This window comes from Amblyomma maculatum, chromosome 1 (genome assembly GCF_055883805.1).
Source record: "Amblyomma maculatum isolate TAMU_Amacu chromosome 1, ASM5588380v1, whole genome shotgun sequence".
Lineage (NCBI taxonomy): Eukaryota > Metazoa > Arthropoda > Arachnida > Ixodida > Ixodidae > Amblyomma > Amblyomma maculatum.
Window position 1 is genome coordinate 431392576 of NC_139344.1, and position 144179 is coordinate 431536754.

The 144179-nt window shown below is 44.9% G+C and overlaps 2 protein-coding genes and 1 long non-coding RNA gene across 4 annotated transcripts in view; 1 reads left to right on the forward strand and 2 right to left on the reverse strand.

Annotated features, from left to right (window-relative positions):
- Positions 1 to 22184, reverse strand: part of LOC146209389 (sphingomyelin phosphodiesterase-like) — a 58910-nt gene extending 36726 nt beyond the window's left edge. Inside the window, exons 1-3 of the mRNA XM_084587400.1 lie at positions 22036 to 22184; positions 11374 to 11547; positions 5968 to 6162 (exon numbers count right to left, since the gene is read on the reverse strand). Of these exons, the coding sequence (XP_084443526.1) occupies positions 5968 to 6162; positions 11374 to 11535 (357 nt within the window). The 5' untranslated portion in view covers positions 11536 to 11547; positions 22036 to 22184. The remainder of the gene's footprint in view (positions 1 to 5967; positions 6163 to 11373; positions 11548 to 22035) is intronic.
- A 26132-nt stretch (positions 22185 to 48316) lies between these two features.
- On the forward strand, positions 48317 to 115068 carry LOC146209391 (uncharacterized). 2 transcript variants are annotated; one of them, XR_014703431.1, is made up of 3 exons: positions 48317 to 48408; positions 113859 to 113981; positions 114959 to 115068. It is a non-coding gene; the product is annotated as an uncharacterized LOC146209391 (long non-coding RNA). The 2 variants fall into 2 exon arrangements; XR_014703432.1 differs by lacking the exon at positions 48317 to 48408 and adding an exon at positions 96379 to 96437.
- A 19807-nt stretch (positions 115069 to 134875) lies between these two features.
- LOC146209392 (uncharacterized) overlaps positions 134876 to 144179 on the reverse strand; it is an 18741-nt gene continuing 9437 nt past the window's right edge. Inside the window, exons 4-7 of the mRNA XM_084587401.1 lie at positions 142487 to 142589; positions 140957 to 141130; positions 139420 to 139583; positions 134876 to 135271 (exon numbers count right to left, since the gene is read on the reverse strand). Of these exons, the coding sequence (XP_084443527.1) occupies positions 135149 to 135271; positions 139420 to 139583; positions 140957 to 141130; positions 142487 to 142589 (564 nt within the window). The 3' untranslated portion in view covers positions 134876 to 135148. The remainder of the gene's footprint in view (positions 135272 to 139419; positions 139584 to 140956; positions 141131 to 142486; positions 142590 to 144179) is intronic.

Genomic DNA, 144179 nt, shown 5'->3' on the forward strand with positions numbered 1-144179 from the left:
ATATTCTGTCAATGCGATCCCATTAATGCTATCAATTATCTCAGAGGTTAGGGTAATTACCTCTTATCGTTTTCATCTTTCCCTCATTCCCAGGCAGCTGCGATCATAGAAGTTGTCGCTAGATATATTGGTCGTTTCCTAGTCATGCCTAGTCATCATAGTCATTACCACTCATAGCTAAATATATTTACTCGTTTCCAGTCAGTTGCGGCCATTACAAGTCGTCGTTTGGCATATTCGTAGTTCTGTAGTCATGCTTAGTCATTGTAGTAATTACCACTCACAGATAACCATGTTTACTCATTTTCTGTGAATTGCTGTCATTATAAGTCGTCGTTTTACATATTGGTTGTACCATAGTCATGCTGAATCACGCCTAGTCATTGTAGTTATTACCGCTGATAGAGAAGCATATTTACTCATTTCCAGTCAGTTGCAGCCACTACAAGTCGTTGTTTGACATATTGGTCTTGCCGTAGTCATGCTTTGTCATTGTAATCATTACCACTCATAGCTAATCATTTTTAGTCTTCTTTAGTCAGTTACTGTCATTATAAGCAATATAGTTTGACATATTGTAGTTACGTTGTCATGCTGGGTCATGCCTAGTCATTGTAGCCATTACCACTCAGAGCTAAACATGTTTACTCATTTCCAGTCGAGGTCATTACAAGTCGTCTTTTGACATATTGGTCATTCCGTACAATTTTAAGTCATCTTATGATTATTTTACTAGTCATTATCATTATTCAATTATTCTATAGTTATCTATTGTATAATTTTTATTCATTACCAATCACCATCAATTGTTTTCATTCGTAATTTCTCTCCTCATACATCCGTTATTACCAAGTCACACATCAGCGCATAGATCCGATGCACAAATCCCATGTACAGATACGACACACAGATCCCAAACACAAATGACGCACAAAACTCTCGCGCACGGAATTTAGTTCTATGAACCTAAAAAGGCTTCATCTTAATACGAAGGCGTTTTTGTACTATGCCTTAAGTACTAGCTCGAATATAAGCAGCTTATTCCTTCCTTCAAGCCAAATAATGAACCACATGCTATATAACTTCTTAATGTGGCAGCTTGGTTACCAAGCGCCAACTACCTGTAACATGTCTAGGACCACTTTCTGCTTTGATTTTTGTTTCTCCTGGTACTCTCACCTACGTTTGTACATCCTGAAGAGTTGCAAAGCAATATGGGCTGAACCATTTCGAAGTCTTCTCAACTGGCATCAGTATGCTCTACTCCGTTTCTTCAGAGTCAACGTAAGCATATTTCATTTGTAGAATAAAAGAGCTTTGGACGATCCAAGCAAACCACGCCCTAAATGAAAAACAGTGCACTTACCCGCATTACTGAAGCGAGTGGTTCGCATTGCGAAGAAATAATATAGCCAAAATTAGCGTGGAAACATCCTTGCGTCCGTTGAATTTCCGTATATTTATTCAATCCGTGCATGGGAATCTAAATTGTTTCAACGGAAGAACTTTCTTCCTGTTCTTAGTAGGTATAGCTGGGAAAATCATCATCGCCATCGGACTAAGAGGCTCAACAGCTTGACAACTGTATCTCCCATATCGCTGTTCAAGCTCGAGCCCCATTAACTATTCAAATTTTCTAACCTTTTCCGGTTCACCTGAATGCTTCTCTTTAATCCGCGTTTGCTTCTTTCGCATTTACAGCACAAAGAAAGGACCACTGGGGAGAAGACGACGCGACCCAAAGAATGCTTCTACCATATCATGTATTTCTTTTATTAGCTACATCTGTACAGGTGGTCACATCACGTGTCAGACTTGGGCAGCATCAGCTGCCTTTGACCAACAGAATTATAACAGACATGAATGATTGTTATAGTTCCTTAGGTTCCTAAGGTGGCTAATGCCTGAACCAAAGTGACAACAATTTAAAATAAGATGTCAGGGAAAAGCATATGGCTATCAAGCCAGGCGCGAAAGGCTTGTTAGTCTTCTTTGTCGTTGGCGCGTATTTCTCCGGAAAACCACGCTCAGCCGTGTCCAAGCGTATCGAGGAATCGCTAATATATACTTATCCCCTTTTATTTCCATGTGGAAAGCTTCGACCAATACTCTTTGTTTTGTGAATATGCACCTACCCAGAATATTTGCTTTTTTAAAGCCGGATACGCACTTGCATTTCATTAAATGAGAAGCTAAATTCGGCTGTTTATCTTGTGGAATTGAGTTTACAGAATGCGCCCTAAGCGGTTATATGTCTTTGGCCCTTGAGACAAATTCTATACGGGGCAGATAGTCAAATGATGTTCCTTGACATCTTTCTTTTTTTGTAGTTACTTTGTTTCTGACTTGGCTACTTTCAAAACCGAAGAGGCGATAAAATCATTCATATCCGTTATAATTCTGTCTGTCATATTTAGCTTAGGCGGCCCAATTGTGGCGTGATCTGACCACTTCCATATCAATATAGACAAAATGAATCAGTTTATAGTATGAATCAACAACTGGCCCAACGCCAAGCTTTGTTTAAGTTCTTTAGCACGTATTTTGTATCTGCCCTAACACCGCTGTTCAATCGTGTTCCCGAGATCGCCAGCGGCTTTCTAAAAAAGGAATATCTTGATAAATCTGGAACTAGAGCTTTGCGATGGTTCAGTGGCCACAAGGCTCGATGCCTGATTCTGAGGTTGCGGGTTCGATACCGGCCGCAGTAATCGCCTTTCAGGCGAGGGGAAACGCAATTCGCTGTGTACTCTGCAATGTTACTGCACGTCAAGGAACTCCACGGTGGCCCAAATCGCAAGAGCAGTATACAAGAACGTATCACCTAGCTTTTCAGCTTTAGAACATTGTAACCGATAAAAGTCAAATTTCGCACAGTCTTTTAGTAAGGCTCAGCGTGATTTGGCTACGTTATGGGTTGTTGTAAATAAAACGCTAGCGCAGTGCAAAAATAGTAAATAAAAAAAGAAAGAGAAGATCGATTTTTAGCGTTTCCGAATAACGAAAAATAAACATCTAGACACAAGTGCATCTTGCAAGAATTCTTGGTATTTTGCTTTATCGATAAAAACTTAGAATCCGTCTAAAAACATATTAATTCGCTATAAAGTGCTCCGTGTGCACATTCTCTTAAAAGTTTTATCAGATATTGACATCAATCAGGGTCGCGTTACGCCTGCGCTCGTTGTCTGTTAGTCGTGTCGTACGATTTTGAGCACTCTATCTGCCATTGTCCTATTTCTGCGGCACAGCATCCAAGAACGAGAGAAGGCTGTGCGCTGATAGTGACAGTACGGCTGAATTGCGGATTGCAATTGCAATTGCATATAATGCGTGTTTTACTTCTTACAATTCTCACAACACATGATCGTTTTACTTTTATTTGTTCTCTCCATATCAGCCTTCTTCAAGTGGTCTTCTCAGGATGTTTATATTATCCCTCTCAACTAGCAAAGCACTACAAGAAAGAAGGATGTCTGTGCTCTATAAGAATCCATTTCGCTGCGCATAATACGAGATTTTTAGAGCTTACTCCTTGCTATTCGGGTCCAACTCAGGATTTCGCCTAGCTGGTTTCGATTGATCTTGATCTAATTAGGTGTAGGTGACCACCAAGTCGTGAGACAGATACTGCGACTTCCTTTCCCAAAAATCAACTCAAACAAAAAATATCAATACTCCCGAAACACAATTTGGTGTTACCTTCATCTAATTAGGGATGGATACTCATCCAAAAGCGAAACATGCTGCGCTTTCTTTTCCCTAACATCCAAAAACAAATAAAATGTGTTAGAAAATTATAGAATTAGAATATGCTGTTAAGGGCATTACCGTGTCTACTTGTTTTATCAGTCTTATAGAGGAGCTAAAGTCATGTATAAATCTTTACTTCGTCCTTTCTTAGATATTTATCCTTGGTCTGAAGCCCGATTTCGACAACCGAAATTAGGAGACGTGAGGCTCGGCAGGGGAAAGCAGTTCGTTAATTATTCTCGCATAAGACTGTAATGTTTCTCCTTGTTCTGTACTTTTGTGAGTAAATTTAACTCCTATTTCATAACGTCGCCGCACTTATTCTTTAAAGTTTTACATTGCATTATTACCTTCCATTATCGCCTCTCGTAAAATACAGAGCGTTCACCCAACGAACCTCATCGGGAAGCCACCATTCACTAAAAATCGTACCTTTCTACGTGAGTGCCAGATTATTTGAAAAGGGTTTTTGCCTTTTTGCAATAGTTGACTGGACCTCGCTTTCTGGCAGAACCTCGGAACACCCATTAAAACAATTTATCGACCGCTTTGAAAGTAGTTTGTGTATTTGTAATGAAGGATTCATTACTCATTGACAACAGCCTAAGCGCACCATGTAGCTACAAAGGAAAGTTATACAGCTTTCTCCTAAACTTCGCACAAAGTTTCTAGGGCTTTTTTTTGTAGTCGTATGGCTGCGCCTGGGTGGATGCCAATGAATAATCACCACCGTAATGAATCTCCTAATCACCGTTGAGGGATTCCCCTAAACTTTGGACACGTTAGTGCCTGTGTGTACCAGTTCGTTGTACGTGTGTTCTGTATCTGCTTTTTTTTTGTGCGTGGCCTTGCAGGGGACTGGCTCTTTATGCTGCTTGTACTGTTAGTTCCTACTCCTACTACACCCCAGAAAAAAAAAAGAACTGCGGTTGTGTAAGAAATACAAACAGTCTTAAGGCGAAGCTTTAGCATTTCCTAAATTCAAGCCATCAAACCGCGTATAACCTTGATTAATCTTTCAACACTGCGCTAAACGGGGCTTTCGCTCATATGGTTAGGTTCAAAATATGCTGAAACCTCACAATTTTATGTTTGTCTCTTAGTTCCAATTATTTTGCACTCGCATTCGATTCTTTTTCCTTATTTTGTGCTTCACTCTTACCATGTTAGCCAGTTGACAGCATAAATGACACAAAAAAAAACTACTTAAGCGGTTGTTAACGATTCCATTTCAACTCGCAGGGTCATCTCAGCGTTCTTCCAAAAGATTAAAGCTAAATAGGGCAATACTGTTATCAAGAGTGTCCATTTCATACTTCTGATTCAATGCCCCCGATACCCGGAATATATCGGGTATATATGTCAATTACTTTCCAATTACTCATTACTCCTTCATTATCAACTAAAGACTGTTCAATTAATATTGCTGCTTAGTTCCAGTTACCTAACTATTTAATTGCTAATTAAAGCCGCGCACCCGGTAAAATCAACCACACAACAATAAACGTATAGAAAAACTGCGAACAGACAAGGAGCGCGATCTCGTCGCTGTCAAGCAGAATTCACTGAACAAATGCACTCGCAGATTGTGAAAGAGTACGCTCGCTTTACTCGTAGCAGCATTCATTGCAATATGCGCAACAATCGCGTAGCAGAATGCAGCATCCAGGCTTTCGCCTTTCATACTTCAGTCGCCAAAATGGCCTCGAGCTTTTGGAATCTCTATCTAAGCAATGAATCACAGTAAGAAGGGCATTCAGAACTTCGTTTTGATGCAAACAAAGGGCCGTAGCTAAACAAAACGCATGCTATCTGGCTTCGTCTCTCACGCAGCAGTAGTTTTATAGAAGAAGCCGCAAGATATTACCCTTTTGTTTTCGTTGGTGTTCTTATTTTTTTTCGTCACCTTCCATACCGGGCAGACAGGCTTTGTTAAAATGCTTAAATGAAATTACCTCTGCTAGCAATTACAGAACGAAAAGTCCAGCCTACTAAGGGAAAGAGAAGATGGCAGCAGTTTAACCCTATGATTTTCACATTGCACTGAGGATGAGCGCTGTGATTTTTTTAGTGATGACGCCACTTTTCCTTTGTTACCTCAAGCTTTTCTTTTGCAACTATGCCATTTTTGCCCACAACACGAAATATTGGTGCCGTGCCTAACACAGGCGCCCACAGTGTTCCTTGTACCTGGCCCCTGAAACACGCACGAACCTTGTACATGTCGATGACGTTGTTGCAGGCGTCTTTGCTTGCGACCTTGAGGAATGCGCACACACCCTGCACGATTTTGACGAGACCATCGGGCGATCGGCCAGCGTCCAGGTAGTCGAACAGCATGCCTGTGGCTGCTGAGCACACTGAGCATGCCTTCGGGGAGATCACACCTACTGCCGCGTTTTCCACCACCTGCGAGGTGATAAAACGTGCGTTTTTTAAAGCGATACCGTTAAGTGAGCTATTAGTGAAATTATACACTTTTCATGTCTATAATTCACACTCTTTATAGGGTGCATTGAGCTGCTTATTAAGTCTTTAGTAGCGGGTACAGCACACAGCACTGCACCCATTAAAAGGGTGCATTGGAAAGTTTACGCGCCCCTTTCGGATGGCTGGAGTAAAAGACGCCTACATGCACTTTAAAAGTTCTATTTGCATTCACAGTGTGTCCCATCTATAGAAACATGGTGCTATTGGTGTTGGATCCGTCATATCATGAGTTGTCGAGAGGTTCGTCATGTGACAAGGAATTGAAAATGAACAACACATTCACTAACATTCAAAACATTCATTATCAAGTTAAAAGGAGACTGAAACGTCTTTATGGCTAGAAAAAAGTGAGGATATAGATTTGCACTGAAAATAATTACGGAAAATAAATTGGAATCGAGACTATAACCTTTGAGTCCCGAGTAAGACAAGCTACCTCACGGCCATTGACACTCGTCCCTTTACCTCTTAATGCATGGCCTTGTGTCTCTTGCGGTAAATGAAACAAACTGAAAATCGAAATTCTCTGCGTCTAAGAAGTGACACGCATAGAGGCCTCTAGGCCACCGAAGCGACCTATTATCGTTATCTTTTGTGAGGCGGTGGCGATAGTAGAGATAGAGTACACGGACTAGATACAAAAGAGTCGGCTGTGCGAAAACTTACGTGTATAGGTTGCCTATTTCTAAGATGAGTCCGGGTTCCAAAATCACGAAGTGGTGTTTAGATCATACCTAAACTATTCCGTAACGTCTTTGTCTGGCCACTGTGGACCCTACGTGTACAATATAATCGGAGCTCACACCAAGATAAGTGGCTGTCTCCTTGGCAAGCAACAGCCAAGCTCAGAGTTGTCACTGAACCAATTTAAAAGCACATATACAGGGCGCAATATTTTAGGCTTTTGTGAATTTATAAAATTAATCCTTAAAGAGTAAGCAAACGTACCCTGTGTTATGCAATTTGCGCAAAATAACTTTATTTCTAGTTATTGTAGCTTTATCTAGGTTCAAATATTAGTTACGGTATTGCAGCCAGGCCATTCTACACTCTAAAAAAGTTACAAGAACATTTACGCTTCACCTCACGGGCATTACGCTATGGGGGGCCTTCGGTCTTTTATAATGAGACACATACTCAAGGATATAGTTATAAGACAACTTTACTGTAAAGACCATACGATATACTTATCACCCACCCCCCTCCTCCTTGCTTCCAGGATGTGCAGCTTGCCTCCCATGCTCTAGGGGAAAGCGTTTCTGGCTTGCAATCAAAGAGTAACGGGATCGAAAGCCGACTTAAATCTAAAATTCTCGATGCATTTCTTTAAACGCGTAAATTTCTTTAAACCTAAATTATTTAGTCGCATTACAGGTTATGATCTAACTTGTTTTGTTCCAAGCGCTACGTCGCGTTCCATTTCATCGTTATGGGATGTTTGAAACTCTGGCACGAGGCCATGTTGCTATGACGTAATAACGCCTGCCGGCAAATGTCTGATTTTTCATTGAACGCGATTCAAGGCTATCCCTTTGACATTCCCTGCTCACGCACACGTTCCCAGATACTCGCCTTCAAATATACCTGAATCCGCATAATGGCTGCATAACAAGCTAAGACACTGAGTTCAAAAATTCGCTCATGTAGTATGTTTTCGTCCCTGTGGCGCTTCACCTGGTAGCAGGCTTTGAGAACAGAGACAGAGAACAGCTGTTCTTTGTTCCTTTTGGCAAGTGAAATAATAACAAGAGACCAAGAGCAAGAACTATGTCACGCCGCAGAGGCATTTTCCGCCATAAGACACTATCTCGAACGGGTAGACGGTTTTAATCTGAATATGGGTTTGATTATTTGAGAACAATGGTGTGTTGCAAGAACTACATGCACGGGAGGTGAACATGAGTATCAGCACCTCTAAAGTTCCGTTACTACTATGCATTCGGACTGTCGCGATATTCTAATAAAATTATGTATTACCTTGAGTGACTCAGGCGCAATAATAACGCCCTCTAAGCTTTTCCATTAAACTAACTAAAGCAAAAAACGATATTTGTGACTTCTCATACATTTCAAAATATCTTGAATATTAGAATCTAACCAGTTTCTTGTGTTCGGGTCCGTTTGCACTTTTTACCGTTATCCCGAAAAAGGTCAAAGTTACAAGGCAACTTGGAAGACATTGCTTTGTTTTTAAAAAAAATAATTCGAAAGTTATTTGAAGAAAGTAAATGAGATAGGCGTTTGTCATCACGCTTTGCAATTTTCGCAATGAGAGTTTTTCCCCAAATGAAGTGTTAAGATGTTTACTTCAATCACTTCGCGTTTTTAAGTAGCACAAAGCCTGATTTTTAGAAACATACGAATCTTGTCCAGATCATTGCCCACTGCTCGACTGTGCCATAGGTCGCATCCTCATGTATGAAGCTGAATAGCGCTTAACTGAATTATTGTCTGCAACGAAAGGCTATGGCTCTATGTACGGGGTAATCAGCTGCTCGTCTCACAGTTGCTTGCTGAGATCTCTGCTGCGCCTCCTGCGCTTTGTCGGGCAAAACAGCTTTTTTGGTGTTATACCGTATCATGCGAAAAAAGCCTACGTGCAAAAAAAAAAGAAAACATTGCCTCCATTGCAGGGTTTCTTGCAGCCCATCTACAGCTTCAGAGGAGCAACACTTGAACGCGCTACCACATTTCGCACTACGTCTGTAGATGCAGCGTAATATGTACAGCTCCACAGTTTTTCACACTATGAGCCATCTTTGTGGAGCTTCCTTCATTTATGACTCCATCTTCTTTCTCTTCTTGCTGATCAATGATCCGTAAATGTGACAGTTCAATGTTATTCCCCTCTTTGTCGGCGCCGCATTTTGTTCGAGTAGCCGCTATCAGGTATGAGCAGGAAGCCAAACAACGTCCAAGAAGAGAGTAGCACAGACAACAACGATAAGAAGCCGGCGGTTCTCCGTCCGAGTTGCATGCAGCACACTGACAAAGCTGTCGATATTTGGTGATAAAGTAAAGCTCACACTGGAGGCTGGCATCGTGGCATGGGCTTACAACAACAGGCGAGGGTGGAAACTTCATTCTTCCGCTCAGTATGCGAATTCGCTGCTACGTGTCCAAGAACAAAAAATCACCCGACAATACACTGTCGGTCACGCCACGTTGTGCGATAGGGGAAGACATCAATAGAACAAGGTTGAGTACCTAACTTGCCTCAAGCTGAGCAATTTCGTTTTTGCCTGACGCAAGATTTTACCGAAAACCGCGTTTGTGTTAGACATTCTCGTAGCCTCGTAAGAACAAGTCTTGCAAACTGATTGCACAAAACACTGAAGGCCGACAAAAATTATGCCTGGCACTGTCAGATCAAGCTAAATATGAATTACGCCCTTTAATGGCAAAAAGATGTTGTCTCTTTTGTTTTAGGAAAAATCATATATTTAAAATAATCTCGAGTGTCTGCATCCAACATGAATCCTTTACGACTTAGTATCTGTTTCAATACAAAACAGCTGTCTCCTCTGTAAGAACAAAAAAATCATCCTAGTAGTTTACCTCCACCTAATCTAATTTACAGGTGCGAAAGTCGTGTTTGTCATGGTTTGGCATGGTTTTTCTTGGCGATATAACAATGGGATACTTAGACAAAGTATGGCATAGTATTAAAACTCTTTATTTGGTTTAGGATTTGGGGTATGAAAAGACACAGCACCTCTCTATCTTTTTGAGGACAACGACACCGACACCTAAAATTAACAGCATGGAATTGGCGACGCGTATGTCGTCGGTTCGTATCGCTATCATTAACTGTCCTGGTCTATACTGGTTTATACTAATGGGACGCGAAACGGTATAATGCCACCCTGAACGCTGCACAGTAAACTATTACTTTATCATTTTGTTAAACTACGTTATATTTCTCTTGCCTACTGGCTACTCTTTACACGCCACGCATGAGCCAAGTAAGGCTTTCGCCTTAATTTCGACAGGGTTATAGTTACTATAAAAAGGATTTCGTTTGTTCGCTTCTTTATGGTTCATTTGTGCCAGCTTCGTGTATTAGTGACCTTAGTATTCGGTTTGATAACTTGACGTTACTGGATCATATCCCAGCCCTGACATTTCAATCAAAACCAAGTGCCACATAAATCGTGCGCTGTGCGGAACCGTTCACGTGAGCAACATCATAATTTCGTAACTCTCAGCTACAGCTTCCATCGTGGTGCATCTCTACATTAGGGAAGTTAAACACTGCTTAGTTGCCCTTTGAAACCCCAGAAAGAACGGGAAAACAATGACCACATGTTCTCTTATACTGACAACACAACTTAGAGGGCCTGTGACCTGAATACCACATTTTTTTGTCGTTGTTTGCGTGACGCGAGAGGTGCTGTTATGGCTCAGTTCAGATAAGCAAGTTGGGTGGAAAAAATTACGGTTACGCGGAGTTCCTGTTCCTTTCGTTTCTTTAAAGACTATTTCAGTTGCCGTATTCATATTTTGCCAAAATAATTTCGCTAAATATAACAGTTGGATTACTCGTCTCCGGCCTATACTAAATACTTTTAAAGTATTCAAGATTTGCATGTCCAAGTCTTTATTTTACAGGTGACACGAGTAAAATACAAGAAATTGATAGTCGTTCTCTAGCTGTTCTAAAGCCCATTTTACAGCAGTACATATCATGTATCTTATGCTTTAACCCAACTAATAGCAATTTTGTTTCCACGTCCTTGTGTACCTTTATTATACTTCAAGTCCATTAAAAAACTACACAATTCGACATGCATTTCAAGTATCGGCATTTGTACGATCGCTTGGTGGGAACAGGTTTTCTTAATGAAAGGTGTAGCCTAGTTACCTTCGGCTTTCCGCACATGCTAAGGCATATGTGTTGTGCAGTGCTCCTAGCCTTAAATTTCGGCTTCAGGAGTGCACAGTAGTGATGGTTGATGCAGATAAAGCCTAGTGACTATATGTCTGAATGCATAAAATGAAGTGTATAAATAACGACGAAGCAATTTAGGTACCATAAGCTGAATAATGGGTTTTTGTGGAATGCGAATCTTGTTACGCTCAAGCAGCCAGAAATGTTTTGCGACCAAGGCCAGACCACCAAATGCTTACCGTGCGCAAATCACGCAAGTTTCCAAACTTAAAGAGGAGGTCGAATATGTTGATGTCTTTTTTGGCTGGGGCGGCAACAGCTGATGAGATGAGGATGGCGGAGGCGCAGAATAGCACCAGTGTTGCACTGACCACTGCGTCTGTTCTTGGTATTGCACGCATAGCTCGTCGATCCTGCAAGAGGTGCAAAGACATAGCGACAGTGTTTTCAACTTGCAGCGAGCGATGGTCGAATCATCTTACAGAATGGTAGGCAAAGACTTGTATCAAGAGAAATTCACTCCTGCGGTATCAAGTGAGGTCGCTGAATAAATTGACGGCGCCTTTATAAACACGCTTTTTTCTCACTCTGACTTCACCGGAATAACCACGGTCTAATATTCTTCCGTTTTCTTGACTACGCGTGCACCGTTTTCACAGAATATTTAGTTTACTATAAAAATGTTTCATGTCTTTCCCATGCAGACACCAGCAAAACAAACATAAAGCAGAAATGTTCGGCACCATATAGTAGTGAAAAAAAACCTCGCTGCGGCGATGCACATACTTCCAGATGTATGCAGCTTCAAGAAAGAAAAGATGTATGCGCAAAGCGTAAAGCGTGAACATAAGTAAGAGAACACGCTGTTTCGCTCTAATTGCATTCAGGCCAGTTTTACCGGACGTAAGAAAACATTGTTCTCTCAATTTTTCCAAGTGAAAGCTCACTTAAGTCTACTACTGGACTGAACATAAAGCCATTCCCTGTATCAAGTAGGCAATCTGTGAAAAATCTTACAAAAAAATAACCTGCTTTGTTTACTTTTGTCGTCCCTGTACACTGTATGCCTCGTGCCTTGCACGCACACCACTCGTACTGAAATTATAGAGCCGAGATTGTTCAAAAGTGTTAAAGGAAAAACGATTCAGAATAGAGAAACATTTTACTCCAAGGTTAGTTTTATTTTGAAATAAATTTCCGCCTACCATATACATCAGCTAATACTTAGAGAAGGAGATTGGCGATGCGTCGTTCATAATTCTTAGGAAGAAATAAAGAAGCGAGAGTCTTACTTCAGTGTTCTGGAGGAAAGAAGCCAACAGTCGGCGAGGCCAAGGAAAGCGTAGGGGATGGTACTTTTATGTCTTTTTTTTTAATGTTTGCTTAGATAATCACAGAAATTAGTAATGAATTCTGTTTAGGGGAAAGATAATTAAACACAAAGTAGAAGAAAAAACAACGTGCCGATGGTGGAATTCGAACCCACGACCTCCGAATATCGCGTCCGGTGCTCTTCCAACTGAGCTACATCGGCCGCTGTTCCCCCTGCTACTTGCTTGTGTATTTATGTTGTCTGTATACTAACCTTGAGAGTGTTCACCAGCGCCACCCTCAGCCATAGCGGCGGACGAAACAGATTACATTACTAATTTCTGTGATTATCTAAGCAAACATTAAAAAAAAGACATAAAGTACAATCCCCTACGCTTTCCTTGGCCTCGCCGACTGTTGGCTTCTTTCCTGCATGTATTATAACGAGCACCGTCATTTCCCCTTAATTGATCTGCTTGTAGCTTGTGGGGGTCTTGGTTTTGGCAGTCTTGAAGCCATAGGTAGCGTAAGAGGGTTCTAGAAAAGCTTTCGCCCTCGCTCTTGATCACGTTCTACGTGACGCTGGCGGTAACAAAGGACGTTCTACGTCCGCCGCTATGGCTGAGGGTGGCGCTGGTGAACACTCTCAAGGTTAGTATACAGACAACATAAATACCCAAGCAAGTAGCAGGGGGAACAGCGGCCGATGTAGCTCAGTTGGAAGAGCACCGGACGCGATATTCGGAGGTCGTGGGTTCGGATCCCACCATCTGCACGTTGTATTTTCTTCTACTTTGTGTTTAATTATCTTTCCCCTAAACAGATTACATTACTAATTTCTGTGATTATCTAAGCAAACATTAAAAAAAAGACATAAAAATACCATCCCCTACGCTTTCCTTGGCCTCGCCGACTGTTGGCTTCTATCCTGCATGTATTATAACGAGCACCCTCATTTCCCCTTAATTGATCTGCTTGTAGCTTATGGGGGTCTCGGTTCTGGCAGTCTTGAAGCCATAGGTAGCGTAAGAGGGTTCTAGCACAGGTTTCGCCCTCGCTCTTGATCACGTTCTACGTGACGCTGGCGGTAACAAAGGACGTTCTACGTCCGCCGCTATGGCTGAGGGTGGCGCTGGTGAACACTCTCAAGGTTAGTATACAGACAACATAAATACCCAAGCAAGTAGCAGGGGGAACAGCGGCCGATGTAGCTCAGTTGGAAGAGCTCCGGACGCGATATTCGGAGGTCGTGGGTTCGGATCCCACCATCGGCACGTTGTTTTTTCTTCTACTTTGTGTGTAATTATCTTTCCCCTAAACAGATTACATTACTAATTTCTGTGATTATCTAAGCAAACATTAAAAAAAGACATAAAAGTACCATCCCCTACGCTTTCCTTGGCCTCGCCGACTGTTGGCTTCTTTCCTGCATGTATTATAACGAGCACCCTCATTTCCCCTTAATTGATCTGCTTGTAGCTTATGGGGGTCTCGGTTCTGGCAGTCTTGAAGCCATAGGTAGCGTAAGAGGGTTCTAGCACAGCTTTCGCCCTCGCTCTTGATCACGTTCTACGTGACGCTGGCGGTAACAAAGGACGTTCTACGTCCGCCGCTATGGCTGAGGGTGGCGCTGGTGAACACCCTCAAGGTTAGTATACAGACAACATAAATACCCAAGCAAGTAGCAGGGGGAACAGCGACCGATGTAGCTCAGTTGGAAGAGCACCGGACGCGATATTCGGAGGTCGTGGGTTCGGATCCCACCATCGGCACGTTGTTTTTTCTTCTACTTTGTGTTTAATTATCTTTCCCCTAAACAGAATACATTACTAATTTCTGTGATTATCTAAGCAAACATTAAAAAAAAGACATAAAAGTACCATCCCCTACGCTTTCCTTGGCCTCGCCGACTGTTGGCTTCTTTCCTGCATGTATTATAACGAGCACCCTCATTTCCCCTTAATTGATCTGCTTGTAGCTTATGGGGGTCTCGGTTTTGGCAGTCTTGAAGCCATAGGTAGCGTAAGAGGGTTCTAGAAAAGCTTTCGCCCTCGCTCTTGATCACGTTCTACGTGACGCTGGCGGTAACAAAGGACGTTCTACGTCCGCCGCTATGGCTGAGGGTGGCGCTGGTGAACACTCTCAAGGTTAGTACAGACAACATAAATACCCAAGCAAGTAGCAGGGGGAACAGCGGCCGATGTAGCTCAGTTGGAAGAGCACCGGACGCGATATTCGGAGGTCGTGGGTTCGGATCCCACCAGCGGCACGTTCTTTTTTCTTCTACTTTGTGTTTAATTATCTTTCCCCTAAACAGATTACATTACTAATTTCTGTGATTACCTAAGCAAACATTAAAAAAAAGACATAAAAGTACCATCCCCTACGCTTTCCTTGGCCTCGCCGACTGTTGGCTTCTTTCCTGCATGTATTATAACGAGCACCCTCATTTCCCCTTAATTGATCTGCTTGTAGCTTATGGGGGTCTCGGTTCTGGCAGTCTTGAAGCCATAGGTAGCCTAAGAGGGTTCTAGCACAGCTTTCGCCCTCGCTCTTGATCACGTTCTACGTGACGCTGGCGGTAACAAAGGACGTTCTACGTCCGCCGCTATGGCTGAGGGTGGCGCTGGTGAACACTCTCAAGGTTAGTATACAGACAACATAAATACCCAAGCAAGTAGCAGGGGGAACAGCGGCCGATGTAGCTCAGTTGGAAGAGCACCGGACGCGATATTCGGAGGTCGTGGGTTCGGATCCCACCAGCGGCACGTTCTTTTTTCTTCTACTTTGTGTTTAATTATCTTTCCCCTAAACAGATTACATTACTAATTTCTGTGATTACCTAAGCAAACATTAAAAAAAAGACATAAAAGTACCATCCCCTACGCTTTCCTTGGCCTCGCCGACTGTTGGCTTCTTTCCTGCATGTATTATAACGAGCACCCTCATTTCCCCTTAATTGATCTGCTTGTAGCTTATGGGGGTCTCGGTTCTGGCAGTCTTGAAGCCATAGGTAGCCTAAGAGGGTTCTAGCACAGCTTTCGCCCTCGCTCTTGATCACGTTCTACGTGACGCTGGCGGTAACAAAGGACGTTCTACGTCCGCCGCTATGGCTGAGGGTGGCGCTGGTGAACACTCTCAAGGTTAGTATACAGACAACATAAATACCCAAGCAAGTAGCAGGGGGAACAGCGGCCGATGTAGCTCAGTTGGAAGAGCACCGGACGCGATATTCGGAGGTCGTAGGTTCGGATCCCACCATCGGCACGTTGTTTTTTCTTCTACTTTGTGTTTAATTATCTATCCCCTAAACAGATTACATTACTAATTTCTGTGATTATCTAAGCAAACATTAAAAAAAGACATAAAAGTACCATCCCTTACGCTTTCCTTGGCCTCGCCGACTGTTGGCTTCTTTCCTGCATCTATTATAACGAGCACCCTCATTTCCCCTTAATTGATCTGCTTGTAGCTTATGGGGGTCTCGGTTCTGGCAGTCTTGAAGCCATAGGTAGCGTAAGAGGGTTCTAACACAGCTTTCGCCCTCGCTCTTGATCACGTTCTACGTGACGCTGGCGGTAACAAAGGACGTTCTACGTCCGCCGCTACGGCTGAGGGTGGCGCTGGTGAACACTCTCAAGGTTAGTATACAGACAACATAAATACCCAAGCAAGTAGCAGGGGGAACAGCGGCCGATGTAGCTCAGTTGGAAGAGCACCGGACGCGATATTCGGAGGTCGTGGGTTCGGATCCCACCATCGGCATGTTGTTTTTTCTTCTACTTTGTGTTTAATTATCTTTCCCCTAAACCGATTACATTACTAATTTCTGTGATTATCTAAGCAAACATTAAAAAATAGACATAAAAGTACCATCCCCTACGCTTTCCTTGGCCTCGCCGACTGTTGGCTTCTTTCCTGCATGTATTATAACGAGCACCCTCATTTCCCCTTAATTGATCTGCTTGTAGCTTATGGGGGTCTCGGTTCTGGCAGTCTTGAAGCCATAGGTAGCGTAAGAGGGTTCTAGCACAGCTTTCGCCCTCGCTCTTGATCACGTTCTACGTGACGCTGGCGGTAACAAAGGATGTTCTACGTCCGCCGCTATGGCTGAGGGTGGCGCTGGTGAACACTCTCAAGGTTAGTATACAGACAACATAAATACCCAAGCAAGTAGCAGGGGGAACAGCGGCCGATGTAGCTCAGTTGGAAGAGCACCGGACGCGATATTCGGAGGTCGTGGGTTCGGATCCCACCATCGGCACGTTGTTTTTTCTTCTACTTTGTGTTTAATTATCTTTCTCCTAAACAGATTACATTACTAATTTCTGTGATTATCTAAGCAAACATTAAAAAAAAGACATAAAAGTACCATCCCCTTCGCTTTCCTTGGCCTCGCCGACTGTTGGCTTCTTTCCTGCATGTATTATAACGAGCACCCTCATTTCCCCTTAATTGATCTTCAATGTTCTGGGTCACATAAGAGGCTGATGTCAGGAGACAGCTGCTGGAAAATGAATTCTCCTCTGCTCGCGCCTATCTTGCTCTTTCCTCACATGATGTTTCGTCGGAAAGAGAGCTCTAATAAAACCGGATCTTCTTCTCTGGACGCGTCTTGGAACGCTGATGCACCTGCGCTACCACATAGTGGCTTTGTATTTTCTGGTGCCTTTTCTTTGCGGTAGACATCTATAAAAATGTTACGCCAGTGCTAAACATTTTCGCGGACTCCTTATCAATGCGACCAACAGTTTCTTTATTCGGCACTCAGTTTTTTATTATTAGTTTGAAAATAGCTACTCATTAATTACTTCTCTATTAGCTTTGATTGAAGAAAACACTGCTGGGTAGGCTACGCTAGTCTTGAGAGCATTAACTTGTTATCGGTCGGCTTCGACGATATCTCTCAAATGTTTCTGCGACACTTATTTATTATTTTTTACATACCGAAAATACTTTGAGGGCCACACAGCATTATAAAGAGGAGGGGTTATACACAGCAATGCAATAACGCATAACAATAAAAGATTATTTTGCAAAATATTGCTGGCTAAACAATTTTAGCTAATGGTGCCATGAAATAAACTTGATTAGTGCCAGTGATGCAGGAAGGCGGTTGCACTAATCCGTTATACAGGTTAAATGCGAATGAAAGTAAGTTTTCGTTCTGCAGAGTGGTAATCCAACATTGCGCGCGTGATCCATATGTGGAGACACGAACTGTGTCATAATTTTTCAGGGTACGTCGCCACAGCGTGAATAGCCCTCGCCAAAGCTTTCTCTTATGGAACTTCCTTCACCTGCACTCACCGCCGAGCGACATCTTTGTTTAATAGCTATAGTCTCTCCAATCTCTGACATACTAGTTACCATACAAGCGTTAGCTGATGCACGACTAGGTAAAGGTCGCGCTGTAACCAAGCCATGCAAACGTATACATGCGCCACTTCGCAGTATAGCGTGTCTCACACTGGATACATGATTCCTGCTTTCGGTTCCAGCCTCATCTCATGGTAATTTCAGCACAACTAATTTATTTATAAGCTTATACTTACATGGCCCAATGGTGTTAGGTTGTAGCCCTGTAACCAGCTTTTATGTAAACCTTATCTTTTTCCAATTCCGCCGTTCAACCTGTGGCGTCAAACTTCCGATCAATCTGGACATACCAGCGGCGGCGGGGGCGCCGGCTTCTCCGCTAATCGGACGCCTTAGAACTGTCATGCAAATATTTGCATCGCTTTAATCCCGGATAATTGGTATGCCTTTGTAACATGTTCATCAGCGTGCAAGAAAGTTATACAAGCTTATAAGCACTGTGAATTCAAATCACTGCTTGAAAATACGTGCACACATATATTACCTATCGCGGGTAAAAACAAACTTTCCGTGGCCACAAAAGCGTGAGCAATAAAACTTCATTCTCTACTAGAAATCGCTGAGCTGCAGAAACTCAGAATCCTCCTCAGGAGCGCTAGCCATTAGCCGGAAACCAGCCCTTATACATAGCATTCATCGATTATGAAAAACCATTTGACTCAGTTGAAACCTCGACGCTGATGCAGGCATTGCGAAATCAGGGGGTAGACGAGCCGTACGTGAAAGTGCTGGAAGATATATATTGTGGCGGCAGAGCAACCATAGTTCTGCATAAAGAAAGCAATAAAATTCCCATAAAAAGGTGTTAGGCAAGGAGACACAATCTCCCCAGTACTATTCACAGCTTGCTTAGAGGAAGTATTCAGAGACTTGGAATGGGAGCAGTTAGGGTTAAGGGTAGATGGAGAATACCTCAGTAATCTGCGATTTGCTGATAACATTGCCTTGCTAAGCAACTCGGGGGATGAACTGCAAATAATGATTGATGACCTAGACATGAAACGTAGAAAGGTAGGCTTGAAAATCAATATGCAGAAGACTAAGTTAATGTTCAACAGCCTAGGGAAGGAACAGCAGTTTACATTAGGTAGCGAAGTACTGGAAGTAGTAGGCGAATATGTCTAGTTAGGACAGGTAGTAACCGCAGATCCGGACCATAAAAAGGAAATAACAAGAAGAATAAGATTGGGATGGAGCGCATTTGGCAAGCCCTCGCAGATTGTGACTAGCAGCTTACCGGTATCGCTCAAGCGGAAAGTATACGACAGTAGCATCTTACCTGTACTCACCTATGGGGCTGAAACGTGGAGGCTAACCAAGAGGGTTCTACTTAAGTTGAGGACAACTCAGAGGGCTATGGAACGAAAAATGGTAGGGGTAACATTAAGAGATAGGAAGCGTGCAGAGGGGGTCAGAGAAATAACTCAAGTTACCGACATTCTAGTCGAAAATAAGAAGAAGAAATGGGCATGGGCAGGACATGTAGTGCGAAGAGAGGATAACCGATGGTCGCTTAGGGTAACGAACTTGATTCCAAGTGAAGGAAAGCGTAGCAGGGGGCGGCAGAAAGTTAGGTAGGCGGATGAGGTTAAGAAGTTCGCAGGGGTCAAGTGGATGCAGCTAGCACATAACCGGGGTTTGTGGAGAAATATGGGAGAGGCCTTCGCCCTGCAGTGGGTATAGTCAGGCTGGCGATGATTGATGATGATGATGAACTGCTTCATTACTGATGATATTTTATGTGCTTTCCTGGCTGCTACACTCCGCCGCTTGGACTCTCGCGCTCTTACTGAAGAAAACATCCTGTAAACTTGAGTGACTCCTTCATCACAAAGGAAATCAGTGAATGCCCTACTTAAGCTTTAATGAACTCGGGGTGGAGTTCAAGACTTATTTCAAGACGCTCTTTACCGCCTTTCACTATAGATCTCTAGACATGTAATAGGCTCCTTCTCTTCAAGCTCTTTCTTCCCTTTTTCTCTCTTTGTTCCCCTCCCCACATGTAGGGTAGTCTACTGAGCATCGCATGGTTAATCTCTCTATTTTCCCTCTGTCTCTCTCTTTTACGCACAACAAGCAATCAAGGCATACTACTAAATAGGTATACTGAATAAGGCGACCACGACATACTACTCGACGCAGGCTGGCTCCTAGGCGGAAAAATTCTAAACTACTTCTTTTCTTTAAAGCAGGGAACGCATGGGCTTAATTCCGCTGGTGATTCTTAGTTTAACGACATCTTAACAGAACTAGAGTACATGTATTACAGGTGCGAAAACATCAGTTTGGAGGACCAGAGCCTAGCAAGATGTTATAACATGGTCTAAAATTTGCATGTCCGCCTGTAGTACATTAAAGCTGAAAAAAAAAAGTCACAAATTTGATTCAGTACTCCAAAGTCTTAAACCCTGATCCACTGCGATAGGTGCCCTTATTCACTACTCAGACTTAGGCAGGTTAAACTTTCGCCACTTTTTTAGCGTAAAGAGGCTGGAAAGGCATAGTGCTGTTTGTGGCATTTTGCGTGTCAAGATGCCTAGAGTTTAATTTCTGGTCAACAAATTTGCATTTTTGTTTGCACCTTGTTCAGTTCATTGTGTGTGTGTGTGTGTGTGTGTGTGTGTGTGTGTGTGTGTGTGTGTGTGTGTGTGTGTGTGTGTGTGTGTGTGTGTGTGTGTGTGTGTGTGTGTGTGTGTGTGTGTGTGTGTGTGTGTGTGTGTGTGTGTGTGTGTGTGTGTGTGTGTGTGTGTGTGTGTGTGTGTGTGTGTGTGTGTGTGTGTGTGTGTGTGTGTGTGTGTGTGTGTGTGTGTGTGTGTGTGTGTGTGTGTGTGTGTGTGTGTGTGTGTGTGTGTGTGTGTGTGTGTGTGTGTGTGTGTGTGTGTGTGTGTGTGTGTGTGTGTGTGTGTGTGTGTGTGTGTGTGTGTGTGTGTGTGTGTGCGTGCGTGCGTGCGTGTATGTGTATGTGTGTATGTGCGTGTGTGTGTGTGTGTGTGTGTGTGTGTGTGTGTGTGTGTGTGTGTGTGTGTGTGTGTGTGTGTGTGTGTGTGTGTGTGTGTGTGTGTGTGTGTGTGTGTGTGTGTGTGTGTGTGTGTGTGTGTGTGTGTGTGCGTGTGCGTGTGCGTGTGCGTGTAATGGCTCTAACACCACCACATGACTGATCGAAACTGCGGTAAATAAAAAGTGAATATTAATTAATGACACAATATATTACATAACTTACAAGTACTCTAGTTGAAGATGGTGTATAAAGCTCCATGTCCGGGAAAAACCAGAACTGGAGCTCTATAGACTTAAAGCATACCCCAATAGGCATTTGGACCCTTGATGAATACAAATAACCACGTATTTAATTCAGCGATTGGCGGAAACAGAAAGGGAATTTATCCGAAAAATCTTTGCCGGAACAACACATATTGGGTTAACACAGCTTAGCCCGATTTCTGTTATGTTGTTCTTGGTTAGGTCCATATTGAAAAAAAAATTAGGTAAATTAAAATTATAGTGTCTTGGTACTTGAGCTGCGTTTTCTTGGCTTGCAGGTATAATAGCAATATTTTGCAGTTTAGGAGGCGTCTTCGGCCGTGAAATACAATATACTTACCCTAACACGTTGCTTTTATTTAAGTGTCCTTCCGTATTAGAGTGTATTGCCCAACTGCTTACATTTACTTTAACCGTCAAGGAGTAGAACATCCAGCCTGTTTAAGTTACAAAAATAAATCCGTTATTTTAAACATTGTCCTGTGTATACGTTTCTTCAGAACCTTGGGTGTTTCTAGGGCTGGCCAGCATAATGCGTATCAAGTGCATCTCACCGTGGTTGACAAGTTTTTTATTATTTTACTGACGCGAGCCTTGTTACAATTTTTACCTAATTGCTGAAAGAAGACACCTGTGCCTTAGATTTGCGAGGCAGAAAGCAGCGCTTTTCTGCTGCCACCAGGCATTTACGCCTTAAGGATGTTAAAATTGAGCATATACATTCTGACTCTTTTGCAAGAAATTACCGAATCCATACAACATATAATGAAGACCATAGACTTCTTCACGTGTTGTAGTACAACAGACGTTTCATAGCCTGCGCCTTTTACATTCGCCCGGAGAATGCAGCTCATTATACGAGGAATTTCTGAAAACCGAGGAAAGCACTTTGTATCTTGGATTACCAATGGTTCACAATCTTTTTCAGGAATGTTCGCAAATGAGCTTACCTGCTTATATGGGGATCTATAAAACTGGTTCAACAGCGGCACTTGGGTAAGAATGGATCCTCGCGTATACCAGCAATCTCCGCGCCACCGCCAGCGCCAGAACCTCGTCTGTTGAGCCGACCACCCACGCACCCAACTTCCTCGTTTTGTTCTCGGCCTCTGATCTGCCAGTGACGGAATGTTCAGGGCGCACTCTTCTACCTGATCTCGATCTTATCTGCGAGGAAATTGAATTGTCTTTGTCTTGCGGGGGGCGTGAACGGATAAGATTACTGCGGACGCTCTAAACGGCGTGATCGGCGATCATTCGAGCACGCTACTCGAGTACGGCATTGTCGAAGAGCAAAGCGACCTATTATGCAGAATAAAGTATGCTAAGCGTTTTGTGCGCCGCGGTACAGATTAGCACGCACTGAACAACTTAGACAAATAGGAACAGAAGCAAACACTTCAGAAATCCGTGAATACTTTCACCTGCCGTGGCAGTGTTCTATACAATGTACGCGTACATCCTTAGAGGAAGGTCTTTTTTCTATTAAGGTACAAACAGCGATGAGCTGCTGGCATACAATAGTTTGGTTTGTGGGGTTTAACGTCCCAAAGAGACTAAGGCTACATAAAAACCCTGTAGTCCCTCCAAACATTTCGACCACCAGGGGTTCTTTATCATGCACTGACATCGCACAGCACATGGGCGCCTCTCCATTTTGCCTCCATCGAAAAGCGACCGCCGAGGCTGGGAATTGATCCCGAAACATTGGGTGCAGCATACATTGGGTTTCTTTCTTAATATAAACAGCAAGCAATACAATAGTAATCGATTTCAGGTGTATGAAGCAAAGTGTTATTATTAGGGACAGAATTGCTTATCATCAGTGAAATAATTATTCTTAGCTTTAGCTTTGGTCGTACCAAAACTTTTGGTGAAGAAAACGTTCCCAGAGGCTGGTTGAGTCTGTGAGTACGAAAAACAAAGGGTACGAGGCGAGAGGATTTCCAGTAAGGTTTTCAGCGTGTAATGAAGTTCTTTCTGCTAATTTGCATGCGATGTGTATTTTTGCGGATTTGACGTAGACTGTCGTGCTTAACACGGAGTCTAAGAGCTCCCTTTTTCGCCATGTATACCTTAGTTCGGTGAAAATAAAATTAATCGATTGATTGATTGATTGATTGATAATTGATATTTGCCAAAACTCTTAAGACAGAAATGTACAGTTATAAGACAGTTATAAGTGAGCGGAGCCTGCGTTTTCCTTCGAATTGAAATTATGCAATCGGTATAGGCCACAAAAAAGATATGTCCAAGTGAAAGCGCGAAGGTGCCTACTACCAGCCTGCACAAACCAAAGCTGCGAGTTTCAATTATAACCAAGACTTGAGAAAGAAACGTTAGAGAGAAATAGAGGGCTGCGTTTGCCTTTGTCCGCATTCGTACATATTTCGTTGGTTTGAATTCTCGCGAGCTATCCTGCTCCTTGACTAGCGGGTTAAGCTATAATACAACAAGAAGTCGTATGACACCAACCACAATGGTGTAAGACTTTGCATTGAAAGTTTGATATAAAGTTAGGGAAAGACAAAATTCGAATTGCATGCGCAGTCGATTTGAATCTTTGCAAGGAGCTGTCTGCTAACGTGACTAGAAGAGGCGGGCTATATGCAACGAAAAATATGCGACTTCATTCAGAACATTTTTCGACGAAATATTGCGTGATAATTTGAGGCGAAACTGTGTCAGACTGCCGCCAGATCTAGGTCCGCCATTGCCGCGTGTATATAGACGAACAACCGACAATTTACCGACAACGGTAAATTGTCGGTTTCCATCGCTAAGGTTCTATGGCTACTTCGAGACTGGATACTAACCGCCGGCTGTTTTTGTAGTGAGAAAGTAATGATTTTGCGTTAGTAAAACATTTTCACTATAATTATTTGAGACGACTGGTCCTCCCTAAATATCGGCAATATCAGCAGCAGAAAGAGCAATTTGGCTTTTTGTCATAATATTGAACAAACATTCACATAGACAGTATAAGTTATAAAAAAAAAGTAGCCATTCACTCTCTTTGATCTGATTTTAAACCACTTTTGATCGACGATTGAATTGGCCGTTTAATTGGGTTCCATAAGTCCCCCGCACGCTGGCTACATGTCCTTTTAAGCGTATCTCTACTTATGGGCGCTGCAGCATCCATTGTCATTCAATGAATGTTTGACCTTGAGCCACCTGAGCGTGCCTTGAGCGAGCACTCATGCCGACGCCATTGCTTGCTTCTTCATGTTCCTTCGGCATTGCTGAGGAATCTCATCGACCTGGCCAAGTCTAAGGCGGAAACCAGCAAGATGCTTCACCGAATCGCCCACAAATACCTGGGATGAGGAGTTACTAGACAAGAGCCGAAAACGGTACGTGGAGAAAGTGGACATCCCCGGCTGCACAGAACTGTATCGAGGAATTGAAAATGAGAAACTCGACTTTACCATCGCGAAGGGCGAGGTGTACGCGGCGGCCAGAATGGGCTGAACAGATTGAGAGCACCACAAAATTTTGAGTGACCACTGGGAGGCGGCGACTGTGCCGGAGGAGTGGCGGCACGCCGAAATCATCACCATCCCAAAGCCAGGCAAGAACCCAATTTCGGATAATCTGCGGCCTATCTCATTGACATCATGTATAGGGAAACCGCATGAAAGGATTGTTATGTCAGACTTCAGAACTATTTGGAAGATCTCATGCCACACACAATGTTTGATTTCCGCGGCCTAAGCAATCAATGCAAGACGACCTTCTCCTCAAAGAAGTGGTTCTTAGCAACGTGCCGAAGTATGGATAGCACCGGATCATGGCTCTCGACCTCAAGGGTGCGTTCAAAAATGTTAGTCGTGAAGCCGCACTATCAGGTCTGAGCAATTTATATTGTGGGCGAAATTTTCATGGTTACGTCAAGGCCTTCCTTACGGATAAGACGGTGACTATAGGGATCGGCGGCTTGCGATCGGACAAGATCAGGATGCCTAACAAGGGCACGCTTCAAGGATCTGTAATCTCGCCCCTTCTCTTCGACGTCGCCATAGTTAGTCTGGCGGAAAAGTCAAACGCCATAGACGGAATTCGGCACGCAATGTACGCCGATGACATAACGAATTTAACGACGGAGGGCTCGCCGTGTATCAAGGAGGAAAAGCTACAAGCAGACGCCGAATGTGTCGACTGCTACGCAAGGGCAAGGGGACTTAAGTGTTCGCCCAGAAAATCTGAAATCCTGAAAGTATATAGGCCTCGATACGGCAGTAAAGCTGACCTCGCCGTTATGCTAGCCGGGGCTGTAATACGAGAAGCGCGCCTGCTTAGAGTGTTGGGAATGTGGAGTCAGCCCAATCAGAGTTCGGACCACAAGACCAGATTGCTATCTGGATCTGCGGCCCAGATAACGAGAATGATTAGGCGAGTGACCTATAGAACAAAGGAGATGAAGGCGGAAGACACGATCAAGTTAGTGCAGGCTATTGTGGTAAAAAAGCCAAGTACAGTCTTCCCCATCAACACCTGAGCGAGACGGAGAAAGAGCAAGTGGAAGCGATCCTCAGGAAGGCGCACAAGAAAGCGCTGGGCCTGCCAATAAGAACGGCGAACGCGAATTTAATGACCCTTAGTTTAACAAACACATACGAAGAGCACAGGAAAGCGCGGCTTGTCTCTCAGAAGATGAGGGTACAACGCACTACAGCGGTACGAGCTCTCCTCCAAAAACTGGGCTATCATGACCACATACTGGATATTGAACGGACGATAGACATACCGGATACGATTTGATCTACTTTTGCAGTAACGACAAGTTTCCGAGAACGTGCATCCTGTAGTTGATCAGGGAAGGCGTAGGGTCAGAGCGGAAGCCTTAGCCAAGACCTACCAGAACAAGAGTACCGTCTATGCAGATGTTGCGATGTACTCAAATGGAAGAGATCTGGTGGTGACGGTGATAGACTTACAGCTAAAGGAGAAAATGAGCGCCTCGCTAGAGAACTGCACCGTGTCTGACTCCGAGTAGGCCGCTAATGCTCTAGCGGTCGCTGAGGGCAGTAGGTCTGGGCATTCGCTGGTAGTCATGTCGGATTTGCATTCCGCTTGCCGAGGAATCACCAACGGCAGGATTGGCAAAAAAGCGGCCGCCATATTGAAGGCCGGCTGGATAAGCGACTAAAAACAACTCGTACATTGGGCTCCAGGGCACGTCGGCATTACCGGGCACACAGAGGCTGATCTCATAGCTCGAGGTTATGCAAACCGAGGGGTTCAGAGGTTGAAGAGACCGAGGCAGTGACTCGTACTTACGCAGACATTTTTGTGCATTACCGGGGGACTAGAATACAGTATCCTCCACCCCACAAATTGTTAAACAGGAAGCAGTCCGTGTCTTGGCGGCAGCTACAAAGAAAATCTTATCCATGCCTGTCTTTATACAGCAAGATAAATCCGACCGTAAACAGGGACACATGTCCTGGGTGTAGACAGAAACCGACACTTTATCATATTACATGCACCTGCCAGAAAATAGGTGCAGTGCCTAAATTCTCAACGCCCCGCCGGAGCAATGGGAGGCTGCGCTGTCCAGTTCAGAATCGAAGGACCCACTTTGGCTGATTGAACGGGCCAGCCGGGCAGCAAAGGCTGCGGGAGTCGTGGAATAAGGACACAACCACGGGAGCTCTACATTATTAATATTTTTTGCACTATATAACGTTTGCTCAATCTCTCTCGCTCTCTCCTGAATAATACCACCCGTTCCTAGCCATGAATCGGCAAAGCGGACCTGGAGGCAGCGCTCCTGTACACGCCACTTCCCTCTTCGTTCGCAACACTACCCGGGACCACTGAGCGATCATCCTGATAGTTGACACGAATGCTGTCCACTCTTATACGGCGTGACTAGGCAGGGCTTTCACTACTTCACCGGCACTAAGTTGCTCAGTCTCGCCATGCCTGAGGAGAAGAGGAGGCACAAGTACTTCAAACCTTTGTCAAAGGCTTTAGGCTTAGTCTGATCATTCCGCTGATATAAATCGCCGAGGAGCCGAAGCGGAGAGGAGTTTAATCGTCTTGGAGGGAGAGGGGAAGGGGTGCTTAGTACCCCGTGCTGCTTTGATTCGCGACAATACGGTATATAATATATTACAGGGCGAATGGTAAATTGCAAGTATTCAGACCAATACACGAAACAGCCTAACGGAAAGGAAAAACGTATGCAAAAATACGTGAAAGGAACATGAAAATATCCAGACAAAATCACATTGAGCAGAATTTAATGAAACGCATTCGCAGATATGCAACCGACAGCATTTTTGCCTACTTTGTTTTATACACATAAGACATGTGTAACACACTGCTCTAAGAAGAGTTCGAAAATACATTTTTTTACCATCATTAAAATCCTATCACAGCGCTCAAAAACAAAATGTTTCAGCTGAACAGAAGCAGATTTACTGATAACAATTTTGACTAAATAGACGTGTTACACCTGTTATACTTTACTGCACAGGTATATAGTTACTACATGCTCATTATTAATCAAAGGACGTTTACTCCTGGAAAGTTGGGTGTATAACTACAGTCAGTGACAATGCGAACGGCACGGTTTTGCACACGTACTCAAGCCGCCGATAATGCAATCACTCGTGGATCATAAACCGGTTAAACGTGCCAAGTACGAGTGTGTTATGTGTGAGGTACTATAGAAGTGATTAGAAAAATTTGGTTAGAAGAAATTTACCATTAGGGATACTTTGAATTAAAATACCAAGATTCCAAGCTAAGCGCAAAAAAAAAAAAAAAAGAAAAAACGTTTTAGATACCATGGAGTGTCCTAGCCCCTGCGAAACCAACTGAGAGCTTGTGAGAGTGCCTGGTCTTAGTCGGGAGTATATGCTGCGCTCGCTAAAGTTATAGTAGCTTCCCTATGAATAGTCCAACTAGATGGTCCGCGGCATCAAGAGAAAGACTACGAAATGCCTGGGGGAGTAGCAAGACCTGGGGAGTGGTGAATGTTCCTCTATTGTTGTATCACTCAGGCGACTTATAAACAATGCCTGGCGTTCTTTCGTGTGAATAGCGCAGCCTATATCTCATCACATCATTAGGTGAAGATTTAGATTTCATAATATTTAGCATTTATTTGCATTCAGTTATCGTGACACATGCAGCATTTGCGGGATTCTATCTCTATTGTGTTGGAGAGCGAGAACATGCCAGAACATATACCACATGAAGGTTATCCCTTTTGTGACGTCATCGCTTAGGAATAAGTATCGCTATTGGTAGCTATGTTGTACTATCATCATGTAACGATGTCATACACTTCACATGACTAAGTGTCTATTGGTTGACATCACCACAAACTTCAACTGAAACTGAAACTTCAACTTGACGGGCACAGCCGTCAATGCACTAACTGTGAACAACTTAAGAGGCTCACTGAGCGATCTTCAACCGCAGACTTCGTAGATCAATAACTAAGATGCTTCCATGGCATACGCTTGCAGCACGGTAAGTGCCTGACGCTGCAAGCAACTTTTGATGAAATTTGCCGTGCCTACCATGCCTACCGCGTTTCTTAGCTGGATGTTCCCCATCGAAGAGTGGTTCCAGGCCATAAATGGCCATAAATGCTTGGGGGGCGGGGGGGGGGGGGGGCGGATGAGGAGAGCTTATGCGTGCTGCTGCTGCAGTTCCGGAAGCAATTCGCGGCATTGGGATATAGTCAAGGTCACACTGGCCTCTAAAAACGCGCACTTGATAACCCAGAGCGCCATGGCCCGCAGAGGTCGCTGGGAGAGGCGACGCGGCGCCGCCGGCAAGCATGCCGCTAGAAGGGACTCGACTCCTACTATAATCGCGCCGCTCGCTTGTCGGACGCCCATGCACTTTGGACTGCAGCCCCGTCGAGCAATGCTGCCGGAGTTAATGTTTCATAGACAGCGACATTAACAAGCTCCGTTGAAGTTTTTTTTCTCTCTCTCTCGGGCAAGCGCTGTTTCAGTTTCCGCATTAATCTTGCATTTCTTTCGCTTTGAGAAACTCGAGTCGGCTTTGAGCCTTCGTCCCTTTAATCCTGCAAACCTGTGTTCAGCCAAACCATAGCTCTCACGCGACCATTCTTTCTTCTCTTCGCAGAACCCCATTCGAGAAACACTGTAGATCCAGAGCACCCGGGCATGTAATGTCAACCACGCGACGCGCCCTTTTAATAATTCAGTGCGTGCTGTAACCTTTTACAAAATATTTTTATCCATGGCATTAGACAACAGCAGCGCCGTCTATACACAGCAGTGTGCCAGTACTGGTGTATTTCCGATTTATAGTTTGGCAGAGCATGTTCAAATTACTCTGCACAGAGCTGATGCTTGTGTGGTCGGCGCTAGCGCCTGACAGAACGGCTACAACTATCTGATCTCTTATCGTTGTTTTTTGTCTTGATCCCCTCTTTTTTACTCGCTTATTTGTGATCTTTAAAATACGATACACTAGCAACTGAATGAGAGAAGGCGCCAAGACCAGCAGAGAGTTTCCGGGCTCAAAGCCATTTCAGCATTTCCCCGGACCAGGACGAATGTGTCTTTATCTAAGAAGTTTCGGAGAAAGCTGTATAGCCTTTCTTTGTAGCTGTATGCCTGCGCTTGGCTCGATGTCAATAAATATTCACTCCCATAAAAGGTAACAGCTGAAAATAAAACAAATAATTTGATGGAAAACAAGAAGAATAAGGAAACAGAAAATCGTTGAATCCAACGCGAGACGATTCCGAAGCTGTGCTCGCCAAAAGGTCGTTACAAGATTGATTGCGCCCGTTCATACCTGCCCCTCCCCCCCCCCCCCCCTTTGAGCATCGCGATAGTCGAAAAAAAAAGTTGCGCCCCGATGTTGGAATCTGTTAAATAAGGTATACGCCGCAATTGTGGTACATAAGATGTCTTTCTCGTATCCGTATCTTTTGAAATTCGAACTCTTTCACGTCATCTGTAGCGGGAATATTACTGAAGCTCAATCCCTGTTACAGCTCTCAGACGCAGCGCCCATGAGTCTTGCTCATGATTACGTAGCTTATTATAATGTTGCAATATTACAAGCAGCGATAATAAAACGGCATTCGAAATTGTTATCTTTTTTGCACATGACGCGTAACCGAGCGAGAGCTCAAATCCCGAGGGATTGTGACACAACAGCGTACTGTATTGTGGCCTTAAGTGCTTCCACATTTGCTGTCACGTATCACTGATAGAGCGACCATTGAGGTCCATATTTTGCACGCTTGATAACATACCAAGTTAAGAAGGCCTGAAATTCGCTAAGGGAGAAATATTCACGCGTAAAATTGCTTTGCATGAAAACAACGAATATTGGTTAGAAATGGTGAAGAGTGGTTTAAAGGTGGGTAGCATCGGGTATATCACGTTCTGTCAGGCTGTTTCTATATTTTTTTTTCAATTGGCAAGAAATGCCATAAGCTTAGTCTAGTCCTCTTCGTGTACGCATAAAGAAAAGATAATGCTTGACGGTTCTCTGAAATGATGATGGAAGGCACAATCTGAAGCTGCGAAAAACGTAATTGAAATATACTCGGCAGCCGACGCATTCAAGCCCTGATTTAGCCAGCAGTGCTGTATCTGCGCCTTGATCACTGACTATCCATGCAACACTTTTCAGATTGGTAAGTTAATGCATTCAACATGCCGTTCACAATAGAATGCGTACTTGAAATTAACACTAACAAGCGCTGCCAGGAGAACTTATATATCTGAAGATGACTGTTGCACAGAACATAACATTTCCAGAAATGTGCAGCGGCATACAATAACCAACAAATGAGTGTGAAAACATTTCGCTTTACCAATGCTGCAGCTGTACCTACCACAAAATATGTTTATTCGTGTTCATTCAGAAGCGGCACGGGCTCGAAGGGATGCGCTGGGCGACGCCGACCGGCGTCGACCCTTCCTCTTCGACGCTGTAGTCAGAGGGGGCAACCTAAAGCTGAGAGGGATATCTTTCATTCCATATAACTTCACGCCGTGGTCTGTACTTGCTTATACAGGAGACTCCAATACGAGAACCCTGCAAAAGATGGGCTCTGAACTGACCAGATATGATAATAACTCCGTTTAGGTTGCATCTTAAAGAAATTTTCACCAGGCAGAAGACCGCCTGAGGCGGCCGAGAAAACAGTTCTTTCTGAACCGGCGGAAAAAACACCAAAAATACGTCCCTAAATGTACCACTCAAGTTGTAAGTCCTGTTTAAGAACACGTCCATATCCATCCTACTTAATATTGAAAATGAAACTAACATAAGCGAAACAGAGAGAGCAAAATATCTAATTACGGCACCAGCCCCTGTGAATGCAACCTAATTATTTGTACTTAATTGTAGTGTCGACAAAGACACAAAATACGATTAGGGGAAAATTGAATTTAAAAAGATATCAAACACAGAAAAGAGACAACCATAACGATGACATACACTTGTTTTCACATTCACATTACTTAAGGAGCCTTAAGTTTCCTCTGTGAGGATTTTTATCCCGACAGCAACCACTTTCAGCTTGTCCGTAACAGCGGCAAAAGCGAAATGCGCTAACGCAATAGATGCTAACACAGGTTGATTTCAAAAGGTTGTTCGAAATCATCGACATATGGGAAGCTTGCTATAATCTGCGTGGTTAAAGTTTTAATCACCGCATTGCTTTCCTCCTAGGGATAAGTCACAGCCACAGCGTTAGAGTTTTGTTTCTCGCACTACTAGGAACGTGCAGCATTAATCATTAACGTGGATTTAATTTAAATCAATTTTATGAGTCATGCGCTTTACGAGCAGAAGGCGAATATTTAATCTGATTGTCGCGACTTATGCTGTTCCGCAGTATTTTCCGAGGTCTGTGTAAAAGCAAGCTGAGGTCGTGTGATAGAGAGTAATTATTTGCCTGGTCTGATCCTCCAGGCCTCTGAATGAGATGCAGACTTTGTGGAAGTATCTAGTATGTGATTTCAAGCTATGAATCAAAGACACAATTATTGTTATCAACTTTTGTTCCTCTGTTATCTCCTATTCTTCAGCGTGCGATGCCACTGACACAATGATGGCTAACTTTCCGGCCTACAAAGTATGTTGGCACAACTGAACAAATACAAGGAGATTATTCAGATGCACAATTGATAGCGCCGTTGAGGGTATATAACAAAGAACTGCGCTACTCTTTCACAGGAACGTTTTATTCTTACAGTCCCAGATGAATACCAGTACTTCACGTGCTTATCTGTCTCAGTTGTATCACCGGGCTGCTTTCTAAGAAAGTACAACTGCTCGCGAACTATATGTTAAAGTTCAAGATTCACGATCGAACTAACGTCGTGCTGTTAGCATAGCCGCTGGGGCCAAGATCATAGTAGGCTGCCTGCAAACTACTTGCTTGGGTCAATCGAAACAAAAGCGCCGCAGGCAGTATCGTCATACACAATAGGCCACAGCTCAGCGACGCCAATAACAGCCGAATCATTGTGTGCGCTCATTGGTGGACGTTTGCTGATGTCCTTGCATCTAATTTTCCTCACCTTCCTTATACCTGCACAGTGAATGGGTATCTTTATAATTTAATGCTTCATAAGAACAAATTACCTCCGGTTTCACCGAACCCTTGATTCCAAGTCCAGCAGCTCTTTTTCTTTTTTCAGTAACAAAGGAGGAGGAGGAAGATCAGGAGGAAAGGCAGGGAGATTAACCGGTAAAGGAACTGTTTGCTACTCTGCACTGGGGGAGAGGGGTAGGTAGGTATAAAAGTTGTGGGTGAGAGAGGGATGGGTGAAGACAGTACAGTCACATCGCAGACATGTCACATCACATCACGTCACAGTCATATCACGTAACATAAAAAACTCATAGCCTTTCGATCAGTCTTGTGCTTTTCATAAAGCGGAGCAGTACCTGGGAGGCCTTCGCCGCAGACAATCGCCGTGGCCAGGGACCTAGGATCTTAATTTCACTCAGTGGGAGTCCATCTAGACGCTCCAGCGCACGGCATAGACACTGTCACTAAGAAATGTTCTTAAATCGAATTAGAATATCAACCATATTAGCGAATATCAATGCAGACTGAAAAAATAGCAGCTCTACTGTCCGACCTGTAGACGGGGCCTGTTTGGGTCTAGTCGTCGACAAAAAAAAAAAAAAAAAGAGAGAGAGAGAGAGACTGGGAAATATTTAACCTTATAGGTGCCCGCGCTTCTTAGCAACATGTTTTTTTTTTCTTTTAGAGCAAGGTCCAATGCTAAAAGTGGAGCGGTTCAAAGTGCCATTTTGTTCATGGCACACGCTCATAAAGGTACCATCATTAGCATTTAGCTTTGGTGACAACCAGAAGGAGCTACCGGCGGTCATTTTTTGTCATTATTGCCATATATCGGCCCGCGACCGTGAATATTCATTTTAACTAGAAATTTAAAGAACAAAACTGCACGAAACTCACGCTGCTATTTGACTGACTAAATTGGCGATTTTTATCTGGCAGCTGGCGTTACCTGCCCTCGTCCTTGCACCATCTTGAGATGTATCGTAGCGTTATAGGGCGTTGTACACCGCGCAATATTTTTATTCGCGCTTAGTTATTGCCTAAAAGGGAGGAAAGGCTGAGCTAAGAGGCGCGCCGCATCATGTCATTAGGAATCAGCGATGGTGCGCCGACATTCCGCAATAGCCAACCTGATATCGGTGTAAGCGGCGTGACAATGACAGGCATCAAGATCTCCTCAGGGCGATTCCCGTCTTCCCTCGGCTAATTGTCACGGTGGATGAGATAACGTGAAGCCTGAGCAGCTTGCACGGGCGCAACAGATCGAGCACTACGGCAAACTTGGTGGCGCGCTAGTATCGGCAATCGGAAAACGGCGCCCCGCGACATACAGAATCGCAAAGCTTGATGGACAGCGATGAGGCCGCGCGACTCAGAGGAAAACATAGCTCGCGTGGCGCTACCTTGGTCAGCCGGGAGAGGACCGATCGGCACAGCCACCGATGCCGGTCAAAGATGCAGGGCACTCAATTGAAAGGTACGGGGAAGAGGTAAAGGTGGCGACAGATTTCAACTGACGCGACCTAGTTTGCATTGCTGCCGCAGTTCTGGTAACAGGTCCCGAAAACTGGCAATGAGTCAAAGCTAAACTGGCCTTCAGAAAACTTGAGAGTTGTTTTCCCGGGCGTGAGCTTTGCATACTCTCTGGATTGAATTCGTGGGCCTCCCGAGGTCTGCGGATCTCCATTTATGATTAATTCCTTCAACTATAGTCGTTGCGTGGCGTACGGAAGATACTAATCCGACTAATCGGGGACATTTTCAACTCGCCGGGAGCTCGTACAATTCAAAATCTGATTTATGGGCGTCGTCTCTGTCCAGAGTCTGCTTGTGCGCTTAGAAATTGAACGACAAAAACTGAAAGAATTTGTCCATATCGGAAAGATTAAGCTCTTGACCGGCTTGACTGACGCATTTTGTTCGTGTGTTTGTCCTTAGGTGAGGAGGTAACACTGAGAAAGGTAGCAGTTCATGCAGCCGTCCGTGGCTCTTTAGCAACCGCTTCGGTCGGACTGCATCACGCCAGACTATGTGATAAACTGTGGACAAAGCCTTTTAAGTGACCTTCTCCAACAATATTTTTATCGCTATCGTCTTACATTAGGGCATTCACGCAGACGCTCTCAACTGTTTCCTCGTTCTCATTTTTGAGAAACCTAGATGTACATGTTTAAAACGAAATTTACGGTCTACGCAGATTGAGATATCGGATACTGATAGAAGTTTCTTTTATCTAAGTACGATACGTTGGCCGCCTGAAGTTCGTGCGCAAGAATCATAAAGCCAGCAGGTCCGCCAGCAATGAGAAAGATAAGGAAGCGCTTCGAGAGAGGGACAGGAATAAAGAATTAAAGGTCAGGTACAGATGACAGATTGAGAACAATGCGTCTTATTCAGAATACGAATTTATTAATTTCCAGTAAGAAGGCGAATTGTAAAAGGAGTCGGAAGCAAGCAAAAATTGCAGATTCCTCCATCATCCGCCACAGCGTGTTCCGCTGCTGCAGGGTGCCACATGACATCCGCAGGTCGCCATGAAGGCTCCAGATAAGGTCATAACGGCTGACGGGGAAGTTGTCGGTGCGGAAGCTCTCCGCGCTGGGTCCTATGAACGCGTGCGCAGTCGACTCACAGTAGTGGATTGCTAGAGTGGATGCAACGTGAACAGCTGACGAACAGGCAGTGACAACGTGAACGACTTATTATCTCATAAGGGCCTCTTATCAGAGCTCCTCTGTTCAGCGCCAATATTGCAAATTCCCTGTCCTTTGTGTCAGCCGCCTCTAATCGTAAACAAAGGCATTTTTCTAAAAGGACGAAAGCAGATCTGGTCCCGTGAAATCCTACTTTCTAAGGCATGATTTTTAATTGAAACTTAAATATGTGATACTGTTAGGCAACGTCATGTGCTTATTGACATGAATTATCTAAGCATCTGACGCGTCAGAAGGTTTGCTTTTAACATTTTTGCTGCATTCCCACTGAGAGGTGAAAATTGCCGCGAAGGATAAATAGATATTTGAGGAATAATGAAGAGCACATATGAAATATTGTAAGATACATTTATAAACATATTGGGAGAAATCATCCAAGCTTACCATGCATAGCAAAATGTTGCTTATAAAATTCGTCTCATCCTCGCAACAAGCAATCGAAGTGTCAATGGGGTGCGTTTTAAGAAAAACTTGGGGTACGCCTAAATGCGTTAAACGAAATACTTGACCGCGGTTGCCGGTTGGGATTCTCATCGCACAGGCACCTTTACTTCGCATGACCTGCTTTACTATCTCGCATTTTTCCTTTTGTTTCGATAGAAAGCTTTAATTAGTGCAAACGTCGACTCTGCCCATGTCTTGCACAGGAGTTCTATGCATAGCCACGCTGCGGCGCGTCTGTGGCCGCAACGTAGCTACTAAGACTAGAAGGAGCAGATGTAATGTAGGGGGACAATTCCAAAAGGATGGTGGCGGTGCAAAAAGGACGGGCTGAGAAGCTATCGGCTAACCGTTTTCTAAAGCGTGTTGAACGTAATGTCCTACCTGAACCTCTTTAATTTTTCGCTCGGCCATTGATTTAACCACACTTAAACTTCCTAACGTTTTTCCATCTCGATGTAGGCTCCGCACGCGATGGAATCTTTTGGCTGCTTTCTCGGTGACGGTTTCTTAGGAATTGAAGGTGTGAACAGACTAGTGAGAGTGTTACTGCGTCTTTTGTTTCCCTGAAAACAATTATCATCTTTTTCAGCACATATTCGTGAGCAAGTTTCGGGCTCTACTAAGCTTAGAGACGATGATGTAAAGACTAATAGACGTTCATGCGCCACGATCCACGTTTCCACATTGCATGCATTGACCTGTATTTTTTTTCCATAACCGCCAATTACTAATGAACGCACTAGTGCGTCTTACTAAGACATGTCACCATGGTAAAGATTAAAGCGTTTTCACTAGGCGCACGTTTATTCAGGTGGAGTCAAAGAAGTACGGGATGCGGCCTTTTTTGCCGACTTCCTATCACACTCTCTCTGCTTGTTGAGTGGCTGTCTCGTGTTCCTTAAAAAGATCATCTTTTTCTGGCCTTGTGCTGCAAGTAGATACGGAGGGGCAGTTCATTTATTGCGACCCTTTGATGCTTGGAAAATGTGGTATTTGTTAATTATTACGGCTTCAATAATTCACAAGAGCGGATAGTTCTCTCCAAACACGTTTGTGCACTTCTTGAATCTGGGTGATAGATTGTTTTTATATTTTAATAATAATCTGACTCGAGTGGAAATGACAACAGATCATCTGCTATGGTGTATTGCGTCATATTTGCCCTAATCTATGACCTTTTTGTCAGCATCACCTATCAATACACGAATCCCAGAGATTTTGCGCTGCTGTCTGGACGAGATCTGCGTTTCTTGCTCTTATCGTAAGTTAGGACGTTGCCTTGGTCTGGTCACTGCATTTTTAGCATGCCTATTGGTGAATGCACCCGGCCAAGTGCCGACCCCGATTGTCTTTCTCGAAACACAATGCTGCGATGGCTGAAGGTTAGCGACCTGGAGAAAGCGTAAATATAGCTTTACAGTCTTGTGTCTCGAAGAAACTGCATTCACAAACCGATTGGGAGATGTTAAGCACGAAGTGGGAATTATATATATGTAGAAATTGGTTCCACAAGGCTATATTTCAGGAAAACTGAATAAAAGAAGTTTATAAGGTTAATACTTTTAGTGATCTTACTACGAGGCTAAACGAAGTGGCGTCCGTGTGCTGTGCGATGTCCGCGCACGTTAAAAATCCCCAGGTGGTCGAAATTACTCCGTAGCCCTCCACTACGGCTCCCCTTTCTCTCTTTCCACTTTAACTCCCACCTTTAGCCTTCCCTTACGGCGCGGTTCAGGTGTCCACAGCTTAAGTGTGACAGACATTGCGCCTTTCCCTTCCTGTGAACAAATTATTATTATTATTATTATTATTATTATTATTATTATTATTATTATTATTATTATTATTATTATTATTATTAATATTATTATTATTATTATTATTATTATTATTGTTATTATTATTATTACTACGAGGCTCCTTGCCCGTACTGAAAAGAAATTGCAAGTGTAATATGCCTGCTTCAAAAGGTAACCCGGAACATTTTTGTGCTGCCCGATACACGATCTTATTTTGCTTTGAACTGGAGAAACCGACTCGACAGGCTTCACTTGGTGACCAATGTCATTCGGTTGCCCAGAGACTAGCGGCTGATTGCTGCGGTCGCCATTTGTCGACTAACGAATTTGAAAATACTGTGTGTCTACTGCACGTCCAACCTCGATAATGACTCTGAGGGGTGGGGCGCGCTTTTTCTCTTTTTTGAAGTACCTTCATGAGGAATATTGCTCCATAATATCTTGCATTTTCAACTTCGCTAAGAATATGCTATAGATTAGCTGCCGCCTTGAATGTCCTCGAAGCCCCGTGGTCTCTCTGGTGGACTTGTAAGTTTTTTTAGGCCCCTTTGAAGCATCGATTCGATTAAAAATTTTGTTACTAGTCTGGATGTCGGCGTTTTGACGCACAAGTTTATACAATGTCAGAATATACTGATATCCAAAAGCAGTGATGAAGAAAAAAGTCTTCCAATGTTAACTGTCATGGGACCTCGTCTGCCATGCAGCTTGAGTAGCCTGTCCATTTAAACTAACCTACACATACGTAGAATGCATAATTTTAATGTTATGAAACATCTCTCGTGAACAGCATCTAATACCTCAAATTATACTTGAGAACAACATCGGTCGGGTGCGTCACAACTTTTATTCTTTCGCTTGCACGGCGCTAATGTTCGTTCAGCAATCTGTAAACGAATACGTCATTGCTAGAATAACTGCTCCCCCCGTTTCACCGTCAATGACTGCCTCCCACAGCTTGTGCCTATTTTATCCTCTTGTCAACAGTGGTGTTTGTTATCGACGCTCCTGTTTGCGCTTCACTTGAAGTCGCTATCAGCATTCATCAGAGCAGCTGCATTCTACGGCTCTGTATCCGAGATAAAAAAACACAAAATACTAGCATACGCTAGTGACCTTGCAATTTTCTGCTCAGAAAAAGCTCGTTTTCAAGTTCTTTTTTTTTTTTTTTTTTTTGCGATTGAGGAGTCGTGCACAGTTCTGGGTGCACAAATGAACTGTTCCAAGAGCCGCTTGCGATGATTGCGGGGAACTATATTGGCTAAATACTGTGGCATGGATTGAACGGGGATACCACCGAGGTGCCTAACCGTCTCAATAGGCGCGTTGAAGCAGAGTGAAAACGGCTTTCAATATCATACATCGTCTGCACAGCGCTATATATATACCCACGCATTTTTCTGATATTTTTTATCATTTTCAGCAAGGCTTGCAATACGTTCTTGAAAAACATCATTGTGTTTTCAGATCACTGACAGAGCTATATCAATATTTTATGCTTCCTTGAAGACCCATGTAGTAAGTGTTTAATCCACGGTTATTTTCTTCTCTTACTTCTGTGGCCGCGCTTCGTTATAAAGATTTATGCACGCGATACATTTTGTTGTGTTCTTCCTGAAAGTCCGTCTTTAAAAAGTTTGTTTCCTGTGTCATGAAAACATTTGTAAACAAAAAGACCTTGCTTTGTAGGCCTTTCGCTGCTCGAATTCACTGTTCAAACTATGTCCGGAACATGCTGTACTTTTTCAGAAACGAAAAACGCTATTTCCTTGTAGAGCCAAGTCATTTTTCATCAAAGATGCATACAAATACCACTTTAACCGCGACTGTTTCGTATCAGAAAATATTTATTTTTGCCTTGTTCGTAAACAATCAAACTGGGATGTTAGTGAAATGATTGATTACTGCATCATCACTTAAAAAGGCGTTGTACAATTCTGGGAGGCATCACAAGGTATCTTGAAAAAGCTAATTTATTTGACTCGTTATACCTTTAGCTAGCTTACTTCAGGGCAGTATGATGACGTATTCCTTGATATGTTTCTCCTGATCGGATTGCACAGCTTGTAAATATCTTGGCTCATGAATCCGCACCGTGAATCTCTTCTGACGACGTGTTTTCATTCTTGCCAAATGATTGCTTATCTTGGGAAGTTATAGCGATACTTTTCAAAAATAAATGCCACTCCCTCCTGGCGGAGTGATAGGCATGTCTCCCTGGCAGTGTTTTGCTGACGTGTAGTTTATACGATGAAAGCCTTATCTAGTTTACCACCTAAAAAATCTGTTCGCATATTTAGGGAATCCCTCAAGGTGAAGTAGATTTGTAATAAGGGAGTAATTACTTATTTCATCCACCCAAGCGCAGCCATACGGCTACAAAGGAAAGCTATACAGCTTTCTCAGAAACTTAGTAGTTAAAGAAAAATTCTTTCTGATCCGGGAATCGAACCCGGCACCACCGCCTTTCCGGGGCAGTCGCACTACCGACTGAGCTAACCAGGACGGTCAGCAGATCAGATGGTAGGGCGAGAGCGAATTGATCCACAACTCGAAGTGGGAATTGTTTTTGTTGGATATTTAAGGGAATCCTCCAAGATGAAGTAGATTTCTAATAAGGGAGTAACTACTCATTGACATCCATCCAAGCGCAGCCATTACCCTAAATATCCGGATATTAAGAGGGATTTTCCTCAAAATATCCGACCAAACCCATTCCCACTTCTAGTTATTGACCAATTCGCTCTTGCCCTACCATCTGTTCTGCTGACAGCCCTGGTTAGCTCAATTAGTAGAGCGTTTGCTATGGAAAGGCGGTGGTCTCGGGTTCGATCCCCAGATCAGGACAATGAAGTCATTGAGGAAGCTGTATACCTTTTCATTGTAGCCGTGTGGCTGCGCTATTGTAGATGTCAATGAGTAATTACCCCCTCATTACAACAAAATCTGGCTGCGTGAGCAAAGGATGGTGCCTAAAGCTCAGATTGGCCAAAATGAGTGACGAGGGGCACTAAATTCGCAAGTTGTTCTCTTGCAGCCCACGTTATGCTTCAGGTAAGATATACACAAGAATATTCGAATTAACCGCACATTCCACACAAGGCTTCCTCTAAATAAAAGTTGATGGAAATAATATTTAGATAATTTCATTAACCTGGAAATTAACCAGGTCTCTCACAAACTGAGGCAGGCACGCCAGCCACTTTCAAACAGGGCAGTTTGTTAGTTTTGACATGGTATTTATTACACTGAAAATAATCATTTACATGACCTTTTCACAGATGTTTTAAAAAAGCATCGAAAGACACCTCCAAAATACACAGTAACATAGCACTAGACAGAAGATAAGGCTGAGCACTTTCCTACGAGAGAGCGCCACTCCGATTCAATGTAGGTATGTCTATACAATTCTTTGAGTTCATGTACATTTCGCCAGGAAGGCTCTTTTGTGCACTCTGAAAAAAAGGTGGAAATTTTGAATGCGCGATGCATTCAGTATTTGCGCTTGTCAGCGATAGCAGAAAAAAAAAAGGAACTGTAAAATGAAAACAAAGAAACAAACAATAGCAGGTAAAGAAATTTGCTGTTTTTACTTCACAGCACGCAAACAATCGTAGACGACCTCGCTGATTTCTTTTTAGAGTTCTTTAATGTAGTTTCGGTAACCACTGTAACAGTTCCTAGAAGCAGAGCTCTGTGGTTTGTAATAATAGCTTGTTGATATGAACAACAACTATTTCGTGGCTTCTGGGCAGCGCGACGGTCACTAAAACCAGAGGCCGTGCGTTCGAGTCCCAGCGCAGCGCACCATAGCCCGTTTATTTTTCGAATCATTATATTTTTTCAGTTACACAAACCTGCCTCGAAGTTTTGACACCAATCGGAACATGGTTTAATGTGCTCCTGAGCTTTATTATTTATTTGTGTCCATTGACACTTTCGTTCACGACCATCGCTATCGACACCACGACGACAGCGCTAGCGCTTCTGTAAAAATTAAGGGACACTTAAAGCTATTGCTTCAAAATAAATCGTTAAAAAATACAATATTTCTGAGCTAGGTTCAGCTGATATATTGTTTGTACGACGAAATTTTAGAACGTGTGTAAAATATTTGTTGAAAAGTTATTCTCTAAAAAATGTTCAACGTTTTTGGGCATGCAAAGTAGACAGTGTAATATTGAGGCTTCCTTGCAGCACATGAAATATACTCATAAACATTTTGTATATGGGTGCTATGAAGCAGATTTAAAAAAAATTACATATGTTTTATGGATAGCACAGACAACTTTTGCACTGCCCGCTTCATCTTACGCATGGAACAGAAGCCAATAATGTTTCCTAAATTTAGCACTCACCCTTTTGTTTACGGCATAAGTTAAGTTACGTGTCAACTGCAAGTGTTCGCATTTTAGGAAGCGTAGCGCGACGAAGACGAGGACAAAATGACAAAACGTTTAATAAAATGAAAATGCACCAACTCGCCCAATTCAGCATTCTTCAAGTGTTCGTTGCTTAATAGACATCGTGTTTAGTTTCTCGTATGGCAAGTGTCCAGATATATCCCGATCCATTCAGAATTACGGAAACGCAAATTTTCTTTCACATCCTGTAGTCCACCTTGATGTTGACAGTAGTTTTCTTTGCGGCTTTAAAGCTGCGTTCTTTCGCAATGCGTGCAGGTTGAATAATTATCATAAGCGAATAACTGAGTTTTACGTTATACGTATATAGTCAAAGATAATATATTCTTCTCTTGATTTATTCCTGAACGCGGTGTTAGCATAAGTAGCCTCTTATAAACCAGAGCAACCAGACAAAAAAACTCCAGCATTGAACAACAGTAATAGATCCTCCATGCACGTAATGGGTGCCCGAATTAAATATAATAGGCTCTTTCGAAAACATGGCCTGCCCTAGTGCAGATAAATGATTTCAGGATGGCTGGCGATCGCCTGGCCCCATCGACAGTATTTCTTTTGCAGAAAAAAGCTGATAAAATGAATATTTTACCTAATTTTTATTATCGTCATTCGGAGCAAATTGACAAACCTGAAGTTGTGGCTTGTGTAATAATATAGCCGACCGAAACGTCTGCCCCAAGCTAACGCCTATATGAAGAAGCTCTCTTTGGTCACCCAAGAGATAGCTCAGAAAAGAAAAAAAGAATTGAAAGTAATATCGGTCTTACTTGAGCGGCACAAGGCGCGTCTCTATATAGGAACTAAATAAGCATTTCTCTCTCTCCGATGGGGCATTGCGTGTACACAGGACGAGAGGTATGCACAATCGTATGATCACGTGACATTTTACTTTTGCTTTAGGAAAATGCAGATGACTTTTTAATTCAAAGTAAACCATAAACATGAATGAGGATGTATTGTATTTGAACTGGTAAAACTAAAATCGGGAGAGAAAATTTACAACAAAAATTAGAGATTAGTGGCAATGAATAAACTAAAACTAAAGTAAACAATTCTTATTATTACAAAATAAAAAACCAAAAAGATAAAATGTCAGCCAATTTCTGACGAGCAGCTTCCAGCTACCGACCACTAAGTTAACTATTTATAAAATTACAGCGCCCCAGTTAGTGGAACCATACCTTAGTGTAGTGAAAGGGGGCCTCCACGTGTCCTCCCAAATTTCGACAGTCTCCGGCCAATTTCAACAGCGTGCGATTGCAGCGCTGCAAGAAAACCAATAGGTTACAATGGCGCTTGAGCAGTTACTGTTTTTTTCTCTAAATTTGTTCTCTTTGATATAGGCGCCAGGTGCTAAGCACAACAGAAGTTAACCGTTCTGTTTAAAGAAGACCTCAGGAACGGCATATCAATGCGTGTAAGCGCGTTGAAGTGTTGTCGACAGCAGCGCCGCCGCTTCGTTCGCAATTTCCGAGGACAGGCGCTCCATGATAAAACACCCCGCCTGCTACGCTATATATTACAGGTGATAGTACTTGTGACATGTTATGGGCATTAAGAATACTACTGGACTTGTACACAGGAGAGCTATTTTCTTTACGAGAAAACTGGATATTTTATTTGTAGTGGAGCTGATACTGGATTATATTTCATGCTCACCCCATAATTCTAAGCACAGCTATATGCCTGCTAAAGTCGTGATAATCCGCGGTATTAATCTCGTATCAAACATTTTAGAGATGTAAAGACGTTTGGTATGACCAGTCGATGCCTCGGCTGGCTTGAATGTGATGCAAAAAAAGGCAGTGAATTTAGGCTGGAACTTTAAAGCGGTGCGAAAGCGGTGCTGAGCAAGTTTTCTTTTCTGTAACCTAGCTTTTATATTTGACTAGCACAAGACAAACATCGCTAAATATTTTCTTTAATTCTCTGTGCGACTGAAGCTCCCTACTGCGGAATCTGCCTCTGCATCGGCAAAGCTTTGTGGTGCTGATGTTACGTGGTTGCTCTACACATTGCAAAGTCTTTTTATGGAGCTTTCTCATTGCAGCGTTTCTAGGCAACTGTTGACCGATACCAGTTGCGCCAGAAGCAAGGCAAGGTTGTCTCGGTTTAATAGGCTCCCGATTAGCGCTCTTGCTAAAACAGCGTCGAATTAAAACATCAAAACAAAAGTAACTGTGCGAGTCTGGCGCAGTATATCCTACTTTGTTTCGCAAGCTTTTTAATGCTTTTTCTTTACTTATTGTTATTATGCGTTTGTTTAATTCACGCTGTTTCCAGATTTAAGTGATCGCGAAGGCACAGGTATGCGGTCGTGGTCTCAGTAAATCTGCAGCTTGTTTTCGGTCCAGCTGCGACTATTCAGTTGTCCATTACATATTTTAGTATAATAAAATGTTGCATACAATCTTCACTTTGCGTGGCAACTTGTTCGGTAACCAAGCTCCTGTATGACAGTTTGTGCCAGACGTAACTATATAAAAAGCTAGTTATCACTCATTACTGAGTTGTCAATTATTTATCACTGATTACCGAGAACATAAGTATAAAGTCGCAGACCAGACCCTACTTGAACTGGAAAGTCGCTCTATTTATGAGTTTTCTTACGTTTAGCTGGAACAGTTATCAAGGAAGCATTAAGAGCAGCAAACGAATAGGTGGTCATTTGCACATTCTGATTATATTTATTTGCGTAAAATAAAAATTGAGGATCACCGTTTGCGAGTCAGGCTGACAAGTGCTACTTACAAAAAGTTTTTACAAACCTCAAAATTGTTCTAATCTCATGCCAAAGACATAATATTCTCGACATTTGAAGGCCTATAACCCTTACTGCACTCTTCATATTTTGACAGCCTAAAACCATACCTTTTCTGCGTAGATTTTTATGTTCTTTATTTAGGAGAACTTTCGAATCCCGTGTTATGTACTCTCCGTTTGGGGATGCCGCACATTTTCAGTATGTTTAGTGTTGCCTAGGCCTTTTCTCAGTGGACATAACGACGAGAAGTATTGGTGATTAGACATATGGAGGAACTTCCGACAGTAAACCAAGCATGTGGGCCATTTTTTCACCTACCGTCTCGCCACGTCCAAGTATTTAAAAGAATAATTAGGGCGGAAGCATGTATCTGTGTCAATTTCATTTTTCGTTCGTCTAAACGGTACAGCTTAACTATAACCCGATTACGGAGACCAGGAAAAGCCGGAACTAAATAGCCCGATAATGGTTGCTGAAGGCCGGCCAGAAGTAAACAGGCTGATAGCCAGTACTGCCGCAGGTCTGGATAGGGTCAGCAATCGAACGCTAATAAAGTTGTAGGAAGCATGGGTCCGACATTTCTCAGCCTTCATGCAGGAATGTTTGGAGGCCGGTCGGCTGCAGGCGACATGGCAGGACGTGAACCTCGCGTTCGTCCTGGACAAGCTTGAAATTCTCATTCGTAAATGGACTAGAAATGCACTAAGTTTAGCACACTATACACCTAAAAACAAGATTATTAGAGTAAAGGTCTCCAATACCCTCGAAGAGCTCGTTGAAGCTGCAACGACCTCGCCGTACCAAAGACTGTTGCGCAGTCGTACTGGACGCAGCGATCCGAAGAAATTAGGGCATGAGACTCGTGTATGCTCCAGACGCACTGACGACGTTCCTAGACACGTTAGTGACAAATTAAAGATACCTTCACTCCCCAAAAATATGTGTGCCGTCCAGCATGCGACCCAGAGGAGGGGTTTAGCAGCAGCTTTTCAAGCCCGCTTTGAGTACAGACAAGACGTCTTGTACAGAGATGTCGCACAATAAGCGGAGGGTATGGGGCGTGTTTCGGTGGCTAAGTTTCAGAGAAACGGGGCTCAGTAGTCTGCTGCAGCACCCGGCGCTCTACTGCAACGGAGGCGGAAGACGTGGCCATTGAGCGCGCAAACGTACCAGCAGGTGAAAATTATTGGGAGTGACTGAAAATTAGCGATTACAAATTTGCCGCGGGCCGTATTTCTGCCACCACAACACGAGTGTTGGCCAGTGGCCCACCACAGGCAAAGCACGCCGCGCTCATTTGAACACCGGTGCACCAGGGCAACCAGGGGAAACGAAAAAGCGCACGTAATGACCCAAGGATAAGCTACCTTCCAGGGCGCCCAATGACGTCTCGTATACGCGACCCGGTCCCCTTTACGCGATGAAGAGCCTCTGCAGTTCCGTGATGATCTTAGTAGGTACCAATATATCTTGGCCCATCACAAATTAGGCAGAGCAGTACTTCCGAAAGCGTGTAGCAACTCACCAAAAGCGAAGGACTTATGTTGCGTAAGATGCAAGAGTATTCCCGAACCCTCAGCTTTACAGCAAGTGGCACTCGGAATTTTCAGCCATCAAGTGCAAATGTTGCAAACGCATAACGGACATGACCAACAAGATATGGAACTGCCTTAGATTTGGAGAACCTGACAGAAAAGTCTAGTGCTGGGAGGCCCTACTTCTCAAACAGGACGAAAAAGGAAAACGGCACAAGCTATCCGTCTCGCCCCGGCTGCTGCTGAGATGCAGGAGATCCCGGTCAACGGCTGACGGGCAGGACATAGCTGGGAGTGAGCTCGCGAAACTAGTGACAAGTGCCAGTGAATGTTATTTCTTTTTCCCTCTCGTACAAAACATGGTTTAGCTTACATATCGAAATTTCACGTTGATGGCGAGACCCGTGACCCCTCGAGCGAGACGTCTCAAGAATCATCTACTTGCCACCTTGCATTCCTGCTGCTTTGTTTAGCCTAGCTGGGTGAGGTCCCAGATCAATATGCAACGAGAGAAAATATTTTCATGCGTGTATAAATATTTTCCTTCTGCATCTTTTTTGTTTTCCCAACTTCAGGTGCTGAGGGAAAGAGGGGAAGGAGATATCTTTCCTTGGCAGTGGTCTTAGATGCATGTGCATAGCAATAGTGTTTATCACAAGAAATATTTTGCTATAAACTTCAGTATACAAAATTTATTCAATATCCGTAATGTATCTGTTACGTATTCGCTTCTTCCTGAAATAAATTGCTACCTCAAAGCAACGCGACTCATATAGAACGACACTGCGGCGACAACTAAGTTGACATAGTGGTTAAGATGCCTGACTACTGTACTGGAGTATCCGGGCTTGAACCCGACCACAGGCGGCTGCCTTTTGATGGAGGTGAAACAAAGGGACATCCTTGTGCTGTGCGATGCCAGTGCACGTTATAGATCTTCCCAGCCGTGCACCACGTTTTCTATCCTTCCACTTTCACTCCCACCTTGCTGGCGTACAGCGCGGTTCTTTTCTTTTTCATTTCCGATCTTAGAGAAGGCACTCGAAGTGACACTTACTCCCACCTCATACAGATCAAATAGTGTCGATACGTCACACAACCTGCCGCCCACTAAGCGACTGGACGTGTCAACTGCAAACAGCCTCATGCCAAAGGTATGTTTGTGAGTTGCCGCTCATGCCTGTGGTGCGCTTTGCAGAAAGAGGTCCTTAACTCTGTCTGGTTAAATCTTTTTTGGACCACGCGCGAATACACAGGACAGACGTGTATTCGCATTTTTCAAAAACATATATTTAAGTTCTTCACAACGATTCTCACTTGCAAGAGCACCTTCATACTGTAAGTGCAAACGTTTCCCTAACGTCACCCAGATCCTCTTTTGTGATGGTGGTAAAAAAAACAAAAAAAAAAACAATGTACTAGGTTGAAGAGGCATTGTTGGAGTCCGTGGTTCGGCACTTCTTTGAGTGCTGCTGCTGCCCGTGCTCCTTCGAGTACTCTGTCCTGATTTCCAAGGCTTACACCAGCAAAAGCCGCCTGCCGTCCCTTCCCCCTCCGCCTTCCCCTCTGACCTAGCATGAATTGTAAGTTTAATTTTCAGATTTTATTGGCCGATCCATACGATATATAAAGGTGAGCTTTCTTTCCATTGAATACAAGTCTCCCTTCTCTACGCGGAACTGACATTGTACAATAAGAAGCTGTGCCCATTGCGTGTAATCTAAATGCGTCGTAAAGGGTGTGAGTTTGCAGCCGCCTTATGGCTTCGTCACACTTGCGCATTCGGTGGCGAGAGCGAGCGAATTCCGCCGCCGCGGTCGAGAATCCGCCGGAAATCTGGGCGCAAAGCCAAATCGGTCCGGGACTGATTCTGGCCGGCGGAAAACATTCCGCCGATTTCTATCAGCCAGTAGGAAGGCGAGAAGATTGGGCCAGCGCGGCCCGCGGCGTCGACCGCGGTCGACAACCTTCCATCGCAGCTCGTTTTACTGTGATAGAGTTGAGGGAAAGAGCAAACGATGGCGCCTCCGGTGTTAGCGTTGGGGCAGTCGATTCTTTTTCTTCGCCGCCACCGCATACGGTAAGAACATTCGACTTCTGTTGATTGAATAGGCAAGTACCCCAAACAAATTTGGTATAAAAGATACTAACGACAAAATGCAATTCCTGTGCGAAATTTGAACTGCGAGGATTCCGCGGTTTAGCTGAGAGAAGCATTATACAGACCGCCGGTAATTGTGCAATACGCTATACATGATGGAAGTCTTTTCTTTTATGCGTTTTCCCCTACGGGAATCGGTATGGGCATATTTTTTCTACTCTGGCTCCCTATCCATTCATAATGATCTGTTGGTAAGGCGGGTTCGGGAAACAAATAACCAATGCTTACGCTTTTTATCCCTGCCGGGGTAATTTTCTAAACAGCCACCAGGATAATTCCCGGCATTTCCTCTCCAAGAAGAGCAGCGTCAAAGCCTTTTTTTTTACAGAAAACTCATGTTGGCTTTTCACATGCGAAAGCGCAAGCGTAAAGGGAACGTAGTTCAATGTCCCGGCTTAATCAGCCTCAAAAATGTCAAAGCATGTTGTTGCTGTTATCCCTATATATGCAGAAAAGCTAATAAAGAGGTACGGCGATCCAACAGAGATCACCCCCCCCCCCTCTCCTCCCCCAAAATATACCTTGAAAACTTTCCTGTGTTTTCCCAGAAAGTGTCTCAGTCGACAGGAGCGCCTTTTCCGACGATACTAGCACATGGTCGACCTATTCGCGAAGGTTTGTTGCAGAAATCACTTGGTAGTTCAGCTAATTATATCACGTAAGCTAGAGGTAGAAGAATACGTACCATTCGTTAACTTCTGCCCACTTGTTCACTGTACCGCTCCTTTCGCGCCTTTTTTCATAACACCTCGCTGGATTTATCGGAAACAAAATCATGCAAGCACCAACTAGTTGTTTCCAGTCATTGCTGTCCGCTGCCTGCTGTAAATATTAAACGGATCTCCTTTCGATACGATATATACCATATTTTGAAAATACTGTATGCATCGCAAGCCTCTCGCTCATTCAACTTATTCACGCTAGACTGTGGACCTTTGCATTTTTTTTTTATAAGCAGTGCTATATGTGGCAGTTTGTTAGTATCTTCATTCCGAAGCAAGAAATGTGCTGAAAAAACACGCACCATTATGTCGTTGTGTTCTCCTATTCTGTGTGTTCTTCTTCGGCTAATTGTAAATTTATAATATTAATTTAGAAAAGCCTAACGCTAATTGCGAGACCGTTGGCACATTTAGTTTTTTTGTGTCAAGCCGTAGTCTGGCTGACCAGGTTTCTTCAACCTATGTCTGCAAAAAAGATACCAAAACAACTGCAACTCAAAGCTGAATTATCTTTTGGTTAACCTTAATGCAGTTATAAAAAGCAACGCTTGTCATTAAACGCTAATAAAGCGTTTATTAGGGATCCTTCATGGATTTCGTTGAATGGGACTCCCGTGACCAGTCGCTTCCTTGTATTTACATTTTTATTTGTGCTAACAATGTTTGCAATTTTATGTCGTGTATTGCGGCAGAATATAAATATGTGTGATATGAAATAATTATAAATATATTAGATAAATATGTGATAGGAAATAATTATTCTAATGGCGGCGCTCTCGTTCTTTTCATATCTCGGGTTTGGTCTCGACAAAGCTTCGTCGTTAAGTAATTGCATTCTTATCGTGTCGCCGAGCTTTCCGTTCTAGTCAATGGGGCAAGGGTTTACTCGTGATGGCTGCGAGCGGCGCTGTTACAGATTTGTCGTGCTTGAGAAGATTGATCTCAAACAGCCCCTACAGATAGCAATGGCTGCTTTCCCCAAGCGACGACGGCGTCGCGAATCAAGACGTCAGCAAACTAACTCATTTGATCTATGTATATTGCCATTAAAACTAAAAAAAAAACAGCGCTGTCATTACGGCCCCGTATTTTAAAAAAATGAGGCACGACCTGTAACTGTTGCCGCGAAGCACTGCGTCTCTAACATATACGATAGTGACCGGAGCTTTGCCGCAGCCTGCTTCTGGACGCTGTCGCCCGTTCTCATTTGATATTCTAAGCAATTATTCCGCCTTTTCTGTGACCCCAAGAACACGGGAGTACGCACCGCTGTTTCCACACCAAGAAGCATAGCGCGTAAGGTGAGTGTCTTTATGAGTACAGCACTCGCGGAGTGCAACTGTTTGCCGACAGAAGTGGGCTCGTCGACAGCACTTTCTGGTTGGTTATCCACAACACGTGCTGATGACTGCTAACTTAAGAACCAAGGCAGCATAACAATGCTGCCCTCCTGCCTTTTCCACACACCAAGCAGCGAAATCATGCCCAGAAAGCTCTAGCCGGCGGAATTACACATCCAGAGAGTGTGCATTGGCAATATAGTATACAGAGAGACAATACGAAGTTTTATAATAGGGGGACCCAAGGCTTGGGGCCCTTAGAAAATATCGGGCCCCGGCGCAACCTAGCCGAGCACCGAGTTTTAGAATAGGGGTCTTCCCGACGCCGCAGAGCCGGGCTTGCGTTCGTCAATCGCAGCACCCGACGGTAAACCACGAAAAAGCATTGAAATATAAAAGCCAACAACGCTATTTTATTCCTCAACACGTGCTACCATCCTACAAAGCTATATTACAACTACCAATTACATAAACCGTTTTCGTTAGACAAGACGAAATCGGCCAATTGTCAATCCAAGCTAAGCCTAGGATCCTCATTTCAACCTTCCGCGCTTCCCGACGTCTGGTCCCCATGGAAACCAAACAAGGAGACCTCGCTAAGCCTAGCAGCTCGCGGTAAATCCGGAAACAATTATAAAATATGGGGCCTTTCATCGCCTAAGTTTGGTGATGCGGGCCTCATGAGACATAGCCCAAGCTTCGTTGGTCTTTCGTTTTCCACGAACGCGCGACACCATGGAGCGGTAACGACGAATGAGTGCCAAGGCGAGTGGTCGCCGCTTGGCTGGACACCGCCATGTTGCCATAACCCAAGCGACCCAACGGCGGCATGGGGCGAACGCTATTTTCAAAAAATAGGGCCCGCCCCAAGCGTTAACCCAGGACCCCAAGCGTGCCTTACGTTCTGCGCATATGCATGTCGACGCCCCAAGCTACTTGGGGGTCCCAAAGCTTGGGGGCCCCTATTCTAAAACTCTAATTTAGTCCAAAAGCCTAACGACAAGGGGCAAATCAGAAAAGCGGGAAGTACGAGTGAAGTCTCCAACCTTGAACTTTGATCTTAAAGTTAACTGCCTTTTTGTATATGCTTACATTACATATTTGCGAGAAGGAGGAGTGATGAACGTGATGAATTTAGTCGTATAAACTCGCGTGGTGAGCCGCCTCTCCTATATCGAAAAAGTTAGCAAGGAACACGCGCAAAAATAGTTAACAACAAAAACGTAAAGTATAAAATGAACTAATACCTAAATAAACAGTAAACAAATAAGAAAACAAGCAATTAAAAGAAATTTAAAGCTCTGACAAAACAGTAAAGTAAAAGCCGGAAAAAAACAAAAGCCTAGTACGAGCTTATAACAAAAGTAAGCCCAGAATTCTACATGCTTTCGCACTTCCGCATGCAAGCAGGCCAGTACATCTCTGCAGTCCTTCCATTCTCTACATTTTTTTCATTCGAGAACTCAATAAATGCTTCGTTCACAGTCAAATGTATTTTTCGATCCATTTTCGTCGACACAAAACCTAGAGGACAAAGCACCTTGTTAAAGGGCACTGGCCAGAATAGACATAGCCTAATTTACTCTAGCAATTGCTGTTCTAGCAGGGTCTAATGTACGCTTATTGGGCGCATGAATATAGATCATCGACCTAGAATATTGGCGGCGACCGAATTGACGCCAAAGCGTACCAAAAAAAAAAAAAATGCGACGTCCGCATTGTCAATGTTGCGACTTGAAATACACGGGAATGGTTCTGACATATGGTAATTGGCAGGTGACATGACCAATCACTGATTGGTTGGAGGGTTAGCTGAGGTCATAAGACCACGTGTTATCCCGTAGGTGGCAGAAGGTGTCAACTCGTCGTGCTCATGTGGCAGGGTGAGAGGTGGGAATTTAACCCAGCACCTTTGGATGCCGGGTCAGCCTCGCTACCCTAGGCCCGGCGAGTACGTTTAGTATACGTCTCGGTTAAAGTGGGGCTTTATGTCTACGTCGACCGATCTTACACATAATGTTCTAGCTTCCGACTGTATATTATATACAGCGCGTCGCACAATTGCAGGCGCGCTGTGGAACGCTTCGCCCACCTAAACTGCGGAAACCTCGCAGCTCAAATTACACAAAGAAATGACATTTTGTCATTAGTATTTTTTTATATCAAATTTGTTCGATGTACTTGCCTGATTCAATATGAAGAGGCAGACGTTCCTATCGTATTAGGCGGCGGCGAAGCAAGATAAGCCGCTGCCCCAACGCTTGCACTAGAGGCGCCATATTGTGTTGTTTCCTCAACTCTGACACAGCACAAGAGCAATAGAAGGTTGTTGCAAACAGCGCAGTTTGGTGTCACCGATGCCAGCACTGAGACAGAGGCTTCTCTTGATTCGTCGCGGCCGAATACGATGAGAACATCTGGCTTCTGACTGAATCAGGCAAGTACACCAAATAAATTTGCGATTAAAATTGCTAACCACAAAAGGCCATTTATCTGCGAAATTAGTGCTGGGAGAAGCATTCCACAGCGCGCCTGTTTTGTGCAAACGCTATATTGTAGGCACAAACTCAGACATTAGAGGCTAAGTGGGCACTAACATGCATGCACATGAACAAGGGCCTTCAAAAAGACCTGCAGACGACACGTGTAGATTCCAAGTCATAACTTGAATGTGGAGTTTCATTAGAATCAAAGCCAATATTTTTAACAACATGGATGGGAACTATTAGGTCTACATTATAATAGGTCTACAGGTCTATTAGCTCTACATTATAAAATATTACATATTACAAAACTGATTAAGGCAGAAAAAGTGGTGTGCGATTGGTGCCTCCTCAATCTACATCAAAATAACGCACTGTAGTCATTGCTACTTCAAGCCACAGCAGACTGAAGTACTTGAAAGGGCGCCGTTGATTTCACTTAGCAATTCCACTGATCGCGCTGCTCCGTCCAGAGACTCGCAGTAGAAATCTGCAAATGAATATGAACGGAGTTTGAAAGCACGCGAGGCGCGGGTAAGGGGTGTTTGGCAAGTGAATATTCTTGATGTTTTGTCAATGTTGCTAATCTTAAATTTCTTAAGATTTGATCTAGTTACGTTTAAAGAAATTTTGTTCCTGGCCTTCAACATTTGGGGTGGTTCAGAATTGAGGCGCTTGTATAGAAACAAATGCCATGTCCGAATATCAAATAAGAACAGTGCGCGGCTTTTAGGGCAGTGCATTTCAGCAAGGGTGTTAGGAACCGCATGCTAGTGTTCTATATAGCCTTCAAGATTGTTGTTGAAGACGTTAATTCACTAAAATAAATTGGTGGCATGTTTTCCGAAACCTTATTCAAGGAGCATATTGGTGTTTGGCACCGCTATGGTAACTTTCACTAGTCGAAGCAAGTCTTCCTGGCCTGAGCTGGGCAGTGTGGCCTCCTAGTCCCGAGCTGTTCTTGCCGTGATCCTGACAATGGCTTGTAGTCTTCTAGCTTGCCTTCTCGAGGAACACAAAGGACAAAGCCCGCGCTGCAAAGAGAAAGACTACTTTCGGAGAAGAACGTTTCCAAGCTCTCCAGTAGGAAAACAACAGCATAGAAGCTTGTTGCTGTTGCCTACTTTTCCCACTCCCAATGGGAGAAGGTAGCGTAGTAGCGTAGACGGACAGCGTTATGCAGAGGCTGAGGCAAAGCGCACAGAGCATATGTGCGCTGCCCCAGCCGTATGCGTGAGAGGGCCGCTACAGCGTCTCGTATACGCTCAAGCGTTCGAGGAAGCATCTGCAGCCCGAAGCCCCGACATAGGCGCTATAGACTTCCTGATGCAGGTTCGAGTGTGTGTGCGGTGGCCGTGAACAGGTTGTCATCACCGGTGAATTCAGCTGAATGCAAGAAGCGCGAGTAGTGGGTACATCACATGGCAGTAGACAACTTTATACTGGGTTCTAATCCAGAACACTCGACCATGTGCAGCGCACCTTGATCGAGGAGGTATTCGGGCATTCAGCAATTTTCATCCGCAGGCGTGCAACGCGAATACTGCTAGCAAATTGACATATCGCTGCTCGGTTCATCATGCCGCGACTTTCATCCTTCAGAAGGCATGAGTGATAACTACGATGAATAAATTAAATTGAATCATTATAAATGCTTCATAGCTGAATAATATTATTTGCTTCAGCCAGCGTGTAATCAACGTTATTTTTATAATATTTTATTGCCTACGGCGCGTGCAAATGCAGCTTTGCAGAGATTGGTTGGCAGAATAAATTTATCGTCATCATTCGATTTTCAAAAAAGCACACCTAATATTTTGAGTTGATCTTTTATCTCACGGAGCGATGCTAAAAATGTTGGATCACTTAGGCTAGCTTTATTTGCTCTGGCTAGTTCCTTTTGTTGCCGATTCTACTGCGCGTATATGCATTTTGCTGCTGCCTGAAGCAGATATCGTTCAATTTGGCTTCTCTGTTAACTTGGACAGGCTGATTAGCATAAAGCAGCAAACGACAGTATTTGGAAAGACTCCTGGCATAGATATGACGCCCCGCAAAGTGACAGAGCTTCTCTTGCTGCGGAATAGGCGTCAGTTGCTGCTAACAGCGAGCTTTTGTGACGCGTTGGCTGGAGCCGCTACCACCCATCACCCATACAAGGTAGAGCCTCCTTGCCTAAGCCAGCAACAGCACAAGCCTCTGTCGTGGGCGTCGCAAAGGCATGAATCTGGCAGCGTTTTACCAAACCGCAGATGGGAGCGCTGTCCCATCCTATTTTTATACTTCCCTGGGTTTTATGTTTGCCGGAAAATTGGCCTACGCTTAGTCTATCTCGTCAGAGTCAGTTATGTCGGACCGGTTTAGCGGCATTCGAAAACCTGGCTATTGCCACCAGTTGTTTATAGCAATATTTAAAATTTTATTATTTAATATCGACAAATGGTTTAAGTAGACAGAACGAAACAAAATAATACCCAGTACTTCGGGTAAAGCCTGACTGCAGTGATCAAAGTTCATTTGAGAATAACGCTTCGGTTCTCGTAAAAAAAAAAAAAAAAAAAGAACAACCCACACCGCATGCTAGCTGGAACACCGTGTTCAATAAACAAGTGTACCCTTGAGTGGTTAGTCCCAGACTTTCCAGCAGGCTTCCACGCGTCGTTGCATGGATCTTTACAGGGCAATGATTGTTGCACGCGGTCGCAGTTTTATCTGGTAAAAACAAGAGTGTTCTGCTGACATTAATAACAGAAATAAGCTAAAAATTGTTTCTATCCTATCGGCATGCACCAAGGGTGTGCCGAGCGCTTAGTCGTAATATTAACTATACGAAGGGCGCCCATATGACGGCCATTTACTAAAGGTAGTGAGATATGTGCTAACACTCCTCTGAAGTGTCCGACAGCAGATTATATAAAGGACAAACAACTAAATAATTTCAGCTTTAATTTTGTATAAACGGCATCAAAATAGTCACCGGAAAGCATTGACTGTAGGCTAATTCCGAACTCTGCAGTGTCGAACGAATCAACAAGACATATCAGTCCTGCATATGTAGCACAATTGTTAGAGGGCAACTCCCGGGTTTGTTTCAACATTTTAGCTAATTATCCTATTATTCTCAATAGAGCCGTTTTTTTTGTGGTACAAAAGCCATTTTTAAAGTGCCAAGCAGAGATGTTCTCAAAGATCTAAACCGAAACCACAGGCATCCAGCAACCTCTCACGTCACATCATACCAAATTACGAAGCCACGGAAACGACCACAAATCTATTTATGCTCATAGATTGGCCGAAATGTCGAGTCATAAGCGAGATCTTGAGTCGCTATGTTGTTGAATTACCGAAGCTACTAAACTTGGTCATTTAGCAAGCGCAGACTGATTGTGTATGGCTATGCCTGCAGTGACAACACAGAACCAAGGTTGTCCGTTGGAATCTCCTCGCCTCCAAAAAACCGCACAGGTTAATATTTATTTGGGTCCCAACAAATTGTCACACACTGGTAAAATTTGGTACCAATGACAAACATTTCAGATAGCACTGCAGAATCTGCAGTGGAGAAATCGAAAAGCCCGAACATTGCTGCGACGCACGGTACATTGCGTACCCTGTGTCGAACAAAATCAGCGTTTTTTTTTTTTTTTTTTTTTTTTTTTTTACCGCATCAAAGTTCACCGGCGTTCCATAAATGGTTAACAGGAAAAGAAAGCCGCAGTGTCTGCCACTCGCGGAATCTTGCTCAAGCACCTCGCAGAAAAATCTTGTCGACACCAGATTTTCGCCATGCGCCCAGAAAGGCTTTCGCTTTCAAATTACGAAACCAACGTACCGTGAAATGTTCAATAATATGTGACGAGGAAGAAAAATAGCACAGTTTCCTTTAAAGTTCTGTCATCAACACCGCTCAATGCCGTCGTTGTCTTTCTAGGCTAAGTTCGTTTTTGTAGTATTCCTCTACGGGACATGGTGCACCACCATAAACACCAGGCCTTACTGTGTGCGATGGCATTTTATGCCAATACAGGCTATCAGTATTTTTCCGCGTGATCCCTTAAATATCGTTATCTTTCCTTACCAGCTATGTTCGGCCGCAGGCTGTAATCCTCGTGTCTCAAAGGAGGCTTGGTTACCCAAAATGTTTTCTCAGAGTTATATACCTCACAGCAGCGCAGTTTTCTTCTTTTAATTCCAGTGCGTTATCGTTAACGGAAGCTTGTTCGCCTATATTATGCATTTCGCTGCTTCTCATAACGCCTCCCTTACAATTTCCGTCAGAGCTTCGTAATTTCAAGCAGAGTACTTGCTTCACACAAACATGTTTCAACTATTTTCATCCCAATAACGTCCTAATTTCAAGCCGCACACATCGTAAGAACTGGCTAGATAGCAGAACACTCGTATTTTTGCTATGAATGCCTATTATTTTCGTAGACACTAATATTATTCGATCCGTAGCTAGTGAAAAAATAAGTGCACATGTGCCCTGTGTGCTCGCAGAAATCAACCAGCCTCATCATCGCTCTTATTTTTTCACTGCAGGCAACTGCAACGCTTACCTTTATTTCTCGGTTTTGCCTTGGTGCTTCAATGAGGTCAAATGGTGGATGACGCAGTTCTTAGCCCTGCTAATCAGAAATACATGATTAGAATGTTTAGACCAGCGTTGCAATCCATCCTCTCACGAGCAAACGCAAACACCATGTTCAACTCCTTTTGTTGCGCACTCGCTTGGTAGTTAACCTCTTCTTTAATTAGAACATGAAATATGCAGCTTTGTTTCAGTATGGATGCATAAAGGCACGTATAGGCTCGGCTTCTACACGTGGGAAAATGATTTATTCAGAACTTTGGAATGCTAATGGTTTAGAGTGTCCGAGTTCAGGGAAACAGAACAAGGAAACCATAATTGAGCTCCGCCTTGATCCTAAGGCGGATGTTAATTACACTGGAATATATATAAATATATATATATATATATATATATATATATATATATATATATATATATATATATATATATATATATATATATATATATATATATATATATATATATATATATATATATATATATATATATATATATATATATATATATATACGGGGGTCTCGGTTCTGGCAGTCTTGAAGCCATAGGTAGCGTAAGAGGGTTCTAGCACAGCTTTCGCCCTCGCTCTTGATCACGTTCTACGTGACGCTGGCGGTAACAAAGGACGTCCCACGTCCGCCGCTATGGCTGAGGGCGGCGCTGGTGAACACTCTCAAGGTTCGTATACAGACAACATAAATACCCAAGAAAGTAGCAGGGGGGACAGCGGCCGATGTAGCTCAGTTGGTAGAGCACCGGACGCGTTATTCGGAGGTCGTGGGTTCGGATCCCACCATCGGCACGTTGTTTTTTCTTCTACTATATGTCTAATTATCTTTCCTCTAAACAGATTACATTACTAATTTCTGTGGTTATCGAAGTAAACATTAAAAAAAATGACATAAACATACCATCCCCAACGCTTTCCTTGGCCTCGCCGACTGTTGGCTTCTTTCCTTCATGTATTATAACGAGCACCCTCATTTCCCCTTGATTGATCTGCTTGTAGCTTACGGGGGTCTCGGTTCTGGCAGTCTTGAAGCCATAGGTAGCGTAAGAGGGTTCTAGCACAGCTTTCGCCCTCGCTCTTGATCACGTTCTACGTGACGCTGGCGGTAACAAAGGACGTCCCACGTCCGCCGCTATGGCTGAGGGCGGCGCTGGTGAACACTCTCAAGGTTCGTATACAGACAACATAAATACCCCAGAAAGTAGCAGGGGGGACAGCGGCCGATGTAGCTCAGTTGGTAGAGCACCGGACGCGTTATTCGGAGGTCGTGGGTTCGGATCCCACCATCGGCACGTTGTTTTTTCTTCTACTATATGCCTAATTATCTTTCCTCTAAACAGATTACATTACTAATTTCTGTGGTTATCGAAGTAAACATTAAAAAAAATGACATAAACATACCATCCCCAACGCTTTCCTTGGCCTCGCCGACTGTTCGCTTCTTTCCTTCATGTATTATAACGAGCACCCTCATTTCCCCTTGATTGATCTGCTTGTAGCTTACGGGGGTCTCGGTTCTGGCAGTCTTGAAGCCATAGGTAGCGTAAGAGGGTTCTAGCACAGCTTTCGCCCTCGCTCTTGATCACGTTCTACGTGACGCTGGCGGTAACAAAGGACGTCCCACGTCCGCCGCTATGGCTGAGGGCGGCGCTGGTGAACACTCTCAAGGTTCGTATACAGACAACATAAATACCCAAGAAAGTAGCAGGGGGGACAGCGGCCGATGTAGCTCAGTTGGTAGAGCACCGGACGCGTTATTCGGAGGTCGTGGGTTCGGATCCCACCATCGGCACGTTGTTTTTTCTTCTACTATATGTCTAATTATCTTTCCTCTAAACAGATTACATTACTAATTTCTGTGGTTATCGAAGTAAACATTAAAAAAAATGACATAAACATACCATCCCCAACGCTTTCCTTGGCCTCGCCGACTGTTGGCTTCTTTCCTTCATGTATTATAACGAGCACCCTCATTTCCCCTTGATTGATCTGCTTGTAGCTTACGGGGGTCTCGGTTCTGGCAGTCTTGAAGCCATAGGTAGCGTAAGAGGGTTCTAGCACAGCTTTCGCCCTCGCTCTTGATCACGTTCTACGTGACGCTGGCGGTAACAAAGGACGTCCCACGTCCGCCGCTATGGCTGAGGGCGGCGCTGGTGAACACTCTCAAGGTTCGTATACAGACAACATAAATACCCAAGAAAGTAGCAGGGGGGACAGCGGCCGATGTAGCTCAGTTGGTAGAGCACCGGACGCGTTATTCTGAGGTCGTGGGTTCGGATCCCACCATCGGCACGTTGTTTTTTCTTCTACTATATGTCTAATTATCTTTCCTCTAAACAGATTACATTACTAATTTCTGTGGTTATCGAAGTAAACATTAAAAAAAATGACATAAACATACCATCTCCAACGCTTTCCTTGGCCTCGCCGACTGTTGGCTTCTTTCCTTCATGTATTATAACGAGCACCCTCATTTCCCCTTGATTGATCTGCTTGTAGCTTACGGGGGTCTCGGTTCTGGCAGTCTTGAAGCCATAGGTAGCGTAAGAGGGTTCTAGCACAGCTTTCGCCCTCGCTCTTGATCACGTTCTACGTGACGCTGGCGGTAACAAAGGACGTCCCACGTCCGCCGCTATGGCTGAGGGCGGCGCTGGTGAACACTCTCAAGGTTCGTATACAGACAACATAAATACCCAAGAAAGTAGCAGGGGGGACAGCGGCCGATGTAGCTCAGTTGGTAGAGCACCGGACGCGTTATTCGGAGGTCGTGGGTTCGGATCCCACCATCGGCACGTTGTTTTTTCTTCTACTATATGTCTAATTATCTTTCCTCTAAACAGATTACATTACTAATTTCTGTGGTTATCGAAGTAAACATTAAAAAAAAATGACATAAACATACCATCCCCAACGCTTTCCTTGGCCTCGCCGACTGTTGGCTTCTTTCCTTCATGTATTATAACGAGCACCCTCATTTCCCCTTGATTGATCTGCTTGTAGCTTACGGGGGTCTCGGTTCTGGCAGTCTTGAAGCCATAGGTAGCGTAAGAGGGTTCTAGCACAGCTTTCGCCCTCGCTCTTGATCACGTTCTACGTGACGCTGGCGGTAAAAAAGGACGTCCCACGTCCGCCGCTATGGCTGAGGGCGGCGCTGGTGAACACTCTCAAGGTTCGTATACAGACAACATAAATACCCAAGAAAGTAGCAGGGGGGACAGCGGCCGATGTAGCTCAGTTGGTAGAGCACCGGACGCGTTATTCGGAGGTCGTGGGTTCGGATCCCACCATCGGCACGTTGTTTTTTCTTCTACTATATGTCTAATTATCTTTCCTCTAAACAGATTACATTACTAATTTCTGTGGTTATCGAAGTAAACATTAAAAAAAATGACATAAACATACCATCCCCAACGCTTTCCTTGGCCTCGCCGACTGTTGGCTTCTTTCCTTCATGTATTATAACGAGCACCCTCATTTCCCCTTGATTGATCTGCTTGTAGCTTACGGGGGTCTCGGTTCTGGCAGTCTTGAAGCCATAGGTAGCGTAAGAGGGTTCTAGCACAGCTTTCGCCCTCGCTCTTGATCACGTTCTACGTGACGCTGGCGGTAACAAAGGACGTCCCACGTCCGCCGCTATGGCTGAGGGCGGCGCTGGTGAACACTCTCAAGGTTCGTATACAGACAACATAAATACCCCAGAAAGTAGCAGGGGGGACAGCGGCCGATGTAGCTCAGTTGGTAGAGCACCGGACGCGTTATTCGGAGGTCGTGGGTTCGGATCCCACCATCGGCACGTTGTTTTTTCTTCTACTATATGCCTAATTATCTTTCCTCTAAACAGATTACATTACTAATTTCTGTGGTTATCGAAGTAAACATTAAAAAAAATGACATAAACATACCATCCCCAACGCTTTCCTTGGCCTCGCCGACTGTTGGCTTCTTTCCTTCATGTATTATAACGAGCACCCTCATTTCCCCTTGATTGATCTGCTTGTAGCTTACGGGGGTCTCGGTTCTGGCAGTCTTGAAGCCATAGGTAGCGTAAGAGGGTTCTAGCACAGCTTTCGCCCTCGCTCTTGATCACGTTCTACGTGACGCTGGCGGTAACAAAGGACGTCCCACGTCCGCCGCTATGGCTGAGGGCGGCGCTGGTGAACACTCTCAAGGTTCGTATACAGACAACATAAATACCCAAGAAAGTAGCAGGGGGGACAGCGGCCGATGTAGCTCAGTTGGTAGAGCACCGGACGCGTTATTCGGAGGTCGTGGGTTCGGATCCCACCATCGGCACGTTGTTTTTTCTTCTACTATATGTCTAATTATCTTTCCTCTAAACAGATTACATTACTAATTTCTGTGGTTATCGAAGTAAACATTAAAAAAAATGACATAAACATACCATCCCCAACGCTTTCCTTGGCCTCGCCGACTGTTGGCTTCTTTCCTTCATGTATTATAACGAGCACCCTCATTTCCCCTTGATTGATCTGCTTGTAGCTTACGGGGGTCTCGGTTCTGGCAGTCTTGAAGCCATAGGTAGCGTAAGAGGGTTCTAGCACAGCTTTCGCCCTCGCTCTTGATCACGTTCTACGTGACGCTGGCGGTAACAAAGGACGTCCCACGTCCGCCGCTATGGCTGAGGGCGGCGCTGGTGAACACTCTCAAGGTTCGTATACAGACAACATAAATACCCAAGAAAGTAGCAGGGGGGACAGCGGCCGATGTAGCTCAGTTGGTAGAGCACCGGACGCGTTATTCGGAGGTCGTGGGTTCGGATCCCACCATCGGCACGTTGTTTTTTCTTCTACTATATGTCTAATTATCTTTCCTCTAAACAGATTACATTACTAATTTCTGTGGTTATCGAAGTAAACATTAAAAAAAATGACATAAACATACCATCCCCAACGCTTTCCTTGGCCTCGCCGACTGTTGGCTTCTTTCCTTCATGTATTATAACGAGCACCCTCATTTCCCCTTGATTGATCTGCTTGTAGCTTACGGGGGTCTCGGTTCTGGCAGTCTTGAAGCCATAGGTAGCGTAAGAGGGTTCTAGCACAGCTTTCGCCCTCGCTCTTGATCACGTTCTACGTGACGCTGGCGGTAACAAAGGACGTCCCACGTCCGCCGCTATGGCTGAGGGCGGCGCTGGTGAACACTCTCAAGGTTCGTATACAGACAACATAAATACCCAAGAAAGTAGCAGGGGGGACAGCGGCCGATGTAGCTCAGTTGGTAGAGCACCGGACGCGTTATTCGGAGGTCGTGGGTTCGGATCCCACCATCGGCACGTTGTTTTTTCTTCTACTATATGTCTAATTATCTTTCCTCTAAACAGATTACATTACTAATTTCTGTGGTTATCGAAGTAAACATTAAAAAAAATGACATAAACATACCATCTCCAACGCTTTCCTTGGCCTCGCCGACTGTTGGCTTCTTTCCTTCATGTATTATAACGAGCACCCTCATTTCCCCTTGATTGATCTGCTTGTAGCTTACGGGGGTCTCGGTTCTGGCAGTCTTGAAGCCATAGGTAGCGTAAGAGGGTTCTAGCACAGCTTTCGCCCTCGCTCTTGATCACGTTCTACGTGACGCTGGCGGTAACAAAGGACGTCCCACGTCCGCCGCTATGGCTGAGGGCGGCGCTGGTGAACACTCTCAAGGTTCGTATACAGACAACATAAATACCCAAGAAAGTAGCAGGGGGGACAGCGGCCGATGTAGCTCAGTTGGTAGAGCACCGGACGCGTTATTCGGAGGTCGTGGGTTCGGATCCCACCATCGGCACGTTGTTTTTTCTTCTACTATATGTCTAATTATCTTTCCTCTAAACAGATTACATTACTAATTTCTGTGGTTATCGAAGTAAACATTAAAAAAAATGACATAAACATACCATCCCCAACGCTTTCCTTGGCCTCGCCGACTGTTGGCTTCTTTCCTTCATGTATTATAACGAGCACCCTCATTTCCCCTTGATTGATCTGCTTGTAGCTTACGGGGGTCTCGGTTCTGGCAGTCTTGAAGCCATAGGTAGCGTAAGAGGGTTCTAGCACAGCTTTCCCCCTCGCTCTTGATCACGTTCTACGTGACGCTGGCGGTAACAAAGGACGTCCCACGTCCGCCGCTATGGCTGAGGGCGGCGCTGGTGAACACTCTCAAGGTTCGTATACAGACAACATAAATACCCAAGAAAGTAGCAGGGGGGACAGCGGCCGATGTAGCTCAGTTGGTAGAGACCGGACGCGTTATTCGGAGGTCGTGGGTTCGGATCCCACCATCGGCACGTTGTTTTTTCTTCTACTATATGTCTAATTATCTTTCCTCTAAACAGATTACATTACTAATTTCTGTGGTTATCGAAGTAAACATTAAAAAAATGACATAAACATACCATCCCCAACGCTTTCCTTGGCCTCGCCGACTGTTGGCTTCTTTCCTTCATGTATTATAACGAGCACCCTCATTTCCCCTTGATTGATCTGCTTGTAGCTTACGGGGGTCTCGGTTCTGGCAGTCTTGAAGCCATAGGTAGCGTAAGAGGGTTCTAGCACAGCTTTCGCCCTCGCTCTTGATCACGTTCTACGTGACGCTGGCGGTAACAAAGGGCGTCCCACGTCCGCCGCTATGGCTGAGAGCGGCGCTGGTGAACACTCTCAAGGTTCGTATACAGACAACATAAATACCCAAGAAAGTAGCAGGGGGGACAGCGGCCGATGTAGCTCAGTTGGTGGAGCACCGGACGCGTTATTCGGAGGTCGTGGGTTCGGATCCCACCATCGGCACGTTGTTTTTTCTTCTACTATATGTCTAATTATCTTTCCTCTAAACAGATTACATTACTAATTTCTGTGGTTATCGAAGTAAACATTAAAAAAATGACATAAACATACCATCCCCAACGCTTTCCTTGGCCTCGCCGACTGTTGGCTTCTTTCCTTCATGTATTATAACGAGCACCCTCATTTCCCCTTGATTGATCTGCTTGTAGCTTACGGGGGTCTCGGTTCTGGCAGTCTTGAAGCCATAGGTAGCGTAAGAGGGTTCTAGCACAGCTTTCGCCCTCGCTCTTGATCACGTTCTACGTGACGCTGGCGGTAACAAAGGACGTCCCACGTCCGCCGCTATGGCTGAGGGCGGCGCTGGTGAACACTCTCAAGGTTCGTATACAGACAACATAAATACCCAAGAAAGTAGCAGGGGGGACAGCGGCCGATGTAGCTCAGTTGGTAGAGCACCGGACGCGTTATTCGGAGGTCGTGGGTTCGGATCCCACCATCGGCACGTTGTTTTTTCTTCTACTATATGTCTAATTATCTTTCCTCTAAACAGATTACATTACTAATTTCTGTGGTTATCGAAGTAAACATTAAAAAAAATGACATAAACATACCATCCCCAACGCTTTCCTTGGCCTCGCCGACTGTTGGCTTCTTTCCTTCATGTATTATAACGAGCACCCTCATTTCCCCTTGATTGATCTGCTTGTAGCTTACGGGGGTCTCGGTTCTGGCAGTCTTGAAGCCATAGGTAGCGTAAGAGGGTTCTAGCACAGCTTTCGCCCTCGCTCTTGATCACGTTCTACGTGACGCTGGCGGTAACAAAGGACGTCCCACGTCCGCCGCTATGGCTGAGAGCGGCGCTGGTGAACACTCTCAAGGTTCGTATACAGACAACATAAATACCCAAGAAAGTAGCAGGGGGGACAGCGGCCGATGTAGCTCAGTTGGTGGACCACCGGACGCGTTATTCGGAGGTCGTGGGTTCGGATCCCACCATCGGCACGTTGTTTTTTCTTCTACTATATGTCTAATTATCTTTCCTCTAAACAGATTACATTACTAATTTCTGTGGTTATCGAAGTAAACATTAAAAAAATGACATAAACATACCATCCCCAACGCTTTCCTTGGCCTCGCCGACTGTTGGCTTCTTTCCTTCATGTATTATAACGAGCACCCTCATTTCCCCTTGATTGATCTGCTTGTAGCTTACGGGGGTCTCGGTTCTGGCAGTCTTGAAGCCATAGGTAGCGTAAGAGGGTTCTAGCACAGCTTTCGCCCTCGCTCTTGATCACGTTCTACGTGACGCTGGCGGTAACGAAGGACGTCCCACGTCCGCCGCTATGGCTGAGGGCGGCGCTGGTGAACACTCTCAAGGTTCGTATACAGACAACATAAATACCCAAGAAAGTAGCAGGGGGGACAGCGGCCGATGTAGCTCAGTTGGTAGAGCACCGGACGCGTTATTCGGAGGTCGTGGGTTCGGATCCCACCATCGGCACGTTGTTTTTTCTTCTACTATATGTCTAATTATCTTTCCTCTAAACAGATTACATTACTAATTTCTGTGGTTATCGAAGTAAACATTAAAAAAAAATGACATAAACATACCATCCCCAACGCTTTCCTTGAACTCGCCGACTGTTGGCTTCTTTCCTTCATGTATTATAACGAGCACCCTCATTTCCCCTTGATTGATCTGCTTGTAGCTTACGGGGGTCTCGGTTCTGGCAGTCTTGAAGCCATAGGTAGCGTAAGAGGGTTCTAGCACAGCTTTCGCCCTCGCTCTTGATCACGTTCTACGTGACGCTGGCGGTAACAAAGGACGTCCCACGTCCGCCGCTATGGCTGAGGGCGGCGCTGGTGAACACTCTCAAGGTTCGTATACAGACAACATAAATACCCAAGAAAGTAGCAGGGGGGACAGCGGCCGATGTAGCTCAGTTGGTAGAGCACCGGACGCGTTATTCTGAGGTCGTGGGTTCGGATCCCACCATCGGCACGTTGTTTTTTCTTCTACTATATGTCTAATTATCTTTCCTCTAAACAGATTACATTACTAATTTCTGTGGTTATCGAAGTAAACATTAAAAAAAATGACATAAACATACCATCCCCAACGCTTTCCTTGGCCTCGCCGACTGTTGGCTTCTTTCCTTCATGTATTATAACGAGCACCCTCATTTCCCCTTGATTGATCTGCTTGTAGCTTACGGGGGCCTCGGTTCTGGCAGTCTTGAAGCCATAGGTAGCGTAAGAGGGTTCTAGCACAGCTTTCGCCCTCGCTCTTGATCACGTTCTACGTGACGCTGGCGGTAACAAAGGACGTCCCACGTCCGCCGCTATGGCTGAGAGCGGCGCTGGTGAACACTCTCAAGGTTCGTATACAGACAACATAAATACCCAAGAAAGTAGCAGGGGGGACAGCGGCCGATGTAGCTCAGTTGGTGGAGCACCGGACGCGTTATTCGGAGGTCGTGGGTTCGGATCCCACCATCGGCACGTTGTTTTTTCTTCTACTATATGTCTAATTATCTTTCCTCTAAACAGATTACATTACTAATTTCTGTGGTTATCGAAGTAAACATTAAAAAAAATGACATAAACATACCATCCCCAACGCTTTCCTTGGCCTCGCCGACTGTTGGCTTCTTTCCTTCATGTATTATAACGAGCACCCTCATTTCCCCTTGATTGATCTGCTTGTAGCTTACGGGGGTCTCGGTTCTGGCAGTCTTGAAGCCATAGGTAGCGTAAGAGGGTTCTAGCACAGCTTTCGCCCTCGCTCTTGATCACGTTCTACGTGACGCTGGCGGTAACGAAGGACGTCCCACGTCCGCCGCTATGGCTGAGGGCGGCGCTGGTGAACACTCTCAAGGTTCGTATACAGACAACATAAATACCCAAGAAAGTAGCAGGGGGGACAGCGGCCGATGTAGCTCAGTTGGTAGAGCACCGGACGCGTTATTCGGAGGTCGTGGGTTCGGATCCCACCATCGGCACGTTGTTTTTTCTTCTACTATATGTCTAATTATCTTTCCTCTAAACAGATTACATTACTAATTTCTGTGGTTATCGAAGTAAACATTAAAAAAAATGACATAAACATACCATCCCCAACGCTTTCCTTGGCCTCGCCGACTGTTGGCTTCTTTCCTTCATGTATTATAACGAGCACCCTCATTTCCCCTTGATTGATCTGCTTGTAGCTTACGGGGGTCTCGGTTCTGGCAGTCTTGAAGCCATAGGTAGCGTAAGAGGGTTCTAGCACAGCTTTCGCCCTCGCTCTTGATCACGTTCTACGTGACGCTGGCGGTAACAAAGGACGTCCCACGTCCGCCGCTATGGCTGAGGGCGGCGCTGGTGAACACTCTCAAGGTTCGTATACAGACAACATAAATACCCAAGAAAGTAGCAGGGGGGACAGCGGCCGATGTAGCTCAGTTGGTAGAGCACCGGACGCGTTATTCGGAGGTCGTGGGTTCGGATCCCACCATCGGCACGTTGTTTTTTCTTCTACTATATGTCTAATTATCTTTCCTCTAAACAGATTACATTACTAATTTCTGTGGTTATCTAAGTAAACATTAAAAAAAAATGACATAAACATACCATCCCCAACGCTTTCCTTGGCCTCGCCGACTGTTGGCTTCTTTCCTTCATGTATTATAACGAGCACCCTCATTTCCCCTTGATTGATCTGCTTGTAGCTTACGGGGGTCTCGGTTCTGGCAGTCTTGAAGCCATAGGTAGCGTAAGAGGGTTCTAGCACAGCTTTCGCCCTCGCTCTTGATCACGTTCTACGTGACGCTGGCGGTAACAAAGGACGTCCCACGTCCGCCGCTATGGCTGAGGGCGGCGCTGGTGAACACTCTCAAGGTTCGTATACAGACAACATAAATACCCAAGAAAGTAGCAGGGGGGACAGCGGCCGATGTAGCTCAGTTGGTGGAGCACCGGACGCGTTATTCGGAGGTCGTGGGTTCGGATCCCACCATCGGCACGTTGTTTTTTCTTCTACTATATGTCTAATTATCTTTCCTCTAAACAGATTACATTACTAATTTCTGTGGTTATCGAAGTAAACATTAAAAAAATGACATAAACATACCATCCCCAACGCTTTCCTTGGCCTCGCCGACTGTTGGCTTCTTTCCTTCATGTATTATAACGAGCACCCTCATTTCCCCTTGATTGATCTGCTTGTAGCTTACGGGGGTCTCGGTTCTGGCAGTCTTGAAGCCATAGGTAGCGTAAGAGGGTTCTAGCACAGCTTTCGCCCTCGCTCTTGATCACGTTCTACGTGACGCTGGCGGTAACAAAGGACGTCCCACGTCCGCCGCTATGGCTGAGGGCGGCGCTGGTGAACACTCTCAAGGTTCGTATACAGACAACATAAATACCCAAGAAAGTAGCAGGGGGGACAGCGGCCGATGTAGCTCAGTTGGTAGAGCACCGGACGCGTTATTCGGAGGTCGTGGGTTCGGATCCCACCATCGGCACGTTGTTTTTTCTTCTACTATATGTCTAATTATCTTTCCTCTAAACAGATTACATTACTAATTTCTGTGGTTATCGAAGTAAACATTAAAAAAAATGACATAAACATACCATCCCCAACGCTTTCCTTGGCCTCGCCGACTGTTGGCTTCTTTCCTTCATGTATTATAACGAGCACCCTCATTTCCCCTTGATTGATCTGCTTGTAGCTTACGGGGGTCTCGGTTCTGGCAGTCTTGAAGCCATAGGTAGCGTAAGAGGGTTCTAGCACAGCTTTCGCCCTTGCTCTTGATCACGTTCTACGTGACGCTGGCGGTAACAAAGGACGTCCCACGTCCGCCGCTATGGCTGAGGGCGGCCCTGTGAACACTCTCAAGGTTCGTATACAGACAACATAAATACCCAAGAAAGTAGCAGGGGGGACAGCGGCCGATGTAGCTCAGTTGGTAGAGCACCGGACGCGTTATTCGGAGGTCGTGGGTTCGGATCCCACCATCGGCACGTTGTTTTTTCTTCTACTATATGTCTAATTATCTTTCCTCTAAACAGATTACATTACTAATTTCTGTGGTTATCGAAGTAAACATTAAAAAAAATGACATAAACATACCATCCCCAACGCTTTCCTTGGCCTCGCCGACTGTTGGCTTCTTTCCTTCATGTATTATAACGAGCACCCTCATTTCCCCTTGATTGATCTGCTTGTAGCTTACGGGGGTCTCGGTTCTGGCAGTCTTGAAGCCATAGGTAGCGTAAGAGGGTTCTAGCACAGCTTTCGCCCTCGCTCCTGATCACGTTCTACGTGACGCTGGCGGTAACAAAGGACGTCCCACGTCCGCCGCTATGGCTGAGGGCGGCGCTGGTGAACACTCTCAAGGTTCGTATACAGACAACATAAATACCCAAGAAAGTAGCAGGGGGGACAGCGGCCGATGTAGCTCAGTTGGTAGAGCACCGGACGCGTTATTCGGAGGTCGTGGGTTCGGATCCCACCATCGGCACGTTGTTTTTTCTTCTACTATATGTCTAATTATCTTTCCTCTAAACAGATTACATTACTAATTTCTGTGGTTATCGAAGTAAACATTAAAAAAAATGACATAAACATACCATCCCCAACGCTTTCCTTGGCCTCGCCGACTGTTGGCTTCTTTCCTTCATGTATTATAACGAGCACCCTCATTTCCCCTTGATTGATCTGCTTGTAGCTTACGGGGGTCTCGGTTCTGCAGTCTTGAAGCCATAGGTAGCGTAAGAGGGTTCTAGCACAGCTTTCGCCCTCGCTCTTGATCACGTTCTACGTGACGCTGGCGGTAACAAAGGACGTCCCACGTCCGCCGCTATGGCTGAGGGCGGCGCTGGTGAACACTCTCAAGGTTCGTATACAGACAACATAAATACCCAAGAAAGTAGCAGGGGGGACAGCGGCCGATGTAGCTCAGTTGGTAGAGCACCGGACGCGTTATTCGGAGGTCGTGGGTTCGGATCCCACCATCGGCACGTTGTTTTTTCTTCTACTATATGTCTAATTATCTTTCCTCTAAACAGATTACATTACTAATTTCTGTGGTTATCTAAGTAAACATTAAAAAAAAATGACATAAACATACCATCCCCAACGCTTTCCTTGGCCTCGCCGACTGTTGGCTTCTTTCCTTCATGTATTATAACGAGCACCCTCATTTCCCCTTGATTGATCTGCTTGTAGCTTACGGGGGTCTCGGTTCTGGCAGTCTTGAAGCCATAGGTAGCGTAAGAGGGTTCTAGCACAGCTTTCGCCCTCGCTCTTGATCACGTTCTACGTGACGCTGGCGGTAACAAAGGACGTCCCACGTCCGCCGCTATGGCTGAGGGCGGCGCTGGTGAACACTCTCAAGGTTCGTATACAGACAACATAAATACCCAAGAAAGTAGCAGGGGGGACAGCGGCCGATGTAGCTCAGTTGGTAGAGCACCGGACGCGTTATTCGGAGGTCGTGGGTTCGGATCCCACCATCGGCACGTTGTTTTTTCTTCTACTATATGTCTAATTATCTTTCCTCTAAACAGATTACATTACTAATTTCTGTGGTTATCGAAGTAAACATTAAAAAAAATGACATAAACATACCATCTCCAACGCTTTCCTTGGCCTCGCCGACTGTTGGCTTCTTCCCTTCATGTATTATAACGAGCACCCTCATTTCCCCTTGATTGATCTGCTTGTAGCTTACGGGGGTCTCGGTTCTGGCAGTCTTGAAGCCATAGGTAGCGTAAGAGGGTTCTAGCACAGCTTTCGCCCTCGCTCTTGATCACGTTCTACGTGACGCTGGCGGTAACAAAGGACGTCCCACGTCCGCCGCTATGGCTGAGGGCGGCGCTGGTGAACACTCTCAAGGTTCGTATACAGACAACATAAATACCCCAGAAAGTAGCAGGGGGGACAGCGGCCGATGTAGCTCAGTTGGTAGAGCACCGGACGCGTTATTCGGAGGTCGTGGGTTCGGATCCCACCATCGGCACGTTGTTTTTTCTTCTACTATATGCCTAATTATCTTTCCTCTAAACAGATTACATTACTAATTTCTGTGGTTATCGAAGTAAACATTAAAAAAAATGACATAAACATACCATCCCCAACGCTTTCCTTGGCCTCGCCGACTGTTGGCTTCTTTCCTTCATGTATTATAACGAGCACCCTCATTTCCCCTTGATTGATCTGCTTGTAGCTTACGGGGGTCTCGGTTCTGGCAGTCTTGAAGCCATAGGTAGCGTAAGAGGGTTCTAGCACAGCTTTCGCCCTCGCTCTTGATCACGTTCTACGTGACGCTGGCGGTAACAAAGGACGTCCCACGTCCGCCGCTATGGCTGAGGGCGGCGCTGGTGAACACTCTCAAGGTTCGTATACAGACAACATAAATACCCAAGAAAGTAGCAGGGGGGACAGCGGCCGATGTAGCTCAGTTGGTAGAGCACCGGACGCGTTATTCGGAGGTCGTGGGTTCGGATCCCACCATCGGCACGTTGTTTTTTCTTCTACTATATGTCTAATTATCTTTCCTCTAAACAGATTACATTACTAATTTCTGTGGTTATCGAAGTAAACATTAAAAAAAATGACATAAACATACCATCTCCAACGCTTTCCTTGGCCTCGCCGACTGTTGGCTTCTTTCCTTCATGTATTATAACGAGCACCCTCATTTCCCCTTGATTGATCTGCTTGTAGCTTACGGGGGTCTCGGTTCTGGCAGTCTTGAAGCCATAGGTAGCGTAAGAGGGTTCTAGCACAGCTTTCGCCCTCGCTCTTGATCACGTTCTACGTGACGCTGGCGGTAACAAAGGACGTCCCACGTCCGCCGCTATGGCTGAGGGCGGCGCTGGTGAACACTCTCAAGGTTCGTATACAGACAACATAAATACCCAAGAAAGTAGCAGGGGGGACAGCGGCCGATGTAGCTCAGTTGGTAGAGCACCGGACGCGTTATTCGGAGGTCGTGGGTTCGGATCCCACTATCGGCACGTTGTTTTTTCTTCTACTATATGTCTAATTATCTTTCCTCTAAACAGATTACATTACTAATTTCTGTGGTTATCGAAGTAAACATTAAAAAAAATGACATAAACATACCATCTCCAACGCTTTCCTTGGCCTCGCCGACAGTTGGCTTCTTTCCTTCATGTATTATAACGAGCACACTCATTTCCCCTTGATTGATCTGCTTGTAGCTTACGGGGGTCTCGGTTCTGGCAGTCTTGAAGCCATAGGTAGCGTAAGAGGGTTCTAGCACAGCTTTCGCCCTCGCTCTTGATCACGTTCTACGTGACGCTGGCGGTAACAAAGGACGTCCCACGTCCGCCGCTATGGCTGAGGGCGGCGCTGGTGAACACTCTCAAGGTTCGTATACAGACAACATAAATACCCAAGAAAGTAGCAGGGGGGACAGCGGCCGATGTAGCTCAGTTGGTAGAGCACCGGACGCGTTATTCGGAGGTCGTGGGTTCGGATCCCACCATCGGCACGTTGTTTTTTCTTCTACTATATGTCTAATTATCTTTCCTCTAAACAGATTACATTACTAATTTCTGTGGTTATCGAAGTAAACATTAAAAAAAATGACATAAACATACCATCCCCAACGCTTTCCTTGGCCTCGCCGACTGTTGGCTTCTTTCCTTCATGTATTATAACGAGCACCCTCATTTCCCCTTGATTGATCTGCTTGTAGCTTACGGGGGTCTCGGTTCTGGCAGTCTTGAAGCCATAGGTAGCGTAAGAGGGTTCTAGCACAGCTTTCCCCCTCGCTCTTGATCACGTTCTACGTGACGCTGGCGGTAACAAAGGACGTCCCACGTCCGCCGCTATGGCTGAGGGCGGCGCTGGTGAACACTCTCAAGGTTCGTATACAGACAACATAAATACCCAAGAAAGTAGCAGGGGGGACAGCGGCCAATGTAGCTCAGTTGGTAGAGACCGGACGCGTTATTCGGAGGTCGTGGGTTCGGATCCCACCATCGGCACGTTGTTTTTTCTTCTACTATATGTCTAATTATCTTTCCTCTAAACAGATTACATTACTAATTTCTGTGGTTATCGAAGTAAACATTAAAAAAATGACATAAACATACCATCCCCAACGCTTTCCTTGGCCTCGCCGACTGTTGGCTTCTTTCCTTCATGTATTATAACGAGCACCCTCATTTCCCCTTGATTGATCTGCTTGTAGCTTACGGGGGTCTCGGTTCTGGCAGTCTTGAAGCCATAGGTAGCGTAAGAGGGTTCTAGCACAGCTTTCGCCCTCGCTCTTGATCACGTTCTACGTGACGCTGGCGGTAACAAAGGACGTCCCACGTCCGCCGCTATGGCTGAGAGCGGCGCTGGTGAACACTCTCAAGGTTCGTATACAGACAACATAAATACCCAAGAAAGTAGCAGGGGGGACAGCGGCCGATGTAGCTCAGTTGGTGGAGCACCGGACGCGTTATTCGGAGGTCGTGGGTTCGGATCCCACCATCGGCACGTTGTTTTTTCTTCTACTATATGTCTAATTATCTTTCCTCTAAACAGATTACATTACTAATTTCTGTGGTTATCGAAGTAAACATTAAAAAAATGACATAAACATACCATCCCCAACGCTTTCCTTGGCCTCGCCGACTGTTGGCTTCTTTCCTTCATGTATTATAACGAGCACCCTCATTTCCCCTTGATTGATCTGCTTGTAGCTTACGGGGGTCTCGGTTCTGGCAGTCTTGAAGCCATAGGTAGCGTAAGAGGGTTCTAGCACAGCTTTCGCCCTCGCTCTTGATCACGTTCTACGTGACGCTGGCGGTAACAAAGGACGTCCCACGTCCGCCGCTATGGCTGAGGGCGGCGCTGGTGAACACTCTCAAGGTTCGTATACAGACAACATAAATACCCAAGAAAGTAGCAGGGGGGACAGCGGCCGATGTAGCTCAGTTGGTAGAGCACCGGACGCGTTATTCGGAGGTCGTGGGTTCGGATCCCACCATCGGCACGTTGTTTTTTCTTCTACTATATGTCTAATTATCTTTCCTCTAAACAGATTACATTACTAATTTCTGTGGTTATCGAAGTAAACATTAAAAAAAATGACATAAACATACCATCCCCAACGCTTTCCTTGGCCTCGCCGACTGTTGGCTTCTTTCCTTCATGTATTATAACGAGCACCCTCATTTCCCCTTGATTGATCTGCTTGTAGCTTACGGGGGTCTCGGTTCTGGCAGTCTTGAAGCCATAGGTAGCGTAAGAGGGTTCTAGCACAGCTTTCGCCCTCGCTCTTGATCACGTTCTACGTGACGCTGGCGGTAACAAAGGACGTCCCACGTCCGCCGCTATGGCTGAGAGCGGCGCTGGTGAACACTCTCAAGGTTCGTATACAGACAACATAAATACCCAAGAAAGTAGCAGGGGGGACAGCGGCCGATGTAGCTCAGTTGGTGGAGCACCGGACGCGTTATTCGGAGGTCGTGGGTTCGGATCCCACCATCGGCACGTTGTTTTTTCTTCTACTATATGTCTAATTATCTTTCCTCTAAACAGATTACATTACTAATTTCTGTGGTTATCGAAGTAAACATTAAAAAAAATGACATAAACATACCATCCCCAACGCTTTCCTTGGCCTCGCCGACTGTTGGCTTCTTTCCTTCATGTATTATAACGAGCACCCTCATTTCCCCTTGATTGATCTGCTTGTAGCTTACGGGGGTCTCGGTTCTGGCAGTCTTGAAGCCATAGGTAGCGTAAGAGGGTTCTAGCACAGCTTTCGCCCTCGCTCTTGATCACGTTCTACGTGACGCTGGCGGTAACGAAGGACGTCCCACGTCCGCCGCTATGGCTGAGGGCGGCGCTGGTGAACACTCTCAAGGTTCGTATACAGACAACATAAATACCCAAGAAAGTAGCAGGGGGGACAGCGGCCGATGTAGCTCAGTTGGTAGAGCACCGGACGCGTTATTCGGAGGTCGTGGGTTCGGATCCCACCATCGGCACGTTGTTTTTTCTTCTACTATATGTCTAATTATCTTTCCTCTAAACAGATTACATTACTAATTTCTGTGGTTATCGAAGTAAACATTAAAAAAAAATGACATAAACATACCATCCCCAACGCTTTCCTTGGCCTCGCCGACTGTTGGCTTCTTTCCTTCATGTATTATAACGAGCACCCTCATTTCCCCTTGATTGATCTGCTTGTAGCTTACGGGGGTCTCGGTTCTGGCAGTCTTGAAGCCATAGGTAGCGTAAGAGGGTTCTAGCACAGCTTTCGCCCTCGCTCTTGATCACGTTCTACGTGACGCTGGCGGTAACAAAGGACGTCCCACGTCCGCCGCTATGGCTGAGGGCGGCGCTGGTGAACACTCTCAAGGTTCGTATACAGACAACATAAATACCCAAGAAAGTAGCAGGGGGGACAGCGGCCGATGTAGCTCAGTTGGTAGAGCACCGGACGCGTTATTCGGAGATCGTGGGTTCGGATCCCACCATCGGCACGTTGTTTTTTCTTCTACTATATGTCTAATTATCTTTCCTCTAAACAGATTACATTACTAATTTCTGTGGTTATCGAAGTAAACATTAAAAAAAATGACATAAACATACCATCCCCAACGCTTTCCTTGGCCTCGCCGACTGTTGGCTTCTTTCCTTCATGTATTATAACGAGCACCCTCATTTCCCCTTGATTGATCTGCTTGTAGCTTACGGGGGTCTCGGTTCTGGCAGTCTTGAAGCCATAGGTAGCGTAAGAGGGTTCTAGCACAGCTTTCGCCCTCGCTCTTGATCACGTTCTACGTGACGCTGGCGGTAACAAAGGACGTCCCACGTCCGCCGCTATGGCTGAGAGCGGCGCTGGTGAACACTCTCAAGGTTCGTATACAGACAACATAAATACCCAAGAAAGTAGCAGGGGGGACAGCGGCCGATGTAGCTCAGTTGGTGGAGCACCGGACGCGTTATTCGGAGGTCGTGGGTTCGGATCCCACCATCGGCACGTTGTTTTTTCTTCTAATATATGTCTAATTATCTTTCCTCTAAACAGATTACATTACTAATTTCTGTGGTTATCGAAGTAAACATTAAAAAAAATGACATAAACATACCATCCCCAACGCTTTCCTTGGCCTCGCCGACTGTTGGCTTCTTTCCTTCATGTATTATAACGAGCACCCTCATTTCCCCTTGATTGATCTGCTTGTAGCTTACGGGGGTCTCGGTTCTGGCAGTCTTGAAGCCATAGGTAGCGTAAGAGGGTTCTAGCACAGCTTTCGCCCTCGCTCTTGATCACGTTCTACGTGACGCTGGCGGTAACGAAGGACGTCCCACGTCCGCCGCTATGGCTGAGGGCGGCGCTGGTGAACACTCTCAAGGTTCGTATACAGACAACATAAATACCCAAGAAAGTAGCAGGGGGGACAGCGGCCGATGTAGCTCAGTTGGTAGAGCACCGGACGCGTTATTCGGAGGTCGTGGGTTCGGATCCCACCATCGGCACGTTGTTTTTTCTTCTACTATATGTCTAATTATCTTTCCTCTAAACAGATTACATTACTAATTTCTGTGGTTATCGAAGTAAACATTAAAAAAAAAATGACATAAACATACCATCCCCAACGCTTTCCTTGGCCTCGCCGACTGTTGGCTTCTTTCCTTCATGTATTATAACGAGCACCCTCATTTCCCCTTGATTGATCTGCTTGTAGCTTACGGGGGTCTCGGTTCTGGCAGTCTTGAAGCCATAGGTAGCGTAAGAGGGTTCTAGCACAGCTTTCGCCCTCGCTCTTGATCACGTTCTACGTGACGCTGGCGGTAACAAAGGACGTCCCACGTCCGCCGCTATGGCTGAGGGCGGCGCTGGTGAACACTCTCAAGGTTCGTATACAGACAACATAAATACCCAAGAAAGTAGCAGGGGGGACAGCGGCCGATGTAGCTCAGTTGGTAGAGCACCGGACGCGTTATTCGGAGGTCGTGGGTTCGGATCCCACCATCGGCACGTTGTTTTTTCTTCTACTATATGTCTAATTATCTTTCCTCTAAACAGATTACATTACTAATTTCTGTGGTTATCTAAGTAAACATTAAAAAAAATGACATAAACATACCATCCCCAACGCTTTCCTTGGCCTCGCCGACTGTTGGCTTCTTTCCTTCATGTATTATAACGAGCACCCTCATTTCCCCTTGATTGATCTGCTTGTAGCTTACGGGGGTCTCGGTTCTGGCAGTCTTGAAGCCATAGGTAGCGTAAGAGGGTTCTAGCACAGCTTTCGCCCTCGCTCTTGATCACGTTCTACGTGACGCTGGCGGTAACAAAGGACGTCCCACGTCCGCCGCTATGGCTGAGGGCGGCGCTGGTGAACACTCTCAAGGTTCGTATACAGACAACATAAATACCCAAGAAAGTAGCAGGGGGGACAGCGGCCGATGTAGCTCAGTTGGTGGAGCACCGGACGCGTTATTCGGAGGTCGTGGGTTCGGATCCCACCATCGGCACGTTGTTTTTTCTTCTACTATATGTCTAATTATCTTTCCTCTAAACAGATTACATTACTAATTTCTGTGGTTATCGAAGTAAACATTAAAAAAATGACATAAACATACCATCCCCAACGCTTTCCTTGGCCTCGCCGACTGTTGGCTTCTTTCCTTCATGTATTATAACGAGCACCCTCATTTCCCCTTGATTGATCTGCTTGTAGCTTACGGGGGTCTCGGTTCTGGCAGTCTTGAAGCCATAGGTAGCGTAAGACGGTTCTAGCACAGCTTTCGCCCTCGCTCTTGATCACGTTCTACGTGACGCTGGCGGTAACAAAGGACGTCCCACGTCCGCCGCTATGGCTGAGGGCGGCGCTGGTGAACACTCTCAAGGTTCGTATACAGACAACATAAATACCCAAGAAAGTAGCAGGGGGGACAGCGGCCGATGTAGCTCAGTTGGTAGAGCACCGGACGCGTTATTCGGAGGTCGTGGGTTCAGATCCCACCATCGGCACGTTGTTTTTTCTTCTACTATATGTCTAATTATCTTTCCTCTAAACAGATTACATTACTAATTTCTGTGGTTATCGAAGTAAACATTAAAAAAAATGACATAAACATACCATCCCCAACGCTTTCCTTGGCCTCGCCGACTGTTGGCTTCTTTCCTTCATGTATTATAACGAGCACCCTCATTTCCCCTTGATTGATCTGCTTGTAGCTTACGGGGGTCTCGGTTCTGGCAGTCTTGAAGCCATAGGTAGCGTAAGAGGGTTCTAGCACAGCTTTCGCCCTTGCTCTTGATCACGTTCTACGTGACGCTGGCGGTAACAAAGGACGTCCCACGTCCGCCGCTATGGCTGAGGGCGGCCCTGTGAACACTCTCAAGGTTCGTATACAGACAACATAAATACCCAAGAAAGTAGCAGGGGGGACAGCGGCCGATGTAGCTCAGTTGGTAGAGCACCGGACGCGTTATTCGGAGGTCGTGGGTTCGGATCCCACCATCGGCACGTTGTTTTTTCTTCTACTATATGTCTAATTATCTTTCCTCTAAACAGATTACATTACTAATTTCTGTGGTTATCGAAGTAAACATTAAAAAAAATGACATAAACATACCATCCCCAACGCTTTCCTTGGCCTCGCCGACTGTTGGCTTCTTTCCTTCATGTATTATAACGAGCACCCTCATTTCCCCTTGATTGATCTGCTTGTAGCTTACGGGGGTCTCGGTTCTGGCAGTCTTGAAGCCATAGGTAGCGTAAGAGGGTTCTAGCACAGCTTTCGCCCTCGCTCCTGATCACGTTCTACGTGACGCTGGCGGTAACAAAGGACGTCCCACGTCCGCCGCTATGGCTGAGGGCGGCGCTGGTGAACACTCTCAAGGTTCGTATACAGACAACATAAATACCCAAGAAAGTAGCAGGGGGGACAGCGGCCGATGTAGCTCAGTTGGTAGAGCACCGGACGCGTTATTCGGAGGTCGTGGGTTCGGATCCCACCATCGGCACGTTGTTTTTTCTTCTACTATATGTCTAATTATCTTTCCTCTAAACAGATTACATTACTAATTTCTGTGGTTATCGAAGTAAACATTAAAAAAAATGACATAAACATACCATCCCCAACGCTTTCCTTGGCCTCGCCGACTGTTGGCTTCTTTCCTTCATGTATTATAACGAGCACCCTCATTTCCCCTTGATTGATCTGCTTGTAGCTTACGGGGGTCTCGGTTCTGCAGTCTTGAAGCCATAGGTAGCGTAAGAGGGTTCTAGCACAGCTTTCGCCCTCGCTCTTGATCACGTTCTACGTGACGCTGGCGGTAACAAAGGACGTCCCACGTCCGCCGCTATGGCTGAGGGCGGCGCTGGTGAACACTCTCAAGGTTCGTATACAGACAACATAAATACCCAAGAAAGTAGCAGGGGGGACAGCGGCCGATGTAGCTCAGTTGGTAGAGCACCGGACGCGTTATTCGGAGGTCGTGGGTTCGGATCCCACCATCGGCACGTTGTTTTTTCTTCTACTATATGTCTAATTATCTTTCCTCTAAACAGATTACATTACTAATTTCTGTGGTTATCTAAGTAAACATTAAAAAAATGACATAAACATACCATCCCCAACGCTTTCCTTGGCCTCGCCGACTGTTGGCTTCTTTCCTTCATGTATTATAACGAGCACCCTCATTTCCCCTTGATTGATCTGCTTGTAGCTTACGGGGGTCTCGGTTCTGGCAGTCTTGAAGCCATAGGTAGCGTAAGAGGGTTCTAGCACAGCTTTCGCCCTCGCTCTTGATCACGTTCTACGTGACGCTGGCGGTAACAAAGGACGTCCCACGTCCGCCGCTATGGCTGAGGGCGGCGCTGGTGAACACTCTCAAGGTTCGTATACAGACAACATAAATACCCAAGAAAGTAGCAGGGGGGACAGCGGCCGATGTAGCTCAGTTGGTAGAGCACCGGACGCGTTATTCGGAGGTCGTGGGTTCGGATCCCACCATCGGCACGTTGTTTTTTCTTCTACTATATGTCTAATTATCTTTCCTCTAAACAGATTACATTACTAATTTCTGTGGTTATCGAAGTAAACATTAAAAAAAATGACATAAACATACCATCTCCAACGCTTTCCTTGGCCTCGCCGACTGTTGGTTTCTTCCCTTCATGTATTATAACGAGCACCCTCATTTCCCCTTGATTGATCTGCTTGTAGCTTACGGGGGTCTCGGTTCTGGCAGTCTTGAAGCCATAGGTAGCGTAAGAGGGTTCTAGCACAGCTTTCGCCCTCGCTCTTGATCACGTTCTACGTGACGCTGGCGGTAACAAAGGACGTCCCACGTCCGCCGCTATGGCTGAGGGCGGCGCTGGTGAACACTCTCAAGGTTCGTATACAGACAACATAAATACCCAAGAGAGTAGCAGGGGGGACAGCGGCCGATGTAGCTCAGTTGGTAGAGCACCGGACGCGTTATTCGGAGGTCGTGGGTTCGGATCCCACCATCGGCACGTTGTTTTTTCTTCTACTATATGTCTAATTATCTTTCCTCTAAACAGATTACATTACTAATGTCTGTGGTTATCGAAGTAAACATTAAAAAAATGACATAAACATACCATCCCCAACGCTTTCCTTGGCCTCGCCGACTGTTGGCTTCTTTCCTTCATGTATTATAACGAGCACCCTCATTTCCCCTTGATTGATCTGCATATATATATATATATATATATATATATATATATATATATATATATATATATATATATATATATATATATATATCTGACATGCGGAACGTGCACCGCCCAGTCCTCGCGTTGCATGTTTCGGGTTGGTGCGCCGAGACGATACCAAACAAAGTCATTCACCTGCAATAGCCGCATGGAGAATCCGCACATGCTAGGGTCCGTCCATTCACAAATGACCGCCATATAAGCACGTACTACAATTGAGCAGGAAGCGCGCCGGTAGGCTGGGGCTTCCTGCGTGTTTTGTGAGCATCGGACGCACAAATTGCGCGACAAAAGTCCATTCAGGTATTCATTTATTTATTTTTTTCGGAGGTGGGGGGGGGGGGTAATTTGTTGGTGCTTGGACGGCGACAAACCGATAGCGTTGCGTGCATCGGTTCATGTTATGCCCACGAAAATACCCAACGGAAAAAGCAAAAAACCGCATAATAATTAGAATATAAGTCCTATCTGATTCGCTTGGACAAGCCCCCCACACACGAGCGTCCTGGTGCGGTTCATGATGCGTGCCACTCGCTTGAAAGTGAGTGTTGATTATTTGTTTTTGAAGAGGACAATGCTATACGCGACTTTGTTGTGTCGGACGCAAACGTGTTGGTCTTTTCGCCATTCATTCTACTTCCGTTTTGGCTGTGACGATTTGCGACGGTAGGCTAGCCATCCACTTCAGCAAATACATGAAAAAGTATTTTTAGAGAAGCCTAAGTGATAATCCTGCTTTCATAATTATACTCTCATATTCGTAGTATTTCATATAAGATTTGTGAGAACAGAACTCCATTGCTTCCAAACAGAACGCGTCAATGTAGGTACCGTATATACCAGTTGTCCCAGCTAACTTGGTCTTAGGTTTTAAAAAATGCGGTTAGACGTAGTACAGTTAAAAAAATTGACAGATGTTCAGAGTCGCATATGCTAATCTGCAGTATTCTTTTCGTTTACGTAAGTTAATTATTTATTAAAGACTAATTATCTATTTTTATTATTGACTTGAGAGATAGAGCGTCAATGCAAAAGTTGTAGATCTTCTCGAAACATATAGCTACGTTCTTTCCATTACACTAGCAGTTACGTAAGGTGGTATTTTTAACAGCGGGAAACGACGCCTGGCGCAATAAAAAAAACTTCCTCGTGATTGCGGCGTTATTTAGAGCCCCAGGAAACGTCCGGGCTAACAAAATTCGCTTTTTCTGGGCCGTGCCCTAAGCAGAGAAGTTGACTGTACGCACTTGGCGAATGATTTAAAATAACAGCTGGTCACTTCACAGCCTTTCGTGAAGGCCTATAAATAGGGCGGCGTAAGTCGTAGCGTGTTGGAAACAACTTAGCTAGCCGTTTTTCGAGGATATCTACAACTTTTGTATTGGCTCTTTTTTCTCACGGCAATAATTAGGAATCGCACTTAGTCCATACTAATTAAGATTCGTAAACGAAAAATTACTGGAGAACAGCATAGGCGACTCTGAAAAGCTGTGAATTGGTTTTTAAAACATTGGCTCAAGTTAGCTGGGCCACCAGTTATATATATACATATACAGAAATCGCGTGTGAAGAAAAGAAACCTTCAAGGTGCAGGCCACCTTTTTTTCTGGCAGTTTATTAAAGAAATACTTGCTATGCATGCAATCATAGCAAGCGCATTCCGAGCGCCTTCCATGCCGGAGTTTAATATCTTAAGTATTTCTTCAAAAAGCTGGACCTGTCTTTACTGTTTATCTTCCGTGAACACTTAAAAGTGATTGTAAATGCACTTATGATGCGTTATATTGAGAATTCGCGGGAAAAGAGAGAGAAGGCTTCAATTAGCGATATATTAAAATTTCGCAAAGGCTTCTAGTCAAAAGCATTTGCGTTTACTGTTTTAGTAATATTGATTTAACCCCGAGGAGCCTGTTCACACTGCACAACCTGACCTTTTGGTTTTTAAAAAGCTCTTGGAAGTAATGTACCACTCTATATGAAAGTAAAACTATAAGCCGTGAAATCTCTTAACCATTATTCAGCAACCTCTGTGTGAAAAGCTTAAAGAAATACTCTTGTCGGCACATGAGCACTCGCTTTCTTGTTGGGATTATATCGCTCGTTAATTTCTTAGGTGCTACTCATGCTACTGCCTCATTGAATGTTACTGGCGATGCCCATATGCACGGTGTCGACAGTTGTCAGCAGCTTCATTTCATACATTATTCCTTCACCTAAAATGAGGACATTGAAACTTATTCGGTTTTTTACAACAATCTCTCAGCATACACATCTTTGTAACTTTCCTTAAGTCACCAAGTCATTCTTTTCTTTAGATCTATGGCAGTCATTGACGCTCCTTGGAAATCCCTAACGCAAGACAGTGAAAAAGAGCACGTGGTGGTCGACCTAAATACCAGATTTCTAAGTCAACAGACTTCATGGATGTCGAGAAAAATATCGATAGTTGAAAGTCTCATGACGTATTTATTAATGCAAGTGGTTCTGAGTGGCAATTTTCAAAAAATAATTTATTTTAATTAAAGTGCGCAGATTTCATGAAACGGCTATCACGCTCATTAAATATTAAGAAACGTCCAGCTACACAAAGGAAAAAAATATGGTTACTGTGAATTTACAAAAGTGATAGTAAGATCTATTTTGCTACAGCATATTTTCCCCCGCGCGACCACTGGGCCAAGACAGTCACTCAAGTAGCATATTCACTCAGTGCTTCTGTGAGTGCTTTCAGAAGGTTCACTAAATTATTGAGCTAAAATAACCCTGAATGCATCTAGGTAAGCTGGCCTCCTCCTTTAATGTCATCAATGTAGCAACTCACTCATATCAAGGAAGAAAACGAGAGCAAGGTGAACGGCGAAGCGTTCACCTTCACGCCGGGAAGTTGGGTTTCATTAAGTCAATGCGCGCCCTTCTGCTGTTGATTGGTGTCACTGCAGCAATATAGGCAGCCTTGGCAGAAGGGAACTGCGACCCGCAAGCTAAGGATGCCTGGCTGCGTAACCTTCGCAGGTATTCCTGCGCAGTTGGCGTAGCATGGAAAAGGCACAAGTGTTAACAGCAACAGCAGAAAGATGTGATACGCAATTGTCGCCTGAGAAGGTCGTCCCTTAAAGCTTATGCAGAGCATTACTCAGTGATTCTGTTCAAGCACGTGCGAACAAAGACGGCTCTGTAGTGCGCGTGAACACCCTTGGCCAATAAAATAGAAACAACAAGGAGGATGCGGGAGCAAAACTGCCGCAGAGACAGGAGAATGTCATCCGTTTCCAATTCTCAGGTCAGGGATCATTGAGGGATCGTAGAACCTTGATTGGTATAGTAGCTTCAACCCACGTAGCATGAACTAATTTTCAGTGCTATCATTTATTTCAATGCGATAAAGATAAATCATGGGGCGACAAGGCATAAAGACAAAAAGTAACCAAGATGAAGAGCACTGAGGGCATATCAGATAAAACATGACATCTCCCATAAATGACTAACTGGTCTAAAGCAATCGTTTTTATTTTTGCTTGAAGTATTAAAGCAGTGCACTGATTATGAACGTCATGGAGCAACGAGACAAGGTCCCAGGCAAACCCCTGGAGCTTAGCGAAAATAGGGCATCACTTTGAGGAACGCCGCTCGCTCCTGCTTCTTTCAATTTTCATCTTCCTCACTCCGCCTTTTCTTCACTGGAATACATATACTGCCTGGTTTCACACTCTATTGCTTGGAATTTGTTTTTCTCTTCGCTCCAAGAACACTCGTTACCTTTAAGGCATTCCAGCAGCATATTCGCTGCGCTGTCTCGGCGCTGAGAATGCTGCCATGTTAGGAGCTTCTACCATGACAGCTTACTTACAACACAAGAATAGCCCTGCACTGAGTCGTTCTTTTAATGGGAAATTCTTTATTGCCTCATGCCTGGCAGAAACTGTGACGAGAAAGCGTCCTTCGCAATAGCACTTAAAAAAATACCTTTCTCCATCGGGAATCGAACCACTCTGCTTCCTGTTCCTATCGAAGTGCGCAAACCCCTAACATCGGAAAACTCTTTATCTAGCGTAAAGTTTACAGTATCTATAATAGCGGTGACTATGTCGACGCAGTTAGTGATAATGAATACGGTGATAATCATAGTCATTACTTAAATCACAAAGACGATGTAGATAATGAAAAAAGTCCCTCAAAGTGGTTTTCGCCATTTCCCGTCTTAAGCAGACTTAAGAGCAGTCCTGTAGGTTCTTTTCCGCCCTAGCAAATATAGGGTTCTCGAAAGCTGAGCACCGGCTCACTTCACTGAAGAAAGCGATAGCGTGGACTTGACAAACATGAAGTGGCTTGGACCTGCTTCCCTCAGTGCCGATTTTGTACGTCGGCTCTATTCGAAAAGAAGAGTTTTGTGTGCAAGTACCTTGGAATATTCCTCAAACAAAAACAAAATCGTCTTTACGCACACTTTCACGCACAGTGAGAATGCACATGACGTTTAGGCTGAGACAAAGTAAACGTTATTTGTATTTTTGCTGTAAACTAGCAAGACATTTTTTTAAAGAATTAACGTAGTTCATAAACTCCTGTTAAGAAATTGAACATAGCAATCTATTAGATGAGATTATTTGAAAAGGAAGGTGGTTTGAAAGCGATAGTTATTTGAAGTTATTTGAAAGCGATAGCGTGGACTTGACAAACATGAAGTGGCTTGGACCTGCTTCCCTCAGTGCCGATTTTGTACGTCGGCTCTATTCGCAAAGAAGAGTTTTGTGTGCAAGTACCTTGGAATATTCCTCAAACAAAAACAAAATCGTCTTTACGCACACTTTCACGCACAGTGAGAATGCACATGACGTTTAGGCTGAGACAAAGTAAACGTTATTTGTATTTTTGCTGTAAACTAGCAAGACATTTTTTTTAAAGAATTAACGTAGTTCATAAACTCCTGTTAAGAAATTGAACATAGCAATCTATTAGATGAGATTATTTGAAAAGGAAGGTGAAAAATGTCCGGTTTCACACAACTGCGTGGTAGATCATTGTTGAAATTTTGAGAATGTTCTTCCTTCCTGTCAGTCCTTGTCTTTGCACTCGCTTTTGCTAGAAAATATTTGGCTCAGTTACTTGTAGGAGAAAGCCTCCGGAACACATTTTCATTTCATAAGGTATTCACAGTTATTGATCAACTTCAATGACTTCCGCTTCGGCATATTAAGACATGTCTCGGTGTCAGCCCACTAACCCTAAGAAACATCATTTCTCGCCTTTGCCTGTTCCATAAACTGCACAAAAACGTTTGCCTCCATGATTCTCTACTAGTTCCACCATTGCGTACTTTATCTCATCTGTTCAACTCCATGAGCATCCAGCGCTCACATGTATCTACTAACGCCTTTAACAAATTGTTTCTTTAAATCTTCATTAAAACTTCCCGTTGGACGAGTTGGTAGTTCATCTTGATGTAGGGATTTTAAGCGCAAACAAGGACAACTCATGCGATACAAACACACAGGCGCTAAACGTTGCAAGCAGCGCTTGCGTGTGTGTATCGCCTCTCTTTTATTTGTTTGCGCTTAAGATCCCTACATCAAAATCTTTTATACCAGCTGCAATTCAAGAATGAAACCAGCTTCCCGAACATACGTACTGTAACTGGACGTGACCCTACTAGATTCAAAGAACGCCTGACATGTCATTTCGCATGATAACCGAATGCTTTCCCTTCATGTTATTGCAGCGTCTCCTTCATTTGAATTGTTTATATTTGAGCATTTTGCTTTTTTTCTTTTACACACTCAACAATTGTTATTTTTATGTGTTATATCCCCCCTTATGTAATGCCCCGTCCGGGGATTTTATGGGTGTAATTAATGATTATAATGATGATGATGAATCTTTAGCTAATTAGCACGGCGGAAGCTTCATGCAGTTTACGGTATTCAATTCACCTTACGGCAGATTTGAGTGAAACAGACCTAGATAATCGAGGACTCTTGAATTTCTCTCAAGAAGCATGAACCTAAACCCTTTAACGAGTATTTGTGGAATCCAGGATTACCATGAGGCTTATTATTCGGAGTTCTTGGGATCGGATCCTACCGGCGGCACATGGTTGGCTTTAGAGAGGAAGATCTACTTTTCGGACTGCAACCCCCGAATTCACCGGGTGTCTCCAAATGACCTTGAGCTCTTCACCAGGCCGCGCCTCGTCTTTTTTCCTGCGAGCCCCTGAGCGAGGATATTAATATTTCCTTCATGAAGCCCTTCCTGACGTGTTCTCCTTTACTACCGAGTTCGCCGGGTGTCAGTGATTAACCTGCATGTACTTGCAATGTCATACTGGAGCTTTGTCGTTATGGTAGCTATTTTACCAGTCCGTGTGTAGTAATTTCACACTAAAAAAGAACAAAAAAAAAGACATTGGAGTAAAGCGAAATCTAACTGGTCCGGTTTTAAACTTGCGATTCTTGTTCAGTAGGCGAGCGTCTCTACCACCGAGTCATCCCGGCGAGAGCTTTCGCTCCTTACAGCCAGATTTAAGGACGGCTAGAAATCCGCCATGTGTTCCTCATATTTAACCAATTACTTCCACAATTATAATCACTTCACATCCGTTCACACGAAAAGTCCTCTGTGATGTATTTGTTTGTTGGCTTTTAGCGCCTTTTTTATACTCATAATGAAGCGCCTCATTTCCCTTTCATTTGTATGTTGATGAAAATTTTTGCTTGATATATAAAAATAACATATCTGTAGTAAAATACATTTTTTAGCAACCTTTTTGCTTTGACTGCGTCAAAATTATTTTGTGCATATCTGCTGGCGTAAATTGCTGACTAATAAAGCAGATACCGATCAGTAAAGCTCTTACCATTAATGGCCTTCCAAAATCATCCCTGAAATACTGAACAAAGGCACTTTCTGCCTTAAAGTTGTTTGCGAACGAACATTCTTTGGTGTGTAATAAAATTTCTTCATAAATATATATTCGCAGATATGCGTTCGGCAGGCTGATAGTGGTTTGCTAATAACTTTATGCCGTCGCTAAAAACGTTCCCCACGTGCTATTCTCCTGCCGTCGTGAGCACCACACTGACATGAGCAAAAAAGAAATTTAAAAAAAACATTTATTTTGATTGCGTCCAAAGACTGAACCAGTCCCTTGAAGAGTACCAAAACAATGCTGCACAATTGTCTCACAGCTAACGATCATGTGGCCAAAAGCTGACTAACAGAGTCTACATAAAGAACATCCGAATGCTTCCTCCGCATCGGCTAACTATAACACGGACAATCAGGGCTAGGCCGTAAGGTACATTGACGGATAACAGTGCTATTTGCACAAATTTATAAATCCTGTTTATCTGCCCTTTGTCCTAATATACGCAGAGCTGTCTGATCTCGCTGGCTGATCTCATTCCCATCATTCTAGTACACTGTCTGAAAATGTGACATGATTTATTTTTCCATTACTCATCGAAACCACTCGGTACTGAACTCTCTCTATTCAGCTAGCTGTATTCTGTTCTAAACCTCAGCATACATGCGAACGTTTTTTTCCGCGATATTCGCGCGTCGAAAACCGCCGCACCGACACTAGGCCCAGCTCGAAATACATGGAGCGACGAAGCAACGAACCACGCCACGTATCCTTCAATGCGAAAGCAAATGTAATCAGCGAGTGGAAATAAACGCAAAGCGAGGTCCATGACAGTGGCGACGCTGTCCCTTCTGTTAAAATCAAGAAAGGGATCATTCCGACGCTACTGTGCCAGTTGTAGCAAGTGTGTATTGGTTGCAGAGCGATTAGCACGCTCTGATGAACCAAGATGCACACTTAAGAATTCCCGCTCAGCCGCAGATACCATCAGCAGTCTTTTGTTCAACACATTTCGATTCAGGGAGGAAACAGACATTTCGATCCTACAGTAGGTCGTGTACTCAGGCAAAAGCGACATTAAATGATTGACAAAACATTTATTTTTTATCATGTTATACAATTACGAAAATTTTGCGGCAATATCGCCGCATAGACATCATAGCATAGCTCGTCGTTCATGGCAGCCATGTTGACTGCGGCCGCTCAAAGCGGAAATGCCACCTTTCCGCCCTCCTATTCACGTGCGCCCGCAGCAGATTCCGGCGCCAATGAACGACGGGCTGCCCGCGCGTCAAATATCTGGCAGGTCCTGATCGGCGGCGGAGCGCGTCGTTTTCTGACGGCGGGAGTCGAGTATGCGCTGCCAGGCGAAAATAGCCGCCTTGATGCCGTAAAAACCCGCCATGTATCTCTGCCTAAGAGGTGCATGCGATTCCATCCTAGTGGACTTGTGGCTATACTATCGGCGTCGACTCCCAAATGAGAGCTTCCTTCATGCATTGTCCCTACCAGAAACATGACTGCCGAGTCGTTCGCTCTCGAAAACAGAGGTTCATAACAAATACTGTGATTTATGTGCAATGATGCCTTGAAGTTTTAATTAAAATTCCGCACAAAGGAGAGCATCGCTCAGCACTGGCGCTTCGTCGGGTTGACGACAAAATCAGACGGGAAATTGCTTCGAGGGTGCAGTGAAATGTTCCGCGATTTTTCGCATTCATAATAGATAATTTGGCTGCATACGAGGGTGTGTAGGAGGCACATTAGTATGCAGATATATCTGACTTGCTGAATTTCAAGGTTTCGACGCCACATTCCTCTATAGAAAGCCAAGATATTTTTAAATATAACTCGGTCTGGTACCACGTTTGGCAGTCAATTAAAAACCGATGAACCGATCACAGCGGCAGCTCTCTGTAGTTCGAACATTCGTCTCATATACAAAAAGAGCGGGAAATTTTCTACTGCGCCTGCAGGCACCCGCCTGTTCCAACATGTACAGCCTGGTGCCTTGCTTAAAGGTGACCCTCTAGCGGCTAAAATGCGCGGAAGAACGGTAGTTCACCCCACCTCCTGCTGACAAGATCATTCAAGAGATGTAACTGGGTGACCGAATGTATTCTTTCGTTACTAAAATCTACTATTATAAAAATCCACATTTCGCATACGCAGAGATTGTCATAAGATAGAAAACTGCAATTGCACTCGCATAAGACGTTACTAAAGCATTTAGCACCCACAAGTTGACGATTTAGGCCAGTCGAAGGCCCCTTGACCTCTTTTGTAAACAAGATTTCAGAACATGCGTGCGACCTAGAGATAACGAAGAATAAACCATAATTAAGCATTTCTTTCATGTAGTAAGTAGCATTCCATTTAGTTATAAATTATAAAAATAAAATATAAACAAAGGCTTCTTGGCTAGTACGTAAATGCGCGATTGTCTCACCTATATGGCGCAGTATTTTGTCCTTGATACCAGCATATTCATCTTGACAGGCCCTGGGCCGTATGTTCACTGTGCCATCAAACTTTCAGCCGAATAACAAAAGCATAGAAATAAATGCTTCTCTGCCATTCCCATAAAAAAAAGCAGTGCATGGATCCACGTTTAAGGTGGTGGATTTATTTGAACGCTTTATTTATTGCACGTTTTCGCCTAAAATACAGGGCGCAGCATGAAATTTGCATATACCCCACAGACCATGACCCCTGCCATCCAAAGAAGGCTTGATTACATATTTAGCATATCATATAGACCGATTGCCTAGTCTAAACTTTCCTTGTCCAATCGAGTTGCGTTTCTTGGAGACCTCTCACAACCTTAATGCTCGAAAGGTAATTGAGAAGATAACTGTTAGTTAAGAATATTACTCTGCATAAACTGTATATAAGGAAAGATTTCCATTGCAACGCAAAGTAATGTAGCCGCGAAATCAATTGCAGCGCCTTCTTGAAATGCAGTACGGGATGTCCACGTTGAACGAGAATGCACCAGCACCTTTAATCCGGACACAAAGGCCGCCCGCGCCTGCCCTAAAAAGGGCCGTTTTGCTAATGCAAATTCAGGCTGCTTGTCACACTACAAAGTGCACTGAACTCATGTGGGGTACATATTGTGGACGTGCCAGCGACGTTTTCTGTGCGTAAGCGCTACATCAGCGAGACATCACTATGGTGAAACGCAAATGAGACTATATTAGACTTACCCTGCCCTATTTTCTTACCACTCCCCTTTTTTCCTTTCCTCAAATTTTCCATTCCATGCCCATTGATTTTCACTGGCCTCAAATGAGAGGCTTCAGCATTCCGTTGCAGAATCCACGGCTATCATTTTTTTTCTCTTCGTCATTTTATGTACTTTGCAAGAAATTTATAAAAAAGCTTACGTTCGCGGTAAAATACCGGTATAATGACAAGAGTTAGGCGCTTCAAAAAAATAAGGCTGTCCCAAGATTACATTTTTTGAACAACCGCTCCTGCCTTTAAAAAAAAGTTTTCTATTGGTCTATCTTCACATAAAAAGGACTTAGAATGGTAATGGTTGCGTGGACCTTCTAAGGTGCGTGGAAAGCGCACCTTCTGCGCTTTCTGTCGCTGCCATACGTAAAAAGGTAAGCCGCGAGATAGAATTCTTTTCTCACGACCAGCCGGGCTCCCCTTTGAAAAGACAAGATATGACGCCCCGACAATCAGAAGACTGGGAAACTTCCAGGGACTGGCATTGTAAGCGATTACAGCGGCTATATTCTTGACCTTGAAAAGGTTCTTTGTGCTTTCCCTCGAACGCGGAGTATCTTGTCAACAGAGCGAACAAACACGGCTTTCGAAAAGCATTCATTTTATCTGAAAAGCAGAGGGTTGTTTTTGGAGCGTCCGAGCCACGCCATTGCATGGCAAAAAAACTCAGCAGTGGCTCAGTTGCTTTGGCGTTCGGCTGCCGATTTGAACGTCACGAGTTCGAACCAGGCATGTGAGCGAACGTTTCGATATAAGCGGGAAAAAAAAAAGTTCCAAGTAGTGCGGGCTGCTAGCACACGTTGAGAAACCACGGAAGGTTTATATTCATATGGAGCGTTTTTCGACGGCGCCCGTCGCAACCAATGTCTCGTTTCTCGATGGTAACTCCCATAGTTACAATATTTACGACGATGCTAAATGTGTCCTAGAGCAGAGAGCCCTGACTGCTTAATATTTTATTCATCTGGAAGATACAAGACTCTTATAAAAATTTACCTGCTAAGAAACGAGGTAGGCCGGACAGGCTTGAGTGCTTAAAAAGCAAGCAAGGCCGGAAGCGGTTTTCTGCTCCGCGCTCGAAACATAGCATTTGTAAGGATGCCTGCTATCTCTAAGGCAGCCACAGTGAACTTAAATCGATTGTCATTGTCTGCATTTGATGTTTTGTCCTTGCCGGTAGCTTGGACGTGCGCGTTTTTTTTTTTTTCTAACGTGTCTCGACAAGATCAACTTGCAATCAAAAACATTGTTTAGAAACCGGCGGCGGACATTGTGTGTGTTTTGGTAACGACACGAAAAGCAGAAGCGCGTTACCAGGAGCCCTGAAAATTAATTACTCTAAGTCCATTCAGCGGACAGAACTGCTGAGCGGGATTTGATGCAGTCTGCAGACACAAAAATTTTGAGAATAAATTAGTACGAACATTTCAAAGCAGCGTCTGTAAAGAATATACACTTTTATTTCCCGCAGCGTGGGCAACCAAAAATCATTCCTACAATGTGTGTCAAACTTTATACAGTTTTTTAAGTGATGTCGTGCTGACCCTATTCTGCTACCGACCAAATAAATTGTTTAATGTCGAAACTGCACTAAAGAACATGACATGGATGCACAAGGTTCCCAGACGAACGTTTCGCCTAGGATTTGTTGCATAAAAGCACATGTTCTTGTTGTCATCACCTCGAGTATGCGGTCGATATATTATGCACTTATTTCAGTGGTTTATATGAAGTTACTAAAGCTCAAGCTAGATCTAATGCGTCACTGTGAAAACCGTAGGTTGTCTCTTTATAAGATCTAGCAAGCCAAAAATACAAAGAAGCGGAAGTAATGAGCAGCTCCATTCAAAGGGTGAAGCTTCAAGCTTGTAATGGGCGTCTTAAAACAGATAGTGAGGGCGCAAAGAGGCAGTTTCTGATCAGAATCCGGCATCAATATCTGGATGCTAAATTTAGAAGCCGGTTGCGTCAAAGAGAGAGAGGTTACAAGAAATTTCAGAAACACATCACCAATCTCTTCGCGCAGCAAATGCATAACTTAAATTAAATTGTAGTCGCTGTTAACGACGTTTACTCTATTTGATCGCTGTATATCATGCACCGCAATCGCTGGTTTTTGAATTGCAAGGTGGACATTTCTGCTTCTTGTCGTTGGTAACCTCTTGGTGCGCTATAGCAGTAAACTTGATGGAGCGGCCCCTTGTTGCACCACTACTCAATTCAAGGCGGATATGTCTGCGTTTAGAATACGACCAAGACGTCTAAAGTGTGTGCGAGCTTGATCATCAGTGAATATGCTGTATTTCCTGAAGCCTGGGAAACGATCATTTCGGGATGACAGCGACCACAATGGCGTGCAGTACGCGATGGCTTAGCCTAACGCTTGGCGGACACCCTATAATAATCGAACCTCTTAAACAGAGAAGGCTGAGAAGTAATGGCCTTTTAGCTGGCCTATTTGGGCTGACTGAAAATTAAATTAAAACCGAGGCGTACCCGAGGAAAAAAATGAGTCACTCACAGTATCAACGGACAGATGTCTCGTTACGGGGTCGTCTCGATTCGCGGGAACGTGCGCTGCCGGCTTCCTCACACAGCGACCCGGTCGCTGTCTTCGTCGCGTGCTGGGTACCTGGCCAGAATCAAGAGCAGTTCGTGCCACTGACCAACATCCGCTGGCGTCGACACCGTGCAAGTCGCGCCCCCCGTACAAGGCGGTCACGAGTCTCGACACACCGTCCCAGCCACGCGGTCGGAAGATGATGACGCTCAGATCGAAAGCGAGCGCCCGATGGTTTTCCTTTCGGCTTCATTCGCACTCTTCCTGACCTCCCTCCCCCCACCCCCTCCTCGCCGTTCACGCCCATGTGAGGATAACAAGAGGCGAGATGTCCTCCAGCGATGCTACTACGATGTGTTCCCTTTCATTTGTCCCCTTTCCGAGCAGTCTTCACCGAACCCTTCTCTCCCCTTCTTTCATTCTCTCTTTGCTTTGCTCTCTGTGACTGACTGGCACCGTGCCACTTTCTCTCAAATGCCTGCCGCGCCGGCTCTGCTCTAGAGATTCAGTCCCCCTGCCTTCTCGCCGCCCGTGCTCTTCCCATCCACCTCACAAAGGCGCGCGTAAACAGTGGGGCTCGTAAACACGAACACAGACACTCGTGCTCGGACACCCTCTCCGCGGGCGCCTCGGAATCCACGGCCGATCAGACCGCTCGACCGACCGACCTGAATTCGGCGGCCGCCGGTGCACAGCAGCAAGCCAATGGCACTTCCGCGAGTGCTTCGGGCGTTCCTGCTCTGACGGGGTTGTTCTCACTTTTTCCCTCTGCAAAACGGTGGGGCACTGTGTTATGGCAGCGCAATGCTGCATGCCTAGTAGTTAGCGTCGCTCCCCGATCTGGTCGCCCGTAGTTTCTCCTCGCCATTAGCGAGCTGTCTGCGCCCCGCGCTGGGAGCCCTGCGACGCGGCGACTGAGTACGCGCTCTTGAAAGCGAGGAAGCAATCTGGCCCTGAGGAAGGAAGCCGTAGGAAGGAAGTAAACTGCAAGGACGCTGGCCGCGCTCTTAGGCTCGCGAGCCGACGCCACCCAAAGCAGCAGTGGTTTGCTCGTGCATGGCAGGTATTTTTGTTCGCGCATACGCTTCATCGGTTCTGCATTCATTGCCTGCCGCGTCTATTCCGGGAGCACTGCAAAAGCGGATATTTGCCCGTAAGCCATACAGAGTTAGCGTGCTGAGTGTGCGTGGTGGGCTTTGAGAGGGAGCTGTTCTGTTTTTACTCGCGTGCTGTGTCTAGGAATGACATAAAAACCACGCCTCAGAACTGGTCCCAGTAGTCTAAAAACGCGCCGCTCTTTCCCTTGCTACAAAGGACCTCTTGAAGTTTAGTAACCTGTGTACATTCACGTAAGCGCGCGCCTCGAGCACAGCATGAGCACTGCAGTCTTTTTTGGGCAGCGTACTTCTGTAATCACATACGATATCCGACGTTACGTGCCATTTTGAAACACCTTCTCAGCGCGAAAAAAACGGGGCCACGAAGAAAACACACATCACAGGACGATGATGGAAATGCTTTTTTTAATAGACTACGCAATAACAGGCAAAGCGCAACTCTTCAAAATTTGCTTATCTTTTTCTACAGCGAATGCAATCTGTCGCACGAAGATCGCAATGTATGAGAAGTTATTGTTGTTACGAGAAGTGTGGTGTATTTACTCGTATTTACAAAACTGTAGGATTCAGCACGCAGCGACCAACACCAAACGACCACAGTTGCTCGTTGTCCTCTACGTCTACCGCCAGCGTGAGGCTATGGAAAGAGGGAAGGAACACTTCGTGTTTGCCTTGTCGTAACAGTACTGTTCACATGTTTAGAACGCCATCGGAGAAACAGTGTAGTTAAACATTAATGAATTTGGAAATAAAGTGAGATGCAAAATGTTTAAACATTGCGGATGCGCAGTGAGCGTGTGCACTGAAGTTCTACAGGTGAGATGGACTAATATATAAAGCTAAAATTATTTCCAGTGACTAACGTCCCTTATAATTCTCTACGTAGTGATGTATTAAATTATCTTTGGCGCCTTACATGTGAAAGAAAGAAAGCTTAGTGGTAGAAATATTTTAGAGCGGTTAGCTACGACTTCTCAGATATAACGCGTGTAATTCGGGGATGCTAAGGACCGTGTGTGGCATGTTGAAAAAAATTGCAGATTCGTTATTCTTTCGCTTAGTTTCCATCATATTTAGATAGGCGCAGTCTACGCATTAGGTTTTCTCTCTCAATTTAGAAAAGTCTGAGACCCTAAAAATGAAGTGTCAACGCATGCCATACGAGCAACTTATATACTACTAACCAGTTTAAAGCGCATGAGAATTATGGCTCTCATGTACTTAGAACCTAAACCATGAGCAGCAACGACGGGATGGTGGATTTCCGAACAATCTTATTGTAACTTTTAATCTCTCAATTCATTAAAGTATTTGCTAATTTACTTGCCAACGGTAGCGGTGATCTTAAATATGCACTACTGGTCACCAAACAAAACTGAATAAGGCAGTTCTTGCTTGGAAGTAAGCAGAGAAGTATGAATCTGCAACTTTGCATATGCATTTTTTTTTTTTGTCAGGTCATGTTGACCAAAAGAAAGGCACTTTTCCAGTCCAACGGCGTCAGCGTAAAATGCGGTAAGAAAACCTTAATCTTGGTTTCAGGAGACAACGTTACTATAGCGAGCTTGAGTTATGAAAGACGTTTAAACCGGGAGCCGAGGGTTTTATCAAAATGACTCCTGCCGTGTAATAGAAGAATTAAACAATAGCGGCCTCCTAATATGGCATAGACTCAAAAAGAATTATTGGACCCCTCCTGTGCAGGCGTAGAAGCAGGAATTCGCCCCTGCGCAGGCGCTGCAGGCGTCTAGTAATCTGGTGCAGGCCGTCACTAGTATGCCTTCGCGCTGATAAAATTTTATCTGGGCAGCTTAGAGGAATAAACCCTCGAGCGCGGCGCGCTCATGCTCACGGTAGCATTTTGTGACCTCGAGGAACTAGAAATTTCCCACAGTGTTCTCTTGACTGCGGTTCTCCCTGTATCTGAAGCATTTTAAAGGGTCACGACATTGCAAATAAGGAGGGAAGAAGCATGCACCGCTAAATTTTTGCTGCATTTTCTATCTTCCAGTGTTTGTATAAAATATTTCTGCATATTTGTTTTGTACCAATCCTGATCCGTGAAGTAGATCTAGCAGTCGGTTACACTGCATTCAATTAAGGTTCCGGATTCACCGAAATTACGAATTTTGGGCACGCTTAACGTGAGGCATGGCTCAGGAGACTTGCCGATGAATAGTGTAGCCTCGTTCGCCAAGCATTATACCTTGACCTGTCCCCGGTCGCCCACTGCTATACGCAATGAAATTACCCTTAAAAGCTGCCAGGGCGCTCCGTCTATATAAGTATAACAACAGGTATAGTTATCCGTCTGCGCTTCAATGAACGTTCGTCAATGTTAGGGCATGCGTTATGCCCATGTGTTGCTACTGTGGACATCAGGCTTACTCCTTGCCGTCAGTGGCAGTTTCGATCGTAAGAGATACAAATATTGATGTTTCCATGCCGAATAATGGCCGCATTTTTCGATGCAGACCACAAGTGGTGCAACCTTACGCTAAAAACGTTATGGCCGCCGTGTTTTCTACTTCTCGGCTTTGTTTTAAATAGCCGAAGCTCGAAAGGATTTGCAGGGACTCTCGCTTCGAAGACGTCGAGATTTTAAGTAATCTAGGTCCGCAAGAAACACTGCCCGCATGTAGGCCCGCAGCAAGCACTGTAGCGGTGATATCTTTATATAATGTATGCACTAACCACCGTGGTCCGATTTACTTAGCAATGATTGCGCAATGTTTGATTCATAGATACACCATAATTTCTAAGGTGACCGGAGCGTGGATAATGATGTTCTTTTCGGACATGTTGCGAGATTGAGGAGGACTGGCGAGAAGCGTGTGCATTACGGAAGCAATGCATCAAGGCTCGACATGTTGTCAATTTCACCTTTAGTGTCATGAGCGATAGAACGCCATTATTCGCAATCAAAATACCAGCATGCTAACAAACGCACGCAGCTACGAGACGGATATAGAAGCAGAACCGTTTTGGTTATGAAGAAATCCTCGTGATGGTAATATCATGTGGTGTGGGCCGATAGTAGTAAGTTTCATAAAAGACGAAAATACTAACAGTCTCTACGTGTACATTGTCCGCAAGCCACAAAATGTTAATTATTATGCCTCCGGAATTCGCACATATCCTGGAAAACGCGGCAGTAACAGGTTTGAATAGCCTCCTTATTTTATTTTAGAAGGTACGCTAAGGAAAGTGCAATTTTTGGTTGGAGTAGCCTCTATATAAGCCTCTGACAGAAACCTCGTCTGTAGTTTAATGGTGGTGTTTGAAGCAAGTCCTTTGTTTAAAGTTTATACCGTTTTATTTGTTCCACCAGAAAACAAAATAATGCCTTAGCACACTGCAGCACGTAGTACTCGTGCATCACATACTGTTTACCTTCAGTTTCGAGTGTTGCCAAAGAAAACGTGAAGTATAGCAGTTTTTGCGTGGCGTGTACCCGAGAACACTTTTCTTTGCTCTTAAATTTTTCACACGAAGTTAGGGACTCCGCTCTCCGGCCAGTGCGAAGTTGCGGCACTGGAACCGTAACCGCTTTCATTGAAGCTCCTCTGCTCTGTAAGAGAAGACATGTCCATACATGTGACTTGGGTACGATGTTACTTGAAAATGGTTTGAAAAGGGACTTGAATAGGCAATTAAAACTGAACCAAAACCAGACTGTATACAAGCCGTTCTTTATAACCGCGTGCTAGTGTTTATACGAGGTATAACACCGCTTCGCGCTTTCAGTTTTGTTCCTTAGAAGCGTTTGGACTGGAAACGATGAATATAAGTTCACAAGGATGAAAGCGTTGACGTTGATATGGGACCACTCAAGCCTAATATATGATGTATATCAGCAGATATTTTACGCCAGAATTTAAATAAATATGCTCAGTTAGTGAGGGTTACCATATATTGCGAAAAATGCTTCTTGATTACAGGGTTTGGGTTCTGATTTAGAAGGAATGCTTCCATTCATTTTCCAATACACATAGGTGGCCTCTGCCGCTTTGGTACGGTAGTATGAAGGAGACCTTCTATGCGAATATACGAAAGAGCCAGAATGGGGAACAACAAGAACAACAGTGCAGCGATGGAGTTCCCTTTCAGGTCGTTGACAATGAATTAATATTTATGCCTCGCACACGTAACCCGAATATAAATGCACATCGTAACTGCTCTATCCTGCCTCGGTTAGCGCGCTTACAGTATTAATTCCAATGCCAGATTGTCACAAACGACAGGTTGCTTGAGGCATATTATCTTTGTTTGATGTCTGTCTCAAAGGCTCACACAGAGTCGTTGGAGAAAAATATGTGATATGCTTCCAGGGCGAAGGAAATGTTTTTTGCAGCTTTTTTATATATTGATATTTGCGTTTCGGCTTGGGCGGTGCACATATCGAGATCCAACACCACCTATCCGGCCCTCTGATTGCCGCCACACAGGGGCGACATTGGAGGAGGAGCGAAGAGAGGAATTAAGTTATCGGGAGATTGCGAGAGGCAGCGCGTGGGCCCATAGGAACGTTGCGCGGGAAAGATACAGGAGCGACTCACTGATGCCGCTGACGCCGCTGGCGAGTCAAGTCAACGTGGCTCTGCGTTTAGGTTTGGGATGCACGTGCCGTGATCCGCTGATGCCGAGCCGGCGCTTCGGTAACCGGAAAAAACCGCCGCCGCCGCCACGCCGAAAAGAGAAAATTTGTGTGCACTGCCCCTACTGCGAAGCTGGTTAGGGAGAACGGTGACGACAACGCGAAACGCAGGAACGGACTCCAAAGAGCTGCGCTCAAAAACTGAGAACCCGAAATACACTTGATATCATGTCTTTGGGGATTTAAAGCCGTTACGGCTACTACTCCACACGAACATAATTGCAGATTTATGAATGCCTCTATTTCCTTATATGTCCTTACGTCCGCACCTCAAAGTTCAGGCTATCATCCATGTATGCCGTTTTCATTGGTTGCAGCGGTGGCGTAGCTGAGGCAGGAAATCTGCCTCCCGCCCAAGAGAAGTGTGGTTTGAGGCCCTGTGCCACGCAGTTCTCTGCCGGGTTAAAAAAAAAAAAGTCCGTATTGATCGAATGTCACAAACAGGTTTAGGGTGCAATTTGATTCCGGTGAATACCTCCGGAAATGCACTACGTCAACAGTACAGGGTTTGGCTAACCTGTTGTTGCAATAGGTAGGAGCTTCATATGAATAATATAACAATCCCTGCGTATTCTCTAACAAACAACGTGGCCCTCGGTACCAGCGGCTGCGCAGCAATTGACTACGGCGGCGGTCAGACCTATCACGTAGCAAAAGGTGCTAAGAATCTCTGGTTCCGAACAGGCCGTCATTGGAAATTGACCCTGGCAATGTTTCACCATAGAACACTAGCTGGTGAGGCTAGTTTAGCAGCCACTTCGAGGATATTGGCCTCGAGATCGAGCAGAGTCGCCACCTTGCGGCTCAGCGGCGAAACCTAGTCAGTGCGGATGCGTTTTCGCGTCGCGTGCCAGCTCTCAGTGATTTACGCGCGCTCATGCGGCTTGTACAGGAGTGTTTTTGTTTGTTCCGCAGTTCCTGTGAGCTTTTGCTTACCTATATGCCTCTTGACAAACAAATATTAACAGTCTAAAAAACAGTCTAAAACAGTCATTAAAAAAATATACTTTTCCGTATCGAGCATGTCATGCTTGGATAAGGACATCATCCATCGCGGTCTTCGGCGCTTGAGATCCTTTGACCCGCAATGTCTAAAACGAAGTGGTACAGTCGTTACCGCCGTATCAAAGCAAAACAGGTCATTGCCGTCAATAAAGGTTAATGGAAACGCTCAGAAATCGCATATTCTCGTTTCTGTTTGGAATACCGCAGCTACTAAAACATATGCTACCGCAGACTGCTTCATATAGCAGAATGCAGTTTGAACAGACCCCTCTATGCCTACTATGCCGTCTGTATGCACGATAGAGTTGTGTGAGTACTTTTTTTTTTTTTTTGCTCTTAAACCTCTGTCGAGGTGTCTCAATGATAAGGGCGCTCGACTGTTGTTTTCGAGACCGGGGGATTCCATCACAACCGTTTCGAAAGGCGTTCCTCTGCTGTGGGATTTGACTGCACAATAAACAATCCCACGTGGTAAATGTGGTGTTAATAATGAACGACACCAAAACCAGCCTCTGCAATCATCCGTCATAGCCGATGCCGCTTTCATGCGTTAAACCCGGGCCATTATGTATTTCTTTCCTTTTCTTTTCTTTTCTTTTGTTGTTGAAGGCTTTTGTGCGTCCGTAAAAGTTTTAGTGAGCACATTTTGCTTTAAAGAAATGCTCGAATGTTTGGGAAACATATTCCCTGCACCTAATTGTTACCCTAAATATTACATAATACACCTAGATCAATGTACTTTACTGGTAGCCTATTATAATAATTATAATCCCTTTTCGTCCAAGTGCTGTCTTCCGACAGAACTCGTCATTTCTGACAGGGGGAGTAAAACAGCTTCATGCGGGCCTAAATGTCAGTGTTTAGTTCGGGAATAAATACATTTTTATAGTCGCATGATAAGGTGTCCTCCATTTCTTTCGGAATAGTTTTATATCCGGCATCTGTTTTGGAAGCAACCCTAATATTTTACTCAGCATAAGATTTAGTCACTGCTAAATAATTAGTGATAAAGAAATTTTCAGCCTGTAAAATTGCTTCCCAGAACATGACAGTGCCCATGCGCAGTTTATAACGATGTCTTCGCAGCGAGTAATTCGTAGCTTGCACTTTAGCGTTACTAAAAATTAATCGCTGATTATTGTAAATTCTGTCAAGTGTGTAAAAGTTCTCTCCCAGGGTGAAATTTATTCGCATTGCAAAACAATATAATTACACTACTAATGTACCATTATATATTAACATAACATACATGAGAAATCCCTTATACTTTCCTCGGTTTCAGGAAATCATTTACAGTTAGTGGCGCATGCATTAATACACTATCACATTCTATGACAGTGGCCGCAAAAAGCATCTCGTCAAATTCAATCCACTCAGCGCTGTACACGTGAACAATCAGCTTTCCTGTGCGGTGAGGTTTCTTGTATAGTGTCGGCGTGATCTCATATTTGGGGAATACTTGTGCGTGGTTGTCTGGGCCAGAGTTGATGTGCACTCAGTCTAAAGCAACTCGCTATGCAGTACGCTGCCAGTGCTACATTTACCCTGCTTAAGCCTCGAGTCAAGTACGATATAATGGCTTTCTCGATTCAATCTAAATTACTGCAGGTCAGAGCACGAACCTTCATCTGCGTGGGCTTGACACTAAATTCGCCGGTCTCACTCGCTTGAGACACGTGCAAACTGTTTAAAAGTCGATAAGAAAAACAAAGCTGTCATTAGGCAGGCCCGAGCATTAGGCGCGTGAGCGCGGTACAGCGCAAGAAACGTGCAAAGTAAATCTAGAAGACTGGTGGTTGCGTGCTTTTTTTCCCCCTAAAATCCACTCTTCTTCTGCTGCATTGAATAATTCCTATTTTTTTTCTGCCATATTGCAGAAATACTGCAGAAGACACGTTTTCATCGCCAACAAACCTGCCCTTAACTCGGAAGCAGACCTACGCAGCGTGCGTTTCTGTGAGCGCCGCCGGCTGCCGATCCACACTACCGGGGTGACGGTGGCGCCACCTCTAGGTCGATCTCGCGGCGAATAGCGGGCTAGAAATGGGACATCATTGTACTTAGGGTGGTTAGAAGGCCGAATGAGGCATATACTGTATAAAGTTCGGCATGTATTGTGTATCGAGGTTTACGGCAGACACGAGAACGAGGAGGATAGGGCTCGTAGTCCGTAGCTAGCATATGCATATAGCCGGCTAAATAGATAAATTCTATAGCATTTTTTAGCGGGATGACCGGCATCATACATAATAATAAGCGGTATAAACTAAAGGTCGTACAGGTCTAGATCTAGTCATGATGACCAGAACGCTTCTACGAAGGTGTATAATCTGTATTTACTGGTAGGTGACTTCAGTGCTAAGTTAGGCAAAAAGCAGGCTGGAGACCAGGCACTGGGTGATTATGGCATTGCTTTAGGAATATTAGAGGTAGGGTTATTAGCTTAGTTTGCAGAGCACAATAACTTAAGAATCATGAATACCTTCTTCAGCAAACGAAATAACCGGAAGTAGACACGCAAAAGCTGTAACGGGAATGCGAAAAATAAAAATTTCTCCATACTATATCCCAGTCGAAAAAAAGTACAGAAAGTTGTCAAAAATACGACAAAAAATTCTGTAGTTCTGTCGTAAACGTCAGATTTTTCTCTAGTTCTGTAGTACTTTTCTGTAGTTCTACCCTAGTGAAAAAAACCGTATGAGTCACAATAACCTCATACAGATTTCTCATACCAATCTCATACAAATCTCATTAATTCTCATATATTTCTCATATGATGAATGAGTCTAGTATGAGATTATATGAGATTCGTATGAGATTAGTGTGAGTTTAGTATGAGAATTTGTATGAGGTTATTGTGACTCATAGGGTTTTTTCACTAGGGTATAGTCTTTCTGTAGTATATTTCTGTTGTCTGTAGTTCTGTACCACTTTCCTGTCGTAACTGCAGATGTTTCCGATGTTACTACAGAATGTTCTGTTGTCACAATAGGTCTGCCGTCAAAAACCGCACTGAAATTCTGTCGTAACAACAAAACATTTTTTGTAGTTTTTTCCGACTGGGATATGTTCTAACCCTGGCCTTCGGTAGGATGTTGAGCTAATTGGACAGGTGGGATGCAGTGACCGTAGGATTATAAGGTCTCGAATTAGTCTATATTTGAAGAGGGAACGCAACGCACTGGTACGGACGGAAGAAGCCCATGAAGGAATGAGCAGTGAAAGGGAAGGTAGAGCAGTTCAGGATCTCACTACAGATAGGTATTCAGCTTTAACCGAGTAAGAAGACTTCAGTAAATAGAAGCGATGAACGATTCTACAGTGATATCATTATTGAGGACATGGTATGCGTGGGCGGTATAATAGTTAGAGATGATACCGGTAAATATTCTCAGCAGAGGGGGGAGATTTGGTTAAGAAAAGCCGAAGTATGAAAGCATTCCACCCCAACAGAGAGGATAAAATTGAGAGAGATGTCAAGAGTAATAATAGGTAAAAAGTGTCAGGCATAATCAAGTATTGCGCAGAGAAAATCTAGCATGGTCTAAACAAGAGTGGAGGCCGTAAATCGGTGAGGAGGAAATTAGGTATATGCAAAAGACAGGTGTAGCTGCTAAGGGACAAGGCAGGCAATGTCACCACGAATATGGGCAGTATAGTCAAAGTAGCCGAGGAGTTGTATAGAGATCTGTACAGTAGCCGAAGTAGTCAGGACCATAATGAGATGGGCAGTGGTTAAGAGCAATAACACTTCCGCCAGTACTTAAAAAAGAGGTTTAGAAGCTTTAGAAGCTATGAAAAGGAGGAAATCAGCTGGGGAGAATCAGGTATCATTCAAGAGGAAAGTATAGTACAGTTGCATTTTACCCGTAGGATGTTGAGCTAACCTATTGGGCTAAAACGCGGAGGCTAACGAAAAGGGCTTATTTGAGGACAAAGCAGAGTGCTAAGGAAGGAAAAACGGTACCTGTAATGTTAAGAGATAGAAAGTGCGCAGAGTGGGTAAGAAAAATAGCCCTTTTTAACGACTTTTCAGTGGAAATCAAGCAGAGGAAATGGGCACGGACATGTAGTGCGAAGAGGATAACCGGTGGTATCTAATGGTAAAAAATTGAATTCCATCGGAAGGAAAGCGTAGTGCGGCGCGCCTTGTCAGTTAGGGCGAATACGCTTGACAAGAGGGGTCGAGTGGATGCAGCTAGCACAGGGCCGGGTTTATTGAAGGAAAATGGGAGAGGCCTTCGCTCAGTTGTAGGTAAGTCCGGCTGATCATGGTTATGAAGTCGGGTTAGCAGATTGTAAACGAGCATTTCTGACTGCGGAAAAAAAAACTCAAGGACGCCTGTATTTTTCAATAGAATGCCAGTGGACTTCAGTCCCGAATTGCAGATATTCGACAATATGTTCATGCAAATTTCATCCCCATCCTTGTTATTTGTGAGCCGAATGTACCAAAGATCTTGCGACTGTCAGGCTACCAGGCATTTGCATCTCCAACGCACCAGGGAAACAGCAAGGTCATCATTTATATTCGGCAAGAACTCACATATGTAATCCATCCGGTTCCTGCCAGCCAGTGAAGAAGCGCAATCTCACGTGTACACTTGTGGGTGCGTAAATGTCGCCATCTAGTCGTTTTGACGCCACAGAATTGAGCGACTTGATGGCAATTACACCTGGCCCTTCGATCATCATGGGAGACTTTAACGGTCACCACATCATGTGGGGAAGTGTTCGAATGAACCTCAATGGAAGAAAGCTTGTGTCCTTCAACTCTGATCATGACCTGCACTGTCTTAATGACGATGCACCGACCTTTATTCAAGGGTCAGTTTACAGCTGCTGTCTTGATTTAGCTTTCGCGTCTGGATGCCTTATCAGCAACGTCGTATGGTTTGCATATATAGAAACACACGGAAGTGACCACATTCCTACATATGTGATCATTATTGGCCTTTCCAGATCCACGTCAGTCCCACGAATGCGCAGCTTTCGATTGGTCGGCATTTCAAGCACTTATGAAAAATGCTTGCACACCAGGCCTCTCTGCAGGTATTGAAGAGAAAAATAAGGAGACCATGATAAACGCGACGTCTTTCTTCACACCAATGCCTATCTACACAGAGTTTGATACGGAATTACAGCGCCTACGAGCATTACGACGGATGGCAGAGCGTAGATACCGACGCACGAAGTCGCGCCTCGATCTCATAGATGCGAGGCGCATGCAAAAGAAAATTCAGCGCCAAATTAAAGCCCTCGAGGAGAAACGTTGACCGATATTCTGTGAAACGCTTGATCCGCGCAAGCCTTTATCACTCATCTGGAATGTCGTTCGCGGTGTCCGAACATCCCCTAAATAGCTCCACCCATTCAAATCTCTCGCACTCTACCAAAGCCGTGGTGAGGTCGAAGTAGCAGAAGATTTCTGCGCTAGGGTAGCAGGCCAATCGACTCCAACGGCAACGTTACATTTTAACGACGTTCCAGCTTCACAGGATTCACGAATGGACCTTCTCTTCTCCATGGAGGAACCTGATGCTGCGCTATAGCTTCTTGCAGACGGTCATCATCGCTGGGTCCCGACGGTGTAACATACACTGCGCTTGGAAATCTTGGACAAGAAGCTACGCACGCTCTTTTGGAATATTACAGCAAATCATGGAGTGAGGGTACAGTTCCAGACGAGTGGAAGTGAAGTCATTTAATTCCGCTCCTGAAACCTGGCAAATCGCCTGAAACCGTCCAATCGCACTGTCTTGTTGCGTTGGTAAGTGGAAAGAATGCTGCTTACACGTATTGAGTGGTACCTAAAGCGCTACCGCATATATCCGGATATATTATCAGGGTTTCGACGTGAGCGCTCTTCACTTGACAATGTGGTGGACCTGGTATGATCTGTACAACGCCAAAAAATTTTGAAGCACTTACCCCCGGCGTTGTTCCTGGATATAAAGAGCGCATATGACAACGTCACTCACCAGGCAATTTTGGATGCCCCGGAAGCTGCCGAGCTTGGAGGCCATGTTTTTTTGCTGGATACGCAGTTATTTATCCAACTGATCTCACTTTATGCAGACTGAGGATGGTCCAACATCTTCTTATTTCACTTCCTGTGGAGTCCCACAGGATGGAGCACTAAGCCCAACGCTTTTCAATCTTACTCTTGTCGGGGTTGTCGACTTAATACCACAGTCGGCGCAACTTTCAATATATGCAAACTACATCTGTATCTGGGCATCAGGAGTTACGCGCCCACAGGTTAGAGCAAGGCTTCAAAGACGGCAAATATAGTTGCGGCCTACCTCCACCTGCAAGGTCTACAGATATCAAAAGGGGGAACAGCGCAAGCTACACACGGGAAAAAGGGGAGGACAAGACACACACAGCGCTGACTTACGACTGAAGGTTTATTTCAGACACGTAGGTAAATATACAGTAGCATCAAGGGATACAAGCGCAACCTAGTTAGAAACAGTCATCGCCACCAGAAAGCATACAGGAAAACACAGATCATCTAGCTCCCGATAAGAATTGCAATTCTTTATCTATTAGGGCTATGGAGGGGGTGCTGACACAATGCCCTTTAAGATGCGCAATGTTTATGGCGCGACCAGTTTAACGAACTGGTCGCGATGACCAGTTCGTTTCCTGTGCTCAGGGCGTTGTATATTCCACCCCCTTGTCTTGCGGCCATGCATACGTAGGCCAAACAGGCAGATGCCTCAACAAGAGATAGTCTGAGCACAATTACAATGTTACGCAACGTTTCTCGGGCCATCTGGGCATTCATTGCAGAGAATGCAAATGCACCCCTGAGTTGGGCAACACGAGCGTGATAAGCAGGTGCGGTGACAAAACCACGCAAGAGATTACTGAAGCCTTAAACATTGCGCATCTTAAAGAGCATTATGTCAGCAACCCCTCCATAGCCCTAATAGATAAAGAATTGCAATTCTTATCGGGAGCTAGATGATCTGTGTTTTCCTGTATGCTTTCTGGTGGCGATGACTGTTTCTAACTAGGTTGCGCTTGTATCCCTTGATCCTACTGTATATTTACCTACGTGTCTGAAATAAACCTTCAGTCGTAAGTCAGCGCTGTGTGTGTCTTGTCCTCCCCTTTTGTCCGTGTGTAGCTTGCGCTGTTCCCCCTTTCGATGAACCAACTAGCCCGCAATGTTTTGTTCAACTACAGATATCAACTGAAAAGTGTTCGCTAGTTGCATTTACACGCAAGAACATGTCACCTTACACCATACGTATTGATGGTAAAGCAATACCCTACGAAAGCAGCCATCGCTTTCTAGGAGTTATCATCGACCGAAACCTTTCGTGGACTCTCCATATTTCATTAATGAAAAAGAGGCTGACAGAAATTCCTCACGTACTTGCCTTTATTGGGGGAAAGTCATGGGGTGCACCCTTGCGGTCGATGCTCCAACTACACCGTACATTATTTATGGGATTTCTTCGGTACAGCCTACCTGCACTTGGAAACATCATGGAAAACCAACTTAGAAATTCTGCAGAGCGTTCAAGTTCAAGCTGTGCGAACCTGCCTGGGATTGTCAAAATGTGCCTCTACGGCTGCTACCATTTGAATTGCGCAGGAGCATCCCATATCTACCTACCTAACAGTTGACGCCTTTAGGGCACGTTTCTGACACATCTCTCGGGTTCCCTGTCATCATTTGGCCAGTTTTCCTATTACCAGGCCGCGTACATCGTTTACAGAGACCGTTGATGCGCATCGCGCTATTTTGCCGTCCCAGTTTACACCAGCATCTAGACCGTGCTCTCCACTATGGAGCCTGCATAAACAACACGTGCTTCTTTCAATACCCGACATCAGGAAGAAGGTGAAGCTATCGCCGGCAGAACTAAAACAAATCACTTTTGAATACTCCCATGAGCACCATGCAAATCATTTGCACGTCTACACCGATGGTTCAGTGAATGCCGTAAGTTCTTAAGGCTCCATGGTCATACGCTCAATTAATACAAAAATAAAAGTTAGGACTATTCACCAGACTTCTTCAACAGCTGCAGAGCTAACCGCTCTTCGTGTCGCAATTATGCATATCAGTCAGCAGAGCCCTTAGCGGTGGTCTATTTTCGCAGATTCAAAACCAGCCCTGCAAGCCTTAAAAGCGGCTCTTCGCCGTGGAGCCCATGAACAACTCTTTGCGGAAATACGAAACATTCATCGCTATGCAATTAATGGAGGACATCACATCATCTTCCAATGGCTTCCAGAACACAGCGGCATAGCGGGTAATCTTCGGGCGGACGATGTTGCACGAACAGCCCACCAAGACGGCGATTGTGTGTTGATTCCCTTTTCCAGGGCAGACGCAGCGGGCAGTCTTAGCGCAGTTTCGCGGGAACACATGCTCTCCTTGAGGAATTCTGGCCAGTTTGCGAACTGCCGCTTAAAATCCCTGAAACCTGACCTGAAGCTCCGGCTTCCACCTGGCCTACCCCGGCGAGAAGAAACTTTGTTGCTGTGCCGCCTGTGGGTTGGTGTAGCATTCACAAACTAGTATTCTTTTATAGATATTGCAAACAGCCCTGCACGTACAAACTGGGTGAGACGAGTCTATAGGTCACATTCTTTGTGAGTTTCCCATATACAGTGAGGAAAGACAGTGTTATGCCGTACGCTAAAGCATTTAGATGGACGCCCGTTGACTGAAATTAAGATTTTAGGTACCTGGCCACGGCGATCGCCTGCGGTGAAGGCCTCCCAGGCACTGCTCCGCTTTATGAAAAGCACAAGCCTAATCAAAAGACTTATTTTGCTGTTATGCTACGTTGATATGACTGTGACATGATGTGATGTGACATGTCTGCGATGGGCCTGTACTAACTTCACCCATCCCTCTCTCACATCTTTTATATCCACTCACCCATTTCCCCCAGTGCAGAGTAGCAAACCGGTTTCTTTTACGGGTTAGCCTCCCTGCCTTTCCTCCTGATCTTCCTCCTCCTCCTATTGACTGCGGATGTACCTTGTTTTACTATTGCCCAAGGTGCCGAAGGCAGGTTTTAAATAGGGGTACCTAGTCTCGTTCATGGATAGCAAGGTAGGACCCATTAGTTAGCACATGCAAAGTTTGAACACCCTTATCTATGTTCAGAGAGATGGCGGGGCTCCCTCCAACATCATGGAGTTGAACAAAGTGCAGGCGCCCGTCCCACGGGCCCGCTCGCTTACCATCAGCGTGTGTTGCCCCTTCACTGAGTCCCATGTTCACGGCAAATTAATAGCGCACTTAGTATTTAAAGTCCACCAAGTAGCAGCAGCGTGTTCGTAGGAGGAAACAATCAACTAATCATTTAAGGCGACTTAAATTAATTAATTGAATTGAATTTTACACAATCAGAGTAAATTTGTTTTTTTTGAAACTTGACATTTCCCATATCAGCTGTAAAGGTGCCGTGAGTCGCCAATACAGTCCGTATGCGCTCGGCTCGTTGTTCAAAAGCGCTTTGGCACACAAAGCCAACTTAAAGGGATAGAACATTGGCCAAATATGTCATTAAAATATGCCGGAAACTAAAAGATCTTGCCTCATATAGTACAGATTGAAGAGTAAAATATCAAAGAAGCGGGGCTTTACAATTTTAATTTGTCATTGAAAATTGCATAAAAACAACCGAGGCGACCTCTTGCGCAGAAAAGAAAATACTATCACTGTAGTAACCAATGTGAACACATCACTCAAAAGTATCACTGTTTTTCTTCAGTGTAAATGGTCATTTTTAAATCCCATGCTTGATAGCTGTGCTCGGAATTTATGCATCGGACCTTGATTCTTACGTCTCACTTCCTAATAACGTATGTATGAGAGAAATTAGCTGTCGGGCGTCCAGATGACGTAATCAGAAAAATAAAAATCATGTCCCCACCATAAATCGAACTTCCATCCCTCAGATTCCCAGGCGAGCGCTTTCAGCAACTGAGGCATGGCCGGGATCGTGGAAGGCACATCAAAATTCTCCTTGTCTACCGTGAGGATGACAATAGCGATGTGGGGGAAGAGGAGGAAAAAAAACCTTATTTAATTAAACTTCAGTCAGACACTTCCAGAAGGACCCCTTAGTCCAGGAGCCCGCTGGCCATTCCCTCTGGCTTGACCCGCTCTACCTTTCGTAGCTGATCGACAGCTTGCGTAACCAGGAGAGCGGCCTCCCAGGAGGATAACGTGGGGTTATTGAGGTGATGAACGAGTACAAGATGTGGAAATTCCCATAGGTAATGATAGAGAGTTGGTGGGAGGGCGATGCAATAGGTGCAGTACGTTGGGAAGACCGGTGGGTGAAAGATGTAGGCGCATTGAGGAAATGGTAACGAATGCGTCAAGAGTCGTCGCCGGTACGTGCTTTCGACATGGTTGAGAGTGTGATGTGGTGGCGGGTACGTTACGGGGCAACGACGGTAGTGGCGGACCATTTTATTGTAGTCAAGAGGTTGGATGCGGGTCCATACTGAACATTTGTGGAGGCCATCTGCCGGCGCTCGGAAGCTCAGTTCTCGGGAAAAAGCGTCAGCGCGCCCATTTCGAGGTTGTCCTCGTGCCCAGGTACCCATGCAATGGTGATGGGATCCAGAGGGAAGTTAGTGCAAACAGTATTCGAGCGGACGACTAGAGAAGAGTCCCTCGCTGGAGATATCGGTACGCTGCTTGGGAGTTCGTGCATATCGTGGTGTGCTGAGCCTGTAGCAGACTGTTGTGTGCGATAACTTGTGATGGTCAGGAATTCGGCCTTGGCGAAGCTAGTGCATTGGATGGAGACCGCATTAAATGTTCAGCGATGGATGTCCGTGAACACGGCAATGCGGATGTAAGAATGGCCTCGGTTATGAGAAGGTTCCGCGTAGATGATGTCCTGGCGTTCAGAGCACTGTTTAGAGATATATAAGGCCCGGCTGCGCTACGCCCTTTGTGATGTTCGGGATTCATATTTCGGGGGATGGATATGAGTTCTATCGTATACTCCGCAGATGCGGTGGGATCAGTATTTGAATTATAGGTTAGGGATCAAGGGGGATGTATCCCACTGAGGGCAGACGATAAGCGCCTGTAGGTGTACGCAGTTTACGCTGCTGGCTGGAGAGGTGCACCTCTAAGATTTCGTCGACATTTTTGTGTCCATAATCGAAGAACCCGGATTGTACTGGTATAACGAGATAAATAAACTGCTGCTTTAACAGCATGAGCGTTGAAGGACGTAAAGTTAATTGAGTTACTATATGATAATTGAACATACGTGATATGATATGATATGTTTGCGGTACGTCTTTTATTGCCTACCACAACTCGTCCTCCTGGTTGCTGCTGATGGCTTCCAGCATTGGTCCACATAAAAACAGCGCATGATGTGATAGAAATCTTCAGCACAAATGTTTTCTATGGCGTTTCTACCAAACCCGCAATGAAATCGAACACTTTAGACAGGTATCCTTCAACTGCGACGAAAATTAATCGATGCCTCAATTCCAGTGTTCTGTCTCTTGAATCATTGCGAAGGGAGACCGTTTAAAATTAGCCAACGTTTTGTAAATCAACCTGACTGTAAAAAAGACAACAATTGAGGAACGCCTACTCTCCGCCATTAAGGATAAGGCACGATAACGTTTCACGCACACGGGCGATGGATTTAGCTTTTTTTATTCATTTTTATTTTTATTTATTTTTTTTTTTACATGGCGGTACTTAGCATCAGCAAACATTGGTTTTCCATTCTAAGCAGTTCGCCACCTTTGAACGCATTTTTTCATTTTTTCAACTATTTGAAATAATAAATTGTTCAATTACACAGTACTTGTTAATTAGCATCATCAAGCATTTCCTTTCTGACACTTTTGAATCCTGTTTCAAATTTTTTCCTTCTTTTCAAATATTTTTCAATAATTAATCAGTTAATTGCAATGATTTCACTAACTCGTCATCGCTTATCACACACCAATTGGTTATCAATCACTAAAACACAAAATTTCAAGCATACAAGTTTCTTGTACCTAGCCGCTCATCATTTTGGACCCGTTGTGCTGAGTCCGCCGACAGCTTTTCGACCGAACGAACTGCATAATATCGATAAGTTAAAAGCTCCAATAGGCCGGCGAATCTTACTTGATAGCGTGGGAGAATAAGGTGCTAGCACAGTGCCATGCCGCGATTTTTCAAGACGAAGCAGACCTTATGAATCGACATTTATTTTCCTAAGCTTGCAAATGAATTGTTAGGCAATTAATTTTACTCAGTTGTAACGTCGATGGAAGAAAAGATACAGCGGACTAGACCACTTGACCTTCAAGAGATATCAATTGCGGTGATTAGGCTAGGGCATTCCATCTTTAATGCAGTATCATTAGAAATGTGATTACGGCAAATCGCTGTCCGCCTAGGCGATGCCATTTTGTAAAATGCACAATGCGTGAAAATCACTTCAGCGCGTTTCCGATGCTTATTTCTGATGTTCGATATTGCAAGCCATTTTGTCAATTAAGAATATTCAAAAAGGAATAACCTTCAATCAATGCTTACGGCTTTTATTTTGGCACTAATAGGCCTTCAATCGCCGCTTTAACAGAAACAATGAGAATGAGAATTCAGCACTATAAATATTACCCGTCTCCCTGTGGAATCCACCAGCCCCGATTAGCCCAGGTATATATCTCACAGTTAATAAAATACAAATTTGTAAACAGAAAAAAAGAAAAATAAACATTCTTTATACCGAAAGACAAGACCTTTAAAGTTATTCCTTTAATAATTATTAAGATAGTTACCCATTAAACTTACTTCCCGAATATTAATGCTTCCAATATTAGATCCGTAGAGTTTATGTAAGAAAATACTCTTTCCATATTAAAGAAAGTCGTTCAGCATTCGGCGTTTCAAACGCTACAGTCTCTGCAGCATGCGACGTAGGTAAAATTTTTAACTCAGAGCTAATTTGTTTCAGTAATGATACCATTTAAAACAGGCAGCGTCTGTTCTTTCGATACGTTGCATGTGACGCATTTGTGTTGTATGTTTTCTGCTGTCGCGTGTTTTAGGTTAATGGGGGGGGGTTTGGCAGCTTTCCACCCCCCCCCCCCCCCCCCAGTACATGTTTTCGTTTTCTTGTATGATGCTTTCATCATGCTCAATTTTAGTCAACGCAAAAACGCAAAGCTTTGAGAGCCATCATCCACTCACCCGTTAAGTATCGACCATGCGTGGTAATACCAGAATGTATTTCTCCATGTGTGATTTGTCGCAGGTTTGACGGGCAGCTCAGACAATCAACTCATTTATGCCGAAAATGACTATGTTCCTTGGTTCGCCATTCTCCACCAGTCAGACCCAATGTGGAGTACTTGAGAGAAGAGAACAATGGGAAAAGGTGTGTTTTTGAGAATTATGCTCTGTCTTAACAGGCGCTGCGGTTTCTGCGCCGTATGGCATGTCGCAGAGTACTCGCATGACAACGATTAACGTGTTTTTCTTGAGGAAACAAAGGCTGAAGACTCCAGAAGCGCTGTATGTTGAAGTCTGTGGTCACTGGAAATGCACTAAGCGTTGTGGAATCAAGCTTCTTTCAACTCATTTATTTATTTATTTCGCTGTAGATTTTTGTGATAGAACTTAGTTATCCCCAGGTATACTATCGCTATGTTACTTTCAAGCCTCGTAGTTTGAAGTAGCTCGAGTTACTGTAGAGCTGCTTTTGAATGTACAGATGTGAGTTTTTCTTTTAGAGGTTTCATGTAGCCATCTTTGCAGGAATGCATGACGGCCTCACTGCCTCTTTCTTAGAGTGTTAGTGGACGCCTTGTACATTTTTATGTCCCGCTTGTTCGTCGGTGCACGCATCTAGTGCCAGATTTTGACTGGTTCCAATATATGCTGTTAAGCGTGCACTATCGAACGGATAGACAATTTGTTTTAAATAGAAGACCAAATTAGCCGAATTCTGCCGAAATAGCTCAATGGTCATTGATGGTTTGCCTGGTGTACTCAGTAGTGCCTCTTGCTTTACTGGATCAAAATTGATGCTGTTTATTATAGACATTTTTTTTCGGCGGTCGATTAGTCTCGTGAACAGGAGATGTAAACTCTGTATTTGAACCTTCAGGCGTCTGCAAATATGTGCATATATACGCCTAAATAAGCTGACATTGATACTGACATATATCTCACAGTCCAATAGGTCCAGACATGTTAAACGTGATCCCACAATCGTTTTCAAAATCCTCATCTGAGCACAGCTGCCAAGTGATTGATCTATTAGCCATCTACGGCATAATAATGTCAATTGTTTTCATCAACGGCACAAATGAGCGAGATAAGTACGTGCTATCAGCTGCCGCTCTTTCGCAGTTGCCGACAAAGGACAGAAAGGACCATGAAGCTACATGAAGACCCATGCAGGTCATGCTGTTAGATCGAGGAGTCCAGCTGACCTACGTGGCTATGGTGATTAAACAGGTAAAATACATAAACCTTCAATTAACATCATCAAGGATTTTAGGAGTGCGTTCAAATAGCCTAGAACTGGTTAGACGGAGAGATCCACCTCTTCATGCAGAAAAAAGCGGCAGCAATACAGCACAGGCGGAACAACAAAACAAACAGAACAAAAACAAACAAAATATCGTACACAGCTAAAAAATTATTTAAAAAATCCTCCCTCCTCTAGAGGATAGATGATTTTTCTCTAGACACTATCACATGTGTCATGCAAGGCGTTGTCCCATGCTTCACGGCCTATATATGACATGTTCAGTAATGTAGAGCAATTTCTAAACATTTACGCTAGGGGACTCTGTCTTGAAACACACACGGCAGTACACTTTAGCGTCAGCAGACATTCTGTGATTCTGTTTTATGCTCAGCGAAAGTATAAAGAAATGGCTAGTGAAATCCGTCCCATACTTGGCGCCTCCTGCTACGCATCCGACTTAGCAGCACTGAGAATATGTCATAAACGCTTTAAAATCAGAGTATAATAATTAAATATTTGTTTCAACTCATACAAAACAAGATTTCTAGTCTTCAGAGGCAGGACATCACAACATTAGCGAAGAGACAGAGGCCCCTGAAGAATCTAGAAAGATTTGAACTTTCAGAGCTGCAAATTAAAATGACAACAAAATACGCAACCTCTAACTCTGAGGGAAATAAAAAACGGACAAATAATTTTCAGGAACATTTTGACCACAAGTCCTAACGTCACAATATGCGCGGTCGCCGGAAAGTATTGCTTTTGCACTCGTGTTGAAAGACCGAACAAAATTTCCTTCCAAAAGCCGCATATAATGGTCCCATATCGATGCACCGCGCCTTTCACACGAGGGTCGTCGTCTCTTTGCCCTAGCAGACGGAGGTGGTCCCCCATTTCTGGCTCTTTCCCAAAGCATTCATACTTCATTATTCATTGGCTACTTGTATCACGCCTGTCCTCGTGGAAATATTGTACTTTACACTCTTGACGCCCGCAGGCTTGTGTTTGGTTTCGGCTGCGGACATTCCCGTTCCATGCGCTACGTTCTTGGCTCATGGCGGCCATCCAGCACGGAGTACTGCGCACACCACCCAACGTACCCCCGGTAATGGAGGCAACTAATGTATCCGTCATCTTCCGGTTCCCCTGCTAGCGCCCGACGTACAGACCGTGCGGCAGACCTCGTTGCGCCTGCCAAGTGAGGGAGGAGTGATGACCTCTCTGCTTAGTCCCGGCTGTGCAGAATTGCAGCCATCTTTTGTACTATGACACCCGTCAGTGGTGACGTGCTCAGACGAACCCGTTCGCGCTACAATCCGAGCACGCGGCACTTTGCTGGTTTTCTGCGCAGTTGTGGACTGTGCTGCTTTCTCTGCAGCTTCCGCGCCCTCCCCTCCTCCCCCGCCCGCTTTATTGGCGGGCTAACACCATTTACGTCGGGACTTATGAAGCGGCGGCTTATCGCGAATTCTTTTTGCAGCCCCATGCACCACTCCACGGCACAGTTATTCCCGGAGCACGCCCTTGGTGCGCTTCAGCGCTTCCGCTGGCCCTTGCGACTGCAGCTTATTGTTGATTGCAGCCGCTCACTCCTGCCATTTTTGAAATAGAGCTTCGGAGGCCAACCCATTGTACAACAAATGGGGCTGTGATGTCGGGGACCGTGCTGCAGGATTTACAACTCGTTCCTAAAAGGGTCCCGCGTAGGCTGCCCAATTTCGTCACGATCGGTCCCAATTCGTACCCTTGTGGGCAGCCCAAATAGGGCTGCCCGCATTCAACCTGGATAGCCGAATGTGGGCAACATGCCAAAATGACTAATGGGCCCGTCTTTTGTACTGGCGGGTGCCGCCCCATTGATCAAATTTTTATTTTCACGTTGGTAAATCCCACCAATACTCTAGTTGTACCGGCGCAGATTTTACAGAGGCCAGCCCAATTGGGACTGACCACGTGTTGCCCTCATGGGTTGAATCTGAGACTTTCCGGGATGCCCAAGGTTCATTAAGCATCATGTGTGAAACACTGAGCACTATTTCTTTAGCTTGAATTATATATACTCAGCAAGATGAGAGAATTTAATTCCCAAAATTATAATAATGCTGACTGGGCCACATTGCCTTCTAAATATTGGTCCGAAAATTAATTTTGTGGCTGTGTGTCGAATAATAATGGCGTAGAAAAGATTCCAAGCTAATTCAGTACATACTCGTAAAGCGGAACAGTTACTGCTGTATATTTTCTGCTGCCAATACTGCATAATTACCATAGTTGCGAGAATAAAATGGTACTCTTTAGTAACGGCATGAATATGCTTTGTACAGTTATGCGAATCCTCCAAAAGAGGCAATTAGCTGCGCTTATAATATGCATTACATAAACACAATGGCCCTTTAAAGATGGTGTAGGGGTGTGCTTATTCAGTCGACGCAGATAGATTCCGCTGCTCAGGATGAGCTCGCAGCGGAGCGTTTAGGCGTACCGAATCACAAAGACAACGACCAACGTCTTCGTTTTCGAGAGCGCCAGCACTCGACGCATGTCAGAGGCTATAACGATGAAGATTACGCCACTACAGTTTCCCCGCGGGTAGAAAATGATTCATCCTGGCGACTCATAAAGCCAAACGGACCGACGGATCGTAGTAGGGCTTGCAAATTTGAAGAAGGCGTAATGGGCTCAACTACGCAGTTGACAGGAGTTGTTTTTTGGAGGACTCGGTATGGACTGTGATACCGAGCAAGACGTTTCTTTGAAAGGCCGGTGGTTGTAGCAGGAACCCAGAGCCACATCAGGGAGTTGGGTGCATATGAAGGAGTCTCGCCAGTCACGCTGGTGTTTTTGTTGCCACTGGTTTTCCTTTGTAACCGAACGAGTGAGCTGACGGCGTTCCTCTGCGTACTTGGCGGCGTCCGAGAGTGGCGTCGATTCAGAAACATCAGGTCGGTAGGGAAGAAGCGTGTCCATTGTGCAGATTGGCTCGCGCCCAAAAGAAGAAAGAATGGAGAGAATCCGGTTATGCTCTGTGTCGCAGTGTTGTACGCGTAGGTTACTAAGGGAAGAACCTGGTCCCAGTTGGAATGAGCGTCGTTCACGTACATGGCCAACATGTCACTCATAGTACGGTTGAAGCGTTCTGTCAGGCCATTCGTCTGAGGGTGGTAAGACGTAGCGGTGCGGTGAATGATGCGGCATTCTTTCAGGAGGGCGTGACGAGTGTCGGACAAGAAAACGCGTCAACGGTCGCTGAGTAGTTCCTTGGAAGTCCCATGGCGAAGAATTATGTTCTTGAAAAGAAACAAAACGACGTCTCGTGCGGAGGCAGAGGGTAACGGTGAGGTTTCAGCGTAGCGAGTAAGATGGTCTACTGCCACGATAATCCACAGTTTCCAGCTGGAGTAGTAGGAAGAGGACCATAGAGATATATGCCAACGCGGTCAAATGGACGAGCTGGGCAAGGTAACGGCTGCAACCAAACAAGGGACTTCTGAGGAGTTCTTCGGCATTGACAAGATTCGCAAGCGCGCACGAAATGTCGTAAAAAGTGGTACATTCCACGCCAGTAAAATCGCAGGCGGAGGCGCGTGTAGGTTTTCAATACGCCACCGCGGGCGCACTGTGGGTCACTATGGAACGCAGCACAAATGTCGGCGCGGAGATGACGTGGGATAACTAGAAGCCATATCCGTCCCTCAAGCAAATAAATACAGCGATAGAGTAGAACGTCGCGAATGGAGAAGTGGTGGGCTTGCCGGACTAGTGCTCTGGATGAACGACCGGGAGTAGGACTTGAAAGAAAATCTAAAAGTGGACTGATCCATGGGTCGTTCCGCTGCTCAGTGGCCATATCAAAAGTATCAAGGGTCGAGAATTCGTAAGCACAGACGTGGTCAGACGAGGAACCACTAGGCAAAGGTGAGCGGGAAACAGCGTCCGCGTCCGTACGCTTCAGGCCTGATCGATAAATGACATAAATGTCATACTCCTGGCGACGGAGAGCCCAGCGAGCAAGGCGACCGCATGAGTCTTTGAGAGAGGCCAGCCAGCAAAAAGCGTGGTGATTGGCCACGACATAAAACGGTCGGCCATAAACATAGGGATGAAATTTTCCAATGGCCCAAACAATGGCCAAACATTCTCTTTTTGTTACAGAAAAATTAGACTCTGCTTCCGTCAATCTTCAGCTGGCGTATGCCACGACATACTCGCTGTAACCAGGCTTACGTTGGATGAGGACGGCACCGATCCCAATACCGCTGGCGTCAGTGTGAATCTCTGTAAGCGCAGACGGATCAAAGTGGCGGAGAATGGGAGGCGAAACCAAAAGGCGACGTAAAGTGTCGAAGGCTTTATCGCAGGCTGGAGTCCAGGCTGAAATGTCGGAACTGTCGACAAGGGGCTGGGTCAGAGGAGAGATTATAGAGGCGAAGTTCAAGATGAAACGTCAAACGTCGGAGCAGAGGCCGATAAAGCTCCGGTGCTGCTTTAGGGAGGTTGGTTTCGGAAACTGTGCAACTGCGCGAAGTTTGGTTGGGTCGGGAAGAATGCCGTCCTTAGAAACTCAGTTCAGTTCAGGCGTTCAGTCGTGTCCGACTCTTCGTGACCCTATGGACCATGTCACGCCACGCTTTCCGGTCTCTCACTATCTCCTTAACATCACATAGCTTCATCTGCAATGCCTCGAGAATGCCATCTAACCATCGCGTTCGCTGCCTACCCCTTCTCCGGCGACCCTCAACCTTTCCCAACATCAAATCTTTCTCCAGCGACTCCTCTCTTCTCATCAGATGACCAAAGTAGCTGAGCTTTAACTTTAGAATTTGACCCTCCAATGAGCAGTCAGGGTTTATGGTCGACAATATCGACTGATTTGATCTTCTGGCAGTCCAAGGAACTCTTAAGAGTCTTCGCCAGCACCACAATTCAAACGCGTCAATTCTTCGGCGGTCAGCCTTTTTCACAGTCCAACTCTCGCATCCATACATCACAACTGGAAAGACCATAGCACGGGTTATACGGATCTTGGTTGGCAGACGAATGTCTCTGCTCTTTACTAGGCGGTCAAGGCTAACCATTGCTCTCTTTCCCAGAAGCAGGCGTCTCCTAATTTCATGGCTGCAGTCTCCTTCCGAGGTAATCTTGGCGCCCAAGAACAGAAAATCTGTCACAGCTTCCACTTCTTGTCCATTGATGCTCCAGGACTTGATAGGGCAAGACGCCATGATCTTCGTCTTTTTAATGTTCAGTTTAAGCCCAAACTTCTCACTCTCTTCTTGTACGCGCATCAGAAGTCTCTTGAGTTCCACTTCACTTTCTGCCATTAAAGTGGTATCATCCGCATATTTAAGGTTGTTGATACGTTTTCCAGCAATCTTCACTCCAGCTGAAGACTCGTCCAGACCGGCCTTCCTCATGATGCACTCTGCATATAGGTTAAATAGGCAGGGCGACAGTATGCAGCCTTGCCTCACCCCTTTCTCAATCGGAAACCAATCAGTAAGACCATGCCCAGTTCTGACTGTGGCCTCTTGCCCTTCATACAGGTTCCTGAGGAGACAGATGAGGTGAATTGGAACTCCCATCTCTCGGAGAGCTTGCCACAATCTGCTGTGATCTAGGCCGCAGCCGTGGCCTAGTGGTTAGAGCGCCCGTCTCGGCTGCGGGAGGTGGTCAGTTCGAAACCCACCGCCGGACACCCACCGGTAAAAATGGGTACAAGCGTCCCCCGGCCTGGTGCTCGGCTTTTACAGGGGTGTGCGTTTGGGAGAAGCTCCGTAAACCCCGCTGCGCGCCCCTCCTCCGCAGTGGGCCCAAACCCAGTTTCGAACCTCGCAGCCTGCAAAGGTGGTTCTGTTTGTCTTGCAAAGGTACTTCCTTTGACCCTCACCTGAAGTGCTCCCTTAGAGCCTCAGCTGCAGCAGTCCTAAAAAAACAAAACGAAAAAAAAAGGGCCACATAATGGGCTGTTGCCGCGCAAGGCGGACTTATTGTTGTCCGATGGCGGAACGAATCACTGCCACATCGGCGCAACTATTTGGGCCGTGACCCCTTTTCCCAAGCATTTCACCCCAGAAGAGCCGAGCACCAGGCCGGGGGAAAGCTTGTACCCATTTAAAAACCGGTGGGTAACCGGCGATACCAGGGATCGAACCCGGTACCTCCCGAATGCGAGGCGGATGCTCTACCACAAGGCCACCGCTTCGGTGGCCTAAAATTATAAGTTTTCGGGCGGCGAAGTGGCACTTATTCAACTGAAGCCCAGCGTCGGCGATACTCGTGAGGACATGCTTCAGGCGGAGAAGGCGAGACGATAAGTCGGTAGAAAAAACTACAATGTCATCCAGATAACAAAGACAGGTCCACTTGAGTCCACCTATAGGACAGCGTACATCAGGCGCTCGAAAGTAGCTGGGGCATTGCAAAGGCCAAAGGGAATAACGTTGAACTCGTATAAGCCGTCCGGTGTTATAAAAGCAGTTTATGAGCGGTCATCGTCAGCCATCGGCACCTGCCAGTAGCCAGAGCGTAAATCCAAAGAGGAGAAATACTTGGCTCCTTGTAAATAGTCCAAGGCGTCGTCGATTCGTGGCAGACCATAGACGTCTTTGCGCGTGATCTTGTTTAGCCTACTTTAATAGACGCAGAACCGAATGGAACCATATTTCTCAGTGACCAAAACAACAGGAGAAGCCCATGGTCTGTTAGGTGGCTGTATGACGCCCCGGCGAAGCATATCATCCACGTTATCAGCAATGACCTGGCGCTCATAGGGCGACACGGGGTAAGGACACTGGCGCAAAGGTACGTTTGTACGAGTGTAGATTTTGTGCCTAACGACAGACGTGCGACCCAGAGCAGCGTGATGAAGGTCGAAGGAAGAAATCAAGCACTGTAGGAGGACAGCGAGTTGATCGCGTTGCGCGAGTGGAAGATCTGCGTCAATAGCCTGTTGAAAAACATCGGGTGATGTCGAAGCGATTGCTATATCGCAATAGCTGAGAAGATTAACGTCGTATGACGTAGGCGTGGCAGGAAGGATATTTACAAGCGCGGGGCAAATTCTTCAAAATGGCCGAGACATTCGCCGCGTAGCAGGACGGACGGGCAAGAAAATGAGTTCGAGATGTACAGGGTCGTCCACTTCTAGCTATAACACAGACACTGCTTTCAAATCAACATTACGTACGAAACAGCCACATATCGATGAAAATCGATGCAAGCCCACAGGGACCCGCATGTGCTGCTTCACATGGCCTGCCACTTAGCTTTATTGTGTGGCTGGGTCGAACGCAATAGCGCTTTGAAGGCGGTGAGCGTGTTATAGCTAGAAATGGACGAGGCTGTACATAACACTAAGACCATCTTCGAACTTGAGAACAGCAAATGGAAGCAGAAGTCAGGGAGCCCGCAAGAGTAGCAGATTGACCGGTTGTCCGCGGTACGCCAAGGGTTCGTAGGGCATTGGCGTACCCTTAGAATAGGGACATGGAATGCAGACGCAGGCAAAGGTGAAGGAAGGTTAGAAGGAGCGGCCTCATAAGAAAGAGATGCTGATGGCTTAGCGGCCTGGCCACAACTTGGGCGTAAGTCAGTGGTGCCGTTATTTGCGCTAGCACGAGGCTGGGTGGCAGCACAGGGCTGCGCGGGAGCATGGAGCTGAGCGGAAGGACATGAGCGATGTTATCTTTCACAGCACGCCGTATGGTAGAGGCCAAAGACAGAGCCATGTTAGCAACAAGGCGGCCAGTATCCTGTAAGTGAGGGACCAGTGATAGCTGGCGGGCGACCTCTTCTCGAACGAAGGCTTTGATTTGTTGAAGCATATAGGGCTGTCGTCTGATGGCGTATATCCGCCCAGCGCTAGTGTAGAAATTTTATGGTCTCTAACACCCGACCGCCGGGTAGAAGCGAGCTTTTTACGAAGCTCGTATTAGCTCTGGCAAAGTTTGATCACGTCACTGACCGTTGCAGGACCTTTCACCCAGAGCATCTGGCACGCGTCCTCAGAGAGGTGCCTTTCAGAATCGATCTTATCCGCTTCGGACATTAGGTGGTCGACATTCTTTCACAGATCAACGATGTCTTCTTTATAACTGGTGAGCGACTCTTCGGCATGCTGAGTGCGCTCGCGCAAGCGTTGTTCTTCTCGGAGCTTGCGAACTGCAGGGCGGGCGAACACTTCCGCAAACTTCTTAAATGTTGACCAAGATGGCAGGTCTGTCTCATGGTTACAAAACCAGAGGTTGGCTTAGTCAGATAAAAGATTACGTTACTTAGTTTGATAGTGTCGTCTCCATCTGTTGTAACTACTGACACTCTCGTACGCCGAAAACCAATCGTCGACGTCTTGATCGGCCGTGCCACTGAATAGGCAAAAATCACGCTGCCGTAGAGCTCCAGAACACAGGAACGTGGTTGGGAGGGGCGGCGATGTTGAGGCAGTATCGTCCGGCATGGTGGAAGCAGATGGCAATGTGCGGCTTCTTAGTTCCAGGGTGGACGGGGACGTACCCAGCAGCACCTGCACCAATTGTAGGGATGTGTTTTTTCAGTCCACGCAGATGGATTCAGCTACTCAGGATGAACTCGTAGCAGAGCGTCAGGCATACCGAATCACAAAGACAACGACCAACTTCTTAATTCTCGAGAGTGCCAGCACGCGACGCATGTCAGTGGCTATAACGATGAATTCAACAATTCAACATTTTTGTTATTACTATTAACCACAGTCTCTGTTATTTTGTCCATTTATATGTGCTTGAGTTGGCATTGTATTGAAAGTGTAGAACATATTGTCTTGTATTCAAATATGTAACCCCTCCTATGTAATGCCCGTAAAGGGCCTTTACGGCAATTGAATGAAAAAAAAAAAGATTACCACAATACAAAGGTATGGAGAAGGTTCGGAGGGTAAGACCGCCTAAGGCCAATTAGGGGCCCACTGTGGCCTTCCATGGGCAGCCCTAACTGGGCTCATCTTGTTTTTACCGTATAGAATGCGAATTTATGTTGCATTCGGCCCGCAAATACCCCACAACATGCCCGTGCGCGCAGTGGGAGAGAGGCGAGGGGGGAGGCCGGGGAGAGGCATGCCCGATTTACAGCCTGGCCGCGACATATGCAGGACCTAATCGGCTTTTGAGCGGGCAGCTCCATCTGGGCTAGCCCATCTTCTATTTGCTTTAGGCCCACATTTGCGGCACGTCTGCCCTAAGTTGCCCCTCAAGGGAGCGATATGGGCAGAAGTGGGTATGATCACTTTCCAGCACAGCCACAGGATACGCGGAAAATATCGAATATTTTTGTCGGTATACCCCCGTTTTGGACAGCTCAGGAGTTTTCTGCATGACGCCCAGTTCCGCCTGACCTTCCTTCGAGTAACCCTCAAGGGTTCCATGTAGTCAGTATGTGGGCATGCTCATTTTTAGCCCAGCAGCGACTAACCCGGGACCTTTTGGACTTTTGAGTGGGCATCGCCATTTAGGTCAGTCCGGGATATTTCTACATAATGCCTAAATTTGCTTTCCACCGGCCCTTAAATGCCCCAGGAGGGACCCTTGAGGGCCAAATATAGGAATATATACTCAGTCCTTGCCACGCCTATTGATGCCCAAATGGGAAAAGCAGGATCAGCTTTGCCGCTTAACTATACAGTTTCCAGGGGGGGCCCGTATTGAGTGCTTCTTGGCATGCCACTCGGGCAGTCTAGATACGTATGCACACAACCAAGCGCACCTCTTACTTACGCCAAGCGCGCCGCCGCGCTCCGCAATGTCAAGTTATCAGCACATCTACCAACTCCGGCATGTCGCCTCAGCTTATGATGTCACACAGTCCTTCGACCAGCTCGAGCTTGACCATTTCATTTGATCCTGTAACATAATCATTTCTCGACTTCCAGCAAATATTACGACTTATCATGACGAGTGAACTTTCTGCATAATGTCACAGTTTTTTTCGTGATGAGGCTTCCAGTCCTAACGCGATAATACTGCAGAGAACTCCAGCCTAACAGTCTATGTCGCAGCATACGAATTTGAATGGATCAATGCCTGGACGTTCCGCAATCCGTACCACACTTTTACCATAGCAAGAAAAATTTGTAAGGCTATCTCAAGGAGAGTGCATCTGCAAGGCCTTCGTTGGAGCGTCTGGCGGCAGTCATGATGACAAAGAGAGGGTGTGGAACATTTGAACATTTATGCTACCTCTCTTTCCGCACGGGTGATGAGCCTACCTTACTTCGTAACTAACGTGCACGCAAACTGCATTCCACATAGCTTTAGCGCACAAAGCTATTTATACTGACATTGCTATGGTGAAACATGCACAGCAACGCCTCATGTTAGTACATATTTCCAGCCAGCGCTTTTGTTCATTCATGGCGTCGTGTATTATCCATGCCTAGTCTTGGCGCTAACGTCAAAGAATGCCGCACGTCGAGTTCAAGTTCACAGCGGAAGAAAACCTATCTGCCGTTACGCAGGCACTGCGGCGAGATAGCGGCCACTAGTGTGGGCCGCTAGCGAGACCTCGTGTTTAAAGGGCTGTACTTTTCGCAGGTTCAGCTGATGCTCATACGGTTCAGCGGCCCACCTGCTAAAATATCGCTGCCTACGTCAGAAATAAAACTGCAACATGAAAACATGCTCTTTTTAGTTACTTTTACACCCAACTTGAAGCAAGCAGGAGCTTTTATGGCACTTTTTTCATATCCGAATGCAGATACATGCATGCCGTGCTCGAGCAGCAATAGAGACGGCACCTCGGAAAGTCCGCAGTGATAAGCTGTCTAGTCCGAAACAATTTAGGGGCACTTTGACGATTCTTTGACGATATAACTTTCGCTCCACTGCCGCTGCCTTCTGTTTGGCCTCTGCCTAGTTTCGTTTGGTGACTCTTGGGGCTGGCTGCTTAGCATATTCTAGGCGCGACGCAGGGCATACAGGCCTGTGTCGCTGAGCTGAAATGCATTAATAAGTCTAGTTTTGAGACTACAGCTTTACTGACAAGTATTAGCAGACAACCTTTGGTGTCGACATCTCAACCATTCCTTTGTGGTCTGAGAAGTGGTTGGAGATGTACTCCATTGTGCATGCACAGAGCGTGCTTTTAATATGACTCAAAGCGTACTAATTAATTAGCATTGCCTTATTTCCTGATAATTATTCACCAATTACCTAATTATTGTTAACTAATGTTCATACACCTATTTATTCATTGATTAACTATCAGTACTGAATAATACCCAGAAATGTGGCGCAACAAACACAAACACAAGCGAAGAGACACAACACACGCGTGTGTGTTGTGTCTCTTCGATTGTGTTTGTGTTTGTTGCGCCACATTTCTCGGTATTATGCAGCGCCAGCTAGCCCGTCAAGCCGTTACTTTGAGATATCAGTACTGAAACCGTCCTAATTCTTCTGAAGATACTTTCCAGCAGCCGCGGTCTCACGCATGGACACGCCGGCGAGTCATGAGCCTTACAAGGCCTTAAAATTAAAAGGTCTTGAAATTAAAGAGTTAAACTAACTTTAAACCTCCAAAACCAGACCCTAGCTGTATGATCGATAGCTGAGCTGACAGCACTACGGCGACGTGCTTTACTGTTTCGCGCACTCCCTTGGGCTGCAACTGCAGATTGCAAATTTGATCCATATATACGTCAATTATTCACGGCAAGATGAGCATAATATGCGCCCTGGGGGTAGAAGTCATTACTACATTGTTGCAAACTTAGCTACTATGCGGCCTCATATGAGAAGGTAACGTTATCTAGCGTACCGGAAGGCAGAATTCGAAGCCCACGGTTTAAAGGGACGTTTTTTTCAGTCCAAAATGAGACAGTCAAAACACTTGAGCATACTATATTCATCCAAATGAAGTGCTTGTGCCAAACGCTCAGTAAAAACTTTGTTGGAGACAGATCTCTTCTTTAGTGCTATAACGCTAAAGCCTTTCCTGTAACTCTTCGCAGTGATTTGTCAATTTTTTCCTCATTAGTTTCTTTCTCACTCTTTTTTTTGTACTCTATTTACTGTTATTATCCTTTACGACCTTTTTTCTCTTTTGCTCTTGACTGAATGTTCTCGATCATTTGACGCAATGACGAGGCCTGGCGTTTAACATTTGCAACATTTTTGGACGTTGTTTTGCACACTTTTGACTTATTTGCGCAATTTCGACTTCCGTCGCGGTTTTGACGTCTGCACACTTTATCGACCTCAATGGCTATTTTGACATGGAATCAGCTTTCTGACTCTATAAATTAACTAACTATTCCCCATCAACAAATATTTGCACATAGAAACATATTTTTCACCATCTACCTCATAAAACCCTTATTTTACAAATAAATCACGTCATTCTTGAGCAGGGTTGGTGTAACACTCCTGCGGACGGGCGCTTTCAGCGCTCACTCATGAGCTGTAAACGTGTTCCTTTTCAAAAAGGCCTTGTAGTGCTAATGTTGCACATTGTGACATAGTGGTGCGTAGAAATAAAACTAGCTGTGCGCGCCTCGCAGCGCTGTCCTCCGCCGAGCGTTAGGCGACCCGAGTGAGTGGGCAGAGGTGTCGGGGCGAGCGCCGCTTCACGCTTGGGAACAATGAGTGAGACGTTTCTCTGCTGGCGCACGCATCGCTTTGCAAAAATCGGAAACCAGATTGTTACGTTCAACCAACCGCAGCGTGTGAAGCCGTGCGCGAGCGATTCATTGGGGAAATGAGTTTCATCACGGGGAATCCTTTTTTTGTGTTTGTGTGTGTGGTGGGAGGGAGGGCGGAGGATGGGTCCGCTAAATTGCGCTTGCAATTCTTACTTCAAAATAGAAATTTTTAATGGTCGCGCAGAATCAAATGACCGGGTATGGAAATAAAGGAGGCTAGGGCCCTGAAGCAAGCAAGACAGCCATTTTCGATTGGAGTGTTGTTTGATTCGAGTTTGACTTTTACTCATGCAGGTTACACTGCCTATAGAAGACACCGCAGTTGATTATTCAGAAAAAAATCGATAATCTTTGTCCCTTGAAGATACACTGACATCCTACAGCACATGGTCACCTAGCATTTTCCTCCATCAAAAACCTGTTGCCGCCGCTTGCATTGAATAAGGGTTCTTCCCTTACAAAAAAGCTTAATGAGTTTCTGATTAAATGTTAATTACATTTCTCATCATGCACATTAACATTTCTATACATTTTCTTGATGCATATTTAATGAGTTTCACAAGAAAGTTGGCCACCGTGCTTCTGGTTGGTACCTAATGTGTGCATTTCTTGTGTGTTGACCAATGAGCGCCTCATGGCTTTCACTTTTGGATAAAAAGTAAAAGCTAAAACATAGCGAAGCCCCTCAACTACATTAAAAAAAGCTAAAAAATAAAAAAAAATGAAAACTAAGCGAAAAAAAAATAGTGCACCTCTATACGCGATTCGAACTTGGTACCTCTTACTCCGTAGCTTTCTACGCTAACCACTCGGCCACTCGGGAACTGGTGACGTTGGTACCGTATTTGCTTCTTATGTCTGGACTGCATTCATAAGATTGAGACTTAATGTTTCGAAGCATGTTTCGAAGTGTACAGGCCATTGCGGCTGCTCTAACAATTACAACTTCTTGACCATTAGAACTTGCATCTAATGTTCTGGATACCTATGCGTACTATTTTGTCCACTGGAGTCATTTTAACATGTCGAGTTTGGCATCGCTGGCAAATTTATCAGCGCTGGCTCTTCGGTGGTTGCTACCTTGGGCGTAATTTTCGCTGAACACGGAGCTGTAGCACGAACCTTTAAGGAAAAAAAGTGCGACCAAGCTTCAATACCGGCAAGCGCAGCAGCGCCAACACTATTTTACTGGTAACTAAATCTTATTTGTATCTAAACATTTCGGGAAGCGATGCGATGACTGAGGGCTCGGCTAATCTATACGCAGAGCAAGAAAGGAGCTCGAAAGCTTAAGAAACACGCAAAATATCATGCATTATAAAGAAGGCATTGCTTCTCGTGCCCTGGTCGCGCACATGCTCCCAGGACGGTCCAGTTCCGAGTCAACGAACGGCTCGGGTTACGTCCGCGCGTCGTCGTCGGCGCAGGCCTCTCCAAAACGGCCTGCTCGCAGGTGCGAGGAGGCATTGGAAATGGAGCGGCCTTGCGTCCGTTTGCTTGGAGGCGGTGTGGCAGTGCGTCGGTTCGCGTACACAACAATATCCTTGCCCGTAACACCCTCAAGCATATTGTCCAACCACAGCACCCATTCGCTTGGCAAGAAGTGATTTGCAATGGCACAAACACCCAAGACTCCGGGTGTAAGCGTGTTTTGAATAAAACAAATGTCCAAAAAGTTGTTTTTGTTTTTACAGTGCATGCTAAACAGGAATGAAAACATCGTAAAAAATATACATTCGCTTAGTGATGTATAATTTCCCTCATTTGAGAAAGTCAATGCATTTCTACATTAGCTCCTATACAAAAATACTGTTGTGTTTTCCAAGTACAAAACTTCTTGCGTAATCTCAAATGAAAGTCTGTTGCGGATCTCATGTTAAAACACATAAAAATTGTTTCTTAGGCAACATCCTACATATGCTAATCAGAAATGAAAACATAGGGCTCTGAAAGTGTGCAGTTAACAAAGAAATAATATATATTCACTTAGTGATGTATACATTTCCTCATTTGAGAAAGTCAATGTATTTCCACATTAGATCCTACCCAAAAATACTGTTGCGTTTTCCAAGCGCAAAACTTCATGTGTGATCTCAAAGGAAAGTCTGCCGCGGATATGATGTTAAAACACATCTAATCTTGAATCTCCTTTGAGTGGTTGATGACTCATCAAAAACACATTACTTGGGTAACAGAAATTCAATATCCATTTTTGTAAGGGTTGAGTTCACCGCTCGAGTGACAAAACCGCTAAGCCACCGCGTAAGGCTTGAATGATTTTCATCTTCGTTGGCTAGGATTGCACATACAAGCCGAGTAACTGCACAGTTATGCAAACCTCGCTGAGACATGGTAGTGGTGAAGAGAAAAATTCTTGCAGGAACACAAAGGGGAAAAATGAGACGATAAACCTTACTGCGTTGCCAACAGTGCCAATTTAAAAGAACAAAGAAGCGGTAATGCCATTTTGAGCCATCTAGGTGAATAAAAAGGCCGTATAAAGGGTGCTACTGCTAGGAATTGCGTAATTTAACGCTTGCGCATTCAGGCGGTTTTTAAAACTTTGTCAGGATGAACCCATATTTCGCACGCGGGCAGCATTCCTTGATAACCACAGTGGATATGAGGGAAATAAATTCATTCAGGCTGATGCGGTGTTCCCTCCGGTGCAGGCAAGGTCATGTTTTTTTCTCTGGGCCAGTTATACAACACGTAGCAGTGGCTGTCATTTAAACGACAAGGAGTGATTGAAACCATTGCTTTAGTTTTGTACCTAAATGCACCGCAATTACTCTGCGATAATTAATAATGTGAACTCAGTAAAAGCAAGGGAAACTCATTGCTCGAAAAGCGGCTCATAAATCCACATGCCTATTGATGTAGGCCTAAATATAGACCGGCGCCACGACTCGCACGGTGCAAAGTAGAGAAAATTCGCTGTTGGAAATCTGCTGTATGATTTTTAGGTGGATATTTATGTTGTCACGAGACCTTGTAGTTAAGCTTGCGGGCTTCACCCAAAAGCTAGATCCCGAAGGGGTGACAAGGTCAAGGGACAGTTTGACGTGGGCTGATTTATGACGGTCGCGCAAGCGGCCGCTTATCGGAAGTGAGCCCAGAACACATGGCAGCGGGCGACGCTACCGTCTCTGTCCGCCCCGTGGCGCGGGGAGGCACAGCGTAAGAGCAGTGGTTGTGGGTTCGACGCTAACTGCTATGCCTCCCGGCTCAAGTGGAGAGGGCGCGAAGGCCATAAACCCCGAAACGCGGCGTAACACGGACTTGGGGAGAACGCGCTGTTGATATGTCTTCCCGGGAAGACGCCTGTGCGTCCCTTTGAATCCGCCGCACGCGCGCAACCGACCAAGGGCAGGGATCGGAATGTCTGAGCCTGAGGTTTGCATGTGTGTGTTTATATGCGTATGTTTTCGGAAATGTAGCCGTCGACGCCGTTCGTCTTTGCGGCTGCTTGGCGCCGCTTGCATGGGAGGATTTTGGAGAGGGAGTAAATCGCAGATGTATGTGTTTGCGTACGCAACCACTCGCTGCTGAGTGCGTTCGTTGTGTGTGTGTTTTTTTTTTACATGCGTAGGAGGGGGGTAAATGTGGCACAATGATTGGCCAGTCCATTTTGAAGCACTACATGTTATTGGTTACAGAGTGACTAGTCGATGATTGGTCAACGGACGAGACTCGAATTTTGAGCGCTATGGAAGGAGCGTGAGACAGTTGGGCTCGGAGGGGAGTTTGGCTGAGATGAGGGTCGAGGACAGAGGGGTTGTTCGAGGAAGGAGGCTAGGCTGACGGAGGTCTCCAGGGACTCCGGCCTAAAGTGTAGCAGAAGGCCAAGGCCTGATTCTGCTAGCCTCTGACCTCCGAACGTTCACCCAGTTGCAGTTAGCCCTCTATGTTTTGATGTCGCATCTGACGACGTTATTGTATATAGTTTGTAAACAAGAGTAAATAAATGTGTACAGTCGAGAAGGGAAGTCCTCATCTCCGCACCGCAATGTGTCGCTGAGCCACGGACGCAGCGGTGGTCACCAGCACCACTCGGTACAAGCGAAGGCAGAAGAAACAGCAAGAAACACCTGCTGTATAGGGAAGCCCATCTATTCCCCACGCCTTCGCACACGTTTTTGAAAATAACTCTCGTGACATGGCCGAGTTGGCAGGTGGCTGTTGTGACGTGGCATGGTCAAGCTGTGATTGGTCGGCGGTTGCGTAACGTCATAGATCCACCTCAGCTGGTGGGGATGGCAGGGGCTCTGGTAAATGACACCAAGGCCGTCAAGCTGTGTGAAGTCATCAGATGACATGGTCGCAAACATTGGAGGACACGAGAGCACAATCAGTAGGGGAATCAACTTCCGGTAAACGCTAAAAAATATAAAACTGCGACAAAAAGCAAGCCGGGTTCTAAAGAAGAAATATATTGCAGAAACATTGCTTCAAAAGGCATCGTATTCTATTTTGTTAAGAAGACCTGAATGCTCTGATTTTATTTTTCGGTCACTGCTCTACCTTAGACTGCGTGCCAACGCATAGTTTAAGCAAATGGTAATGGGGATGGCGAAGTTCATATATAAAGTTCTTTTGAACACGGTTAGTTCTGAAACGTTGAATTCGCTTGGATTCTTCGTTCACTACGTTCAGTACATAAACATATTTACGTAACCAATGTGGAGGTAAAAGTTTCAGTTATGAAGGATCCCAACATGTGCCTCAAATGGCCAACACCCATTAGCGTAGGATATTGCTATTGATTTATTATTTTGTCAACAATGCTTCATAACCCTAGATGCAGTTCTTGTAAGGGCAAAGTCGTTCTATTTCGACTGACAGCGCTTCCTTATCGGAAGATAAGACGTCATCCTCGTGTTCGCACAGAACCACTCACTAGCTGCCGTGCGAGCGGCATTTCGGTGACATTTGGATTTGACAACGTTCAGTTGGAGTGGGAAAAAGCGCTAAGTTAAGATATGTTGCCTACAAGTGTAGTGATTTATATTGGCATGAGTAATCTCGATTAAATCGTATATAGTGCGAAAACACGGCTTTTTTTTACCCTATTTGTTCTAACTCCGTGTAACTGCTGTTTTTTACATGATACATACCTGATTCTTTACATTTCCACAAGACAACTGAAGAACCGGTTAATCATCCTCATTGCCTGTGATGTCACTGTGCAACCATGCAATTGTTTTTATCAAACGATGTGAATAAGATTTTTTTGGCGATCGGTGTGCTGCACTGCTGTTGAAGTTGTTCATGTGGCGCCATGTGGGAGCCGTCGTGTTTAAATTACTTTATTCTATATTATCCAACACCTTTCTAACGTAGCCTACTGGTAATCCATCGTTGTCCACGAAACCCACTCTTATTTTTCATACTAGTCTATCATATTCCTTCACAAACCCCTGTTTTGAAACTAACGCACCGACGTCCGCATTTAATTAACTAAAATAGGCTTTTAATCGAGCTCTATCCGTATCCGTCATATGCAACGTAATCCGGCGTAATCTACATTTATTTAATCGCAGTCTATCATAAACCACCTAATCTACCTTATGCCAAATAAATACATTCTTTAAAGCAAAACATATTTAGTCCAGCCTAATATGCAACAATTCCCTCCTAATCCAACGTAATTCATATTCCTGTGTTTTTAAATGCAGTAAAAAATAAACATCTCATGGATCATTCCGATCGCGTGACAGTCGCAATGAGGAGACGTCGAAGTTTTGGGAAAACGCTTTGTGGGTTGCACTAAATCCGGGTTCCGCTGGTATTGGACGCAACACTGGTAACGATTGACGCAACGCTGGTAACGATCACAAGATTGTTTTATTAACATGTTAGAGAAAGAGAAAGTTGAAGAAAAACGGTGAGCGGAACAATGAGAGTTGCAATAATGGCCTTTCGACCTGTGATAAACTGCGATTTTCGCAGAAAAAGTAGGATACGATGGGTTTACGAGACATCAAAAAAGATACAGCAGAAAGCGAGAAGCATGGCATATATAATAAAAGGGAAAGAAGCGAGAGAAGGCGATTTAACATTTTCTTGGTGTTCCTTAAATAGAACATGAGAATAGCTCCGGTTACAATGGAGAAGTCTCATGCAAAGGTCGCAGTTGCGTTCACAGGCACTTGAGGTCAACCAAAGAGTACCAGAAGTTAATTCATACACTTTCGGCTGTTGTATTTTTGCACGCGCGAAACAAAAAATGCCCTTTTATTGATTTTATATTTCTCTTTGCGCAAGTCCACCACCTTGTCGAGTGTACACACGCAAACAGACAGTAAGAGTAGCAATCAATAACTTCTCGGTGAACAATGTGACTGAGTGAAGAGGCACAATAACTGTCTCCATGTCTTCACTTGCTTTTATAATGAACTGACAAACGCGAGTACAGATTCATCCTGCATGGGCTACTGGCTTTACCCAAATTGGCGTTGACTAAGAGATCGTTTCTTGTAACGCCCGGAGGTGCCTGGCCCAGTAGTACGCCTGGTACCCGTGCCATGGATGGAATCCAAATCCCCTGCTCCCTAACGATGAAACCACATATCTCGAGGACCACCACTGGGACACAAAGAAGATCCACGTCCCGGCATTCAGGACTGTTTATTAAATCGGTGCTCCTTTAAGATTGTGGGTAATTTTAGTGTGCACTTTACTCACCGTTTCTCAAGACGATTGCTGGAACCAGCAAATACTCTTTACCGCACTGCAGTTAGTGCACACACCGTGATAAGGGGGATTGGAGAGCAATTTGTATACTGAGGAGTAACAAGCTTCGTTCAGGATACATTCGTTTTGGGGACAAAGGACGTAAGTATTACTATGATTGTGCATTTATGAAGCATTGTGGTTAGTGTGGTTAGGCTGTAATGGTCAGGAATTATTTTCATCATGGGGTACGTATATTGAGCAAATGTCCTTCCAATGACTCCTTGTTAAACCTTTTCTGCGGCATCTCGAAGAAGCAGAAAACCTGACCTATTCGTTCCCGCCCCCATACTCTGAGCCATCGTCTGCTATGCTTGACCTTTCTTGGTGCATATTTTGTTACACCTGGGAGCATTTATGTTTTCTTCACTTTACTTGTTCCGTACAATTCTTTTTGTTGCTGCCTCTATCGTAGTGTGATTCGGAATTCGGGCTTTTCCTTCCATCCATCATGGCATTTACGAAAACCATGGAATGAAATCAGTGCGCACAATGAACTGATAATATAAACTCGACACGCACGTCTTTCATACTTAGCGGAGATCTTTGAAGAAAATTCGTTGCAGAAGGGGTGGCCCTTTCGGCGGGAGTCGTCGTCCAGATATCGTCATGCGAAGATGTTTGGAAGAATGGCGACAGCGTGCTCGAAGACGCAGTGCAGTCAGTCGTGTGTGCAGGTCACTTCCCACGGCTTGCTGACCAGGTATACATGCAGAGATGAGAAGCGCGTCCCCGGTGCCGCTAGCTCTTTCTCCAGACACTTGGGCGGACGGTGCAGGTATGTCTGCAGAGCACAGCAAGAAAGTAATGGAGACAACGAATGGCAATCTAAGAGATCACGCTTGAAATTGCAATTATCGGCAAATTTCTGTTAAAATTATTCGCCCCAGTTTGAACGCATGTCGTTGCCGAGTACGAGTCATATCTGCTTTAATAGCTTGCGCAAGAGATGTCAAACCGCCTGAGTGGAGTTTTGCGCAGCCATATTAGCGCCCTTGTCGTCTTAAAACACGCTCTCTAGTAAAATTGCCATTTTCCTCGGGACGTTGCATCTCGGCGTAGGGCTACGGAAATGAAGAGCCCATAGGCCGGCTTCGAGAAGAGGAACTTGTGAAATTAGTTCTTTATTTTAGGCATGACAAGGACCACAAAATTGATACACCAAATTAGAAGAAATAGAACATGCATTGGGGGGGGGGGGGGGAGCGGTATAATCAGTATGCTATCCAACCAATGTTCAATGACCTAGGCTGCATAAACAAGAAATGAACAGTACGCTTACGTTTTTTTCGAACGGATGTTCGGGACAAATCTGAGAGAATATAACAGAAAACAATGTGTAATATGGCAGCTACGTTAGCTGTGAGGTATTTTGTTTTTTGTGTGTATAACCATCTCTTACGCCACCGCTTTCGTGAGAACTCCCCTACTGGCAATGTCTTTCGAGAAATGATCCCCCACCCCCGCCTGCATATTTCCAATGTTCCAATGTTTGAGCATTGACATTCGTATTCAGTGCGTGTTACTTGGAGTATTCATTCCATTTCACCAGCCGAATGTGAAAGCGAAACCTTTTTCTGGTGTTTCTCTATTGCTCTCGGTTGTTGCTAGGTGAAGAGCCGCCCTGTCTTGGTAGAGTTCTTCGCCAATTTTCGCCGATTTAGGTGCGTAATGACACGTTCCTAATTGAAGTTCTGGAGCAAAATATTGTGAAATACAAAGCTGTCTGGAGGTTACAAGCGAACACTGTCGGTCCAAAGTACGCGAAAGGCGTTAGTTAGGTGTTAACTAAACGCGTGTGCTAGCTGGCATTGCTGAAGCGTTCAATGGTTCATGGAGATAATTAATAATTTTGTAGCCACACTATCACATTTAATATTGCACCTTCCAATCGCGGTATATATGCGCGAAAACAGGTCTCAGTTAAGCTCCTATGTTGTTATTTAGAAGCATGAAAATTGAAGATTTGAAAACGCCGTGGAAGCCTAGTATGTAAAAACTATTTTAAAACTCCGTCCTAAGAGCATGAAAATCGAAAGGGTTACTTTGGAGTATCAATGTTCTCAAAATTGTTCATTCGTTGCAGAGATTCGAGCGTGTTTAATGAAGTCTTTGGAAAGCGGATGCCAGTAGAGGATATTTCTGCTATGTCCCCCCCCCCCCCCCCCCCCCTGTGGATCGAGATTATCCTACGCTCCTTTGACCTTCACTTCTATTGTCACTTCCTTGTAAAACGATCCTTCGACGCCTGGAATGAATGTAACCGCATGTGTAGCCCATGTAGTGTTTGAAACTATATACTCAAGGCTAATCGCGACAAATCGCAAGACAAAAGGGGGAAAATCTTTTTGGCTGCTTCTGAATCTAGAAGCTTTTCCGGAAACATTTGGTCCCGTTTACATACTTCTTTATCTAACGTGATGTCATATGACAGAGTATAATGCAATGCCAGTAATGTAATATCGTGTAACGAGATCAAATGCACAAGAAAGAAAAAGAAACATCGAGCTTTACGTAAATCCCGTGACTAGACCTGAAAATATTCCCCGTAAGGATACTCTGTGAAAGCGCAGCTATCTGATTCTGGCTTTCTTCTATGTATATAAGTTTCTGTGATCCACGTCTCTTCCTCCGCAGTAGTTCAGAGTGATGCTTCTACTAATGACAGTCTTTGTGGTTGAAAAGCCGAATCTAACCCTTGACGTTGATATGTACAAAGGCTCCAGTATTACCGCTCACTGTTTTCGTTATTATAGCAGAGTGTGTCCACCCTTCTGGGAAAGAGAGCAATGGTTAGCCTTGACCGCCTAGTAAAGAGCAGAGACATTAGGCTGCCAACCAAGATCCGTATAACTCGTGCTATGGTCTTTCCAGTTGTGATGTATGGATGCGAGAGTTGGACTGTGAAAAAGGCTGACCGCTGAAGAATTGACGCTTTTGAATTGTGGTGCTGGCGAAGACTCTTGAGAGTTCCTTGGACTGCCAGAAGATCAAATCAGTCGATGTTGTCGACCGTAAACCCTGACTGCTCATTGAAGGGTCAAATTCTAAAGTTAAAGTCCAGCTACTTTGGTCATCTGATGAGAAGAGAGGAGTGGCTGGAGAAAGATTTGATGTTGGGAAAGGTTGAGGGTCGCCGGAGAAGGGGTAGGCAGCGAACGCGATGGTTAGATGGCATCCTCGAGGCACTGCAGATGAAGTTATGTGATGTTAGGAAGATAGTGAGAGACCGGAAAGCGTGGCGTGACATGGTCCATAGGGTCACGAAGAGTCGGACATGACTGAACGACTGAACTGAACTGTGTTCCCCCTATTGCCTTCGAGAAAACGCACGAACCTGCAGAAGACGCGAGTCGTCAAGATGACGAAGCTAACCGAAGCTAACGTCATGATGGCTAACCACTCACGCAGCCAAAACTGCCTGCACCAGAAGGCAGATTAAGTATGACTAGAAACTTTTAACGGTGAAGTCTAAGCAGGTCGCTCGGCTTTTCGTGTCCGGGAGGCAACAGGCTTTCAGACATTTTGCGCAAGTCATTGGTAACTGTACGCTTGAATTTACTAAATTATCAATAACCCTACGCTGCTGACAAATGAAGCAGTCGGGTAAAGCAAAATATTTGCTGCACCAATGGTCGGCACGTAACCTTTATCCACATCGTAACGCTGGGCGGTACAGCTACGCAACTTATTTTAATCTGGCATAACGGAACCATATTTACGCATAGCTGTCACAGCATTCCTATTACACGCAAGAAAAACCTACACTTCTTGAGTGTAAAAAAAAAAAAAATTACCATCGCCATGCTATTGAAGAAGGAGAGCGGGTTGTAGTAAAATACGGCACAAGCAATAAGTAATAATTTAGAGCGCTTCACTTTGATACAACAAATTGGAGGAATCTAGGCAAACGGGATGTATGCTCCTTTTCATACACAAACAGCAATCTACAAGCATGGTTATACTCTGCGACATCACGTTATGGGGCCCTTCAAGCAGCCTCTATGCGTAACTAGAAAATACTTCAGAGAACCTATACTTTATTTTTCTGTTTCGCCTACATGGGGACCTAATGGTTGCGGCAGTTATGATTAAGGCGGCGATAGTGATTGCAGCTGCAGCCCTTGCAGCTATATTTTGATGCAAGTGAACAAAAAAAAACAAGAAGAAAACGCTAAAGTGTTGCGCGCTGTAAGCGTATTTTAAAGAGTCTTGCGGGTTTTAAGTGCTTTGAATCTTCCCACGGAAAGTTTTAAAGCAAAAAAATACACCCAGCGTCAGAAGTTCCAGGGCAAGAGTTTCGCCGAAAAATAATGTTTTCATGCACCTTAATCTTATAACCTGAAAATGTCAGGAGGCTGGTCGTAGAATGAGTTCTAAATATTTCAGAGTGAAAGGGGGTGCGTCCTCAATATGTGCGTTTTTGCTATTCGCTTTAACTGATGAGTTGATAGTAGCGCCTGTCCTTGTCATTACAATCTCGTTGTTGTTCTCCGTCGCAGCGCTCGTAATTTGCTATTCGCGGGCTTTCTGAACTTTTGGCGTGGGTGAGCGTGCTGCTCCAAAATCACTAACATCCTTAATCGGGTCTCTGCGAAAACGACTGTATCCGTCTCTTATATGTTAGCAATGTTAATCCTTTAGAAACTTTATTCTTTTCGTAAATGTGTTGGTCGTTATTGCTTGCCCTTTGTGAGCTTGTGTTAGTTTTCTACCCTACCGTTAGCACAAAAGACTAACGACAATGCAGCTCCCCGTTTTCCAATTTTCCGCCGGGCATTCGTTGTAGTGCATTGCTTTTCATAAAGAGTCTGCAACCGAAATCCCGAATATCATCTCTCAATTCCAACGAAGACCTCTCGAAAAAAAAAAAGAAAACTAAAGTTTGATGACGTGCACAAATTGTTCGCAGAATGCACGCTTGGGACTCACGCCAATGTTTTCTTTGATGACTCTCTCGAACCTTCCAGATGAGGGAGGCGCCAGAGAGTGGAGGAAGCCGAAGGAGACGATCTCTCCGCGGAAGAATGTCACGTACACCGGGAACAGATGCTCGCACGACATGTTTTCGGTGATGTTCCAGAAGTAGTGGCGACCTGCAGATACCAAGGAACCCCATACGAGACAAACTCCACCTTTCTGTTCTGTGGAAGCAGTTAGCAGAAATTCATCAACGATACGCGTCAGAAAAAAAAAGCAAATAGCAATTTAGGAGGAAACGGTAATTCCGGTATCTGAAGCGAACCACGCCTTAGAAAAGGCGAGTTTTAATTTAGATACGTATGTTCAATTTTGCATGTGAGCCGTACCCTTTGGCTGACTGTTGGCTTTCTTCACTTGTATCTTTTAACGAGCCTTACACTGCCCCATATCATCCTATAGAGGCCACAATCAAAACCACGCATCATTGATCCAATTACGCTCATACACATTTACAACGTCTCGATTTATTGATAGTTTTAAACAAAAAATGCCAATATTTAGCTTTGGCTTATGCTGAGCTCTTTCTTAAAAAAATCAGTGTATTTCGGTACTTGTTCGCTTTGGGTATGAAGTTTAACGTCCTAAAGCAACTCAGGCTATGAGCGACGCTGTAGTGCAGGGCTTCGGAAATTTAGACCACCTGGGGTTCTTTAACTCGCACTAACATCGCAAAGGACACGGGCGCCTTGCCTTTAGCTTCCATAGAAAACCGCCTGCCACGACCGGGTTTCGATCCCGTATACATATATCATCGGGTAAGAAGTCAATTACCCTAACCACTGCTCCACCTCGCCGGGCTTCTGTGCTTGCGAATGGGCGCTTTAACTGATGTATGTTCGATGTTCAGCAGCCTGCATCGATTAATTAGAAAAGGGCACTTGTAGAAATAGAGTGAAGCGTGATGGCAAGGAAGAAACATTTTTAGCGACGATCTATACATTATTTTAAATATAAATACTTTATGTTAGTGGTGTTATTGTATGCACGCCGAACGGTGAAGTTGCTACACTATTGTCATGCCAGGCTCGATTGATATCAAGGTGTTGCTATAATGTTGCTCATCTGCCGTCTTTAATGACTGCACATCGCTAACATTCGAGTTCGTCTTTCGAGTAGCCGTAGTTTTTTTGTATCGGTGGCACCTTTCACTTCACCGTTTCAACTATTGCAGATTGTACCTGTTTTATCACTATTTCCCAGTGCTGGAATAATACCATTTGAGATTGAGGCTGAAATAAATAAATAAATATGGCGCCAGATACCAAAATCTTTGTATTCAGTCATTGCATTGAATAAATTCTGATTATGATTCTGATTCTGAATGAGCGCGACCAGTTGAACGCCTCTTTCTAGCCAGCCGCATCGCTGAGTAAAACAATAAGCAGCAAGGATTTTGCGTAGTATCGAATCTAGAATTCTCAATACAGTGTTCGGGCCAGACATAAAGTCATCGATATCTCTTAGCTACATTGCCCGTTATGCTCACCCATGCCCGGGTAGCAGGCCTCGCGCACCCACAGGCTGTTTCGCAGGTCGTCGTCATAGCGTGGCGCCGACACCAGGCGGCTGAGAGCCTCGGTCTCCCGCTGCAGGTACACGTTGGATCCAACACCCTCTTCTTCGAGCTCTCGAAGGCTACGTCCCCGCATGCAGATGAGCTCTGCGTAGGTCATGTCACAAAAGCAAGCTGAAGCTTCCACGGGCTGTCTACCACTGAAAATCTTGTATCCACAACCACAAATTTTCTGTTTTTAGCGAACAATTAGGGGCTCCTTCCACATAACTTACTTGTTTAAGGCTCTCTGTAACATTTGATCGGTCATTAGATAAGCACTGTTAGGCCTTCTAGCATGCTGTCCAGTAAGATATTTGTTCTGGTAGGCTAAATTTTCGAAAAAAAAAAAAAACGAACTTTTAGCAAATACATAGTGGGGACAATCACGGCTGTAATATATGCAAGCATACCATGCCAAGGCTCTCTCAAGGTATTTGAAACACTTAGTGTTTCAAGAATCGATTTTGAAGGAGCTCAGAGGCATGGCTCCCACCGTTTTTAACGTGAAAGGTTTTAACACATTAAAATATATTCGTGCTCCGTTTCCTCGTATTTCCATACAGCATTCAAGTCACGGAGTGAAAGATAAGCAGAAACCATGTAGCCATTAACTGTTACCTTGGATTTAGCGGCACTCTTTATTTTCCTTCGATTCCACCGTTCAGATTTTGAGTACGTATACAGAAAAAAAAGGGGACCTTGTAGTCCATAAAATGAGTCATAGATGCATAGTTTCACGCCCCATCAAATGTTAAAGCCAAGAAAAGGTTTCTTATGCGTCGTTCTATGCAACGCGTTATGTGAAGCCATAGTTCAAAACTACTGTGATATAAGTGTCTTTAATCGTCTTTAATCGACTTTAATCGTCTCTGTTCCCAAAGTACAAACTACAAGTACAAAAAAATGAACGCTAAAACAGATCAGCTCAATGAAATTGTTACAAGCATATGCCCCTAGGATCTAACCATTGCACACAGGCTGTAGGAAATGCACTGCCTCTTTTCTGCTATGAGCAAAAGAGTACTAGCTAATAAATATTAACTATAAAATGTGCAACAAAGTCCCCAACAGTGCCTCCACTCTCGCAAGTCTGACCTTAGTATATCAACACTGTGCCGCCACTGTCATATTGAAAGTACAAAGTTAGCAAATCCCTTTATTTTTTTAATTAAATATTTCGATTTACTTGCGATTATAGGAGTAACGTTTAGCGCTCTTAGTCACAAAGAAAACAGTAATAACGGTCGGACATGTTTGTTATTTTCTAAATGAATAGAATTGTAATTGCAGTGAATTCATTAGGGTTAGAATGAGCCTGGTGAAGATGCCTTACATCTCATGTACGAAAAAATACGCTTTTTCTATCTTTTTTCTAGCTTGCGGAAAAGGACATGATAATAAATACTGCTCTGTTATGTCGCGGCAAATAGAGCGTGAAGAAAATGAAGTGACGGGACTTACCAGGCGGAATGAAGTAGACTGTCAAGAACTTGATGTCCCTACCATCCACGGTATCCAAGATGTAACCCGAACGGGGATGAGTCCGCGAATTCTCCACGTTGAACTATATGGAAAATGACAGAATATAAGTTTATTCAGCTTTTGGTTGTACTGTACCGGTCGGCGTCATCCCAGCGCATTTTGTCAATAGCCTGCAGTTCTTAGCAATAGATCATTATACGTGTGCAGAGTATGGTAAATTAATGATAAGTGATATATATATATATATATATATATATATATATATATATATTAAATCACCACTGGCGTCCACGAATATTCGAGCAAACTTTTGATTGCAAAGCCTTAAGGCTCGTGGCCACCTGAGACGCATGGCGACATGAGGGAGTCTTGGTAAAATCTCATAATAGCCGCTTGAGGGGCGAGTTGATGCGTCATAGTACCCAAAAATGTGGGGCAACAAACACAATCACATGAGAACAAAACACTACACAAGGGCACACTACCAACTGTAATATGGAACTGAACGCACACTTCCTCTTCACCACATGCGGCATAGTACCCAAAAATGTGGGGCAACAAACACAATCACATGAGAACAAAACACTACACAAGGGCACACTACCAACTGTAATATGGAACTGAACGCACACTTCCTCTTCACCACTCAGCTACAACATCCTCTTCTACACCCAAGCACATCTTCTTCACACAACTGACCTCCAAGCAAGACAGTCGCAATGGCCACTACATAAACACAAACTACCAAAAGACCACCACTATGTTCAGTAAAAAATGTCCATCCAAAGCACGTCAATTGTGCCGTAGGACAGGTCCATCCAAAGCACCTCTAATCAACCCTTACATAGCCACAAAAACTCTGCTGTCTGGCCACTGAACGCCACATCCCCTTTACCTTTTTCTATCAACCCACGCAGGGTGTAATGCATAACATAGAGCACGAAACCAGTCTTTAAAAATCTGAAATCGCCTCTAAAACTCTGATTTGACAACTCCGTCCACTCTCCTAACATGACCAGCAAACGCCTTGATGACACCAAAACCACTCATTTCTGCAGGAGCCAGACCTCACGTAAAGTAAAAGAACTGCATCTTGCCCGGCATTTCATGCGAGCTATGAGAACATATATTTGTGGTAAGTAGGATGAAAACAGAAAACATGGTCACAATGCAACAAATGTGTCTTAGAATAACAGCTTTAGGGCAAATAATAAACTCAAATATTTCCATTACTCAGGAAGCTTCCTCAATAAAAATAAATTCTTTCCTGCGTAAACACAGCGAGGCTTGACTAACACATCTGTCTTCTTTCTTCCGAATCCAGAAGGCTTCTAAAATTTCGCGGGGAATCTTGTCCCGACGTTTCCCTAAAATATTAGGCCTGCTAACCAATGGCTCACACTTGCACTTCTGACAGTGCCAGGGTAAATTTGACCCCTTCCCATTTTCTATGGACTTCTCTTGTTCCCTTATTCTATCATTAATACACCTTCCAGTCTGGCCGATATATATACTTTTCCGCACGTCAGTGGAATCTCGTAAAGCACTCCCACCACACAGGGGATAAAACTCTTTACATGCTTCTTACACATTATGCTTTCTTTCTCCTCCCTATATTGGACACAAACCACACATTTTTTTGGCGCCGAAAACACAACCGGCACCTTACACC